The sequence below is a fragment of the Ranitomeya variabilis genome, chromosome 5, assembly GCF_051348905.1.
Source record: "Ranitomeya variabilis isolate aRanVar5 chromosome 5, aRanVar5.hap1, whole genome shotgun sequence".
Taxonomy (NCBI): Eukaryota; Metazoa; Chordata; class Amphibia; order Anura; family Dendrobatidae; genus Ranitomeya; species Ranitomeya variabilis.
In genome coordinates, this window is record NC_135236.1 from 24072641 (window position 1) to 24216819 (window position 144179).

Consider the following 144179-nt stretch of genomic DNA (forward strand, 5'->3'; position numbering starts at 1 on the left):
AAACTGTGTCCTGTTGTCTTGTTCCACACAAAGAGTCTCCTGAATTATCTCCTATAATTATTACATCAGTGTGCAAAGGCCGGGTACTGGGAGCCCAAAGTTAGAGTGGAACTACAGGACACTCGTCAGAACCAGAGGGCATAAGATCATACAGACATTGCCCAAATTATGCCTGTGGCACAGCAGCATCCTAGAGCCTGGAGTCACCATGTAGAGACCCCAGAAAGTACAGTTCAAGCTGCCTGCCATACTGGTTCCTGCCCCAGGACAGAAGAAAAAACTGAAAGAATTAGGACCTTGTTTGGAACCCTTCAGGCAGCAAGGCTGCCTGGACTCCTATGCACCTGCTGCCAATGCTCTGGACTGTGGCCTGCGAACTACAGTAAACCAGATAAAGACTTACAACTTGTGTCCTCTACTCATTTACCGGCAACCGTCATCACCACCATACACCTTAGGACCCCTGGGGACCCGCTTCGCCTGTGGGAAGTGTACCATCAGTGCTGCAACAACATCCTCCAGGGGACCCCTTTAACGCTGTGTTGGTCCCACTATTGACCAAAAACACCACAAGTGGCATCATGACAGACTTATAAACACTTTTCCCGTAAAAGACCTTTCCCCTTTAATTGAGTCCCAGGGCTACGGTCCGGGTCGCAGCCACCGTGACATCCTTTTTAAGAGCGACCAGACCCAATACCAAGTACCCCAAGCCCTGGTGGGCGACTCATATGACGTTAGTAACACCAACTACCAGAGAGCGTTTGATGCTCCTCAGAAGAAAGGTGCAACAAATGCGTGTCTCAAGCTAGGTATGAACGATGCCCATAAGAAATTGGATGCCAAAGAACCACATAATCTAGAAGATAGCCTCCAAACAATTTTAAAGTGACATGTCCCCTGCTGTATGACGTTAGTAACAGAAGAATTTTTTGGGGCGGGAATGGGAACGTACAACTGGATCAATAACAGGGCGGCTATGGGTAGTACAAGATCCAGGATCCAGCCTACAACTATTACTCATCTTCCCAACACTAATTACCATAGAGAGTTTGATGCTCTTCAGAAGATAGGTGTAATAGATGCACGTCTCAAGGTAGTTATAAAAGTTTCCCGTGATAAATTGGATGCCAAAGAAGCACATAATCTAGAAGATAGGCTCAAAACTATTTCAAATTCAGATCTTGGCTGCTTTATCACATTTGTAAAAAGTAAAATAAATTAATTTGAATGTGCAACAGCTCTGCACACAGAACAATTTCAAAGGCACTGAATGAAAAGCTTGCATATAGTGGCATGTATTACGTTTATCAACAAAAAAAAATATTTTAATGTGCTTGAGGTCTGCAGACAGCTTCATCTCAATCCCACAAAATGACAATGTGGGATATAATGAGCTGTATAACATTCAGCAAAAGAAAATATTCACATTTTTTTAATATGTGTTAGGTCTGAAGACAGGATCACATCACCGCCTCAAATTGACAACGTGGGATACCGCTGGCTGTATCACCTTCAGCAACAGAAAAAATTAGAACTTTTTTTAATGTGCATTAGGACTGCAGATAGGTCCACATCAATGCCACAAAATGACAATGTGGGATACAGTGGGCTACAGTGGGCTGTGTCACATTCAGCAACAGAAAAAAATTAGTTTGTTTTTAATGCGCGTTAGGTCTGCAGACAGGTTCACATCACCACCACAACATGACAATGTGGGATACGGTGAGCTGTATCACACTCAGCACCAAACAAAAAAAATTGAACTTTTTTTTAATACGCGTTAGGTGTGCAGACAGGTTCATAACACTGCCACAACATGACAATGTAAGAAACGGAGGGTGTATCTCATTCAGCAAGAGAAAATAGTCTATTTTTAATGTGTAATGTCTGCTATTTATATGGAGAGGGACATGTGATTTCAGCAGCCAATGACACAAGCCGTTGTGTCAAAACATTGTGGGTGTTTCATGTGCCTGATCGGCTAGCTGCAATGTGCACACATAAAAGTTAGAGGGAAAAAAATGACTGCTGTGCTGTGCTTACAAGACCGTCATGCCTCTGGGCTCTGAAAACCCCCACCCCTCATCAAACTTGTGCCAAACGCTCATGATACACCACCATTATTGTTCCTAAAATGCTTTAAATATTTTTGTGGCAATGCAAATATTTTTCAGCACTTTTACCGAATGTTACCAATTTTATAAAACTTTGCTAGGGTTTCCGATCACGAATCCTAATGTGCCATATTTGTGCCGAATTTATGTTTGTCGATCGTTTTCTGAACAAATTCGCTCATCACTAGTTGTGACGATCGGAGCAGAGAGAAAGAGACCCCTCCCTTTACAGGCAGATAAGTGCTTCTTTTCATTTTGACAGCGGCATCAGTGTGGTTAATTTCCTGCAATCGGCACTAAATTACTAGACTATTCTCTTGCAAACTGCTTTCTGTGCGGCTTTTATCATGTCTTTATTTCTCAGACTGTATATAATGGGGTTCATCAAAGGGGTAAGCACAGTATATAGCAGTGATAGGATCTTACTCATGGTGATTGTACGACCTTTTGATGGGAAAATATAAACACTGAACATTGTCCAGTAGAATATGGAGACCACAGTGAGGTGGGAGCTGCAGGTGGAGAAGGCTTTATGTCTGCCAGCACTAGATGGGATCCTTAAGATTTCCAAAGCAATGTAAGTGTAAGTCACTACTATGACTGTGGTTGGAGCAAAGACAATTGGAATACATAGTATATACAGTGGGGCAAAAAAGTATTTAGTCAGTCAGCAATAGTGCAAGTTCCACCACTTAAAAAGATGAGAGGTGTCTGTAATTAACATCATAGGTAGACCTCAACTATGGGAGACAAACTGAGAAAAAAAAATCCAGAAAATCACATTGTCTGTTTTTTTATCATTTTATTTGCATATTATGGTGGAAAATAAGTATTTGGTCAGAAACAAAATTTCATCTCAATACTTTGTAATATATCCTTTGTTGGCAATGACAGAGGTCAAACGTTTTCTGTAAGTCTTCACAAGGTTGCCATACACTGTTGTTGGTATGTTGGCCCATTCCTCCATGCAGATCTCCTCTACAGCAGTGATGTTTTGGGCTTTTCGCTTGGCAACACGGACTTTCAACTCCCTCCAAAGGTTTTCTATAGGGTTGAGATCTGGAGACTGGCTAGGCCACTCCAGGACCTTGAAATGCTTCTTACAAAGCCACTCCTTCGTTGCCCTGGCGGTGTGCTTTGGATCATTGTCATGTTGAAAGACCCAGCCACGTTTCATCTTCAATGCCCTTGCTGATGGAAGGAGGTTTGCACTCAAAATCTCACGATACATGGCCCCATTCATTCTTTCATGTACCCGGATCAGTCGTCCTGGCCCCTTTGCAGAGAAACAGCCCCAAAGCATGATGTTTCCACCACCATGCTTTACAGTAGGTATGGTGTTTGATGGATGCAACTCAGTATTCTTTTTCCTCCAAACACGACAAGTTGTGTTTCTACCAAACAGTTCCAGTTTGGTTTCATCAGACCATAGGACATTCTCCCAAAACTCCTCTGGATCATCCAAATGCTCTCTAGCAAACTTCAGATGGGCCCGGACATGTACTGGCTTAAGCAGTGGGACACGTCTGGCACTGCAGGATCTGAGTCCATGGTGGCGTAGTGTGTTACTTATGGTAGGCCTTGTTACATTGGTCCCAGCTCTCTGCAGTTCATTCACTAGGTCCCCCCGCGTGGTTCTGGGATTTTTGCTCACCGTTCTTGTGATCATTCTGACCCCACGGGGTGGGATTTTGCGTGGAGCCCCAGATCGAGGGAGATTATCAGTGGTCTTGAATGTCTTCCATTTTCTAATTATTGCTCCCACTGTTGATTTCTTCACTCCAAGCTGGTTGGCTATTGCAGATTCAGTCTTCCCAGCCTGGTGCAGGGCTACAATTTTGTTTCTGGTGTCCTTTGACAGCTCTTTGGTCTTCACCATAGTGGAGTTTGGAGTCGGACTGATTGAGGGTGTGCACAGGTGTCTTTTTATACTGATAACAAGTTTAAACAGGTGCCATTACTACAGGTAATGAGTGGAGGAAAGAGGAGACTCTTAAAAAAGAAGTTACAGGTCTGTGAGAGCCAGAAATCTTGATTGTTTGTTTCTGACCAAATACTTATTTTCCACCATAATATGCAAATAAAATGATAAAAAAACAGACAATGTGATTTTCTGGATTTTTTTTTTCTCAGTTTGTCTCCCATAGTTGAGGTCTACCTATGATGTAAGTTACAGACGCCTCTCATCTTTTTAAGTGGTGGAACTTGCACTATTGCTGACTGACTAAATACTTTTTTGCCCCACTGTATATCTCCAAGTGAGCAATGTAGGTGTCAGAGCAGGCAAGTTCTAGCATGGGAATAATATCACAGAACACATGGTTAATGATATTAGGGCCACAAAATTTTTGTTTAGCTGTAGTTATGATGTAAATCAAAACAATAGAAAATCCAAACACCCATATAATGACAGTCCATATTGCACAATATCTAGTTGTCATGATGGTGAAGTAACGGAGGGGATTACAGATGGCCACATATCGGTCATAAGACATTATGCCAAGGAGAAAACATTCAACTGTTTCTAAGGCACCTAAAAAATAAAACTGAGTGATGCAGCCAGCAAAAGAAATGGTTGCCCCATTATTCATTAGAATGTGTAGTACCTTAGGGACAATATCTGAGATCACCAAGATGTCACTGAGGGACAATTGTGAGATGAAGAAGTACATTGGAGTGTGGAGGTTCTTGCCGGTGGACACCAGTGTGATGATCAGGAGATTTCCACATATTGTCACCCAGTAAATGGCAAGCAAAAAGCAGAACAAGAAAATTCTTGAACTGTGACCGACTTGAAATCCTAAAAGTAAAAATTCTGTGATCGGTTTCCAATTGTTCTCCTGTGTGCAGAAGAAATGTTAGCTATGATATAATTAATAAGCACTCAAATTATCCAAATGCTTTAACTTAAATTCCATTATATAATACTACAGATTACATACACCATGTTCCAAATTATTATGCAAATTACATTTTTCTCCTATTTTCCTAAATGGTCGGTGCAACTGAGTTTCATTAAAGCCATCGCCAGTTAGATTATGCATCAAATTTTATTGAATAAACCTCCCAATGATAACAATGTAATTTCCAAAATGAATAAAACCTCAGAATGCACTGTTCCAAATTATTAGGCACAGTAGAATTTCTAAACATTTGATATGTTTTAAAGAACTGAAAATGCTCATTTGTGGAATTTGCAGCATTAGGAGGTCACATTCACTAAACAAAAAAGCTATTTAACTCCAGAACATCATAACAGGCCAAGTTACATGTTAACATAGGCCCTTCTTTGATATCACCTCCACAATTCTTGCATCCATTGAACTTGTGAGTTTTCGGAGAGTTTCTGCTTGTATTTCTTCCCTCCCAGAGCTGCTGTGTAGATGTGAACGGCCTCCCACCCTCATAGATCTTTTGTTTGATGATACTCCAAAGGTTCTCTATAGGGTTGAGGTCAGGGGAAGATGGTGGCCACACCATGAGTTTATCTCATTTTATGTCCATAGCAGCCAGTGACTCAGAGGTATTCTTTGCCACATGAGATGGTGCATTGTCATGCATGAAGATTATTTTTCTCCTGAAGGCACATTTCTGTTCTTTAGACCATGGAAGAAAGTCAGAAGCTCTATATGCTTTGCAGAGGTCAGTTCACACCTTCAGGAACCTTAAAGGGCCCTACCAGCTTTTTCCCCATGATTCCAGCCCACAACATGACTCCTCCACCTCCTTGCTGACGTCGCAGCCTTGTTGAGACATGGTGGCCATCCACCATCCATCCACTACTCCATCCATCTAGACCAGTGTTCCCCAACTCCGGTCCTCAAGAGCCACCAACAGGTCATGTTTTCAGGATTTCCTTAGTACTGCCCAGGTGATAATTGCATCACCTTCACAGGCAATAATTCCATCACCTGTGAAATACTAAGGAAATCCTGAAAACATGACCTGTTGTTGGCTCTTGAGGACTGGATTTGGGGAACACTGATCTAGACCATCCAGGGTTGCTCGACACTCATCAGTAAGCAAGACTGTTTGGAAATTAGTCTTCATGTACTGTATGTCTGGGCCCACTGCAAACATTTATGCTTGTGAACACTGTATAGGGGAAGCCGAATAGTAGAGTTATGCACCGCAGCAAGCCTTTGAAGGTTCCTTCACCTTGAAGTGCAAGGGACTCCAGAGGCACCAGCAGCTTCAAATAACTGTTGGCTGCTTTGTTATGCTATTTTGGCACCTGCTCTCTTAATCCAATGAAATTGTTTGGCAGAAACCTTCCTCATTCTGCCTGTATCTGCATGAACTCTGTCTGTGCTCAGATTCAGCCACAAATCTCTTCACAGTGTGATGATCACTCTTAGGTTTTCGTGAAATATCTAATGTTTTCATACCTTGTCCAAGGCATTGCACTATTTAATGCTTTTCAGCAGCAGAGATATCCTTTTTAGTTACGATATTGCTTGAAACTCGTGGCCTGCTTAATAATGTGGATCATCATTTTTAAGTAGTTTCCTTTAATTAGAATCACCTGGAAAACTAATTATCACATGTGTTTAAGATTGAGTACAGTGATCCACTGAGCCCTGAGACACAATACTATCCACAAGTTTATTTGAAAAACAAAACAATTAAATCTTTATGACACTTAAATCCAATTTGCATAACAATTTGGAACACGGTGTAATGTACCCTATTATATATTGTATAAAAATTTAAGTTTGCAGCAAATTGTCTTAATCTTTAATCCATGGTGAAGTGCTTTTAAACCATAGGTTTAAGCCATTTGCCTGCTATTGATTCTTCTTGTCAAGGAACAGATAATTTTGAATAAATACTTAAAAATTCCACAAGCAATTGTCATATCACAATTACACTAAAATTGATTATTTTGTGTCATTCCAGTAAAAATTAAATACATTTATTGTAACTATATTTATCACGCTAATTATAAAAATGTATACATAAAAATATTATTTTATGTGCAATGAAAAAACCTGCAGATTGAAATGAAAAACAAAAACCTTTTGCTAAAAATATGCAGTCAATCTACACTTAGAAACAGAATGAAAGCCCTAGATATCCCAGATCTGAATTTTGCTTTCTATCATAATTTCACTATCCAAAATTAAAAGAACATAAAACTCAAAACCACGTTGGAAGGACAAAAAAAATGGACAAGTTACAATTTTACACATTTATTTGCACCTTAGAATGACTCCTATTTGAATCCATTGTTATTCATTTATTCTTAGAGTCGAAACAGGACTGGTCCAACAAATCTAGAAAAAACAAGAATGAAAAATGAAATACCACACTGTCACTGCATAAAATATATTTGTTCTCTTTTTTTTCTCTTATTTTTTCCTATTTTTTTTTTAACTAGGTGTAATAAAAGTAACATTTTTAATTAGGCATAAAATATTGGAACACATACATTAGTATATTTATTTTTTAGAAGAAAACATTGTTCTTCAGACACTTTAGTAGAATTTAGCATCCAATGATTCACAAATATTTCCTTAGAATACTTACATCAGATGTTTTTGCTCTTTAAGTTTCTTCTATTAATATCATAACATTTTTTGTTAGGAATGACTCCAGTGGAAAGTAACTGAAATGTTTAATGGCAAAATAGTGGTGTAGTGCAGCCATCGGGCAGATGAATGAGATAGAACAGAAATTTATATAGTATATCACACGAAAAGTCTTGGGTGTCGTAAGTCTTGGGAGATTTGATTTCAATTCTCTCTAGAGTCTCCTTTGTTTTCTTACATATAAAAATAAAATTAATACATTTAATAATTTGAATTTGGAAAAAAATGATGACTATTATATTGTTTAACAGTTTTACATGAGAAACAAGCAAAAGTATTGTTAACATTTGAAATTTCTTTACATTATAATTTTTTCCTATTTATAATTTTCCTAATTTATTTATTGTTCTTAAATCTACAAATAGCATACCTCAAAAGATGATTGTGGGGAGACCCGTTTAATGTGGTTTCAGGTTTTATATAGAGAAATCTTACTGACTTACTGACAGAGCTCTATTTTTTTTAAATCTAACGCGTCACCTTATTTGGATTTACCAAACTTAGTGATTCTGAGATTATTTTTTGTGACACTTTATACTTAATGCTAGTAGCAAATTCACATTATTAAATTTTGCCTTTATTAATGACAATATCAGAAATTTGGTGAAAAATTTGAAAAATTTGCAGTATTTTAAAATTTAATTTATATGTCCTTACCAGAGATAGTCGCATAAAAATAATTTTTAATTGAAAACCTACTTCATTTCAGAATCAATTTTAAAACATGCAAACATTTTAGAATTACAAATTTACCAAGAATTTTTCTTTTTTGAAACCTGTTTTATATGGACATTTTCATATTTGAAATGACTTCAACGGGCTTGTAAAAAGACAACCCCCAAGTAAGACCCTCCAGGTATAAAAAATTGCATTTAGGACATTTGTTAAAGGGACACTGTCACCTGAATTTGCAGGGAACAATCTTTAGACCTAGGGGCGGGGTTTTCGGGTGTTTGATGCACCCTTTCCTTACCCGCCGGCTGCATGCTGGCTGCAATATTGGATTGAAGTTCATTCTCTGTCCTCCATAGTACATGCCTGCACAAGGTAAGATTGCCTTGTGCAGGCAAGTACTACGGAGGACAGAGAATGGACTTCAATCCAATATTGCAGCCAGCATGCAGCCGGCGGGTAAGGAAAGGGTGCATCAAACACCCGAAAACCCTACCCCAGGTCTAAAGATTGTTCCCTCCAAATTCAGGTGACAGTGTCCCTTTAATCCTTCAGGTTCTTTACAGGAATTAATGCCAAATAGAAAGAGACCATGAAAGATTACCATATTTACTCGAGTATAAGCGGACCTGAGTATAAGCCGAGACCCTTAATTGTGCCACAAAAAAATTGGGAAAACTTATTGACACGATTATAAGCCTAGGGTGGGAAATGCAGCAGCTACTAGTAAATTACAAAAATAATAATTGATAATAGGGTTGAGCGAAACGGATCGGTCATTTTCATAAGTCGCCGACTTTTGGCAAAGTCGGGTTTCATGAAACCCGACCCGATCCCAGCGTGGGATCGGCCATGCGGTACACGATCTTCGCGCCAAAGTCGCGTTTCATATGACGCTTAAAGCACCATTTCTCAGCCAATGAAGGTGCACGCAGAGTGTGGGCAGCGTGATGACATAGGTCCTGGTCCCCACCATCTTAGAGAAGGGCATGGCAGTGATTGGCTTCCTTTCTGCGGCATCACAGGGGCTATAAAGGGGCGTTCCCGCCGACTGCCATCTTACTGCTGCTGATCTGAGCGTAGGGAGAGGTTGCTGCCGCTTCGTCAGAAGCAGGGATAGCGTTAGGCAGGGTACATAAAGCCCCAAACTGCTTGTGCTGTAGCGATTTCCACTGTCTAACACCACCTTTTCTTTTTGGGACAGTGGAGGCTTGATTTCTGTGCAACAGCTCTGTAGGTTATAAGGCTCCCTGACCCTGATCGCTGCGTTGCTGTGTGTACGCCGCTGTGCAAACCAACTGCTTTTTTCAAAGCACAAATCCTGTTGCTCCTTCATCTCTGCACAGCTATCTTGTTTGTTTGTCCACACTTTTGACTTTTGTGTGCAGCAGTCCTTTTTATTGCTCCTTGACATACTTTTCAGAGATAACTGTAGGGAGATAGTAATTGTAGTACAGTCCCTTTTTTTTTTTTTGGGTTATATCTCTTCAAGCCACTTTTTGCTACAGAAAATATACTCTAATACAGTGGCCCCGATTTCTTCACAATTCTCCCAGAAAAAAAAAATAAAAGTGGGAGATTAAGATTGGCAAATCTGCATTAGTGCCAGTCCTGTGTGTGGCATTTTTTTTTATTATTTTCTGCCATAGAAAACCTACTGTGTAACAGTGGGCCTGATTAAATCACTTGTCTCACATATCCTCCCAAAAAAATAAAATAACGGGATAATAATCTTGCCAAACCTGTGCATCTGTGCAAGTGCTGTCTGTGGTATCTGTCAGTCATTTTGTGCCACAGGAACTATACCGTGATATAGTGGGCCTGATTCAATCCCTTGTCTCCCATATCCAAAAAAAGAGGGACATTTCTATTGCCAGTGTTTTTATCTGTGTCACTCCTGTTACTGCCATATCTGCCAGCCTCTTTCTGCCAACCAAACTATGTTGTTGTGTAATACAGTGGGCCTGATTTTTCCCTGGATTCTCCCACACATAAAAAAGGAGATTGAAGTTCACAACAAGTTCACGTACACCTTCTTCCTGGTTTTACTGGACCACATAACGGTTGTTAGTTTGATTACATTTTTCCAATAATGAGGAAGTCTGGTGGAAGAGGTTGTGGCCGTGGGCATTCATTGCCAGCTGGTAATGATGGTAGTGGTGGTGGTCGTGGAGCAACAGGTGGTCGTGGCCGTGGGAAAAGCAATATAGCCCCTAAGTCTCGAGTTGTTGAGCCAGCATCATCGTCTGGCTACACAAGGCCTCGAAGGCTCCCTTTTCTGGGAGTAGGAAAACCGCTTTTGAAGCCGGAGCAGCAGGAACAAGTATTGGCTTTTCATTGCTGACTCTGCCTCTACCTCTTTCTCCTCCTCGGAAAGTGCCAAATGTCAGAGCAGTGTGTCGTCAGTGGATGCTCCCGCTCAGGAACAAGTCGCTTCCTTGCGTCCTTCACCCAGAACAACAGTGAAGGATGCATCAGGCGACACAACTGGTTACTCCATGGAGCTCTTTACACATACCGTGCCTGGGTTCGAAAGTGAAATTGTGAAATTGTTAACAGGCCATGCCCATTACAAGATGAATCGGACATGGAGTGCACAGATGCACAGCCACAGCCAGATTATAATGCTCTTCCTTTGACTCAGATCAGAACATTGCCCTCTCAGTGTATTGATCCAGAATCTGACCCCGAGGAGACTATGGATCTCCGTCAACGCTATAGCACCGGCTTACACGGTGACCCAGAGGAAGGTGCACAGAACATAGAAGAGGAGGTCATAGATGACCCAGTTGTTGACCCCGATTGGCAGCCATTGGGGGAACAGGGTGCAGGCGGCAGTAGCTCTGAAGCGGAGGAGGAGGAGCCGCAGCAGACATCAACATCGCAACAGGTTCCATCAGGAAGGCCCGTATCTAGCCAAAAATGTGTGGCAAAACCAAAACCAGTTGTAGGACAGCGTGGCCATCAGGTTCAACTAGCTCAGTGTGCAATGCCTGAAAAGGTGTCCGATAGGAAGAGTGCAGTGTGGAATTTTTTTTAATCAAGATCCCAATGATCAGCGCAAAGTCATCTGTAAGAAATGCTCCAGGACCTTCAGCAGAGGTCAGAATGTTAAAAATTTAAATACAAGTTGCATGCATCGACATTTATCCACCATGCACTTTCAAGCCTGGACACACTACCAAACGTCCCTTAATGTTGTAGCACCCTCTCACAATGAAGCTAATCAGCAAGGCGACATCCCTTCCCTCACTGTAAGCCCACTGTTTACCACACCACCTGCAGGTAATGTGGCGGTTTCGTCGCAAGGCCAAAGCAGTCAGGGAATCACCAGGTTCATGGTCGGAAAAACTGTATGTAGGGCACCATCAAGAATACCGTCACCAACCCTCTCTCAGTCACCCATGTCCACCGGCACCCCCGCTAGTTCCACCATATGCAGCTCTCCAGTCCAGCTCACCCTACATGAGACTCTCGTTAGGAAAAGCAAGCACTCATCCTCGCATCCACGTACACAGGGTTTGAACGCCCACATTGCTAGACTAATCTCGTTAGAGATGATGCCCTACCGGTTAGTTGAAACCGAAGCTTTCAAAGCCCTGATGGACTACGCTGTACCACGCTACGAGCTACCCAGTCGACACTTCTTTTCGAGAAAAGCCATCCCAGCCCTCCACCAGCATGTAAAAGACCACATTGTCCATGCACTCAGGCAATCTGTGAGTAGAAAGGTGCACCTGACAACAGATGCATGGACCAGTAGGCATGGCCAGGGGCGTTATATCTCCATCACGGCACACTGGGTTAATGTGGTGGATGCAGGGTCCAGAGGGGACAGTAATATTGGGACAGTTCTGCCTAGCCCATGGTGTAGGAAACAGTTGGCTGTAGGCGTTCGTCCCCCCTCCTCCTCATCCTCCAGCAGAAGTGAGAGCTCGTCCACAGACCACAGTCGCACGACCACTCCATCTGCAGCTGCCACTGTTGCACACGAGGTGTCCAATTATGGAACAGCTTGTGGCAAGCGTCAGCAGGCTGTATTGGCAATGAAGTGTTTGGGCGACAACAGACACACCGCGGAAGTTCTGTCCGAGTTCTTGCAGCAAGAAACTCAGTCATGGCTGAGCACTGTACATCTTGAGGCAGGCAAGGTATTCAGTGACAATGGAAGGTATTTTATAGCTGCCATAGCCCTTTTACAACTGAAACACATTCCTTGCCTGGCTCACACCTTAAACCTGGTGGTGCAGTGCTTCCTGAAAAGTTATCCAGGGTTACCCGACCTGCTGCTGAAAGTGCGCAGACTTTGCTCTCACATCCGCCGTTCGCCCGTACACTCCAGCCGTATGCATAACCATCAGCGGGCTTTGAACCTTCCACAGCATCGCCTAATCATCGACGTTGCAACAAGGTGGAACGCCACACTGCACATGCTTCAAAGACTGTGCGAACAGAGGCGTGCTGTTATGTATTTGTGGGAGGATACACATACACGGGCAGGCAGTTGGATGGCAGACATGGAGTTGTCAGCTATGCAGTGGTCGAAGCTCCAAGACCTGTGTCAAGTCCTTCAGTGTTTTGAGGAATGCACACGGCTGGTTAGTGCAGACAACGCCATAATAAGCATGAGCATCCCCCTAATGCGTCTGCTGATGCAAAGTTTGACGCACATAAAGGAACAGGTGTCTGCAGCCGAGGAAGAGGGAAGCCTTGATGAAAGTCAGCCATTGTCTGCTCAGGGAAGTCTACAGAACGAGGTGGCAGGCGAAGAGGAGCAGGACAAGGAGGATGATGGGGATGACTATTTGTTGGATGAGGAAGCTTCTCAGGGTGCAATAGAAACTGCTGGCGGTGCAAGGCCGGGTTTTTGAGGGAGACAAGTGACGTGGATTTGCCAGAAAGTGCTCCTCAACCCAGCATAAGCACTGACTTGACAACTGGAACTTTGGCCCACATGGCGGATTATGCCTTGCGTATCCTCAAAAGGGACCCACGCATTTTAAAAATGATGACAGATGACGATTACTGGTTGCCCTGCCTCCTTGATCTTCGCTATAAAGGCAAATTGCTAAATATCATGCCACATGAGAACCTCGAACAGATATTGGCAACCAAACAAGCTACTCTTGTAGACCGTTTTGATTCAGGCATTTCCAGCACACAGCGCCGGTGATGGTTCTCACACGAGCCACAGGGGGCAACAGGGCAGAGGTGTTAGAGGTGCACAGATCAGAAGTGGCGTAGGACAGAGGGGTTTTCTGACAAGGTTGTGGAGTGATTTCGCAATGACCGCAGAAACGACAGGTACAGCAGCATCCATTCAAAGTGACAGGAGACAACATTTGTCCAGTATGGTTACTAACTATTTTTCCACCATTACCGATGTTCTCCCTCAACCGTCATTCCCCTTTGATTACTGGGCATCCAAAATAGACACCTGGCCTGAATTGGCTGAATATGCATTGCAGGAGATTGCTTGCCCAGCAGCTAGTGTGCTATCAGAAAGAGTATTCAGTGCTGCTGGTTCAATACTGACCGAAAAAAGGACTCGTCTGGCTACCCAAAATGTTGATGATCTAACCTTCATTAAAATGAACCACTCATGGATTTCAAATTATTTTGCCCCACCTTTCCCGGCTGACACCTAGCTTTCCTGGAAAAAGGTATTGCTTTGGGACTGGTGTTACTGACTGTTCCAATCTCTTAATTTGCAGCTGCTGTTTGTCTAGAATACGACATGTTTTCACCTCCCTAAATGCACTAACTCCCCCCACGGGGCCGTGGTCTCACCACTTGTCGCAAGCACCCGTCAGAGTGCCGTTTGTCTGAAGAGGTGCGTGTGCCCACTTTTGGTCGACGGGACTGGCACTGGGTCCCTTATAGTACAATGCAGTGTCTCTGGCGGTGGTGGCATGCACCCAACGTCAGACACACTGTTGTAACATGAGGGGCCCTGGGCTTGTACTGCCGGCCAGGAGAGAGTGTCCCCCCCCAAGGTCAAGCAGTGCTCTACCACTTGCTAAATTATCTGTCGCTGCTCCACCACTGTTTAGTATAGGCGCTGAAATCCTTCCATGCCTGGCACAGGCAATAACAGTTTGTTGACATGTATGATGCTTGTTAAAATACTCAGGGGCCCTGTCCTACATTTACACCAGTAAATACTTTGCGCCAAATTACAATGTCTGAAAGTCAGCATAGGAGCACACCCCTGTACCTAAGTATGCCACCCTTTTTTTTTTTTGGGGGGGGGGTTATTTTTGTTTTGGATACACTAACATCACTTTAGGTTTTGGGACTCGGAGTACTTACTGTGTCAGACACTCCTTCCAATTGTCCTCCACTGACCACACCAATGCTGCCTGTGTACCCCTGCCACATAATGGAACCTGCATAAAGCCTAATTTATTATTTTAGGCCTAGGAAGTCTGTCTGCGGTCCCTCCTTCCAATTGTCCTCCACTGACCACACCAATGTTGCCTGTGTATTCCTGTTGCCAAAGTTAAGCTGCAAATAGCCTAATTTATTATTTTAGGCCTAGGAAGTCTGTCTGCGGTCCCTCCTTCCAATTGTCCTCCACTGGTGTTGTCCTCCACTAAAAAGCTGATCTTCAACCTTCAGGCTCTCATTGAGTATTTTTTAATGTCACACTGCAGTTGGCCTACTACTTTGGTTGGAGCCTAGTAACTGTGTCTGCCACTACCTGGTGTTGTCCTCCACTGAAAAAGCTGAGCTTCAACCTTCAGGCTCTCATTGAGTATTTTTTATTGTCACACTGCAGTTGGCCTACTACTTTGGTTGGGGCCTAGTAACGGTGTCTGCCGCTCCTTGGTGTTTTCCTCCAGGTTTCCTTGTCTGAGCTTCAACCTTCAGGCTCTCATTGAGTATTTTTTAATGTAACACTTTTGTTGCCCTACTACTTGGGTTGGGGCCTAGTAAAGGTGTCTGCCGCTCCTTGGTGTTCTCCTCCTCCTTGGTGTTATCCTCCGGGTTTCCTTGTCTGAGCTTCAACCTTCAGGCTCTCATTGAGTATTTTTTAATGTCACACTGCAGTTGGCCTACTACTTTGGTTGGGGCCTAGTAACGGTGTCTGCCGCGCCCTGGTGTTGTCCTCCACTGAAAAAGGTGAGCTTCAACCTTCAGGCTCTCATTGAGTATTTTTTAATGTCACACTGCAGTTGGCCTACTACTTTGGTTGGGGCCTAGTAATGGTGTCTGCCGCTCCCTGGTGTTGTCCTCCACTGAAAAAGCTGAGCTTCAACCTTCAGGCTCTCATTGAGTATTTTTTAATGTCACACTGCAGTTGGCCTACTACTTTTGTTGGGGCCTAGTAACGGTGTCTGCCGCTCCTTGGTGTTCTCCTCCAGGTTTCCTTGTCTGAGCTTCAACCTTCAGGCTCTCATTGAGTATTTTTTAACGTCACACTGCAGTTGGCCTACTACTTTGGTTGGGGCCTAGTAAAGGTGTCTGCCGCTCCTTGGTGTTCTCCTCCTCCTTGGTGTTCTCCTCCGGGTTTCCTTGTCTGAGCTTCAACCTTCAGGCTCTCATTAAGTATTTTTTAATGTAACACTTTTGTTGCCCTACTACTTGGGTTGGGGCCTAGTAAAGGTGTCTGCCGCTCCTTGGTGTTCTCCTCCTCCTTGGTGTTCTCCTCCAGGTTTCCTTGTCTGAGCTTCAACCTTCAGGCTCTCATTAAGTTTTTTTAAATGTAACACTACAGTTGCCATACTACTTGGGTTGGGGCCTAGTAACGGTGTCTGCCGCTCCTTGATGTTCTCCTCCTCCTTGGTGTTCTCCTCCGGGTTTCCTTGTCTGAGCTTCAATCTTCTGGCTCTCATTAAGTATTTTTAAATGTAACACTACAGTTTCCATACTACTTGGGTTGGGGCCTAGTAAAGGTGTCTGCCGCTCCTTGGTGTTCTCCTCCTCCTTGGTGTTCTCCTCCGGGTTTCCTTGTCTGAGCTTCAACCTTCAGGCTCTCATTAAGTATTTTTTAATGTAACACTTTTGTTGCCCTACTACTTGGGTTGGGGCCTAGTAAAGGTGTCTGCCGCTCCTTGGTGTTCTCCTCCTCCTTGGTGTTCTCCTCCAGGTTTCCTTGTCTGAGCTTCAACCTTCAGGCTCTCATTAAGTTTTTTTAAATGTAACACTACAGTTGCCATACTACTTGGGTTGGGGCCTAATAACGGTGTCTGCCGCTCCTTGATGTTCTCCTCCTCCTTGGTGTTCTCCTCCGGGTTTCCTTGTCTGAGCTTCAATCTTCCGGCTCTCATTAAGTATTTTTAAATGTAACACTACAGTTGCCATACTACTTGGGTTGGGGCCTAGTAACGGTGTCTGCCGCTGCTTGGTGTTCTCCTCCACTGAACAAAGCAGTGCCGCCTGTTTCCTACTGTTAGCAATTTAGAACTACATTTAGCCTAGTTACTTATTTGGCCCTACTCACTGTGTCAGCCTCTCATTACAGTGGTCCTCCACTGAACAAAGCAATGCCGCCTGGTTAGTCCTGTTACCAATTTTGAACTGCATTTAGGCCACTCTATTATTTGGGCCTAGATCTGTGTTTCCTCCTCATCCTGCCCATTGCCCAGCCACTGCTAGATTAGCCCGCTGGTACATTGACCCAGACCACTACATTCCCCTTGCACTCTACACAGCCTGAATCTGACCCTGCTGAAAGTCAGGTTCCTCTTCCCGCATACTATACCACCTTACACGGGGACAAAGAGGAAGGTGCAGGTGAAAGTGCAAATTCCTTCATCAGGTGGGGGGGCACACTCGTTGGCGACGTCACTGGCACAGGGCCCCTCATAGTACGCAAAGTGTCGCTGCCGGTGGGAGGTGCCCCCGCCGTGCAAACACACTGCCGTACTGTGAGGGGCCCTGTGCCAGTGCCAATGCGAACGAGTGGGACCCCCCTGCTTGCTCAGGATCACAGCACTTGCAACGTTGCAATACTTACCTCTAACTGCTCCCCCGCCGTGACGTACTCCACGTTTCCTGGGCCCACTGAAAACTTGAAACAGCCCTACCCCCCACAACTTTAGTCAAATGACCCCCCAATTTTCAATGGCTACCTATTATTGTAAGGTAAATTAAGATTGACAAGCTTAAGTAACAAGAATTGATGTTTTTGGCATTAAAATGGGCACTGTAGGTGTTTTCCTGGCCTCCACTCACTGCCGACTATGCTTCCCCATTGACTTGCATTGGGTTTCGTGTTTCGGCCGAACAACGACCCCGACTTTGCAAGAAGATCGGCCGATTTCACTCGACTCGACTTTTGACAAAGTCGGGTTTCGCAAAACCCGACTCGACCCCAAAAAAGTAATAGTCGCTTAACCCTAATTGATACCAATATAAGTAAAATTAATTGAGACATCAGTAGGTTAAGTGTTTTTGACTCAGGAGCCCATATAATATATATATTTATATATAATCATCTAAGATCCACTTCTGTCTGTCTGTCTGTCACGGAAATCCTACGTTGCTAATTGGTCACGACAGGCACAGTCCAGCGGCGAATTGGCCCCTCCCTGATCCCCTCCAGTCAATGCCCCCTCCATACTCCCCTCCAGTCAGCACCCACATAGCATTTTAGCAGTCTGTTAAAAGGACTGCATTACACCGCGGCATAATGCGGTGTAGCACAGTCGGTTAACACTGCCATTAACCCTGTGTGACCAACTTTTTACTATTGATGCTGCCTATGCAGCATCAATAGTAAAAACATATAATGTTAAAAATAATAATAATAATAAGAAAAAAATCATTATATTCTCACTAGTGTTGAGCAATACCTTCTGATATCCGAAAATATCGGTATCGGATTGGATCGTCCGATATCCAAAAAATATTGGATATCGCCGATACCCGAAACCAATGCAAGTCAATGGGACCAAAATATCGGAATTAAAATAAACTCTTTCTTTCCTTGTAGGATAATTCTACATGAAGGAAAACAACTAAGAATAATGTAGAATGTATTAGGGGAGGTGGAGGAGACATTAAAGGCATAGAGGTTTAGCCCAATCAAATGGAATAGCAGGAATCAAAATTTTTTTAAGATGTTCGGCGTTACAAAGATATTGACTATCTTAAGCTTTTCTATATTTTGTCAGATGTTTATGTTTCACTACTTGAAAGCTCTTCACATTCTTTTTTTACTTCTCCCACACTTTCTTCTTCATCATCCTCAGTAGCAGCATCTTTTTCATATTCTTCCTCTTCATCATATTCTTATTTGTGACAGGCATTCCTGTAGTTGTTATCTACAAAAGTTTGAAGATTACACCTTCCGTTCTGCCTGTCATGAAAGATTTACAGCAGGATTTGTCCATGTTCAGTTTGGTCTGCAGCAGCAGGTTTTTTCCAGGGGCACCACGAGGAGGAACAGACTCACCCCCATACACTGCTTAGTCTTCTTCTGCTTATAATTTAGATAATATCTTTTTCTCTGATTTTCAGTCTTATGCTTGATGTTCTTCTGCTTTTTGTTCTGCAGCTTCTTGTTCTTCTGCTTCTTGGTCTTCTTCGGGGTGGTCTTCAGGGTTGCCATATCCAGTGTCGTCATCTCCAGGGTCGTCGTCTCCACGGTCGTCTATGGGGGTCGTCGTCTTCTTTGGGGTGGTCTTCAGGGTTGTCGTCTCCAGGGTTGTCGCCTCCGTGGTCATCATCTCTGGGGTCATTGTCTCCCGGGTCATCGTCTTCTTTGGGGTGGTCTTCAGGGTCGTCGTCTTTAAGGTCGTCGTCAGGGAGATCCAGAGTGATTACCAAAAACCACTTCAAAAAGCTTGAACTTGGAAATGTAGCAGAAGGTACAAGAAGGCTGAGGAACAGCTGAGAACCAGCTGACGGTACTGGAACCTGGATGGGTAGTAGAAGGTACAAGAGCCAATGGAACTACCGATGACCAGCTGATGGTACTGGAACCCGGTTACTAAGCAGGACAGAAAGCACTACCAAGGACCACCAGACGTTAATGGAACTCGGATACCGAGAAGGAGGAACCTAAGTCAAAGGCTGTGCCTGGAACCAGCTGACAGTACTGGAAGCAGAATGGGTAGCAGAAGGTACAAGAGCCAATGGAACTACCGAGGACCAGCTGATGGTACTGTAACCCGGTTACTAAGCAGGAGGTACCCGTGCCAAAAAACACTACCAAGGACCACCAGACGTTGGTGGAACTCATATACCGAGAAGGAGGCACCTAAGCCAAAGGCTCTGCCTGGAAACAGCTGATGGTACTGGAACCTGGATGGATAGCAGAAGGTGCAAGAGCCAAAGACACTGCCAAGAACCAGCTGACGGAACTGGATCCCGGATGTAATAATTATAGGGGATAACTCAGGACACGCTTTGCATGGAACATGACAACTACAGGACACAGTTTCATAAGTGGTAAAGTCTATATATTCACATGGTGATTCAAACAGGTGCAGAGAGAAACTCAAGTCCACAACACTTGGTGTAAATATTAAATGCAGCTTAGCAGTCTATAGGAAACTTCAGAGGGAAATGCAATCAAGCAGAATGTCTATGAAGCACAGTTATTGTTGAGGATACTTGACACGAATAAATCCTTGTCTTAGTCCAAACACAGATAGATAAGCTTATAAGGCAGTTCAAATCATATCTTAGCTCAACCAGGGAGGCCTGGTTAATAGTCTCATATTTTTGCAGAGCAGCAACAGCTTACATGTCCAGCAAATGCAGATGGAAGTAAACACAAGCAGCAGATGAAGGAGGATTACTGGAAACTGGTGTATGCAGCAGGAACTCAGAGCAGAGTAGCAGGATCACCACACAGGATCTCAGGAGCAGGTATATAACCTGGGAATAATCAGAGGTCAGGAGCTGGATGCAAGGCAGAATACTCTAGCACAGACTGAAGGCTGGGGTGGAGTTTTATAGCAGGAAGACACAGTGCACATGAGACCAAAGACGCCATCTTGGAAAAGGGCAGTAATGCACAAAAGGTTATAAAAATGTTCAGAGTCCTGACATTACTCCCTCCTTAGAAGCGGCCTCAGGACGATCCTGGACCTGGTTTCTCAGAGAATCTCTGATGAAAACGAGAAATCTTCTGTTGGGCATTGATGTTTTCCTCAGGGGCATCACTGCATACTGCCTCTTCTTCCATTTCTCCAATGCTGCTTGGCTGGCCCCCTCTTTCCAAGCCAAAAGATTCAGAGAACAGAAGTAGAGATGGCTACTTTCCTGGGCTCTCTGACTGCCTGGGCAACTTTGCAGGTGGTGAAGAGACAGATGGGTGCTCTTCAGTGCTCTATGCCCGAGAGGATGTGGCACTAATTGAAGTCGATGCGTTAGCTGCGATCCATCCGACAACGGCTTCAATTTGTTCATCATGCAGCAGCGGGGCACGGCGAGCTCCTACAAAGCTGCGCATGAAGAACTGTTCCCAGCTAAAACTGGGGATGATGAGTCACTGGTGCCTGTAGCAGGCACAGAATCCCCACATCCTCTCCCTGCTCCACCTCCACACCCATGTGCCTTACTCCCTGCCTTCTTCATCTTGGTAGACTGATAAAGATAGGCAGAAAAGTACTAAGGGCTTAGTGTACTTATTCCTGAACAGCTGCTAACAGGTATAAGGAACACTAATTTTATCAAGTGTAGACTAGACTTTCATATGAGCTAATGTGGCCTACACAACTCTAAAGTGGAGTGTTTGGTGAACTTTAAAAACTGTTTGTTTTTTCCACAGAACAGACTATAGCGTGAGCTGCACTCACACAGAGAGACCGTGCAGACAGCCGTAAACGGCGCTGCAAGGCCAAAAAAGCTCCTCTATGTAATCCTATATAGTGTTTTTCCACAATCTAGCAGGATACGGATGGAAAGCCACTAATAGGATAAATTTGAAAAAAATGTGCAGCAGGCTGCACTAATTGAGAAATGGACAATGGAACGGTATGAGGCAGTGACACACCCTGAGCTGACTACAACTGGCTGTGGCGGCAGAACAGACTACAGAGTGAGCTGCACTAACACAGAGACCGTGCAGATAGCCGTAAATGGTGCTGTAAGGCCAAAAAAAAACTCCTCTATGTAATCCTATGTAGTGTTTTTCCACAATCTAGCAGGATACGGATGGAAAGCCACTAATAGGATAAATTTGAAAAAATTTGCAGCAGGCTGCAATATTTGAAAAACGGACAATGGAACGGTATGAGGCAGTGACGCACCCTGAGCTGACAACAACCAGCGGTGGCTGCAGACCAGACTACAGAGTGAGCTGCACTCACACAGACACCTTGCAGACAGCCGCGAACAGCGCTGCATGGCAACAAAAGCTTCTCACACAGCGGTTGCTATATTAGCCTGGGTACAGCACAATGAAGCAAATCACTATCTCTAAACTGGCCCTCAGTCAGAACACAGCGTCCTGTCCCTAACTGAATTCACAGCAGAGTGAACCCAAAATGGCGGCGATGACTTTTATACTGCATTATGACATCATTTCTGCAGCCAATCACAGCCATGCCAGTAGTTACATGCCTCCCATGCAGAACAGGATGTGCCCACACTTCTAATTAGTCCTCATTGGCTGAATTCTGGCTCTTTGAATTATGGGAACTTCCGATTCCGGTTTCCGATATACTGAAAGTATCGGAACTCGGTATCGGAATACCGATACCGCAAATATCGGCCAATTTCCGATACTTGCGGTATCGGAATGCTCAACACTACTTAAGGGTATACAATACCTTTTTAACCCAAAGGTACTATCCAAAATATAATGTACAACAATGGTACAAAGTAAAAAATGCAATTCTTCCACAGGGATGCCGTTTCAGGGCCACATATATTTTGAGCACAGCTTGTATCACTGGGTCATAATTACAAAATCTATTGTGCTGGATCTGTCGGACATGGCAGTACACCACTTGCGATTGTAATCGGCAACTGGGCACATGGCAGAACTGTGATGAAAAAAATCTCCACACATCATATGAAGACTAATACAGTGGCATTTACTTCATTTTAACAGTATTGCTACAGATCTAAAAGAATCCCTGAAAATTACTGCATTTTGAATCTACACCTCTAAGGGCATGTACACATATTGCAGATTTCCTGCAAATCCGCAGCACGTTTTTTCCACCTGGAAACTCTGCAGATCCGCAAGTGATTTACAGTACAATGTAAATCAATGGGTAAAAAATGCTGTGCTAATGCTGAGGAAAAATCTGCACTGAAAACGCAGCAGATTCAAAAAAGGACAATGTCAACTCTTTTTGCGGATCTGCAGCATTTCTGCACCCATTGGCTTCCATTGATTCAGTCAAATCGGCAGCAAAACCGCAGGATCTGTGGTTTTGCTGTGGAGTAGGGTGCGAGAAATGCTGCAGATTGGGAGGGGGAAAAGTGTGTAGGCGGAGTGTGGGTGGAGAATATGTGTGCGGGGAAAATGTGTGTGTCTGTGTACGGGTGTTTGTTTGTGTCTACGGTGGTCTGCAGGTGTCTGTGGGGCTGTGTGTGTCTGCGGTGGTCTGCTGGGCTGTGTGTGTGTATGTGTGCGGTGATCGCGGGGCTGTGTGCTTGCGGGGCTGTGTGTGGGGCAGTGTGTGTGCGGGGCTGTGCATGGGTGTGTGCAGGGCTGTGTGTGCGGGGCTGTATGTAGGCAGGCATCGTCCGATGGGACTATTAGTCCTATCCCGCTATGCCTGCTACAGTGACAGGTAGCCGGATCATGGGACAATATAGTCCCATCATCCAGCAACTGTGTTCAAGTGTAAAAAAATCAACAACACATACACACATATACAGAACATACATTACATACAGTACACACATATAGACATGCAGTTCATACAACATACAACATGGAGTACTTACTCACATCTACAGCTAATCCCCGAAGCCCTCGATTCTCCTGTAAAAAATATTAAAATAAAAACCAGCAATATACTCCCTTATACGCAGTAATCCAGCTAATACAATTGTCCCAAACTCCCATGGAGAGCTGCCATATCAGCTCTCCAGGGGCTCCGTGATACAATGACGGAATTTATTTTTCCATACTGTAGCCCTCCACCGCTGTCAGTACAGTATAGTTCATGCTGTCATTTGCGCTGCTGCGTGGTAAAATTCCCACACAGCATTGCTATAAAGTAAGAGCAATGAACTGCAGTAACCTCTTCAGTGATGCACTGCAGGAGCCATTTTCTCCTATCAGTGTGTAACTTGAGGCCCCATAGAGCGGTGACATCACCCAATGTCACTGTTCTATAGGGGAGATAGTCATGGGACACTTGCTATTAATTGGACTGCGTCGGACAGGGAGTATGGAGTTGGTTTATTATTTTTTATTTTTTGCAGGCAATCGAGGGCGTCATAGGAATTAGGCGTGGTTGTAAGTATAGTAACATAGTAACATAGTAACATAGTTAGTAAGGCCGAAAAAAGACATTTATCCATCCAGTTCAGCCTATATTCCATCATAAATCCCCAGATCTACGTCATTCTACAGAACCTAATAATTAAATGCGGAATCATGTAGCAACACGTTATGTAGTATTGGAGAGGAACTCTCATAAACTCTCCCTACACGCCCACCGGGCGCTGACCAAATCGGATAACTCCAAACAAAACTTGTTATCAGAAAACGGAACAAAAATATCCATAACACCATAGTTTTATCTAAAAGGTATAAATTTTATTCAATGATTTATCCTAGACAACATCAATACTAATACTGCACTAAGTGCTGTATGCACCTTGCACAAATAGTGCACTCTGCACAAATAGTGAGGTTACAAAAAGGAGACATGATGGTTTACCAAACACCTAAAGGGAACCATACTATGTAAAACGCCCCATATATACTTTTATCACTAGAAGCTGTAGCCCACAAATAGTAACATGTAGGGTCCTACCAGTATCCCCTTAATCTAAGTGGCTGCTGTATGTTCATGGCGTGTAAGTCACACCATGCATATAATCACGCTTACCCATTTTGTAGTTGGCTGAGAAAAGGTTCCCCCTCCTGGTGTGGCCCCCTGGACGCCCGTTTCGCGTTCCCGCTTTTTCAACAGAACCTAATAATTGTATGATACAATATTGTTCTGCTCCAGGAAGACATCCAGGCCTCTCTTGAACCCCTCGACTGAGTTCGCCATCACCACCTCTTCAGGCAAGCAATTCCAGATTCTCACTGCCCTAACAGTAAAGAATCCTCTTCTATGTTGCTGGAAAAACCTTCTCTCCTCCAGATGCAAAGAATGCCCCCTTGTGCCCGTCACCTTCCTTGGTATAAACAGATCCTCAGCGAGATATTTGTATTGTCCCCTTATATACTTATACATGGTTATTAGATCGCCCCTCAGTCGTCTTTTTTCTAGACTAAATAATCCTAATTTCGCTAATCTATCTGGGTATTGTAGTTCTCCCATCCCCTTTATTAATTTTGTTGCCCTCCTTTGTACTCTCTCTAGTTCCATTATATCCTTCCTGAGCACCGGTGCCCAAAACTGGACACAGTACTCCATGTGCGGTCTAACTAGGGATTTGTACAGAGGCAGTATAATGCTCTCATCATGTGTATCCAGACCTCTTTTAATGCACCCCATGATCCTGTTTGCCTTGGCAGCTGCTGCCTGGCACTGGCTGCTCCAGGTAAGTTTATCATTAACTAGGATCCCCAAGTCCTTCTCCATGTGAGATTTACCCAGTGGTTTCCCGTTCAGTGTGTAATGGTGATATTGATTCCTTCTTCCCATGTGTATAACCTTACATTTATCATTGTTAAACCTCATCTGCCACCTTTCAGCCCAAGTTTCCAACTTATCCAGATCCATCTGTAGCAGAATACTATCTTCTCTTGTATTAACTGCTTTACATAGTTTTGTATCATCTGCAAATATCAATATTTTACTGTGTAAACCTTCTACCAGATCATTAATGAATATGTTGAAGAGAACAGGTCCCAATACCGACCCCTGCGGTACCCCACTGGTCACAGCGACCCAGTTAGAGACTATACCATTTATAACCACCCTCTGCTTTCTATCACTAAGCCAGTTGCTAACCCATTTACACACATTTTCCCCCAGACCAAGCATTCTCATTTTGTGTACCAACCTCTTGTGTGGCACGGTATCAAACGCTTTGGAAAAATCGAGATATACCACGTCCAATGACTCACCGTGGTCCAGCCTATAGCTTACCTCTTCATAAAAACTGATTAGATTGGTTTGACAGGAGCGATTTCTCATAAACCCATGCTGATATGGAGTTAAACAGTTATTCTCATTGAGATAATCCAGAATAACATCCTTCAGAAACCCTTCAAATATTTTACCAACAGTAGAGGTTAGACTTACTGGCCTATAATTTCCAGGTTCACTTTTAGAGCCCTTTTTGAATATTGGCACCACATTTGCTATGCGCCATGTTGTGAATTTACCTTTTGGCTCCCTCTAGTGGCTACTAGTGATTTGACTCTGGGTATGTCATTCATCCCTTGTATGCTCACCTGGGTCGTTAGGTCAGGGGTGTTGCTATATAAGCTCCCTGGACCTTCAGTTCTATGCCTGGCAACGTTGATATCAGAGCTAATCTGTAGTGCTCTTGTCTACTGATCCTGGTTCCTGCTTGATTAAGCTAAGTCTGCTTCCTTGCTTTTTGCTATTTGTTTTTGTTTGCATTTTTGTCCAGCTTGTATATAATCTTTTTCCTGACCTTGCTGGAAGCTCTAGGATGGCTGGTGTTCTCCCCCCGGGCCGTTAGACGGTTCGGGGGTTCTTGAATCTCCAGCGTGGATTTTGATAGGGTTTTTGTTGACCATATAAGTTATCTTACTACATTCTGCTATTAGTAAGTGGGCCTCTATTTGCTAAAACCTAGTTTATCTCTGTGTTTGTCATTTCCTCTTACCTCACCGTTATTATTTGTGGGGGCTACTATCCTACTTTTGGGGTCTATTCTCTGGAGGCAAGAGAGGTCTTTGTTTTCCTCTTCTAGGGGTAGTTAGTCCTCCGGCTGGCGCGAGACATCTAGCGACCAACGTAGGCATGTTCCCCGGCTACTGCTAGTGTTGGCGTTAGGAGTAGATATATGGTCAACCCAGTTACCACTGCCCTATGAGCTGGATTTTTGTACGTCGCAGACTTACTTGTTTCTCTGAGACCCTCGCCATTGGGGTCATAACAGTTTGCCAGGCCAGTATTAAATGTTAAATGCATTGCAGAAGCGGGATTATAAGAAAGAAAGTTCTGAGGTTTTTTTTCTCTCTCTCATTTTTTTTTTCTTTTCCCCTTTACCTCTGAGTGGCTTGTGTTTGCTGCAGACATGAATGTCCAGACCTTGATTACAAGTGTGGACCAGCTTGCTGCTCGTGTGCAGGGCATACAAGATTATGTTATCAGAAGTCCTATGTCAGAACCTAAGATACCGATTCCTGAACCGTTTTCCGGAGACCGATTTAAATTTAGAAATTTCAGGAATAATTGTAAATTGTTTTTGTCCCTGAAACCCTGTTCATCTGGAGACTCCGCTCAGCAAGTAAAAATTGTTATTTCTTTTTTACGGGGCGACCCTCAGGATTGGGCCTTCTCGCTGGCGCCAGGAGATCCGGCATTGGCTGACATTGATGCGTTTTTTCTGGCGCTCGGTTTGCTTTATGAGGAACCCAATCTTGAGATTCAGGCAGAAAAGGCCTTGCTGGCTATGTCTCAGGGCCAGGACGAGGCTGAAGTGTATTGCCAAAAATTTCGGAAATGGTCCGTGCTGACCCAGTGAAACGAGTGTGCATTGGCTGCTAATTTTAGAAATGGCCTTTCTGAAGCCATTAAGAATGTGATGGTGGGTTTTCCCATTCCCACAGGTCTGAATGATTCTATGGCCCTGGCTATTCAAATCGACCGGCGGTTGCGGGAGCGCAAAACCGCTAATCCCCTCATGGTGTTGTCTGAACAGACACCTGATTTAATGCAATGTGATAGAATCCTGACTAGAAATGAGCGGAAAATTCATAGACGCCAGAATGGCTTGTGTTACTACTGTGGTGATTCTACACATGTTATCTCAGCATGCTCTAAACGTCTTACTAAGGTTGTTAGTCCGGTCGCCATTGGTAATTTGCAACCTAAATTTATTCTATCTGTAACTTTGATTTGCTCACTGTCATCGTATCCTGTCATGGCGTTTGTGGACTCGGGTGCTGCCCTGAGCCTTATGGATCTGTCATTTGCCAAGCGCTGCGGATTTTTTCTTGAGCCATTGGAAAATCCTATCCCTCTTAGGGGTATTGATTCTACGCCATTGGCAAAAAATAAACCGCAGTTTTGGACACAGGTTACCATGTGCATGACTCCCGAACATCGGGAGGTAATACGTTTTCTTGTTCTGCATAAAATGCATGATTTGGTTGTTTTGGGTTTGCCATGGTTACAGACCCATAATCCAGTCTTGGACTGGAAGGCTATGTCAGTGTCAAGTTGGGGCTGCCATGGAATTCATGGAGATTCCCTGCCCTTGTCTATTGCTTCTTCTACGCCTTCGGAAGTTCCGGCGTATTTGTCTGATTATCAGGATGTCTTCAGCGAGTCTAAGTCCAGTGCACTGCCTCCTCATAGGGAATGTGACTGTGCAATAGATTTGATTCCTGGCAGTAAGTTTCCTAAGGGGAGACTGTTCAATCTGTCGGTACCTGAACATACCGTGATGCGTTCATATATCAAGGAGTCTCTTGAGAAGGGGCATATCCGTCCTTCTTCTTCCCCTCTTGGTGCGGGAATCTTTTTTGTGGCCAAAAAGGACGGATCTTTGAGGCCTTGTATTGACTATCGGCTTTTAAATAAGATCACTGTCAAATTTCAGTATCCTTTGCCGCTGTTGTCAGATTTGCTTGCCCGGATTAAAGGTGCCAAGTGGTTCACCAAGATAGACCTTCGTGGTGCGTACAACCTTGTGCGCATTAGGCAGGGCGATGAATGGAAAACCGCATTCAATACGCCCGAAGGTCATTTTGAGTACTTGGTGATGCCATTCGGTCTCTCTAATGCACCTTCAGTTTTTCAGTCCTTCATGCATGACATTTTCCGGAAGTATCTGGATAAATTTTTGATTGTTTATCTGGATGATATTCTGGTTTTTTCTGATGATTGGGACTCGCATGTGGAGCAGGTCAGGATGGTTTTTGAGATTCTGCGTGAAAATTCTTTGTTTGTAAAAGGCTCAAAGTGTCTCTTTGGTGTACAGAAGGTTCCCTTTTTGGGGTTCATTTTTTCCCCTTCTGCTGTGGAGATGGATCCAGTCAAGGTCCGAGCTATTCATGATTGGACTCAACCCTCGTCAGTTAAGAGTCTTCAGAAGTTCTTGGGTTTTGCTAACTTCTACCGTCGTTTTATCGCAAATTTCTCTAGCGTTGTTAAACCGCTGACGGATATGACCAAGAAAGGCTCTGATGTAGCTAACTGGGCTCCTGCTGCCGTGGAGGCTTTCCAGGAGTTAAAACGCCGGTTTACTTCGGCGCCTGTTTTGTGCCAGCCTGACATCTCACTTCCCTTTCAGGTTGAGGTGGATGCTTCGGAGATTGGGGCAGGGGCCGTTTTGTCGCAGAGAGGCCCTGGTTGCTCTACTATGAGACCTTGTGCCTTTTTCTCTAGGAAGTTTTCGCCGGCAGAGCGAAATTATGATGTGGGCAATCGGGAGTTGTTGGCCATGAAGTGGGCATTTGAGGAGTGGCGTCATTGGCTCGAGGGTGCTAAGCATCGTGTGGTGGTCTTGACTGATCACAAAAATCTGATGTATCTCGAGTCTGCTAAACGCCTGAATCCTAGACAGGCCCGCTGGTCATTGTTTTTCTCCCGTTTTGACTTTGTGATCTCGTATTTACCAGGTTCTAAGAATGTGAAGGCCGATGCTCTGTCTAGGAGCTTTGTGCCTGATGCTCCTGGAGTCGCTGAACCTGTGGGTATTCTTAAGGAAGGAGTTATCGTGTCTGCTATTTCTCCAGATCTGCGACGTGTGTTGCAGAGATTTCAGGCTGGTAGGCCTGACTCTTGTCCACCTGACAGATTGTTTGTGCCTGCTAGATGGACCAGCAGAGTCATTTCCGAGGTTCATTCCTCGGTGTTGGCAGGGCACCCGGGAATTTTTGGCACCAGAGATCTGGTGGCCAGGTCCTTTTGGTGGCCTTCCTTGTCAAGGGATGTGCGGTCATTTGTGCAGTCCTGTGGTACTTGTGCTCGAGCTAAGCCTTGCTGCTCTCGTGCCAGCGGGTTGCTCTTGCCCTTGCCTGTCCCGAAGACACCTTGGACACACATCTCTATGGATTTCATTTCTGATCTTCCGGTGTCTCAGGGCATGTCTGTCATCTGGGTGATATGTGATCGTTTCTCCAAGATGGTCCATTTGGTTCCTTTGCCTAAGCTGCCCTCCTCTTCTGATCTGGTTCCTGTGTTCTTCCAGAACGTGGTTCGTTTGCACGGCATTCCTGAGAATATTGTGTCGGACAGAGGATCCCAGTTTGTTTCCAGGTTCTGGCGATCCTTTTGTGGTAGGATGGGCATTGAGTTGTCGTTTTCATCCGCTTTCCATCCCCAGACTAACGGACAAACGGAGCGAACTAATCAGACTCTGGAGGCTTATTTGAGGTGTTTTGTCTCTTCTGATCAGGATGATTGGGTGACCTTCTTGCCGTTGGCTGAATTTGCCCTTAATAATCGGGCTAGTTCCGCCACCTTGGTTTCGCCATTTTTCTGCAACTCTGGTTTCCATCCTCGTTTTTCCTCGGGACATGTGGAGCCTTCTGACTGTCCTGGGGTGGATTCCGTGGTGGATAGGTTGCAGCGGATCTGGGGGCATGTGGTGGACAACTTGAAGTTGTCACAGGAGAAGGCTCAGCGTTTTGCCAACCGCCGCAGCGGTGTGGGTCCCCGACTTCGCGTTGGGGATTTGGTATGGCTGTCTTCTCGATTTGTTCCTATGAAGGTCTCCTCTCCCAAATTTAAGCCTCGCTTCATTGGTCCTTACAAGATATTGGAAATCATTAATCCTGTATCCTTTCGCCTGGATCTTCCGGTGTTGTTTGCCATCCACAACGTATTTCATAGGTCCTTGTTGCAGCGGTACGTTGTGCCTGTGGTTCCTTCTGCTGAGCCTCCTGTTCCGGTGTTGGTTGAGGGCGAGTTGGAGTACGTGGTGGAGAAGATCTTGGATTCTCGTCTCTCCAGGCGGAGGCTTCAGTACCTGGTCAAGTGGAAGGGCTATGGTCAGGAGGATAATTCCTGGGTGGTCGCCTCTGATGTGCATGCGGCCGATTTAGTTCGTGCCTTTCACGCCGCTCATCCTGATCGCCCTGGTGGTCTTGGTGAGGGTTCGGTGACCCCTCACTAAGGGGGGGGTACTGTTGTGAATTTACCTTTTGGCTCCCTCTAGGGGCTACTAGTGATTTGACTCTGGGTATGTCATTCATCCCTTGTATGCTCACCTGGGTCGATAGGTCAGGGGTGTTGCTATATAAGCTCCCTGGACCTTCAGTTCTATGCCTGGCAACGTTGATATCAGAGCTAATCTGTAGTGCTCTTGTCTACTGATCCTGGTTCCTGCTTGATTAAGCTAAGTCTGCTTCCTTGTTTTTTGCTATTTGTTTTTGTTTGCATTTTTGTCCAGCTTGTATATAATCTTTTTCCTGACCTTGCTGGAAGCTCTAGGGTGGCTGGTGTTCTCCCCCCGGGCCGTTAGACGGTTCGGGGGTTCTTGAATCTCCAGCGTGGATTTTGATAGGGTTTTTGTTGACCATATAAGTTATCTTACTACATTCTGCTATTAGTAAGTGGGCCTCTATTTGCTAAAACCTAGTTCATCTCTGTGTTTGTCATTTCCTCTTACCTCACCGTTATTATTTGTGGGGGGCTACTATCCTACTTTTGGGGTCTATTCTCTGGAGGCAAGAGAGGTCTTTGTTTTCCTCTTCTAGGGGTAGTTAGTCCTCCGGCTGGCGCGAGACATCTAGCGACCAACGTAGGCATGTTCCCCGGCTACTGCTAGTGTTGGCGTTAGGAGTAGATATATGGTCAACCCAGTTACCACTGCCCTATGAGCTGGATTTTTGTACGTCGCAGACTTACTTGTTTCTCTGAGACCCTCGCCATTGGGGTCATAACAGCGCCAGTCCTGCGGAACAGACCCCTTCGCTATAGAGTCCCTAAAAATAAGAAATAATGGTTTATCTATTACATTACTTAGTTCTCTTAGTACTCGTGGGTGTATGCCATCCGGACCCGGAGATTTATCTATTTTAATCTTATTTAGCCGGTTTCGCACCTCTTCTTGGGTTAGATTGGTGACCCTTAATATAGGGTTTTCATTGTTTCTTGGGATTTCACCTAGCATTTCATCTTCCACCGTGAATACCGTGGAGAAGAAGGTGTTTAATATGTTAGCCTTTTCCTCGTCATCTACAACCATTCTTTCCTCACTATTTTTTAAGGGGCCTACATTTTCAGTTTTTATTCTTTTACTATTGATATAGTTGAAGAACAGTTTGGGATTAGTTTTACTCTCCTTAGCAATGTGCTTCTCTGTTTCCTTTTTGGCAGCTTTAATTAGTTTTTTAGATAAAGTATTTTTCTCCCTATAGTTTTTTAGAGCTTCAATGGTGCCATCCTGCTTTAGTAGTGCAAATGCTTTCTTTTTACTGTTAATTGCCTGTCTTACTTCTTTGTTTAGCCACATTGAGTTTTTCCTATTTCTAGTCCTTTTATTCCCACAAGGTATAAACCGCTTACAGTGCCTATTTAGGATGTTCTGAAACATTTCCCATTTATTATCTGTATTCTTATTTCTGAGGATATTGTCCCAGTCTACCAGATTAAGGGCATCTCTAAGCTGGTCAAACTTTGCCTTCCTAAAGTTCAGTGTTTTTGTGACTCCCTGACAAGTCCCCCTAGTGAAAGACAGGTGAAACTGTACAATATTGTGGTCGCTATTTCCTAGATAGTAATAGTTCCCTCCATGAATTTCGACCCATATGGACTCGACATCCTCATTCCCTTCGCTAATATCCTCCCTTAAAGTGGACTTTAGACAAGACTTTACATAGAGACAAACCCCTCCCCCTCTCCGATTTTTACGATCCTTTCTAAACAGACTGTAACCCTGTAAGTTAACTGCCCAGTCATAGCTTTCATCTAACCATGTCTCGGTTATTCCCACTATGTCAAAGTTACCTGTAGATATTTCTGCTTCTAATTCTTCCATTTTGTTTGTCAGGCTTCTGGCATTTGCGAGCATGCAGTTTAGAGGATTTTGTTTTGTTCCAATCTCCTCGCTGTGGATTGTTTTAGAAATGTTCTTACCTCCCTTCTGAGTATGTTTTCCTGGGTCTTCTTTGTTCGAGTCTAATGTTTTTCTTCCCGTCCCCTCTTCTTCTAGTTTAACGCCCTCCTGATGAGTGTAGCGAGTCTTCTGGCGAATGTGTGTTTCCCAAGTTTGTTGAGGTGTAGTCCGTCTCTGGCTAGGAGTCCATCGTACAAGTAATTCACACCGTGGTCCAGGAATCCGAATCCTTGTTGTCTGCACCATTGTCTTAGCCAGTTGTTTGCATCAAGGATCCTGTTCCATCTCCTGGTGCCATGCCCGTCTACTGGAAGGATAGAAGAAAAAACTACCTGTGCATCCAGCTCCTTTACTTTCTTCCCCAACTCTTCAAAGTCCTTGCAGATTGTCGGTAGGTCCTTCCTTGCCGTGTCATTGGTGCCAACATGTATCAGAAGAAATGGGTGGACGTCCTTGGAGCTGAAGAGCTTTGGTATCCTATCGGTCACATCCTTGATCATCGCACCTGGAAGGCAGCATACTTATCTTGCGGTTATGTCCGGTCTGCAGATGGCTGCTTCTGTGCCTCTCAGTAGTGAGTCTCCCACCACCACCACTCTTCGTTGCTTCTTGGCTGTACTTTTTGCTGTCACTTGTTGCTGTGTACCCTTTTCTTTTTTGCTTGCTGGTAATGCTTCATCCTTAAGTGTGCCATCTTCATCCTCTACAAAGATTTGATATCGGTTCTTCAGTTGTGTGGTTGGTGATTTCTCCATGGTCTTCTTGCTTCTTTTGGTCACATGCTTCCACTCATCTGCTTTTGGAGGTTCTCTGACACTTTTTTCAACTTCTGTGACCAGTAGAGATGCTTCTGTTCTGTCTAGGAAGTCTTCATTCTCTTTGATGAGTTTCAAAGTTGCTATTCTTTCTTCCAGACCCCGCACCTTTTCTTCTAAAAGGGCCACTAGTCTACACTTCTGACAGGTGAAATTGGATTCTTCTGGTCGATCTGTGAACATGTAGCACATGCTGCAGCTCACCATGTAGGTTGTCACATCTGCCATGTTGCTCCTAGATCCTGCTGACTTGCTGTGTGTTTTCCTTCTTGTGTAATCTACTCAGCCAAGCTTTCTTGCAATAATGTCCTATAGGCAAAAATTTGCGCGCCATAAGGCGCGCGGTTTGGTGATACTTTCCAAGCAGCTGGTCCCGGCTGTACCCAACGATCTTCTTGCTGAGGGAGACTCTTCGCTTTTCCCAGAAGGCACCTGGAATATGCAAATTATCCTCCTCAAGCTTGAATCCCTGGTTTGGTGATGCTTTCCAAACAGCTGGTCCCGGCTGTACCCAACGATCTTCTTGCTGAGGGAGACTCTTCGCTTTTCCCAGAAGGCACCTGGAATATGCAAATTATCCTCCTCAAGCTTGAATCCCTGGTTTGGTGATGCTTTCCAAGCAGCTGGTCCCGGCTGTACCCAACGATCTTCTTGCTGAGGGAGACTCTTCGCTTTTCCCAGAAGGCACCTGGAATATGCAAATTATCCTCCTCAAGCTTGAATCCCTGGTTTGGTGATGCTTTCCAAGCAGCTGGTCCCGGCTGTACCCAACGATCTTCTTGCTGAGGGAGACTCTTCGCTTTTCCCAGAAGGCACCTGGAATATGCAAATTATCCTCCTCAAGCTTGAATCCCTGGTTTGGTGATGCTTTCCAAGCAGCAGGTCCCGGCTGTACCCAACGATCTTCTTGCTGAGGGAGACTCTTCGCTTTTCCCAGAAGGCACCTGGAATATGCAAATTATCCTCCTCAAGCTTGAATCCCTGGTTTGGTGATGCTTTCCAAGCAGCAGGTCCCGGCTGTACCCAACGATCTTCTTGCTGAGGGAGACTCTTCGCTTTTCCCAGAAGGCACCTGGAATATGCAAATTATCCTCCTCAAGCTTGAATCCCTGGTTTGGTGATGCTTTCCAAGCAGCTGGTCCCGGCTGTACCCAACGATCTTCTTGCTGAGGGAGACTCTTCGCTTTTCCCAGAAGGCACCTGGAATATGCAAATTATCCTCCTCAAGCTTGAATCCCTGGTTTGGTGATGCTTTCCAAGCAGCTGGTCACGGCTGTACCCAATGATCTTCTTGCTGAGGGAGACTCTTCGCTTTTCCCAGAAGGCACCTGGAATATGCAAATTATCCTCTTCAAGCTTGAATCCCTGGTTTGTTGATGCTTTCCAAGCAGCTGGTCACGGCTGTACCCAATGATCTTCTTGCTAAGGGAGACTCTTCGCTTTTCCCAGAAAGCACCTGGAATATGCAAATTATCCTCCTCAAGCTTGAATCCCTGGTTTGGTGATGCTTTCCAAGCAGCTGGTCCCGGCTGTACCCAACGATCTTCTTGCTGAGGGAGACTCTTCGCTTTTCCCAGAAGGCACCTGGAATATGCAAATTATCCTCCTCAAGCTTGAATCCCTGGTTTGGTGATGCTTTCCAAGCAGCTGGTCCCGGCTGTACCCAATGATCTTCTTGCTGAGGGAGACTCTTCGCTTTTCCCAGAAGGCACCTGGAATATGCAAATTATCCTCCTCAAGCTTGAATCCCTGGTTTGGTGATGCTTTCCAAGCAGCTGGTCACGGCTGTACCCAATGATCTTCTTGCTGAGGGAGACTCTTCGCTTTTCCCAGAAGGCACCTGGAATATGCAAATTATCCTTCTCAAGCTTGAATCCCTGGTTTGGTGATGCTTTCCAAGCAGCTGGTCCTGGCTGTACCCAACGATCTTCTTGCTGAGGGAGACTCTTCGCTTTTCCCAGAAGGCACCTGGAATATGCAAATTATCCTCCTCAAGCTTGAATCCCTGGTTTGGTGATGCTTTCCAAGCAGCTGGTCATGGCTGTACCCAATGATCTTCTTGCTGAGGGAGACTCTTCGCTTTTCCCAGAAGGCACCTGGAATATGCAAATTATTCTCCTCAAGCTTGAATCCCTGGTTTGGTGATGCTTTCCAAGCAGCTGGTCACAGCTGTACCCAATGATCTTCTTGCTGAGGGAGACTCTTCGCTTTTCCCAGAAGGCACCTGGAATATGCAAATTATCCTCCTCAAGCTTGAATCCCTGGTTTGGTGATGCTTTCCAAGCAGCTGGTCACAGCTGTACCCAATGATCTTCTTGCTGAGGGAGACTCTTCGCTTTTCCCAGAAGGCACCTGGAATATGCAAATTATCCTCCTCAAGCTTGAATCCCTGGTTTGGTGATGCTTTCCAAGCAGCTGGTCCCGGCTGTACCCAACGATCTTCTTGCTGAGGGAGACTCTTCGCTTTTCCCAGAAGGCACCTGGAATATGCAAATTATCCTCCTCAAGCTTGAATCCCTGGTTTGGTGATGCTTTCCAAGCAGCTGGTCCCGGCTGTACCCAATGATCTTCTTGCTGAGGGAGACTCTTCGCTTTTCCCAGAAGGCACCTGGAATATGCAAATTATCCTCCTCAAGCTTGAATCCCTGGTTTGGTGATGCTTTCCAAGCAGCTGGTCACGGCTGTACCCAATGATCTTCTTGCTGAGGGAGACTCTTCGCTTTTCCCAGAAGGCACCTGGAATATGCAAATTATCCTCCTCAAGCTTGAATCCCTGGTTTGGTGATGCTTTCCAAGCAGCTGGTCCCGGCTGTACCCAACGATCTTCTTGCTGAGGGAGACTCTTCGCTTTTCCCAGAAGGCACCTGGAATATGCAAATTATCCTCCTCAAGCTTGAATCCCTGGTTTGGTGATGCTTTCCAAGCAGCTGGTCACGGCTGTACCCAATGATCTTCTTGCTGAGGGAGACTCTTCGCATTTCCCAGAAGGCACCTGGAATATGCAAATTATCCTCCTCAAGCTTGAATCCCTGGTTTGGTGATGCTTTCCAAGCAGCTGGTCACGGCTGTACCCAATGATCTTCTTGCTGAGGGAGACTCTTCGCTTTTCCCAGAAGGCACCTGGAATATGCAAATTATCCTCTTCAAGCTTGAATCCCTGGTTTGTTGATGCTTTCCAAGCAGCTGGTCACGGCTGTACCCAATGATCTTCTTGCTGAGGGAGACTCTTCGCTTTTCCCAGAAGGCACCTGGAATATGCAAATTATCCTCCTCAAGCTTGAATCCCTGGTTTGGTGATGCTTTCCAAGCAGCTGGTCCCGGCTGTACCCAACGATCTTCTTGCTGAGGGAGACTCTTTGCTTTTCCCAGAAGGCACCTGGAATATGCAAATTATCCTCCTCAAGCTTGAATCCCTGGTTTGGTGATGCTTTCCAAGCAGCTGGTCCCGGCTGTACCCAATGATCTTCTTGCTGAGGGAGACTCTTCGCTTTTCCCAGAAGGCACCTGGAATATGCAAATTATCCTCCTCAAGCTTGAATCCCTGGTTTGGTGATGCTTTCCAAGCAGCTGGTCACGGCTGTACCCAATGATCTTCTTGGTGAGGGAGACTCTTCGCTTTTCCCAGAAGGCACCTGGAATATGCAAATTATCCTCCTCAAGCTTGAATTCCTGGTTTGGTGATGCTTTCCAAGCAGCTGGTCCCGGCTGTACCCAACGATCTTCTTGCTGAGGGAGACTCTTCGCTTTTCCCGAGAGGCACCGGAAATATGCAAATTATCCTCCTCAAGCTTGAATCCCTGGTTTGGTGATGCTTTCCAAGCAGCTGGTCCCGGCTGTACCCAATGATCTTCTTGCTGAGGGAGACTCTTTGCTTTTCCCAGAAGGCACCTGGAATATGCAAATTATCTTCCTCAAGCTTGAATCCCTGGTTTGGTGATGCTTTCCAAGCAGCTGGTCACGGCTGTACCCAATGATCTTCTTGCTGAGGGAGACTCTTCGCTTTTCCCAGAAGGCACCTGGAATATGCAAATTATCCTCCTCAAGCTTGAATCCCTGGTTTAGCTTGTGAAATTAGTGAAATTAAGAATATTAAAATACTTTTTTCTGGCTGTCTTTTTTTAACTCTTTCACTACTATAGGTTTAGTAATGGATAGGTGTCTTATTGATGCCTCTCCATTACTAACCGGGCTTAATGTCACCTTAAAATACAAAGGTGACATTAACATCTTATTACCCCATATGCCACAGCTACAGGGCAGTGGGAAGAGAGAGGGTAAGGGTCGGAATTGGTGCATCTTACAGATGCGCCATTTCTGGGGCGGCTGGGAGATTTTATTTGTAGCCAGTGGGGGACAATATCCATGGTCCCTTCCTAGCCTATGGATATCAGCCCACAGCTGCCTGCATTGCCTTTCTGGCTATAAAATATAGGGGGATCCCACGTCATTTTTTTGGGGTCCCCCTATTTTAATAGCCATTAAAGGCTACTCAGACAGCTGCGGGCTGATATTCATAGTCTGGGAAGATCCATGGTTATTTCCCACTTCCCAGGCTATAAACATACCCAGTCGCTGGCTTTCCAACTCTGAACTTGAAAATTGCACAGGAGCCCATGCAAATGTTTTTCTTTTTTTTTTTGGATTAAACAGATATTGCATTTAAGGCCGGGGTCACACTTTTGAGAAACTTGCATGAGTCTCGCACCTCAATACCTGATACTGCCACCGATACTGGGACCAGAGAGTGCAGCTGCATGAATTTCTCTGCAGCTTAACGCTCCTGTCCGAGTGGCAATGGCAGTGCCGGGTATTTATGTGCGAGACTCGTGCAAATTTTTCTTAAATTCTGACCCTGAGGTTGGCCCAGAAATGACATCACAATTATTATTTTTTTTTAAATAGATCTTTATTTAGCTTTCAAAAACGCATACAAATCCACATGGAAAAAACGCATCAAAGAATGCATCAAAAATGCATTAAAAAACACAGCAAATCCGCACCTGTGTTTTCTGGCAAGAGAGGGAAAAATCTGCACAGAAAATTCCACAGGCAAATCTGCAATGTGTGCACATACCCTTAAAGAAACTATCTAGGTTTAGTGAGAATTTTTAACTCACAATTGTATATACAGAGCTCCTGTGTATAATGTCACTGGTGATCAATGTTTCACCTGTACACTATACACTATATACAGAGCTCCTGTGTATAATGTCATTGGTGATCACTGTATTACCTGTACACTGACAAAATATAAAGAGCTCCTGTGCAGGGCTGCAATCAGGACATTACTGAACCTACTGGTGTATGGGGCCCGATGAGCAGAAGGGGTCCGCAGTGAACCCCCTATCTTCTGCTCACTGGGCCCCAGTAGCAGGATTCTGCCGGGTCAAACACTGCCCGTGCCCCATCAGATGCACAGGCAGTTCAAATTTGTTGTCATGCGGGAGATTCCCCCATGGCAACAGTTAACAATCATAGGCCAATCACAGGCCGGCAGCTGACATCAGCAGGCATGTTGCTGGTGTATGATGTCACTGTCATGCGCTGGAATAACTCTGTGCTCTTCCGATGTATCTAGCCGAGGACATTGCTGGATCTCAGCCAAATAAGGAGAACCTTTTTTATTTTTTGTAAATCCGCAGTATGGGGGGTGCATTATATCTCTATGGGGGAGCACTATATAATAGGTGTGCATTATACCCCTATGAGACTTATGACAGAGTCACTCATAATGTAATAGAGGGGATATATGTTTCACTACGCCTAATGGCATCAGTGTTATAAAATCCAGAGTTGTATTTCCTCCAGCAGAGTAAGTGTTGCGAGGGTTAAGTTATGTTATGGGCTGCTTTTTAAGGGGACATTCATAGAGCGGGTGGGAGAGTATCCCCCATATCTCTCCATACAGAGATAGCACTACTCTGTGCTGACAGAACCTGGGTGAGGTCATAGTCATGTGATCAGTCAAATGGTTGAGTCCAGGAGGTCTGGGCTTAAATGGCTGAAGGAACTTTCAGTGTTCAGTGTGAAGAGCCTGGAGAAGGAGCACTGCTGGAGAGTGCTCCATGGACTAGAGAACCTGCATCATGTGTGTCCTGTCAGCCATGAGCCGGAGGATCCCTATTTACAGAAGGACTGTGATTGTTCTGCCACCATTTTGCTTTGCTTTCCTGTTTTGCCTAGTGAGCTGTATTTTCTTTCCTACCCTTTGGATTATGCTGCCTAAAATAAACCAAAGGAAGTTCTTAAAGCCGCAGTGTACCCATGTCTACCTCCATGAGATGGCCACAAGCCAGTGTGCAATGTCAGGCAAGATGGAGGACCTGCTAAAACATCTACTACAAGCACAGCAGCAACAGCAATTGCAGCATCAACAATTCCAGCAGCCTCCGAAGTTGGTTTAGGAGCTGTGCTGTCCCAGGAGACAGATGGCGACAGACACCCAGTCCTGTACATGAGTAGGAAACTCTCCTCCTGTGAAAAGAACTATGCCATTGTGGAGAATGAGTGACTGCTTGACCATCATATGGGCGATTGACATCCTGAGGTGCTACCTGCTAGGTTCTAAGTTCTGGCTAGTATCAAATCATGGATGAGGGAAAGGAAGGGAAAGAATGATCAAGTGACAAGATGGTTTTTCTCACTGCAGGATTTTAATTTTCATGTCAAGCACAGGCCGGTGAAGCTGCATGGGAATGCAGATGCCCTGTCCAGACTCCCCTGCTTTGCCAGTGAAGTTGCCAAAACCCCTGGCTTTGGGCAGAGGGGGAATATGTGACAGGGGTGCATTATACCCCTATGGGGTTGCATTATACCCCTATCAGGGAGCATTATATTATGGGGGTGCATACCCCTATGGGGCTGCATTATACCCCTATGGGGGGCATTATATTGTGGGGCTGCATTATACCCCCATGGGGCTGCATTATACCACTTTGGGGCTGCATTATACTGGTATATATGATTATGGGATGCATTATACTGCTATATATGACTATGGGATGCATCATACTATTATGGATGACTATGGGGCCAACATAGAAAGAAATGAGGCAGAATGGGAGGACACATGGGGTTCAGAATGGGAGGACATGTGGGATCCAGAATGTGGGATATTATTACTATAGGGGCTAATTAAATGATATTATTTTTGTGGATACTCTTTTCAATGTGGGGGAGGAGATGTCCTGTTGCTGTGCAGGGAGACAGGGTCGTTTTTTTATCTGACGTAGTATAGAGGTTGGAGAAAGTGCTCTAGGTAACTGTGTTATCTTCTGCAGAGATGAGTTCTGGTTGGAAGGAATGATGGCAGTCTGAACATGATGAAGAAGAAAAGTGAAGATGAAGGACTTTAATTAGAGATGTCACCGGTGAGTCTGTGTGTTAACTGTACACATTCACTATATACTGTGCACTATATACAGAGCTCCTGTGTATAATGTCACTAGTGATCACGGTATTACCTGTGCACTGACACTATGACACTATATACAGAACTCCTGTGTATAATGTCACTGGGAATCCCTGTATTACCTGTACACAGACACTATATACAGAGCTCCTGAGTATAATGTCACTGTTGATCACTCTATTATCTGTACACAGACACTGTATACTAAGTACAGATCTCCTGTGTATAATAGAATTGGTATTGTGTTTTTTTATTAATGATCAATATTGTAGTATTCGGTCGCTATGTGATGGTAATATGTGTTCAGGTCATGGTGTGACGATATTTGTCCCCTGCTTGTGGCATTATTCGGTTGCTATGTTGTGTGATAATATTGGGTCCAGCCATTGTGTGGCAGTATTTGTTCCTTGCATGTACTATTATTCAGCAACTATGTGGTGGTAATATGTAGTCTAGTCATGGTGTGGTGGTATTTGTTCCTTTTATGTGGTATTATTGGTCTCCATGTGGTGGTAATATGTGGTCTGGTCATGGTGTGGCGGTATTTATTCCCAGTATGTGGTATTATTCTGTAACTGTGCTGGTAATATGTTATCTGGTCATCATGGTGTGGTGGTATTTGTCCCTTGTATGTGATACTATTGGTCAAATAAAAATATACCTAAAATTGTATTGATATTTTAACAAATGTTTAATAATTTACAGTAGAACAGAGTGTGGTGGATTAAAAAAATATTTTGGCCAAAGCAAAATCTGCTGGCTATGTAAGTGATCTACAATATATACAGAGCTCCTGTGTATACTGTCACCAGTGACCACTGTATTACCTATACACTGACACTATATGTAGAGCTCCTGTGTATAATATAACTAGTGATGAATGTATTACCTGTACACTGACACTGTATAGAAACCGCGTGTGTATAATGTCACTGGTGATCACTGTATTATCTGTACACTATACAATATATACAGAGCTCCTGTGTGTATACTGTTACCGGTGATCACTGTATTACCTGTACACTGACACTATATACAGAGCTCCCGTATATAATGTCTCTGGTGATCACTTTATTACTTGTACACTGACACTATATACTGTATACTATGTACAGAGCTCCTTTATATATTTTCACTTATGGTAATATTATTATTTTGTTGTTTTAGTAATGATCAGTATTGTAGTATTCAGTTTCTATTGTGGTAATATATGCCCTGGTCATGGTGTGGTGGTATTTGTGTCCTGTGTGTGGTATTATTCGATCACTATGTAGTGGTAATATGTGATATGGTCATGTACGTTACACATTCTCTTAAAGAAAAATAAATAAAAATGTAATTAAACATTTCTTAAAATACCCAATAGATTAGAGTAAAGTTGGGCCCTGCCAAAAGAGTTTATGTTGTTGTGGCGTTGGCTTAAAATAAATTTTTATCTAAAACAAAAGCTGCTGGCCAACTATGGGATATGCTGTTAGATGGTAACTGTTAAAGGCGTTTTCCACTACTAGAATAGCCCCCTTTTGAACTAAATGTTTGGCCCTCATAAAATAATAAAGCCTATACTCACCTCTTGTGCTGGCACCGTTCTCACGTTGTTGGGTCTTACTCTCCCCGGGGCTCTCTTGCGGTGTTGTGACACGTGATGCCGGTGCTGAATCAGCCAGGAAGTCACTGTTCCAGCCTTCATTGAAACTTTACATGACGAGGAAGTACGAGAGCAGCCACAGCCCAGACTTCCTCTTCATGTTCACTTTGTCTGAAGGCAGAGACAGTGACGCCAGTGCTGATTGGGCATCACATATCACAACACCTCACGAGAGCTCCTAGGAGAGCTAGTGCCAACACCACTGGAACAGCACCGGCATGGGAGGAGAGTATAGGCTTTATTATTTTAAGGGGGTGAAACAGTTAGATCAAAAAGGGGTTTTCCAAGTAGTGGACAATCCTGATAATGTGTGGTTGGTGATGACGTGGTGGTGAAGTGGAGTTTTTCCAAGAGTGGGTGTTGGGACTGTGAAAGGTTCGAGGAGTGGATGTGGAGCTGGGGTGGAGCTTGGGGAGAGTCTCAAGGGGATCAGAAAATTATGCCAATATGGGGCCCTGAATTTCCTGCTGGCTGCCTTGGGTATAACACGTACAGTAGTATTGAAAGATTAATTATAATTCTAAAAACAGGTCTAGAAATTTTCCATTTTGCTTAGTAGAAAAATGTTTGATGTTTGAATAGTGAAGAAACCATGGCTTCTATTACACATGCATATATTAACTCTTTTCGGAAAGTAGTAAGAGGTTTGATATTAATAAAGTGGAAAAGCAGTGACTTCTTTTTCCCACATATTTTTTGAATTTGCCACAACCATTCTGAAATGTGCAGCTCTCCCACTGGAACACAATTTTTTATGCCATGGTTGGAATATTTAGCAAAATTAATGAAGCTATAGAGGACTTTATCACCAGCCGGTTGTGGCCAACCCAAAAAAAAACCAGATACATTATTTAAATCCATATTTCAGCTTGGCAAAAATATGGGCACAGTAGAGTAAACACAAAGATAATGTGATGTGTGAGGATTAGAATCTCATCCAGGTACATACTGGTACAATACATCCCAAAAGATCTCGTAATCAAAGTTTAAGTAATTGTTAGATATTTTAATTGGAGGCGTGTACTCTCTTTATGAGCAGATATCTTAAAACCATCACTTGGACTTAAGAAAAGCTAACTCATTAGGTGCCAAATTACTTTTGTACATTTATTAAATGGAGCAGTAAAAGGAAAACTCTTTGATTTCATAGAAACAAGAGCCGACCAAAATTTGTCATTGTCTGATTGAATTCAGGACTTCAAAATTGTTAATAAATGATGACTCTGGCATAATGGAACCTGGCAACTTTTAAAAAGATCCAACACAACAAAACAATGGAGTAAACATAGAATCTCAGAAATCATTATAAAAATGCTCAGTTTATTACATAAATATCAAAGAACAATTCAATCATATGAGTAAGATGTACAAAGTGCACAAAATGCAGGAACATTCCAAGAAACAAACTTGGCACAGCACAGCATGTCATCAAATAAAGGTGCATTGGTGTGATTATAAGCGCTTACCCATGGAGACCCCTCGTCTCCCCTTCGAAAAAGCTGGACCGCGAAACGCGCGTCAGGGGTGTCAGGGAGTTCGTGGGACCGACCATTCTCCATGGGTAAGCGCTTATAATCACACCAATGCACCTTGTGGGCGGCGGCAGTGTAATTAACACTATGTAATGATTTATTTGATGACATGCTGTGCCTCCTATATGGTGCACACTGGTATACATACTGGGCTCGTACCATGGTCTAATACTGTAGTGGTCTGTGCCCCTGCGAACTTTCTGCTGTACCACTAGTTTGTTTCTTGGAATGTTCCTGCATTTTGTGCACTTTGTACATCTTACTCATATGATTGAATTGTTCTTTGATATTTATATAATAAACTGAGCATTTTTATAATGATTTCTGAGATTCTATGTTTACTCCATTGTTTTGTTGTGTTGGATTTATCAGGGAGTACTCTCATTCAAAATAATGTTTATGGTGATATTGTTGATGGAAGAGGGACATTAGTTTCCTCTTGGCCACGGTGTAATCCTGCGCTATCTGACTCATCTAATCGAACTTTTAAAAAGATGTAGAACAGTTTGACTTACAGGTTTATTTTACTTTCCTCCATTGTCTAGAACACCTGATACAACTAATATAAAATCAGAGATGTCTCTGGGGTCTTATTCCACCTGGCACCTTACCTTCGTTTTATACATAAATATCCACATGTATTGCCTCACATTCATGTGTCTGGTGGCCAACACTCTGCCGACTTATTATCCATCTCATAGGAGCAGGAAAAAAATATGGAGAAAATGAATGCCAAGGACATAGAAATACATGAAGTGAGTAGCAAATGACTGTTTTAACCAAGAGTCTAATATAGAACCATTGCACAAAAAGAGAGAAAGCTTACGTTACACGTTTACCTACATTTATCACTTTTATTTCTACATTTATATTTTATCGTAGGACAATATCATTAAGAAAAAAAATTATATCGGAAATAGCAAGATATAATAATACTATTGATTTTTTATTAGGATTTTATGATTTTTTCATAGAGAAAAAATAAATAAGATATTCACAGTTTGGTGAAGCTTGGAGATTCGATAACTTCAGCACTGACAAACTACATGAGCGAGCTGCCTTACTGCAAATGTGTTTTACTTAGATATGATACCAAAACAGGAGAAACAGATATTGTCCAACATTTCCACCGATATTATTAGGTCCCTGCCAAGGACAACTGACACATGTGCGTTGCTGGCTTGATATTACGTGGATCTGCTCCAGTGCTGATATAAGATGGACATTGTTTTTTTTAAATTTTGCTTATAAAAAAAATAAGACCAATTTTCATCAGTTTGCTGGATCAGAATATTTTATCTTCTGTGGTTTAAAAAAAATCCTAATTTTATTACGTATTAGACCTTGCTCAAATGAGAATATGAAAAAGCATTAATGTTTCATCTGTAATGTCATCTGTATGTGATCAGTACATCATCCGTATTCTGTATCCATATTTTTTCCTCCATGTTATATCCATTTTAAATATCACTTATCTTAAATATAATAAATAAAAGGTCAAATACATATTTCTGCGGTTTTCAGATATACAAGCTATTAAACAGTCCAAAATGACAGTCGGCACTAACATCTTCTTAAAAGAACTGCTTTATTGATCTGGTAGTATAAAAGACACAAAAATGGGTTGAACATAACAGCACAAATTTGCGCTCCCAGGCAACATGTTTCGGACCTCTGTTGTCCTTTTATCAGGCCTGTGCTGTTTGGTTCGACCATTTTTGTGCCTTTTACATTACTGGATTAATAAAGCAATTCTTTTAATAAAATGTCAGTGAACAGCTATCGTTTGGACTGCTGCTGTAGAGACCGCAGGTAAAGAAGGATGCAGGGACAAATAGGAGCCAGAAAGCAAATAGCGTTTTTAACTTTCTTTTTAACTTCCAACCAAAAAGATAACAAACGTTTTCCACGCAGGGAACTTATATACAAGAACACAATCTCGCAGTAAATCCTAATTACTATATGACCGCCCTGAACTATACCCGAAGAACGCGGCAGCGCCTCACTAGTGACTCCCTACTAAGATAAAGTCAACAACGGTCACTTATCAGTGCTGGTTCAGCGATGTAGTCCTGACGGGGAGGCTCCGACAACGCCGTAGTCCTGATGGCGGAGGAAGGAGGTGTCTTCTGGCGACGGGCCCAGGCGTAGAGTCGAGTCCAGAATGTCTTTTGCGGTGCTGCGTTCCCTCCTGCAGGCGGACGTTGATCCGAGGTAACAGCCTCCCAGTCCAGAGAAGAGTCTTTTTGAGGAGGATTAGGAGAATAATCAGTATCAGTCACAGCTGAGACGAAACCATGCGAGTCCGTAGCACTCTCTGGCAAGGTGTTCTCAGGGAGCGCGGTAATACTGTCCCTGAGCTGGTCAGCACTACCCCTCTGCCTGGGGGGTCGCTGACGACGAATGCGTCTCTTTTTGGGGGCTCCAGTAATTGCCCGCAGTGTCTGTTGCACGTTTTCCCCCTGCTTCCTGCAAGTCTCACTGCGGCCTGCACACTCACAGCAACTGCGCTGCAGTTTCCTCTCCTCAGAGATTTCCCGCGCTTCTCTGCCCCTGCTTTCGCGCGTTTTGCTTTTTATCCTCTCCTCTCCCTGCGTCACTCTGCCTCCTGTCACATGAGCCTGGCTTCCCATGCACCCCTCAAATCCGTCCCCCGGAACCCCGACTCCCGGCAACAATGGTTCCACCCGTCTGCACAGCTCACCAGGTCCCTGTCCCCTACATTCCCCCACCCTGTATGCTCGCCAGTCCCTGGGCGAGGCCTTCGCACTGACAGGTCGCCCACCTGACGGATTGTTCCACACTTGGGTCTGTCTAGTGTGTAAGTCAGGACTGTAGCGAGTTGGGGGTCTACCGGCAGTAGAACGTTCAGAACGTCGTGGCTCGGGTCCTTGTGTAGGGGGTGTTGGGGGAATGTCGTCAGCGGAAGGGTGACTGGTCAGGGGTAGTGTAGTAGTCGAGATAGGGGGAGTATTTTGACGCCATTCTTCTTCTTCATCATCTTCTTCATCCCACCAATGGTTGTTGAGGGACTCAGTCGTAGGTGGCTCTTCCCTGATTGCGGATTCCGGGGTGTCCGAGTCAACAGAGCGACACAACCGGAGCATGTTGCGATGAAGAATGCGAGTACCTGTACTTCCGAGGGCCTCAGACTGCACTTCATATACAGGTCCATGCGGGTCTATACGGCGAAGCACCCGATAGGGTGTTTTTTGCCAACGATGGTCTAACTTGTTTTGCGGTCTTTGCTCTCGAACGAGTACTCGATCACCTGGCCGGAACTCTGGAGGTTTTGCTGTAGGGGTGCTCCGATGCTCCACTTCCCGAATTCGAGTGTGTACCAGTCGGTGTAAGGTCTGCAGCCGATGCCGATGATCACGCACCCACGAAGCCATCCCTGTTCGGGGGCCTTCTTCCTCCGAAGACAGTTCCAGATCTGTCATGCCTTTTCCTGGGCGCCCAAAGACCACTTCATACGGGGTGCGTCCTGTGACTTGATGAACTCTATTGTTGTAGACCCACACTAGGTCAGACACGTACTCCGGCCAGCGGGCCTTCTGATCTTGTTCTAGCGCACGCAGCATTTGAAGCAAAGTCCGGTTAAACCGCTCACAAGCCCCATTTCCCTGGGGATGATACGGTGTGGTGCGTGACTTATCAATGCCGTAGAGGCGATGCAGCTCTTCCATGACCTTGCCCAAGAAACAGGCGCCTTGATCCGAATGTATTCGCCTCGGACAGCCGTAAACTTGAATAAAGTTCTTACAGATAGCGCTCGCCGCCGACTCAGCTGTCTGATCACGGGTAGGGATGACTACCGCGAATTTTGAAAAATGATCTACCATAACGAGGCAGTGTTCGTAGCCTTGATGCGCTGCTCCAATGGTAATGTAGTCTATCATTAATACTTCAAAAGGGGCAGACGTCGTGATGCTCTGCACAGGCGCCCTTTCCTCCGGTGACTTGGTTAGCTCACATTGTCGACATTGTCTACAGGCAGTTTGTACTTCCGCAAGCAGCCGAGGATGATAGAGCCGAGTTTGCAGCCACTTAAACGTCCTCTTCACTCCGAAGTGTGCCCCGGACTCATGAGCTTCTTTAGCAACTGCGGCCACCACAGGCCCTGGTAAGACCATCTGCCAGGTCGGCTCAGAATCTGCCAGAGCCATGGTTAAGTGGCATAAGAGCCCGTCCTGAAGAGTTAGGCGCTCCCACTGCCGCAGAAGAAGGTTCAGATCTGACGGGAGAATTTGTCCAGGGGTTCTCACGGGCAATAGACCATTCGTTATCCACTGTCGCAATGGAGCTAGTTCCTGGTCTTCCTGTTGTAGCCGTATCCATTCGTCCCGACTCTGAACCAACAGTCCTGCAGCCGTTCCGTTCCCGGTCTGTTCCAGGCTCACAGCCGTCTGAGCAGCGCCCCCGATGGCGTAGGGGATTTCTTCTCCCTCCAGCTCCTCATCTCGGTTAGTTCTTGGGGGATTTTTCCGCAGACGAGATAATGCGTCAGCATGAACATTCTCCGCTCCTCGCTTGTAAAGGATACGGTATCTGTACTTGGCCATCCGGGCTACCCAGCGCTGTTCTAGGGCACCCAATTTCGCATTTCCCAGATGTGCCAATGGGTTGTTATCCGTGCGTATCAGCACCTCGGAACCGGCCAGGTACTCAGCGAACCGCTCCGTCATAGCCCACACCACGGCCAGCAGCTCCACCTTGAAAGAACTGTAATTGTCTGGGTTCAACTCAGAGTCATGAAGAGACCGACTCGCATAGGCGATCACTCTCTCCCGCCCATCCTGAACCTGAGACAACACAGCCCCCAATCCCTGAGAGCTGCCGTCGGTGTGTAGGATGAACGGTTGCGAAAAGTCCGCATAAGCCAACACCGGCGGCTCCATGAGAGCTGTCTTCAAGTCCCGGAACGCTGCTTCTTGTGGCTCCTGCCATTGTATCTTCTTTCCCCGTTCCTTGGGGGAGCTTCCTTTCAGCAGGACTTGTAGATTGTGAGAACGGCGAGCAAAATTCTTCACGAAGCGCCGGTAGTACCCAGCGAGGCCCAAGAACGCCCGTACATCTTTAGCGGTCTCCGGTGTGGGCCACTCCTGGATTGCAGCAATCTTCTCCTGCGATGGCCGGACTCCTTCGGCGGACACCACATGCCCCAGGTACTCGATCTGTTCCCGGAACAAGTGACACTTCTGGGGCTTCACCTTAAGCCCGTATTTCAGCAACCGGTCTAGTACCTGTTCCAGTCGGCACAGATGTTCCTCGAATGTTGGGGCGTAGATGATGATGTCATCCAGATAAATGAGAGTGGCCTCGAAGTTCAAATCCCCCAGACACCGCTCCATTAATCGTTGGAAGGTGCCTGGAGCGTTGGCCAGCCCAAACGGCATTCGATTGAACTCAAATAGTCCCATGGGAAGGATGAACGCTGTCTTAGGACGATCTGCTTCTGTCATCGGGACCTGCCAGTATCCGCTGGCTAGGTCTAAGGTGGAAAAATATTTGGCCCGACCCAGCACGGAGAGAGACTCCTCGATACGGGGAAGTGGATAAGAGTCTCGGACGGTGCATGCATTTAGCTTACGATAGTCCACACAGAACCGGAGCGTGCCGTCCTTTTTCCGCACCAGCACGATCGGGGCAGCCCACGGGCTCTGACTCTCGCGGATCACTCCCTTTTGTAGCATCTGGCCTAACAACGTCTTTACTTCCTGGTACATCTGCGGGGGAATCTGTCTGTACCGCTCCCTGATGGGCACTGTATCTCCGGTCGGAATTCCATGTTCGATGGCCGTGGTACAGCCAAAATCATCTTCATGTTGCGCAAACACTTCAGCATAGTGTCCAAGGAGCCGCTGCACTCGCGAGACTTGTGATGGATCCAGACCCGGTAATTCTGCTCGCATATGTTCCAGAATAGTTTGACCTTTTCGTAACGCTATCAGCTCAGGATCCTGTGTAGACCGGACACTGACCATCCAGGGATCAGGGGAATCCACCTTTAACTGTAAAGTATCTGGAGGAGGCATCACTTCTAACGGTCGTAACACTTTGGCCATCTCACTTCGGACCCGTAGCACGACATCGTGTTCGTCCACATTCACACATCGCACTGGTACGGCCCCATTTTTAACAGTAGCCAGAGATCGGGCCACCAGCAGTCCTGTGGGCAAAGGGGACGTAAAGGTGGGCTCAACCTGCACTTGCACTCCTTCCAGAGGGATGCGAGCTCGGATGGGCAGGGATATAACAGTCTGTCCTGGGGGAAACGTCACTTCTGCTGTCGGGGAGGTGATTACTTTCCCTAGTATGTCTCCCTCCTGAAAGGTCTCTTGCACACGGACTTCCCTCACTAACTGTCTGAACACGGAGCCTTGAGGTGTACTGGTCCCCCACTGATTGAGTGTCTCTTGTGTGGTCTCCCCTAACAGCAAACTGCCAAAGTCCTTCAATACATTCATCCCCAAAGTCACGATATGTTGTGGGCTGGGATCCCCCCGTGTCAACACAACCCCCCGGCGGCCCAGGTCTTTCCCACATAAAGATATTTGCATCCAGGTGACCCCTTCCACTGGGATGGGCAGCTGATTGGCGGCCTGCAACCGGATTACGGGGCCCCATTGGGGTCTGACTGACACAGGGAAGTGTTTTCTAAAATAGGCCTCGGGCATAGTCGTGACTTGAGATCCGGTGTCCACCAGACAACGTACAGCCCGCCCTTCAAACTCTGCCCAAACCAGGGGGCAGCTGGCAACCAAATTTTCGGGACTTTCACCACCCATCCGCGGGGATTCTGACTCCGAGCGTCGTCCCCTTAGCTCGGAGTCCTCTAGTTTAACGCCCGCCGTGACGAGGCCCTCCCTCTCCGGGGGCACTCCCGTGCGAAATGTCCTGCCTCCCCGCAACCATAGCAAGCACCGGAGACCGGATAATATCCTGAACGAACGCCACGAGCTGGACTCCCAGACCCTTGCCCCCGGGGTAGCTCCCTTGGGCTTCGCGCATTTTTTTTTACTTCGGCCAGTTCGTCTCGGATTTGTTTGAGCTCCTGCCGCATCTCCTGAACCCACGACGGCTCACCCCCTCCTGGTGCAGCGGTCTGGATAACCCGAGCCTCTCCTGTCAGGACCGTCACCCCCCTCTCTTGCTCCCGGGTGCGGGCCTCATTGCCTATGTCGGAGAAAGTCAGGCGCGGGTCGACCCGCACTCGTTCACGTAGAGCCTGTTTGGTCAACTCATCCCGCAGTCCCGTCACCAGTTGGTCGCGCAGGGTCACGTCGACATGTCCCATCCCCATACCATCTTTCCGCACGATTGCAATGTTTAGCTCTTGCAGAGCATTCATGTACTGAGTGACAGTCTCGCCCTCTTTTTGTCGCCGTCCAAACAACCGGGCCCGCAGCTCTCCCACGTCGGTGGGATCCCCGTGCGTCCCCTCTAACACATGTAACACCCCGGTAAAAGTATTCCGCTCTGTGGGGGGTCTCAACATCACTGAATCTCGGGCCTCTCCGTCTAATGCCATAATGGCTACCTCAGCTTCCAGGGCCGGGGTCATAGGATGCATTCTCAACAGCCCCCTCATCCTCTCAGTCCAGCTCCACAACAACATGTTGCTCCCATTAAACTTGGGCAAATTGTTTAACATGGCCCCCAATGAGAGAGAAGCTCTAGGCCCAGCCCCATCCTCCGTATCTTCTGGCTCCTTCTTTGGATCCTGCATCCTGCCGACTACGCCAAATGTAGAGACCGCAGGTAAAGAAGGATGCAGGGACAAATAGGAGCCAGAAAGCAAATAGCGTTTTTAACTTTCTTTTTAACTTCCAACCAAAAAGATAACAAACGTTTTCCACGCAGGGAACTTATATACAAGAACACAATCTCGCAGTAAATCCTAATTACTATATGACCGCCCTGAACTATACCCGAAGAACGCGGCAGCGCCTCACTAGTGACTCCCTACTAAGATAAAGTCAACAACGGTCACTTATCAGTGCTGGTTCAGCGATGTAGTCCTGACGGGGAGGCTCCGACAACGCCGTAGTCCTGATGGCGGAGGAAGGAGGTGTCTTCTGGCGACGGGCCCAGGCGTAGAGTCGAGTCCAGAATGTCTTTTGCGGTGCTGCGTTCCCTCCTGCAGGCGGACGTTGATCCGAGGTAACAGCCTCCCAGTCCAGAGAAGAGTCTTTTTGAGGAGGATTAGGAGAATAATCAGTATCAGTCACAGCTGAGACGAAACCATGCGAGTCCGTAGCACTCTCTGGCAAGGTGTTCTCAGGGAGCGCGGTAATACTGTCCCTGAGCTGGTCAGCACTACCCCTCTGCCTGGGGGGTCGCTGACGACGAATGCGTCTCTTTTTGGGGGCTCCAGTAATTGCCCGCAGTGTCTGTTGCACGTTTTCCCCCTGCTTCCTGCAAGTCTCACTGCGGCCTGCACACTCACAGCAACTGCGCTGCAGTTTCCTCTCCTCAGAGATTTCCCGCGCTTCTCTGCCCCTGCTTTCGCGCGTTTTGCTTTTTATCCTCTCCTCTCCCTGCGTCACTCTGCCTCCTGTCACATGAGCCTGGCTTCCCATGCACCCCTCAAATCCGTCCCCCGGAACCCCGACTCCCGGCAACAATGGTTCCACCCGTCTGCACAGCTCACCAGGTCCCTGTCCCCTACACTGCTATCACTAGAGTATTTTCCCATGGACTTGGACAGTTGAGCTGAAAAAAAGCCAATAAACAGTACTAAGTGGACAGCGCTAAAAAAAGGTTTTTTTTGCAAACCTTTTAATTTGAATATACAAATTTGATCATCAAACTGGATCAGAAATGATCATGACTCAATTTTTATATTTTTTTTAAGTACCACTCCAGCATTTTTTTTATTCAGCACTGGAGTGATGCTTCAAACCCCAGGTCCCTGCCGTACGCTTATACCCTACCCCCCTCCAGCGTTTTCACCATTTTTCACTTTCGCTCTGGTCCTAACTAGTGATGAGCGAATATCCTCATTACTTGAGATTTCTCGATCATGCTCAGGGGTCCTCCAAGTATTTTTTAGTGCTCGGAGATTTAGTTTTCATCGCCGCAGCTGAATGGTTTATATCTGTTAGCCAGCATAAGTACTTGTGGGGGTTGCCTGGTTGCTAGGGAATACCCACATGTAATCAAGCTGGCTAACAGATGTAAATCATTCAGCTGCGGTGCTAAAAACTAAATCTCCAAGCACTAAAAAATACTCGGCGGACCCCCAAGCATGCTCGAGAAATCTCGAGTAACGAGTATATTCGCTCATCACTAGTCCTAAGGTGTCAAGTTCTCAATACAAGTCTATGAAACTCATAAAAAAGCCAGAATGAGGCTCCAATAGACTTGTAATGAATTGTGTCCCCCGGTCGTTCCATGAAACACTGGAGCTGCGGGAGAGAGACCGGAGCAGTGGTGAATATAAAGACACCAGAAGGTGAGTAGAAGACAGTGGACTTAGAGTTGAAGAACCACTTCACATGTAAAGCTTAAAAAAATGCTGCGGTACTCTAAACAATTGGTTTGCAAGAAAACCTACATGTGTTAATGCTTATATTCTATAAAGGGTTTTTGTTCCCGCTGTAAAAACACTGACAATTCACATTCAGCGGGGGAAAATAAGTATTTGATACACTGCCAATTTTGCAAGTTTTCAACCTACAAAGAATGGAGAAATCTGCAGTCTTTATTGTAGGTACACTTTACCTGTGAGAGATAGAATCTAAAAATAAAAACCATAAAATCACATTGTAGGATTTTTAAACAGTTAAATTTCACTCTATTGCATGAAATAAGTATTAAGAATTATTAGAGACCTCTATGGTTACTGATCGCCGGTAGCTGTGAGCGCCACCCTGTGGTCGGCGCTCACAGCACACCTGCATTTCAGCTACATAACAGCGATCTGATGATCGCTGTTATGTAGCAGAGCCGATCGGGCTGTGCCTGCTTCTAACCTCCCATGGAGGCTATTGAAGCATGGCAAAAGTAAAAAAAAAAAGTTAAAAAAAATGTGGAAAAAATAAAAAAACATAAAAGTTTAAATCACCCCCCTTTCGCCCCAATCAAAATAAATCAATAAAAAAAAATCAAACCTACACATATTTGGTATTGCCGCGTTCAGAATCGCCCGATCTATCAATAAAAAAAAGCATTAACCTGATCGCTAAACGGCGTAATGAGAAAAAAATCCGAAACGCCAGAATTACATTTTTTTGGTCGCCATGACATTGCATTAAAATGCAATAACGGGCGAAAAAAAGAACGTATCTGCACCAAAATGGTATCATTAAAAATGCCAGCTCAGCACGCAAAAAATAAGCCCTCAACCGACCCCAGATCATGAAAAATGGAGACGCTACGAGTATCGGAAAATGGCGCAATTTTTTTTTTTTTTTAGCAAAGTTTGGAATTTTTTTTCACCACTTAGGTAAAAAATAACCTAGTCATGCTAGGTGTCTATGAACTTGTAATGTCCTGGAGAATCATAATGGCAGGTCAGTTTTAGCATTTAGTGAACCTAGCAAAATAGCCAAGCAAAAAACAAGTGTGGGATTGCACTTTTTTTGCAATTTCACCGCACTTGGATTTTTTTTCCCGTTTTCTAGTACACGACATGGTAAAACCAATGATGTCATTCAAAAGTACTACTCGTCCCGCAAAAAATAAGCCCTCACATGGCCAAATTGACGGAAAAATAAAAAAGTTATGGCTCTGGGAAGGAGGGGAGTGAAAAACGAATACGGAAAAACGGAAAATCCCACGGTCATGAAGGGGTTAAGAAGCCCTCCTTTTTCTCGTTTTCTGCGAGTAAGATTCATAAATTTTTAGTTATATGTTAACTTTTCTTTATGTCCGCATTAAATTAAAAATAGCTTTTTAAAACTACAGTCGTCACTTGATGCTTTCAGTGTAGGTCCTAAAGGCTTTAATTTCTTTACAAACTATTGAGAATTTATATTTCTTGTATTTTATTAATATTCGAATCACATTTTTATACTGAGTAATTATAAATAGTATACCTAAAGAAGGGAAGTACACAACCCAGAGTAAAATACAGAATTTATTAACATACTCAGATAAAAATAGAAACCAATATGTACATAGTACAGAAAAAGGGGAAAAAACCCTGAGCAGCGTGACCTCCAAGCAGCCAGTGAAATTCAAGAGAAAACAAGTAACTACACACACTGTATCAAAAAAGCCAATGAATATAACTGATTGCTGTGAATAGATTTCATAGTATCAACCCAGTGGGAAAATTATTTTCAACGCAGAATACGGTGTACACAAAAACAAATCAGATGTAAATGTGCTAGCAGCACCATGTTGCAAATTCAATGTAGATATAGGTTGAGTGTAAACTCATATAAAGTAAAGATTATCCATATTAAAATATTGTGTTGCACAAAAGAAGAGGCAAATGTGCCTAATAGAAAAAAAATCAATTAAAGTGCAAGTGCTTAAAGGTGCATAAGGACTATTACAACAGCAAGCTGACGGCAAAAAAAGTTTTTTGCTACGGGAAGTGCTGCCAGTACCTGTATAGATGAAGGTGCTGAGAAAGGGATACCCACGACGCGCATTTTGCTATTGTTTCCTATTTTGAGCTCAAAAACTCCTGAATTATTTTTTTATTAGATTTTAATCATGCCAGCCACAAAGATGTATGATTGGTTTCCATAAAAGAGAGCTATGGCTATTGTTTTGAGGAAGGAGAGATATACTTTCAGAGAAATTGCTAGGAAGATGGGTGGAGGAGTCAATGCTTCTGGAGTGAAATAGCTGTGTTCACGTTTTACTGATAGTTGCAGCATCAAAACTAAGAGTGGAAGCAGAAGCAAAAAGGCAACAACTCCAAAAACAGACAGAATAATTGTTAGGTTATCCTTGCAAAACAGAAGAGAATCAGCCAAGGAGCTCAACCAGTTCTTGCACTGTGGAGGAGTTTTGGTGTCAGATAGAACAGTACGTCGCCAGTTACGTGATGCCAGTCGGAAAGCACAAACACCAAGGAAAAGACCATTGCTAAATCTTAAACAGAGAAGTAAAAGAATTTCCGGGGCCAAAGAACATATTAGCTGGACAACTGAAGATTGGAAGAAAGTAATCTGGAGCGATGAAACGAGAATATCGATTTTTGGTAGTGACGGAGTGTGTTATGTTCGGAGAAGGCCAAAAGAAGACTGTCTTCCAAAGTGTATTGATAGCAGCAGTTATCCGTTTCTGGTACCATGTTATAACCACAGAGAACCTGAGAAGTCTTGTTGAATCAATGCCAAGGATATGCAAAGCTGTTGTCGACGATGCTAAAGGATATCCTACATGCTACTAAAGAAAGAACATATAGGGATAGCATGAAATTAACATATTAGGACTTGATATTTTGATTTGGCCATTCCGCTGTTCTTATAGAAGTAATGAGATATTTTGCACTATGGTAACCTTTTTTCTCTGTAGAGATGTTCTAATCTACCCTAGACTACTTGTGGCATTATTATTATAAACTATTATTATAAACACATTGTATGATTGCATGCTAAAAACTTTAAAAAATGACAAAAATTTGAAGCGTACCCACAATTTTGGCCACTACTGTATATTGCTCATTCATAAAATATGTCCTTGAATACATTTCAGTGGTGTACAAAAGACTACAAAAAAGCAGTGAGAAATTTGCCTGGATTCAATTCCTCATCCATGCAGCTTTACTTGTTTTCTGTTACATTTCAGGTCTTATATAAAAAAGTTGAAAAACTTTATGGATTCAATGATTCATCCACACACTGTTACACGGTTATTGTTGCATTTCGCTGGTATAATAAACTCTAAAAACAGCTTGACTGTAAGGTGGCTCTTGTTACATTTTGCTGGTATATTAAACTGTAAAAAAAATCTCCAAACATTTTTTATGGATTCAATAATTTATGAATATAGTTTAAAGTGCTTTGCATAAAGCAGTCGTGGGTTCAAATTTTTAAAAAACGCTTAGCCTGGTACAGTTCACCAAACTTTTTTTGGTGAAAAAATGTACTATTGTCATATATAATGTAGAATCTAATTTGTTTGAAATAAAATCCAAAATTGGAGCGATGCAATATTAACATTTTAATGAGGCCATCCATTGTTGCTTTCAAGGTTATATAATAATCCTGCTTGCAATTTTTGGAATTCTTTGCACTCTGCATAACTTTTAGGAGTGTACAACTGTGCTTTGCTCACAATATTTGAATGAGGTACAACAGTTGGTGCCTTCAAGATTCTGTGGATGACCCTTCATAAATTACACTGAAATGTCCATTTTTTTTACTAAAAAGGAAGAGTTCAGAAATCAAAATTTTGTGGAATAACCATGATTTGTAATCACATTTTTCACGTGTCTTGGCATGCTTTCCATCAGTCTTTCACACTGCTTCTGGCGCATGTAAGCAGTTTTTCTTTGTTTGATGGCTTTTGACTATCCCTCATCCTCTTGATTACGTTCTAGAGATTTTCAAAGGGGTTCAGGTCTGGAGATTGGGCTGCCCATGACAGGGTTTTGATGCAGTGGTCTCTTAATGTTTGTCAGAGCTGTATATAGGTCATTATACAGGAAATAATGTTTCTTAGCTTTTATTCATGTAAACTCCAATTTTTTGTCGATTTTGAATGTATTCATGTTAGTCCAAAGCTGTTGTTGGAGCAAAAGTGTGACATTGTTATACTCATCAGCAATCTGGAATTTAGAGATTATTCCAGGGGACTTCTCTATCCCATTCACCTTTCATTCAGCACTTTTTCCATCCATTTCAACATTTTCACTGCCCCCCAGTACTCATTGTAGGGTCTGCCAGAAAAATGCTTTGATTTCCCATTGACGTCCATTATACTCGTTTCTTAAAATGAGTATTCGAGCATTGAGAATTGCTTGGTTCTAGTAAAGAACATTCGAGCAATTTAGGACCAGCTCATCTCTAAGAATTTCTAAAATGGGGTCACTTATGGGGGTTTCTGCTGTTTTGACATGTTAGTCATTTTTAAAATATGACTGGTCATCCGCTATCTATTCGAGTCAAAATGACACCATAGAATTCAATTGGCAATCCTTCTCTTTCGAGCTCTGCCGTTAGCCCAAATAGTAGTTTTACTCCACATACTGGGTATTGCAGTGCAACAAATTGTATGTTACAATTTTTCCTATTACTCCTGTAAAAATGCAGTATTTGCATCTAAATGAACATTTTTATGTGAAAAATTAAAATGTTCATTTTTTCCGTCCACATTTCTTTAATTCATGTGAAGCACCTAAAAGGTTAATAAACTTCTTGAACGTGACTTTGAGCACTTTGAATAGTGTAGTTTTTTAAAACAGTGTCACTTTTGGGTACTTTCTTTTATATAAGCCCCTCAAAGTCAACTCAAACATGATGTGGTCCCTAAAAAACGGTTTTGTAAATCTTGTTGAAAAAATTATAAATTGCTGGTAAATTTTTAAACATTCGAACTTCCTAGCAAAAAAAATATTTAAAATATATGCTGATGTAAAATAGACATAGGAGAATTAATGTTTGCACATTATTTTGTACAACATTTCTAACTGGTTTAATGATATAAAAATTGAAATTTCGAAAATTGTGTATTGTTCAAAATTTGTGCCAAATTTATGATAATTTCACAAATAAGAAGAAAAAATGTTGGCCTATATTTACCAGTAACATAAGATACAATGTGTCACAAACAACAATCTCAGAATCTTTGTGATTCATTGAAGCATTCAAGAGTTATTGCCAAATAAAGTAAAACTGTTCAGAATTGTAAAATTTAGCCTGGCCCGAAAAGTTAAAGTAATCTTTGGGGTGAAAGGATTAAGTTTCTGTGATTTGTTCTAACGCTAGGCTTTTAATACAACAAACATAATACATTTATTTTTTGCAACATATGTATTTTACTCAAAACTTTCATACCATGGTTAATTTATAAATAGTATTCGTGCTCATATCTGTATAGCTCAAGCTACACCATGATTTTAAATGATGTCAAGATATAAAGCTACAGTATGGAACAAAACTTATTGCGTAATTATGTTTTCTATAAGTCTTGTACATTGATGAGAAATAGGGCAGCAATGTTTTAAACCATTGACTTTCATGCTCCGTAACTCACAATCCACTACAGCTTCAAAAGTGAGACTACTATGATTTCATAGACAATCATCTTGACTATCCCTTAAAAAATTTGACTTGCAACTATTTAGCATATGATTAGTTATGCAGATTCATGTGATATCACTGAATTGCTACTGTTTTGTTCCTGGTGGTGGAAAAAATATTTTTCTTTTTCTTCCTGTATACTACAAAAATCAACCTGTTCTCAAATTCCCTAATAGCTCAGTGTGCTACAAGGTTGATTCCCAAGCAAAAGGTTACTGGCTAGAATTAATGAGCAGCCATGAAGATCTTTTCTCAAAAAAAGGGAAACAGCATCATACAGCTCATCGGTAGCGGTTTTTTGGCTAAGAAAATTGCCAAACTACATTATGTGAGTCCCATGACACTTGGAAAAATAAAAAATGTCAGTCCATCTATTGAAAAGCAAATAGGTGGATGTCCACGAAAAATATTGAAGTCAACAATTCGGCTTACGGCAGGGTCTAACAGTTCTGGCGCAACAAACTCGGCAGTGGAGGTGGCTCATCTGCTTCATAATAGTGAGATCAGACATCCTTGCAATCACCGTGAGTCTCACATTACACAAGTCTGGAATGGTGGCTTGAAAAAAGGTGTAGAAGCCTCAACTTCAATATCATTATAAGAAGCATTGGCTCGAGTTTGCAAAAAAGTATTAAAAATGGATAGTAGAAAATTAGAAGCGGGTAATTTGGAGTGATGAGATAAAACTCAATAGACTAGGCTCCAAAGGGTAAAAATGAGTCTGAAAGAAACAAGTGAAAAAAGGTCTAATAATTCGAGAAATTGAAGGATTTGTCAAGTTCAGTTGAGGAAGCCTGATGATTTTAGGTTGTTTCACATCCAAAGGTCGTTGGGTACTTGATTAGGATTTATGCTGAGCTATATGTGAGTATCCTGCAAGACGAGTTGCTTTGTATAGTGTCCCAGCAAGAAATTGATGTGATGCATACGTCAAGATCGTCAATGAAGTTGAGGTGCTAGATTGATCCCCACACTCCCCAGAAGTCAGCCCAATAGAACACTTCTGGGCAGAATTGAAGAAAAAGCAGAATACATACTCAAGTGCGTTGACCAGCGTGCACCTACTTTACAAACAAGTAGAAGAGACCTGGGATCAGATTTCGGTCAGGACATATTTGAATTTGATTGAGAGCAGTCCATAAGGATTCAGGCAGTGTTGAAAGCCAAAGGCGGATTTACAAAATACTAACAAAATAATAGAAATTAAAATTACATTTTTAAGACAAAAACAGTAAAAATTCAGTGACATGACAAGAATCTGCATAACTAATCATATACTTAATAGTTGTAAGTCAAATTTATGTATGATTTAGCCAAGATTGTCTATAAAATGATGCACGTCTCATATCCGAAGCATTAGCGGATGGTGAGATATGGAGCGTGAAATTCAAAAGTTCAGAATATTGTTACCCTTTGCTCATCAGCATATTGAGGGTTTTCTAAGCTTTATGTCTTATGATAAAAAAATTGTTCTTTTTTAATACAGAATGTAACTTTTTTCCTTATCATGCAGGAGATCAACAAGACAGGTGTCTTAGAGTTCTATCTCTTAGGATTTCAAGTCAGCCAAGGATTAAGAATTTCACTCTTCTCCTTGTTCCTTGTGGTTTATTGCCTGATATTTTGTGGAAATCTCCTTATCATCACCCTGGTGTCCACCAGCAAGAACCTCAATACCCCAATGTACTTCTTTATTTCACAACTGTCCATCAGTGACATCTTGTTACCCACAGATATTGTCCCAAATATGCTCCATATCCTCCTGAATAATGGAGAGACGTTTACTTTTATTGGCTGTATCACTCAGTTGTATGTATTTTGTGCTTCAGAAGTTTTTGAATGTTTTCTGCTCGCTGTGATGTCTTATGACAGATATGTGGCCATTTGTAATCCCCTCCATTATACATATATTATGACAAATGGACATTGTGTCATATTGACCACCATGTGTTGGTTGTTTGCAATTTCTTTTGTTTTGATTTACATTGTAACAGCAGCAAGACTCAATTTTTGTGGGCCAAATATCATTGACCATTTTTTCTGTGACCTTGTTCCTTTACTAGAACTTGCCTGTTCAGACACCTTCTTTGTTAATTTGGAGGTTTATTTACTAAGTATTCCAATCATCATAATTCCAGCCACTATTATTGTTATATCTTATTCTTACATTGTTGTATCAGTCTTAAGAATCCCATCCAGTACCGGTAGACAGAAAGCCTTCTCCACCTGTAGCTCCCACCTCACTGTGGTCTCCATATTCTACGGGACTATATTCTGTGTCTATATTGTCCCATCCCAAGGCCGAACACTGACCATAAGCAAAATCCTATCACTGCTGTATACTGTGTTTACTCCTTTGGTCAACCCAATAATTTATAGTTTGAGAAATGAAGACATTAAAAAACCCATACAGAAAACATTTTATCAGCTTGCAATTTGGGAAATCATTCACAATATTCTACAGTGATAATTCACAAAAGGTGGGAAGGTCATATCTAATGCCACTGGCAGTCATTAGTCTTCATGATAAAGATCTTTTTTCCCCCTTTGTAGACTTAATGGCTAGGTGGTCTTCAAATTTGAAGATCAACCAATCTGTGTTGTCTCTCATCTTCCTGTGAGAGACAAATCACATTTGATAATTATTTTATAGGTGAGGTAATATATGGGGCAGATTTCATAGCTGTGATCTTATAAAGCAATATTAGTTAGAGAAATTGGATGATGGTTATCTGGCGCCCTGTGACTGTGTCGCCACAAAATGGTCACATATGTACTGTTTTATATTTGTATTGCAGATGGTGGGAGTTATGCTTTCTCTCCTGGGGACAACTGCACATACAATTTACCCCGCTCCCTTCCTCTGCCTGAAGCTTAGAGCTTTGCAAAGATACCCCAACTGGGAGAGGAGGTGCTTAGTTAGTCTTTGAGGAAACAGTGAGAAAAAATGGAGAATGTTCATGGAGGAGAGACATGTGCTCTCTTCAAGGACATTGCTGAGAAGGATCATCTCCAGGCTTCCAGAGTCGGGTGGTAAGCTGAGATGCTGTGTGGTTTTCATAACCAGCAGTGAAGTATTTTTCCCAGAGCTCCGTAGCAACAGAGAATCAGTGAGAGATTGTGCAAGGACATAGACATGCTTCACATAGGATTCACGCTGCGAGTTGCCGGTGAAGAAAACACCATGAGTACTTGGCTGTATTGGAAGTTTCAGACTTCAGGAAACCTTTGTCCCCGAATGGATTAGAGGATTAGAGCAGTAGGGTGTACTCACAGCAGAGAGAGATAATTCCTGTCAAACAGAGCAGACTGTATACCTGATGAGAGTTGTAATACATCCTCTGAAACTGCATCTGGACTTCAATAAATGGTAAAGTGACTTTCCTGGTCTCCTGCTTTATTACTTTGCACCATCTACTTCTCTCACTATCCCTGGGGGCCAGCCCTAGTTGGAGGGGGTTAAACACCTGAACTACCATCATCACCTACCCCTTAGGGATCATCTTCAGTGCTGGCCATCTTACAGCCAAGCACTCCAACTGGCATCACAAACTCTTCTTTCTAATTTTTGCTTTCCTTTTTATTTTTATTTTTAATCCCTATTTCACTGTCCCCAGAGCACAAGCACTGGACACGGCCACCATCCCCATGAACTCCAGAATCCAATGCTGCTCGGCGACCTGAGTACTCCGTTCTGGGTGAAACAGCTAGACCAAATTTGAAATGTGGAGGTGAGAAATGAAAAATGTGGTGCTGGAGAAGGATGTTATCAACACCACTGATGGCAAGAAGCATAAACAAATCAATTTTGGAAGAAATAAAGCCAAGACATGTCTCCCAAAACAAGAATCATCATGCCATGACTTGCCTACTTTTCAAATGAAGAGAGCAATCAATGATGAAGGACATCATGGTTGAAAGGAAAGAATGAACAAGGCAAAGAGGAAGACCAGTAACTCGATGGATTTATACAATCAAGATAATGGTGGAGAGGACCCTAGTGGACCTATCTAAGCTTGCAAAATATCTTCAGTAAAGAGTTTTAGATTGATTGCTACTAGTGTCTTCGAACAAGGAGAAAGAGCTGTCTCTGCAATATGAAGGTCTACTTTCACTTGGAAGCATGCTGGGTATGGTTGAGCGAAACGGGTCAGCCATTTTCAGAAGTCGCCGACTTTTGGCAAAGTCGGGTTTCATGAAACCCGACCCCTGTGTGGGGTCGGCCATGAGGTCGGCGATCTTCCGAATCTGGTATCGGAATTCCGATACCGAGTTCCGATATGTTTGCGATATCGAAAATCGGTATCGGAATCCACATTTAAGTGTAAAATAAAGAATTAAATAAAAAATATTGATATACTCACCTCTCGGACGCAGCCTGGACATCGCCGCTGGTAACCGGCATCTTCTGTTCCTAAGAATGGCGCTTGAAAGACCTTTCGATGATGTCACGGCTTGTGATTGGTCGCGGCCACCCACGTGACCGCTCAGCGACCAATCACAAGCCGTGACGTAATTCTCATGTCCTAAATTCCTAGAATGAGGAATTTAGGACCTGAGGGATGACGTCACGGCTTGTGATTGGTCGCTGAGCGGTCACGTGGGCCGCCGTGACCAGTCACAAGCCGTGACGTCATCGAAAGGTCTTTCAAGCGCCATTCTTAGGAACGGAAGATGCCGGTTACCAGCGGCGATGTCCAGGCTGCGTCGGAGAGGTGAGTATATCAATATTTTTTATTTTAATTCTTTATTTTACACTTAAATATGGATCCCAGGGCCTGAAGGAGAGTTTCCTCTCCTTCAGACCCTGGGAACCATAGTATCCCATTGCACTGCATTGGGTTTCGTGTTTCGGCCGACCCCGACTTTTTTATAGGATCGGCCGATTTCACTCGACCCGACTTTTGAGAAAGTCGGGTTTCGTGAAACCCGACCCGATCCTATAAAAATAAAAGTCGCTCAACCCTAATGCTGGGTATATATCTGATTATTGGCCTTTAAAGTTATGTATCATGTAAATGATACAGCATTGAGCCAAGAATTAATGAATTTCAGTAAAACCTGAGATTTGAATGGATGACATACAAGTAATAAGGGAACGTGGTTGAATGTTTCTAGCCAGTCGACCCTCAAACTTACTACTAATGTGGATCGCCCCCACACCGCCGCTGGGCCGAGGGGTACCCGGTACCGGGCCTCTGAGTCTCTGCTCTGGGGTTGTCACGGTGGCTAGACCCGGTCCGTGGCCCTGCCGGTCAGTGGGGGACGTCCGGTGCAGTGAGTGATGATAGTGGTGCAGTTGTGGGGTGCAGGTCGCGGTAAATAACGAGGACACCAGGTTGCAGTCTCTTTACCTCTTTACTGAAGATCTCTGGGTCCTCAGTCCGGAATCCAGATAACCAGGCTGCGCAAGTCCGGCCGGTCCAATGGCACCTCCAGTGTTCACTTTGCAGGTGGAAATCAGTGCCTTCCTTCTAGCGCTATGTGTTGTAGTCCTTCCCTGCTGTGCTTACGGAAAGTACCCCACAACTGTTGTGTCTGTTTCTTAAGTTCCCTCACAACTCGATTAGATGATGTTCTGCTAATCCTCCGTCCCTCCCGATGTTCTGGTTAGGACGGCACCCGTATGACGGGTAGGCTCGGAGCTCTTCCGGGACCCTAGAGTCGCCCCTCTCCACAAGTTGCCCCTCAAGACTGCATAGGTGATTTGATGTGAGACAGCCCGCCTGAGACTGACTGTCCTGCCGTAGGTTTGAAGTATTGCTTGAAGCTAGATGTCTATATACTTCCTCGGCGTTCCGGCCACCGGCTACACGCCTCAGTAGGATGTTGCCTCGATCTTACGGCACGACTCCTACTGGCATTCTCCTATTTGCTTCGATCTCGTTTCTCACTCAGCACAATATATCTCTCTTCTATTCCTTTCTTAGGGCACCGCCGCTATTCTGTGCAGGCACGGTCCCGTGACGTTCTTTCTTGTAGCCAGGTCTCCATCAGGGTCCCAAACCTGACAGAGGCCCTACCGAATCCTCTCCCGCAACACCCTCTGCCACAAGGTGTTGCCTGGTTCCTATCCAGTCAGCTTTCTCTTACTAACTTCCTGCCTGACCCCCAGTTTTACCAGTATGTGAGGAGTGGCCTAATGAATAGAACCCTTAGCTCCCCCTGGTGGCCCGGCTGTGAAATGTATTGGTGTCTGTGATACCTGGTCAGATGAACTCCTTCAGTGCCATCGGACGTACCATGGCTCCCCATAGCGGCGGGACCACGGTAAGGCAACGACCAGGACTCTGGGGCGCTGCAAATGCATAAACATATTGCTGCATCCAGCAATGACAACCCTGGTAGTAATATAAAATACAGTCGGCAGCCAGGACTTGTGTGGCCAATTTCCCAGGTTATTTCAACTCTGATGAGAGCGGTCCTCACTAGGGTTGAGCGAAACGGGTCGGCCATTTTCAGAAGTCGCCGACTTTTGGCAAAGTCGGGTTTCATGAAACCCGACCTGACCCCTGTGTGGGGTTGGCCATGAGGTCGGCGATCTTCCGAATCTGGTATCGGAATTCCGATACCGAGTTCCGATATGTTTGCGATATCGGAAATCGGTATCGGAATCCACATTTAAGTGTAAAATAAAGAATTAAAATAAAAAATATTGATATACTCACCTCTCCGACGCAGCCTGGACATCGCCGCTGGTAAACGGCATCTTCCGTTCCTAAGAATGGCGCTTGAAAGACCTTTCGATGACGTCATGGCTTGTGATTGGTCGCGGCCACCCACGTGACCGCTCAGCGACCAATCACAAGCTGTGACGTAGTTCTCATGTCCTAAATTCCTAGAATGAGGAATTTAGGACCTGAGGGATGACGTCACGGCTTGTGATTGGTCGCTGAGCGGTCACGTGGGCCGCCGCGACCAATCACAAGCCGTGACATCATCGAAAGGTCTTTCAAGCACCATTCTTAGGAATGGAAGATGCCGGTTACCAGCGGCGATGTCCAGGCTGCGTCGGAGAGGTGAGTATATCAATATTTTTTATTTTAATTCTTCATTTTACACTTAAATATGGATCCCAGGGCCTGAAGGAGAGTTTCCTCTCCTTCAGACCCTGGGAACCATAGTATCCCATTGCACTTCATTGGGTTTCGTGTTTCGGCCAACCCCTACCCCGACTTTTTTATAGGATCGGCCGATTTCACTCGACCCAACTTTTGAGAAAGTCGGGTTTCGTGAAACCCGACCCGATCCTATAAAAATAAATGTCGCTCAACCCTAGTCCTCACTGCTCATTCCTGTACACCACACAGCTTCACCTTGCACATAGCTTTCCAGTTTTTCATCTTTCCAGCTGTAAGACCTGACACACTCTCCAATTTATGTCTGTATTTCACCTAAAGTGATCGTGATGCCACTTTTATTTACGTCTGACGGTCTATGGCTGCATTTGTTCCACTAAGGGATGTCTGTGTATGTAGATATCTGTGTTTGCTTTTCCTTCCTATTCCTTGGACATGGGCTATAGTTGCAGTTACCTTGACCTGTTACCTCTGACATCCCACTCTAGAGACGATTTCTCTTTCTTTACAGCAACCTTGTTATATCGCCTCTGATATTGCACCTCTTACGAGGCTTTACCTCTGGTTTCCTGCTCATTGTAGGTTCTTGTTCACTTCTGCTCCTCGTCATCTGGCATTTGTGTATTTGCTTGACTGTATGTCGATTCTCTTTTAGCTTTGTGTCAGGAGCTTCTATCTGTTATTCTTGTAGTGCACTGAAAAGTCTCAGACTCTCCTATGTTTTTGTCCTCCCACCACCCCCTCTTTCTTTCCCTATCCTTCTTTCTCATCTCATTAAAATTGGAATTTTGATGGTTTTGAGTAACATGGAAATTCCACGACAGATGATTGATGTGCACCTCATATGTTCGCTTGCTGATAGATTAATATCAGTTGTCTATTGGTGTAACTATTTCTTTAACATATTTTTATTTCCTTTACATCGATTTATATGCGCTGTCTGTATTTCCTTCTTGTTAGACGGATGAAGGTCAGTATAGACTGAAAAGTCTCTAATTTTGTCTGGATACTTATACACAATAAAAGTTGTGTCTGTGTTTACAATAACAAACGAGTGCCAAGTTTTTTTTACACAGTTGCTGACGGATATGGATTCTACTTGTGCACCCCCTCAACCTGAAGTGCTGTGTTTGTCTTGATAATCAGGAAATACAGCTTATCCTGATAATCCTTCACAGGCTACTACTTAGGGAGGAACCCCACTAGATATCCTCCAAATACTTCTCAAATGCATCAAAAATATTTTACGTCTGTCAGATGCCACAGGCTAGCTCAGACAGACTTGCTATAAGCTACTCTGTCTATCAGATTCCATAGAAACCACAATTTTCACCCATTACCCCCTGTTCTGGGATCTGGTCTTACAACAAGGTCCACTGGATTGCTTTCATGCAGGGGTTGCTGACTGTAGGAGCGAACCAATGGCAAGAAGTGTCACCACACAGGATCAATGCCAATAATCACCCCAGGGACAAATTCACAATACAAATGGATAGTCAAAATTTAAGCCAAGGTCAGACAATGGGAGAAATCAGGAAAACAACACAAGAACAGGGACCATAGCTACAAGCCAGGCAAGCAAACTCATTGACTGGCACTCAAAGTTAGAGACCCAATGGTTCATATAGCAAGCAGCCTTGCACAGGGCTCTCAGAAAAGAGACAGTCAAGCCCCAGATACTTCTAAGATCCTGCGGAAATATTGGCCAATTTTCAGGACTGATCCTCATATCTGGATTCAGACTATTGAATTTCCATCTATTTCTTACCTTAGGGTTAAAAATCTATGAAATATATATACACACACAGTCATAAGGTTCATGTCTCTGATCACTGTACTGCATCATGAAGGGGCTCATATCTGCCTTCACAGTAGCAATTTGTTAATCCTTTAGATGGACACTCTTACACTATTTCTGATATCATGAAATGAAATCATACACTTTATGCAGTTAATAGCCTCTGTGTCTGTACTGTTACATACTTAGGCAGTTAACTGGTTCATGCAGCTTTACATGAACACCCGAGCCTTACACTATGGCTGGTCCAAATAACTAAAGCAATTGTTACCATCCACCTCTCATGTCTCCCCTTTTCCTCATAGTTTGTAAGCTTGCGAGCAGGGCCCTCATTCCTCCTGGTATCTATTTTGAACTGTGATTCCTGTTATGCTGTAATGTCTATTGTCTGTACAAGTCCCCTCTATAAGTTGTAAAGCGCTGCGGAATATGTTGGCGCTATATAAATAAAAAAAATTATTATTATTATTATTATGAAAACCTAAAGGCAGGGCCAGCATCAGCACATGGCACACACAAGCAAGTGCCAGGGCTCTGAGTAGGTGAGGGGGCCACTCGCCATCGGGGACACCTGCTCGCTATGGGGGCTTGATGTCTGTACTAGTGCCAACACCCTCTAGTGGGCCCCCCTGTCCTTTTGCTCAGGGGCCCGGTACTTTTAATACTTGCCTGTCCCTGTTCTACCACTGCGCGTCTCCTAACTGTGACGTTTCAGGTCAGAGGGCACTATGACGTCACATCTGTGCTCCGTCTACCTGAACAGTCACAGTGAAGAGAGGGAAGATGCTGAGGAGAGCCGTAGCTAGCAAGAAGAGGTGAGTATTTCATTTTTTTAATGTTTGGAGTAATGTTTGGGGCCCATCATACACTGGAGCATCATGTATGGGGTCCATCATATACTGGAACATTAAATGGGGCACATTATATATGGGGCATCTTATGGGATCCATTATATATAACATTATATAGGGCCCATTACATATGGAGCAATATACAGGGCCCATTCTGTATGGAACATTATATGGTGCCCATTATATATGGAGCAATATATGAGATACATTATTTTGTATGGAGCAATATATGGGGCTCATTATTCTGTATGGAGCAATAAATGGGGCTCCTTATACTGTATGGAATGCTACGTGGTACCTATAATACTATATGGAGCAATATATGGGGTTTATTATTCTGTATGGAGCAATATATGGGGTACATTATTCTGTATGGAGCAATAAATGGGGCTCCTTATACTGTATGGAATGCTACGTGGTACCTATAATACTATATGGAGCAATATATGGGGTTTATTATTCTGTATGGAGCAATATATGGGGCTCATTATTCTGTATGGAGCAATAAATGGGGCTCCTTATACTGTATGGAATGCTACGTGGTACCTATAATACTATATGGAGCAATATATGGGGTTTATTATTCTGTATGGAGCAATATATGGGGCTCATTATTCTGTATGGAGCAATAAATGGGGCTCCTTATACTGTATGAAATGCTACGTGGTACCTATAATACTATATGGAGCAATATATGGGGTTTATTAATCTGTATGGAGCAATATATGGGGTACATTATTCTGTATAGAGCAATGTATGGGGCTCATTATTCTGTACGGAGCAATATATGGGGCTCATTATTCTCTATGGAGACTATGTGGTCCCCATAATACTGTATGGAGCAATATATGGGGCTCCTTATACTGTATGGAACACTACGTGGTACCTATAATACTATATGGAGCAATATATGGGGCATGTTATTCTGTATGGAGACTATGCGGTGCCCATACTATAGGACTATACTGTCTTGTTTCTGAGCTATTGATATCACTCATGTAATGTAAGAAGTGGAATCTTTGACATTGTACTATGCCTATGTTTCTCTGCTGTATCTGTGCATTATGAATTGTGGTTTCTGTTAAAGGGGCCACTGAGACTCTTTAGCACAGGGCCCATAAAAACCTGGAGCCGGCCCTGCCTAAGGGTATCGGTTATTTTGCTGAATGTCCCTGTCTTAATATGTATGTGAGTAAAACGATTAAAGAATTCTGCATAGGGATTTAACGAGATGTCAGCTCAATAATTACTGAGATGGATTACCCCACCTCTAGGCCTATCAGATTCTCTCATAAGGAAACCTTCATGGCCCAAATCTTTTGAGGTATACAAAAATGAACTCTAGACACTAGGAAGGACAATCTGGATAGACAACTTCAGGAGGAAACAAGATGGATCTATAAGCTCTAATACAAGGTCCCAGAGGGTCATCATGTAGGTGCAATGATAAAGGTGGATGAATATTTACACATGTATACGATGGATCCAGAAAAAGGCTTTATACTCATGATCATTTGAAATGGTAATTGCACAATAAATGTATAAATGGCAATTAGTGTTGAACGATACCGTCCGATACTTGAAAGTATCGGTATCGGATAGTATCGGCCGATACCCGAAAAGTATCGGATATCGCCGATACCGATACCCAATACCAATACACGTGACCGCTCACGCGACCAATCACAAGCCGCGACATCATCTAAGGTCTTTCAAGCGCTCATTCTTAGGAACGGAAGCTGCCGGTTACATCGGTAAGGTCCAGGCTGCGTCGGAGAGGTGAGTATATCAATATTTTTTATTTTTATTCTTTATTTTACACATTAATATCGATCCCGATACCGATTCCCGATATCACAAAAGTATCGGATCTCGGTATCGGAATTCCGATACCGCAAATATCGGCCGATACCCGATACTTGCGGTATCAGAATGCTCAACACTAATGGCAATACATTTTATTATTTGTGGGGTGCATCATATGTTTGCATTGATGGAAGACAATAATTATTTTAACCCCTTAGTGACAGAGACCATTTTGACCTTAATGACCAGGCCTAATTTTACAATTCTGACCAGTGACACTTTATATGATCAAAACTCTGGAACCATTCATCATATCCCAGTATTTCTGAAATTGTTTTATTGTGATATATTGTAGTTTATGATAGTGGTAAAATTTATTCGATATGACTTGCCTTTATTTATTTAAAAAATTGAAATTTCGCAAAAATTTTGAAAATGTTGCAATTGTTAAACTTTTAATTTTTGCGCATATAAACCAGAGATATGTCACACAAAATAGTTAATAAGTAACATTTTCCACAACTTCTATTTATTTATTTATTTTATTTTAGGAAGCTATAAGGGGTAAAAATTGACCATCAATTTTCTCATTTTTACAACAAAATTTACAAAACCATTTTTTTTAGGGGCCACCTCACATGACAGAAAATACCCAAAAGTGACACCATTCTAAAAAAAATACACCCCTTAAGGTGCTCAAAACCACATTCAAGAAGTTTATTATTCTTTCAGGTTCTTCATGAGAACATTGAAGGAAAAATTAACATATAACTTTTTTTTTTACAAAAAATGTACTTTAGACCCAAACTTTTTTATTTTTACAAGGTTAACAAGAGAAAATGGACCACAAAATTTGTGGTGCAATTTCACCTGAGCACAAAGAACACCATATGTGAGGGAAAACCACTGTTGAGCCCACAACAGGGCTCGGAAGGGAAGGAGCGCCGTTTGGCTGGAATCAACAGCGGACAACATGTAACGTTTGGAGAGCCCCTGAAGTGCATACACAGTGGAAACCCCCACCAGTGACCCCATTTTGGAAACCACACCCCTCAAGAATTTTATCCAGGGGTACCGTGAGCACATTGAACACACAAATATCCCACAAATATTGATAAGATTAGGTTGCCTGTTGTGAATTTACCTTTTGGCTCCCTCTAGTGGCTACTAGTGATTTGACTCTGGGTATGTCATTCATCCCTTGTATGCTCACCTGGGTTGTTAGGTCAGGGGTGTTGCTATATAAGCTCCCTGGACCTTCAGTTCAATGCCTGGCAACGTTGATATCAGAGCTAATCTGTAGTGCTCTTGTCTACTGATCCTGGTTCCTGCTTGATTAAGCTAAGTCTGCTTTCTTGCTTTTTGCTATTTGTTTTTGTTTGCATTTTTGTCCAGCTTGTATATTATCTGTTTCCTGACCTTGCTGGAAGCTCTAGGGTGGCTGGTGTTCTCCCCCCGGGCCGTTAGACGGTTCGGGGGTTCTTGAATCTCCAGCGTGGATTTTGATAGGGTTTTTGTTGACCATATAAGTTTCTTACTACATTCTGCTATTAGTAAGTGGGCCTCTCTTTGCTAAAATCTAGTTCATCTCTGTGTTTGTCATTTCCTCTTACCTCACCGTTATTATTTGTGGGGGGCTACTATCCTACTTTTGGGGTCTATTCTCTGGAGGCAAGAGAGGTCTTTGTTTTCCTCTTCTAGGGGTAGTTAGTCCTCCGGCTGGCGCGAGACATCTAGCGACCAACGTAGGCATGTTCCCCGGCTACTGCTAGTGTTGGCGTTAGGAGTAGATATATGGTCAACCCAGTTACCACTGCCCTATGAGCTGGATTTTTGTACGTCGCAGACTTACTTGTTTCTCTGAGACCCTCGCCATTGGGGTCATAACAGTGTGCCAGGCCAGTATTAAATGTTAAATGCATTGCAGAAGCGGGATTATAAGAAAGAAAGTTCTGAGTTTTTTTTTCTCTTTCTCATTTTTTTTTCTTTTCCCCTTTACCTCTGAGTGGCTTGTGTTTGCTGCAGACATGAATGTCCAGAGCTTGATTACAAGTGTGGACCAGCTTGCTGCTCGTGTGCAGGGCATACAAGATTATGTTATCAGAAGTCCTATGTCAGAACCTAAGATACCGATTCCTGAACCGTTTTCCGGAGACCGATTTAAATTTAGAAATTTCAGGAATAATTGTAAATTGTTTTTGTCCCTGAAACCCTGTTCATCTGGAGACTCCGCTCAGCAAGTAAAAATTGTTATTTCTTTTTTACGGGGCGACCCTCAGGATTGGGCCTTCTCGCTGGCGCCAGGAGATCTGGCATTGGCTGACATTGATGCGTTTTTTCTGGCGCTCGGTTTGCTTTATGAGGAACCTAATCTTGAGATTCAGGCAGAAAAGGCCTTGCTGGCTATGTCTCAGGGCCAGGACGAGGCTGAAGTGTATTGCCAAAAATTTCGGAAATGGTCCGTGCTGACCCAGTGGAACGAGTGTGCATTGGCTGCTAATTTTAGAAATGGCCTTTCTGAAGCCATTAAGAATGTGATGGTGGGTTTTCCCATTCCCACAGGTCTGAATGATTCTATGGCCCTGGCTATTCAAATCGACCGGCGGTTGCGGGAGCGCAAAACCGCTAATTCCCTCATGGTGTTGTCTGAACAGACACCTGATTTAATGCAATGTGATAGAATCCTGACTAGAAATGAGCAGAAAATTCATAGACGCCAGAATGGCTTGTGTTACTACTGTGGTGATTCTACACATGTTATATCAGCATGCTCTAAACGTCTTACTAAGGTTGTTAGTCCGGTCGCCATTGGTAATTTGCAACCTAAATTTATTCTATCTGTAACTTTGATTTGCTCACTGTCATCGTATCCTGTCATGGCGTTTGTGGACTCGGGTGCTGCCCTGAGCCTTATGGATCTGTCATTTGCCAAGCGCTGCGGATTTGTTCTTGAGCCATTGGAAAATCCTATCCCTCTTAGGGGTATTGATTCTACGCCATTGGCAAAAAATAAACCGCAGTTTTGGACACAGATTACCATGTGCATGACTCCCGAACATCGGGAGGTAATACGTTTTCTTGTTCTGCATAAAATGCATGATTTGGTTGTTTTGGGTTTGCCATGGTTACAGACCCATAATCCAGTCTTGGACTGGAAGGCTATGTCAGTGTCAAGTTGGGGCTGCCATGGAATTCATGGAGATTCCCTGCCCTTGTCTATTGCTTCTTCTATGCCTTCAGAAGTTCCGGCGTATTTGTCTGATTATCAGGATGTCTTCAGCGAGTCTAAGTCCAGTGCACTGCCTCCTCATAGGGAATGTGACTGTGCAATAGATTTGATTCCTGGCAGTAAGTTTCCTAAGGGGAGACTGTTTAATCTGTCGGTACCTGAACATACTGCGATGCGTTCATATATCAAGGAGTCTCTTGAGAAGGGGCATATCCATCCTTCTTCTTCCCCTCTTGGTGCGGGATTCTTTTTTGTGGCCAAAAAGGACGGATCTTTGAGGCCTTGTATTGACTATCGGCTTTTAAATAAGATCACTGTCAAATTTCAGTATCCTTTGCCGCTGTTGTCAGATTTGTTTGCCCGGATTAAAGGTGCCAAGTGGTTCACCAAGATAGACCTTCGTGGTGCGTACAACCTTGTGCGCATTAGGCAGGGCGATGAATGGAAAACCGCATTCAATACGCCCGAAGGTCATTTTGAGTACTTGGTGATGCCATTCGGTCTCTCTAATGCACCTTCAGTTTTTCAGTCCTTCATGCATGACATTTTCCGGAAGTATCTGGATAAATTTTTGATTGTTTATCTGGATGATATTCTGTTTTTTTCTGATGATTGGGACTTGCATGTGGAGCAGGTCAGGATGGTTTTTGAGATTCTGCGTGAAAATTCTTTGTTTGTAAAAGGCTCAAAGTGTCTCTTTGGTGTACAGAAGGTTCCCTTTTTGGGGTTCATTTTTTCCCCTTCTGCTGTGGAGATGGATCCAGTCAAGGTCCGAGCTATTCATGATTGGACTCAACCCTCGTCAGTTAAGAGTCTTCAGAAGTTCTTGGGTTTTGCTAACTTCTACCGTCGTTTTATCGCAAATTTCTCTAGCGTTGTTAAACCGCTGACGGATATGACCAAGAAAGGCTCTGATGTAGCTAACTGGGCTCCTGCTGCCGTGGAGGCTTTCCAGGAGTTAAAACGCCGGTTTACTTCGGCGCCTGTTTTGTGCCAGCCTGACATCTCACTTCCTTTTCAGGTTGAGGTGGATGCTTCGGAGATTGGGGCAGGGGCCGTTTTGTCACAGAGAGGCCCTGGTTGCTCTACTATGAGACCTTGTGCCTTTTTCTCTAGGAAGTTTTCGCCGGCAGAGCGAAATTATGATGTGGGCAATCGTGAGTTGTTGGCTATGAAGTGGGCATTTGAGGAGTGGCGTCATTGGCTCGAGGGTGCTAAGCATCGTGTAGTGGTCTTGACTGATCACAAAAATCTGATGTACCTCGAGTCTGCTAAACGCCTGAATCCTAGACAGGCCCGCTGGTCATTGTTTTTCTCCCGTTTTGACTTTGTGGTCTCGTATTTGCCAGGGTCTAAGAATGTGAAGGCCGACGCTCTGTCTAGGAGCTTTGTGCCTGATGCTCCTGGAGTCGCTGAACCTGTGGGTATTCTTAAGGAAGGAGTTATCGTGTCTGCTATTTCTCCAGATCTGCGACGTGTGTTGCAGAGATTTCAGGCTGGTAGGCCTGACTCTTGTCCACCTGACAGATTGTTTGTGCCTGCTAGATGGACCAGCAGAGTCATTTCCGAGGTTCATTCCTCGGTGTTGGCAGGGGACCCGGGAATTTTTGGCACCAGAGATCTGGTGGCCAGGTCCTTTTGGTGGCCTTCCTTGTCAAGGGATGTGCGGTCATTTGTACAGTCCTGTGGTACTTGTGCTCGAGCTAAGCCTTGCTGCTCTCGTGCCAGCGGGTTGCTCTTGCCCTTGCCTGTCCCGAAGAGACCTTGGACACACATCTCTATGGATTTCATTTCTGATCTTCCGGTGTCTCAGGGCATGTCTGTCATCTGGGTGATATGTGATCGTTTCTCCAAGATGGTCCATTTGGTTCCTTTGCCTAAGCTGCCCTCTTCTTCTGATCTGGTTCCTGTGTTCTTCCAGAATGTGGTTCGTTTGCACGGCATTCCTGAGAATATTGTGTCGGACAGAGGATCCCAGTTTGTTTCCAGGTTCTGGCGATCCTTTTGTAGTAGGATGGGCATTGAGTTGTCGTTTTCATCCGCTTTCCATCCCCAGACTAACGGACAAACGGAGCGAACTAATCAGACTCTGGAGGCTTATTTGAGGTGTTTTGTCTCTTCTGATCAGGATGATTGGGTGACCTTCTTGCCATTGGCTGAATTTGCCCTTAATAATCGGGCTAGTTCCGCCACCTTGGTTTCGCCATTTTTCTGCAACTCTGGTTTCCATCCTCGTTTTTCCTCGGGACATGTGGAGCCTTCTGACTGTCCTGGGGTGGATTCCGTGGTGGATAGGTTGCAGCGGATCTGGGGGCATGTGGTGGACAACTTGAAGTTGTCACAGGAGAAGGCTCAGCGTTTTGCCAACCGCCGCCGCGGTGTGGGTCCCCGACTTCGCGTTGGGGATTTGGTATGGCTGTCTTCTCGATTTGTTCCTATGAAGGTCTCCTCTCCCAAATTTAAGCCTCGCTTCATTGGTCCTTACAAGATATTGGAAATCATTAATCCTGTATCCTTTCGCCTGGATCTTCCGGTGTCGTTTGCCATCCACAACGTATTTCATAGGTCCTTGTTGCGGCGGTACGTTGTGCCTGTGGTTCCTTCTGCTGAGCCTCCTGCTCCGGTGTTGGTTGAGGGCGAGTTGGAGTACGTGGTGGAGAAGATCTTAGATTCTCGTCTCTCCAGGCGGAGGCTTCAGTACCTGGTCAAGTGGAAGGGCTATGGTCAGGAGGATAATTCCTGGGTGGTCGCCTCTGATGTGCATGCGGCCGATTTAGTTTGTGCCTTTCACGCCGCTCATCCTGATCGCCCTGGTGGTCTTGGTGAGGGTTCGGTGACCCCTCACTAAGGGGGGGGGTTACTGTTGTGAATTTACCTTTTGGCTCCCTCTAGTGGCTACTAGTGATTTGACTCTGGGTATGTCATTCATCCCTTGTATGCTCACCTGGGTCGTTAGGTCAGGGGTGTTGCTATATTAGCTCCCTGGACCTTCAGTTCAATGCCTGGCAACATTGATATCAGAGCTAATCTGTAGTGCTCTTGTCTACTGATCCTGGTTCCTGCTTGATTAAGCTAAGTCTGCTTTCTTGCTTTTTGCTATTTGTTTTTGTTTGCATTTTTGTCCAGCTTGTATATTATCTGTTTCCTGACCTTGCTGGAAGCTCTAGGGTGGCTGGTGTTCTCCCCCCGGGCCGTTAGACGGTTCGGGGGTTCTTGAATCTCCAGCGTGGATTTTGATAGGGTTTTTGTTGACCATATAAGTTTCTTACTACATTCTGCTATTAGTAAGTGGGCCTCTCTTTGCTAAAATCTAGTTCATCTCTGTGTTTGTCATTTCCTCTTACCTCACCGTTATTATTTGTGGGGGGCTACTATCCTACTTTTGGGGTCTATTCTCTGGAGGCAAGAGAGGTCTTTGTTTTCCTCTTCTAGGGGTAGTTAGTCCTCCGGCTGGCGCGAGACATCTAGCGACCAACGTAGGCATGTTCCCCGGCTACTGCTAGTGTTGGCGTTAGGAGTAGATATATGGTCAACCCAGTTACCACTGCCCTATGAGCTGGATTTTTGTACGTCGCAGACTTACTTGTTTCTCTGAGACCCTCACCATTGGGGTCATAACAGTTGCCATATTGAATATGTCGTCATTAGTTGAGCGCAAGTGCTTGCTACTTCTGTTTGCATTGGGTGCTCGGGTATGCACCAAATATCGTGGGTGCTCGAGTCACATGCTCAAGTCCCTGTCCCACATGTTTCATGGCTGTTAGACACCCCATAAAAACATGCAGGGTTCTACATACCCGAACACCCTATGCAAACTCGAGTAGCGAGCACTTGCGCTCAACACTAGCCATCATATAGTCATCATTTATTTTAGAAGGAATATAAACCTGCTCACCCGTGATGCATAAGCTGAGTTTCGGGAGCACGGACCCGCTGTGTCCAGGCGTGTAGAACCCAAAAGAAAAAAATGTCCAGCTTCACCGAATCCGTGAAAAAAAAGTTTTCTTTATTCACAAACTTATAGGAAAACTTTTTTCACAGATTGGGTGAAGCTGGACATTTTTTCTTTTGGACCATTTGTCTTACCTTTGAAAAAAAAAACAAATTCTCCCTCCAACCCTAACACAACCATAACCCCAACCCTTACTGCAAAGAATGGAAAAAATGCAAAACATTTTATTTTATCATTTTTATCTAACTAAGAGGGTGACAAAATTTTATGTACTATGTTTCTTTATTTTGATCACTGTGATAGGGTATATTACAGTAATCAAAATGAAATAGTAGGAAAAATTCTCTACTGTAGCTGGGTACCGGCCAGGAGATTTTAACAGACATTTTTTCCAGAAAGATGGGGGACTGAGTAGAAGAGCTCAGTAATGGCGGAGGTATTGAGGAGGCTCGGGGGACCCCATTTTTCTATTCTCTGATATATTGGATCACATCACAGGAGAAAGAAATTCATTTTAAATCTGACTTTTTTGGGGGGATCGCCGCTGTTCGGTGAATATCAGCAATCACGTGAAAGAGACTGTAAATGTGGTCCTGATCATGTTCTCCAGGGTCTCAGCATTTAATAAATTCCATTATTTATTTATATGTGTGATGCCCGGGAGACCGAGGTACCCAGCACCAGATCAATGAGGTCCGTCTCTTGAGGGGGATGTCACTAGTGGCTTGACCCGGTGCTGTGGCCTCAGGCGATGCACAATGTAAGGGATATCATGAAGGAACAGACACTTACTTGATCAGCAGCAGGTCCTCTCAGCTGTGATGACCCCAATCCTGGATCGATGGCTATTGTCCAAATGAAAGACTGAGGCGCTGAAACATTTAACCAGTTTACTTCAACAAAGAGGGATTTGCCACCAATACTGTCACCGGAGTCTGTATAAGAACTCTGAATTACTTTGACCCTGTCAGGATTTCCACCTCTTATTATGCGCAGTTTCTGTATGGCCCTGCTGCTGTTTGTGAACTGGCTGCCGGCCCAATCTGTCTCTTCTGTACTCTGGTTCGACGGACAACCCGAGTCCTTTTTTGTCGGCTTACCCCCTCTGGGAGCACCGCTGAACTCTGTGTCTGTTGCTGCGTCTTACCCTGGTGAAGCTGATATCACCTCACTTTCTTCCGGTTGCTGTATTATATATAATGAATATAGCCACAGATCCGGTATCCGTCTCTGCGCCTATTCTGGGTAGAGGTTATTGCTACCCGGTTCTCACAATGTCCTTTTTCTCTATTTCTCTTTTCCTACTATGGGTATTACGGGCCTAAAATCCGTCATAGGGCTGTTAGGAGTTCAGTTATACGACCTCTCACTTTCAGCTCCTCAACCCAACTGCCAGTCCTTTTCTCAGACCAGAATAGATCAAGGGGAGTCTCTGGAGCTCCCCCTTCTGGTCAGAGATGGTAGTGCAGTCTTGCTATTTTAATATTTGTATTTGGTGTCAATAACTATTTTTGTGGCAAATACCCCTAGGGGCGCCACAATTACATCATATATATTATATGATGATATACAGGAACTTGTCGCCTGTTGGTTATAATAAATTGGCTCTATCCCTTTAAATGGTAGTTATACAAGATGGCTTCTATCCCTTTAAGTGAATGTTTTCCTAAGTAGATGCTTCTCTGTTTAAATGATTACTAAGTGAGCACTCTCTCTTTAATTGATTGTTATATCCATTTAAATGATAGTGCCCACTTAATACAAATATCACTTTAAATGGTGGTTATACTAAGTGGATGCCATCTACCTCAGGCCTTCTTCACACATCTTTTTTATGTCTGCATATGATCTATTTTTTAAGGACTGCAAATTCGGACATACGCATATCCATTGAATTTAATGGTGGTGCCCACATGTCAAGTTTTTCACAAGCACCATTTGTCCATGTGAAAAACCCATGCTCCTTATTTTAACCATGAATGAAACGTGTGCTGCACCCATGCAGCCATAAAACAGCTGACATCAACCCCACAACTATTACCTCATTTGCGACTACACTGGGGCAGGTTGGAAAAGCGAAGGCTAAGAGCCAGAATTGGGGCATCTAACAGATGCTCTATTTCTGAGATGGCTGAGGGCTGATGTTCTTAGTCTGGGAGGGGGCCAATATCTATGATAATTAATATCAGTCTGCTGCTGTCTGCATAGCCATTACTGGTCATGTAAATTAAGCAGATTCCCGTGCCATTTTTTAAATTTAATTATATAAGCAGTAGTTGAGAATAATGATCAGGATGATGACAATAACAAACGATTTATGAATTTCCAAAGGTAAATGAATCCCTAAATTAAAAGGGAATCTGTAACTCATCTGAGCTTTTTGAGTTCTTAACATGGGCATACAGGTTGTATACAGCTGAAGTAAGTCATACCTGTATACCTCCTTGATGATCACTGGAACCAGAAGTTATGGTGACTCTCCAGTCATTGCGCACAATAAAATTGAGGACAGTGCCCATAGAAGGGCAGAACATTGATGAGGAGAGACAGCAGGGTGCAAGATTTCATTTTGCGCACATGACATCAAAGGGAACTGAAGAGAAGGGGAGGAGAAATCTTGAATGATGAAGACGGGAGACAGTCTTATCTTCCAGACAGCCTACACCCCATAGCCTGGAAAACCAAAGCTATAAGGCTGTGTGCACATGTAGCAGATTTTTTGCATTTTTTTCGCGGTTTTTCGCTATAAAAACGCTATTAAACCGTGAAAAAAACGCTAACATTAAGCATCCTATGTAACAGAATGCAATCTGCATTTTTTGTGCACATGCTGCATTTTTTTCCTGAGCGGAATCGCAATCCAGAAAAAAACGCAGCAGGTTCATTAAAATTGCGGAATCGCGGCGATTCTGCACACATAGGAGTGCATTGATCTGCTTACTTCCTGCACGGGGCTGTGCACACCATGCGGGAAGAAGCATCATATGCGGTTGGTACCCAGGGTGGAGGAGAGGAGACTCTCCTCCACGGACTGGGCACCATGTATTTGGTAAAAAAAAAAAAAGAATTAAAATAAAAAATAGCGATATACTCACCTTCTGGCGGCCCGACCTCCTCAGCGGCTTCTGTGGTGTGTGTGAAGGACCTGCGATGATGTCGCGGTCACATGACCCGCGGTCACGTGACCACTACGTCAATGGTCGAAGGTCCTGAACACACAGCATTAGGAACGGAAGCCGCGGAGGTGAGTATAACTTTTTTTTTTTTTTTTTAACATTCTACCTTTTACTATAGATATAAACAAAATACCAGGCAACCACATAATGCTTTGAACACTGCGTATAGTTACGCCATAGGAAGTAAAGTTACCCTACTCCATATAGACATGGAAAATCGGAGGAAACAGGCGTGTTTAGGGTTAAAAAATGGTAAACTTTATTACAAAAACATGTCAGAATATATTACACATTAGTAAAACTAAAATAGGATGATGTGCTAGATCAACAGCGCCACCTATGCCCCCAAAAATACATAGTACATAGTTCAAAGATTAAAAAGGGAAGTCTGCTCCAAATATAGTCTATTTAATGTCAGGACCAAGTGGTCTAAATGTGCACATATGCGGCAAGAGCAACAAGGGCAACACTTACCAAAAGTAAATGGGGGAGGTGGCCCTAGATCGCATCCAAGAGCGCCCCAACGCACGTTTCGCTATTTAGTATGCCAGCTTTATCAAGGGGATAGCTCAATATCCCTGCAAGGACCTTTTTATCCCATTGGTGATAGCAGTGGGGCCGGTCACATGTTGTGAACCGGCCAATAGCTCCAGCGCAAACGGCGCATGCGCACTGTGAGCCGCAGGTCCTGCACCGGCCATCGGCGTCAGGCACAGCTGCGCATGCGCAGGAATGTCGATTCACCGCGCAACTGCAGAAAGCCTAATGACGCCGAGGCAGGAGAGGGAGCCGCCGCATCAACAGCGCGCACGCGCACGGCTGGATAGGATTAACCCACACAGCTCCCCACAACACGTTACCATCGATACAGGGTATGTATACACAAACACAAAAGGCATTCATCATTCTTATTTTGTTAGTAGTCAGAAGAAGATTCTCTTTTCTGGATGGAAGTGAAGGTGCCCTTGTATCAGGCGCATGTATGGGAGACTTGGAGATCCAGCTGGAAACACATGGAGATATATCTGGGATAGAATGATCGATGCCAGAGTTCATAAAAACTAAAAAATAATAATAAGAAGAAAAAGCATAAATATTGAAAACATGAGCAACAATACTAGGATCCGATTGTATGATCCAGGGGGTGCACAATGATGGAAACAGAGAATGGGGAATCTAATGAGCCCCAGAGTATAGTCATATATTATAGAAAGGACGAGAAACTCAATGCCTCATTAAGTCCGTTAGGGACCATAGTCTTGAGGCGAACTATCCAGTTCGCCTCACGTTGGGCTAAGAGTTTTTTATAATTTCCACCCTTCACCCCAAGGTGCAGACTTTCGATCCCCCTGACCCGAAGAGACCCCGCGTCACAATTGTGAAAAGTCCTAAAGTGACGCGAGATAGTCTTTAGCTCAGAGGGATCGACCACCAACCCGGCCGCGCCAATGTCTCGAACGTGCTCACGCACCCTAATTCTGAGCTCCCTAGATGTTAAACCTATATATATGCGGGGACAGGCACATGTGGCATAATATATCACATTACTTGTACCACAAGTAATGTGCTGTCTGATCTGAAATTGTTTGAGCCCATCTGATGTATCAAAAGTAGAGATACGTTCGACATTCGCGCAGGCCAGGCAGTGGCCACACTGAAAACACCGACCCCGAGTGCCAAAAATATTTTTAATTGGTGGAACATAATGGCTCCTAACCAGGAGGTTACCTAAGTTAGGTGCTCTCCTGGCGGTCATGGCGGGAAAATCCCCCAAACTGGTCCCCAGGGTGGGCTCTGTCTTCAAAATAGGCCAGTGTTTCCTCAGGATGCCCCTAATGTTTTGCCATTTATGATTATAGGTACCAATGAATCTAATAGTATCATCATTGGTATTTGTCTTCTTACTCTTAGTTGTATATAGTAGGTCACTTCGCCGAGTTTTTCTCGCCCTGTCAAAACCATGCTTAATACTCCTGCGGCTGTAGCCACGTGCCAGAAAGCGGGACTGCAGATCTACAGCTTGATTCTGAAATTTTTGGTCGGATGAGCAGATCTGTCTCATCCTCAGGAACTGTCCGACTGGGACAGCTCTGATGGTGGCAGGGTTGTGTGCTGAGTCTGCACGAATCAAAGCATTAACAGAAGTAGGTTTACGAAAGATGTCAGTCTGGATGTATCGAGCAGCGTCGACCTCCAGAGTGACGTCTAAAAAATCAATCCTTGTAGAGTGGTACTGATAGGTCAACCTAATGTTAAACGGATTCGTGTTTAATTGAGACATAAAATCCTCGAGCTGCCGTGGCGTCCCCGCCCACATGAAAAAAATATCGTCTATATATCGAAGCCAGCACAGCACATAATCGGCGGCCCCCGCGCCCTCGTCGCCAAACAAGAATCTCTCCCAAAAAAGAAAGAAGAGATTAGCGTACGAGGGCGCGCAGGCCGCACCCATGGCCGTGCCAAGCCTCTGCAGATAAAAAACATCTTTGAAAACAAAAAAATTGTGGGTAAGGACAAAACTCAGCAGCTCGAGGATTAAGTCACACACAGAGCTGTCCAGGTCGGAGGTCCCCAGGAAGAAACGGACCACATCCAGACCATGTGTATGGTCAAGGCATGTGTACAGGGTTTGAATGTCGGCGGTGACCAGCAGCTCATGTGGGTCCACTGAGACGCCATCGACCCTCGTGAGGATGTCCGTAGTGTCACGTACATAAGATGGTAGGTTTTCCACCAAAGGTTTCAGGAAGTAATCAATAAATTTGCATATCGGGTCAGATAGACCATCAATGCCAGACACTATCGGACGCCCAGGAGGGTCGACGGCGTCCTTGTGGATTTTTGGCAAAAGGTAAAAAGTTGGCGTCTTGGGGACCTGACCGTCAACCCCTCCAACATCCTTTTATCAATAATACCTCCCTCATGGGCCTTAATGAGAATTTGCTGTAACTGAGATGAAAAGGAGGCAACCGGATTATATGATAATTTTGAATAGGTGTTAGCATCCTTCAATTGCCGGAATGCCTCCTTCTCATATTTATGACATGGCCAGACCACGATGTGACCCCCCTTGTCAGCCGGCTTGTATACCACATCTTTATATGATTGTAATTCTTTAATGGCCTGCCGTTGTTGTTGTGTGAGATTATCAAACCGGCGTCTGGTAGACAGTTCTTTGAGGTCTTCTGATACCAACTTGGTAAAAATCTCAACAGCCAGACATAATGAGAAGGGGGGAAACCTCGTGGATCTGGGCATGACAGCTGATGGAAACCTACCTGGATGAAACGTAGTTTGTTCATCGAGGAGGTCTTGTAAATTCCGTAATGCCTCCACTTCCATCTCAGTCAGCGTCTCAGTTGAAGATGCTTCTTTATAGTGTAATTTCGTTAGAATCAGTTTCCGAGAGAAGAGGTGCAAATCTTTCAATGCTGAAAAATAATCAAAGGAGTTAGTGGGGGAGAAGGTCAGGCCCCTCCCAAGAACATCCAACTGGGCATCCGAAAAAACACAGGATGACAGATTGTGTACCTGTAGCCCACCCTGGGGTCCAGATGTAGACCGTCCTCCCTGAGGAGCCTTATGTTTGGCAGCTTGTCGGGTAACAACCCCCTAGTGGGTGCGACAGATGTAGTTGTCTCACCAGAGGCTTGTGGGTGGTTGGTGGATTTTTCATATGTTGTATAAGGCCTCCTGGAAGTGGATCTCGATTGGGAATGAGAGAAGGGTCTGTCGCGAGGGCGAGATCTGTCATTAGGCCCTTGCCATCTATAGACATTACAAGTCAGTCTATCATTTGTAAAGGCACAGATGATTGGCCTCGGGGAGACCAAAACATCCAACACCGCGGAGACACCATCACGTGTTTCTCAACGCAGTGATCCAGAACACTGCCCCCATCCCTTATGGGAAATATGCAAATGCATGTAGGATAGCTGCGGAGACACCATCACGTGTTTCTCAACGCAAGCAGTTAATAGCCAGACCTTTCCCCGGGAAGGAACAACCACGGGAAGGGCAGCATCCCATAAAGGAAACATCCAATACAGGAAAACCACCTATGCCAAGCATGGTATCCATCCACAGACAGCTGTTTCGGGGTGTTTGCCCCTCATCAGTGTGGAGTAGGAATCTGGCTATTAGGAGCAGTGCCTAGTAAAAGGCTGTAAAGGCACAGATGATTGGCCTCGGGGAGACCAAAACATCCAACACCGCGGAGACACCATCACGTGTTTCTCAACGCAGTGATCCTCCTTATGGGAAATATGCAAATGCATGTAGGATAGCTGCGGAGACACCATCACGTGTTTCTCAACGCAAGCAGTGAATAACCAGACCTTTCCCCGGGAAGGAACAACCACGGGAAGGGCAGCATCCCATAAAGGATGAGAAACACGTGATGGTGTCTCCGCGGTGTTGGATGTTTTGGTCTCCCCGAGGCCAATCATCTGTGCCTTTACAGCCTTTTACTAGGCACTGCTCCTAATAGCCAGATTCCTACTCCACACTGATGAGGGGCAAACACCCCGAAACAGCTGTCTGTGGGTAGGAGTGCCTCTCGGCCTTTTGGCTGCGATCTTGTGTCGCAGTCAGAGGGTGCGAGTGTTTCTTTGCAGCGTGCTGCTAATTTTCGTCTGCGATATTCGTATCGGCAGTGAAGACTGAAGATGTTTGTCAAGAATACGATTCGTTTGGTCGTGGAAGATGGTGCCAAAAACAACGTTGTGTATGTGGTTCGTGACCTGCTGGAGGGAAAGGCTGGAGCTCATCGGACTGACATTTTCAGTGTGAATGAATTTCACAACCAAGGTATATATGACGTAACCTTTGTGAGTGAGCCTTGCTGTCTAACTGTCTTCGAGTGGTTAAGAAGCCATGACAGTGACCCCTGCCTGGGGGGAGTGCGGGTGGAGCCTTTGTTTGGGCTCATGGAGAAAGTAGTGACTGTAACCGTGTACAATCCTTACACAGAAGTAAGGCTGCTAGAGCAGTTCCTGGCTCGGTACTGCGAATATGTAAAAAGTGGAGAGAAACAGAGAAATTGTTTGGGCATTTTTAATTGTAAATATGTGTTTCGTGTGAGACTGAGGAAAGACCCAAGCTGTTTGGGAGGCTTTACCCATCCCCCGGCGAACTTTTCAGTGGCGGGTCATAGGGGCTTTCTGTCGTATGCAGGGCAGCCTCTATACTGCAGGAAGTGTTTTCAATTTGGGCACTTACAGAACACATGTGAGAAGAGCATGGTTTGTCGTAACTGCAAGCAAGAAGGCCATACAGCGGCTCAGTGTCCGATGCCACGTGAATGTGACCAGTGTGGTAATACAGGGCACCTGTATAAGGACTGTCCATATGGTGTGCCAAGGAGGCCAACTAGAGAGGAGGAGAGGCGGGAGGAGGAAGAAAAGAAACGTAGGGAGGAGCGGAGGCAGGAGGAGGAAAAAAAGAGAGAGGAGGAGGTTAAGAAACGGGAGGAGGAGAGGAAGCGGGAGGAAAGCGAGGCATCTGCGCAGCAAAGCGCTGAGGTAATTCCGCCCTCCATGGTTGAGAGACGGCGGGATAGACGGCAGGAGGACAAGGAGGCTGAAAGGAGGAAGGAGGAGCTGGAGGACAAGTTATTCTGGAGAGCTGCAAAGCAAGAAGAGCGTGCTATGGTTAAAAATAAAAAGAAAAAAAAGGAGGCCCCAGTTACCAAAGATGAGGAGTTGGGTGGTTTGATGGATTTTGACACTTCTGGGGCGGAGGAGATGGCTGCGTCGTTGATTGTTGATTCTGATCCAGAAAGCATTGGCGTTTTTTCCTCAGAAGAGGAGCCTGGAGGTCGAAAGTGTCCCAGGGAGGGTGGTGGGGAAATCTGTGATGAAGGTGGAGGGCCCCAGAGGAAGGCTGGGCAGAAGAAGGCGCGTGTGGAGGAGTGTATGGAGGTCAGCGGCTCTGAAAGCTGCTCAGCGCAGATGGTGGAGGAGGACAGTGGCAGTGCTGTGTAGATATGTGCTATTATTTCAGTAGCTAGGTGATTTTGTATATAGCATTTGCCTTTAAATTTTTTTTTTTTTTTCCTTTTGGTTTGTTTTTCATGTAAGTTGAGTAATGTCATGTTCGTAGGTTGTTTTTTTTAGTATTTTTTTGTGTATGTGATGGGTTTTGTACTCATATCACAAAATGTGAGGGTCTTTAAAAGCAGGTGGCGGCGGGCAGCCATTTTGGATTTTTTTGCAACCCAGAATGCAGGAATTTTTTGTCTGCAGGAGTGTGGGATTGTGGATGGTGTGAAGGGGAGTGAATGGCCTCATGGTGTGTCTGTGTGGTCAGGGAGTGCCTGTAATAAAAATGATGGTGTGGGTTTTTTGGTGAAGGGAAATGATGTGAGTTTGTGTGACTATATGGTGATTGAGGTTGGAAGGTGTGTGTTGGCTAATTTTGAGTTTAGAAATGTTCGTTTTTGCGTTATTAATGTATATGCTCCTGTGGATAAACAGGAGCGTAGAGGTTTATTTGAAAAAAATAAGTTTTTTATTCCAGGAAGAGTGCCTGTTGTGATAGTGGGTGATATGAACTGTGATGTGGGAAGTGTGAATGTCGATGCGTCAGGGAAAGTGTTAATGGATATTGTGAGTGATTTTGGTTTAAAAGATATGCAGCGGGCATGCAAGATAACTCCGTTGTTAAATATGTTTTTTTCTGACAGTGGGAGGGTGGAGTCTAGACTGGACTATTGTTTTGTTTCAAAAAATCTGATTCCTGTTAGTTATGCACAGGAGAGGGTGTTTTTTTCGGATCATGTGTGTATGAAGTGTGAATTGGATTTGCATGTTAATGAGGTGGCTGGGAAAGGTGTGTGGAAGTTGAATGTGAGTTTGCTGGAAGGAGGGGGGGTGAGAGAGGAGTATGAAAGACATTATGCAGAGTGGTGTGGGTGCAGGAGTGATTTCAGAAATGTGTGTGAATGGTGGGATTGGGTTAAATGGAAAACCAAGAGTTTTTTTAAAAAACTCGGGTACAAGTGTGCGGCTGCAAAGAGAGAAAGGTTTGTTTTTTTAAATGCAAGATTGAGTTTGTTGTATAAGTTGAGGGCGGGAGGGATGGATGTGAGTGAAGATTTAGTGAAAGTGAAAAAAGAAGTGAATGATTTTTTGTTAGAAAGAGGGAGGAGTATTGTGTATAGGGCCAAATTAGAGAATTTGGAGAAGAATGAGAAGTGTTTGCGGTTTTTCTTTAAGAAAGTTTTTGGGAAGAGACAGAGTATGAGTGTTTTGAATGGGATGGATGGAAATGAAGTTAGTGGCGCGGACTTGTGTGAGGAAGTGGCAAAGTTTTATGATGATTTGTATGCTGTGAAATGGAGGGTTGAAGGTTTGGAGGGTGAGGTGCTGAGTGTTTTGGAAAATAGTTTGAATAGGATAGAAAGGGAAAGTTTGATGGGTGAGGTGACGGGTGAAGAAGTATGGAAGGTGGTGTGCAGTATGGCGCTGAATAAAACGCCGGGGGAGGATGGTTTACCGGTGGAATTTTATCGTGTGATGTGGGATGTGATTGGGAAGGATTTTGTGGATGTATGTAAGTATATGTGGGCGAATGCAGAGGTGGCAAATGGTATGCGTGCAGGGGTGGTTGTGTTATTGCCAAAAAAAGGTGATTTGAAAAATCTAAAAAATTGGAGGCCGATCACATTGCTAAATTGTGATTATAAGATTTATGCAAAACTTTTGGTTAACAGGATGCATGGCGTGGTTGGGAGTGTGGTGGGTGAGGAGCAATGTTGTGCGGTACCTGGAAGACGAATACATGGAAGTTTGTGTATGTTGAGAGATTGTTTGTGGGACTGCATGAATCGTAAGAAAGGGGTGTATGTGTTGAGTTTGGATTTTGAGAAGGCGTATGATAGATTGGCGCATGGTTTTTTGTTTAGTGTGTTGGTGAAGATGGGTTTTCCTTCTGAGTTTGTTGAGAGAGTGAGAAGTTTGTATAAGAATATTTATAGTTGTGTGTTGTTGAATGGAAATGTGGGGAGGAGAGTAAATGTATTTTTGGGTGTTCGGCAGGGGTGTCCTTTGTCCCCTATCGTTTTTATTTGCGCAATTGAGCCTTTGTTATGTTTGTTAAGAAAAGATAAGGTGATTCGGGGTGTGCAAGTACCCGGGGGTGGGGGGAGAGAATGGAAGATGAGTGGCTATATGGATGATGTGTGTGTGCTGTGTGATTCAGAGTGTTCGGTACGGCGTGTGAAGTTGTTGGTTTCTATTTTTTGTGGAGCATCTGCTTTTAAAGTGAATTGGGAGAAGAGTGAGTGTAAGAATTTTGGGGGAAGGAGTCTGAGCGATGATGTTGGAGTGAATGTGGTGAGTGGATCGATAAAGGTTTTGGGTGTGAAATTTTCAGAGAAATTGGATGGAGAGGAAAGCTGGGTGGATGTGAGAGAGAGAGTGGAGCGTAAGTTAAATTTTTGGAGTTTGAGGGATCTTACGTTTTTTGGTAAAATTTTAGTTATTAAGAGTGTTGTGTTACCTATTTTTTTGTATGTTGCGATGGTGTTTCCACCAAGCCACATGTGTATTAGAAGATTAAATAGGGTTTTGTTTGTCTTTTTTTGGGGTTCATGTATGGAGCGTGCGAGGAGAGAGATTGTTATGAAGAGTTTGGATAAGGGGGGACTGGGTTTCCCAAATTTGAATGTTTTTTTCGGCGTGAATATTATGGTGTTTGTACTAGGTGTGATTAGGATGGATGGGAAGTATGCATGTATGTGCAGGTTTTTGTTTGGAAATTTCTTGTTTCGTTTGAAATGGCGTGAAAGAGATCTTAGGAGCCCAGTGGCTTTTGAGGTTCCTGTGTGGTATGTGTGGGTTTACAAATTTCTAGTGAAGTATGAACTTTGTGATGTGGATGTGAGATTGTTAGAAAAGAAGAAAGCTGTATATAAGATGATTGAGTGTAGAGAGATGGAATGTGACATTATTGTAGGACAAGCACATAGGCTGTTCTTGGCAGATTTTAAAATGGTAAGAGGGGATGATGTGCAGAAAGTATGGAAGAAGGTACGTGTGAATGGTATGACAAATAGGCAGAGTGAGATTGTATGGCAGTCATTGCATGGGGTGTTGCAGGTGAGGGAGTTTCTGAAAAATCGGGGTTTAGTGAGGAGTGAGAGGTGTCCGAGGAGTGGATGTGGTGGGAGTGGGAGTGTGGTGCATTTGTTTTGGAATTGTCAGTATGCTAGAAGTGTGATTGCAGGTCTGGGTCGTTTGTGTAAGGAGCTGTGTGAGGTGAATCTGTTGTCTTTTGAGCTCTTTATGTTTGGATTGGGTATGTGTGGGGAGAAGGAGAGAGTATTGTGGTTGATGATGGCATGTATAAAAGAGGTTTTGTGGGATGTGAGGAATGTGTATGTATTTAAAAGGAAGGATATTGAGGTTAAAAACTGTATAAAAATTATTTTGGGAAAATTGTATTTTTGCTTTGCATGTGATCAGAGGAGGAGAGGGGAGGTGGATGCAGAGGGAATTTGGAAGACTAAAAAGTGGAAACATTTTGTTAATGTATCTTGAAGTGGTTTTTGGTTGTTAATTAAAACATTTTTTGTGTGTTTTCCAATGATGATGGGAATGGCGGTGGCACTAAGTGTGTGGCACGCTGTTTTGGGAGATGAGTTCCTTATATTTTTGGTTACCTGACTGTGGAACTTCCCATCTGAGGGGAAAAAAAAAAAAAAAAAAAGCTGTCTGTGGATGGATACCATGCTTGGCATAGGTGGTTTTCCTGTATTGGATGTTTCCTTTATGGGATGCTGCCCTTCCCGTGGTTGTCCCTTCCCGGGGAAAGGTCTGGCTATTCACTGCTTGCATTGAGAAACACGTGATGGTGTCTCCGCAGCTATCCTACATGCAGTCTATCATTTGTATCCCTTTTAAATTTTTTGGCCTTAACAGCCTGTATCTCATTGACCCATTTTTGCAATTCTGCATCAATTTCATCATTAAATTGCTTAAGGGCATCTATTGTCATATCTCTCTTAAGAGTAAGCTGTAATGTTTCCATTTCAGTTTCAATGTCATTCAAATTCTTAGTATCAACTTCTTTTAACAGTTCCATATGGCCTTTAGAGCAGGTGTTGGAGAATTCCTCCCATCTAGTTTTAATCTCCTCATCCATAATTGGAAATGACGGGAACACCTGCACCCTAAGGCCACGGGGGATCAAGCCCTCTTCCAGATATTTTTCTAAAAAGGTCTTATTCCACCATACTCTTGTACTTTTGCGTAATAATTCCTTAAATCGAATCATAGTTTCCCGGAGATCATTATTCGCCCCATTGGCACCCCCATTACCATCATCCTTGAGTGTTAGGTCAATCTGGGCCAGATAGAGTCTTGTGCCCTATAGTCCATGGGAGACTGGAAAATTACTGTGGAAAACACAGCTACAATTAATATAAACAAAATACCAGGCAACCACATAATGCTTTGAACACTGCGTATAGTTACGCCATAGGAAGCAAAGTTACCCTACTCCATATAGACATGGAAAATCGGAGGAAACAGGCGTGTTTAGGGTTAAAAAATGGTAAACTTTATTACAAAAACATGTCAGAATATATTACACATTAGTAAAACTAAAATAGGATGATGTGCTAGATCAACAGCGCCACCTATGCCCCCAAAAATACATAGTACATAGTTCAAAGATTAAAAAGGGAAGTCTGCTCCAAATATAGTCTATTTAATGTCAGGACCAAGTGGTCTAAATGTGCACATATGTGGCAAGAGCAACAAGGGCAACACTTACCAAAAGTAAATGGGGGAGGTGGCCCTAGATCGCATCCAAGAGCGCCCCAACGCACGTTTCGCTATTTAGTATGCCAGCTTTATCAAGGGGATAGCTCAATATCCCTGCAAGGACCTTTTTATCCCATTGGTGATAGCAGTGGGGCCGGTCACATGTTGTGAACTGGCCAATAGCTCCAGCGCAAACGGCGCATGCGCACTGTGAGCCGCAGGTCCTGCACCGGCCGTCGGCGTCAGGCACAGCTGCGCATGCGCAGGAATGTCGATTCACCGCGCAACTGCAGAAAGCCTAATGACGCCGAGGCAGGAGAGGGAGCCACCGCATCAACAGCGCGCACGCGCACGGCTGGATAGGATTAACCCACACAGCTCCCCACAACACGTTACCATCGATACAGGGTATGTATACACAAACACAAAAGGCATTCATCATTCTTATTTTGTTAGTAGTCAGAAGAAGATTCTCTTCTGGATGGAAGTGAAGGTGCCCTTGTATCAGGCGCATGTATGGGAGACTTGGAGATCCAGCTGGAAACACATGGAGATATATCTGGGATAGACTGATCGATGCCAGAGTTCATAAAAACTAAGTTAGGTGCATCTATAGTAAAAAGTTGGTCACACTTGTCAAACACTATGTTTGACAAGTGTGACTAACCTGTCAGTCAGTTTTCCAAGCGATGCTACAGATCGCTTGGAAAACTCTAACATTCTGCAAGCTAATTATGCTTGCAAAACGCTAGCTTTCTGCGGGTATATGCATGATAAGTCTGCATGCGATATACCCGCGTCAGGAGGCGCAGAATTACCGTGGAAATTTCCGCGGCAATTCTGCTATGTGTGAACTTAGCCTTAAAGAGGTTTTGTGCTGAGTAAGGCCACATCCAGAAGGTATGACTAATTTCAGCTGCATACAATGTGTATGCCAATGCTAAGATCTCTAAAAGCTCAAAAGGGTGACAGATTCCCTTTAAAGGCTGTGCTAGAATAACATTTTTATTATCTTAATTGAAGAAAGGAATTTTGCACATAATTAAGAACACAAAGTGCCACCATTTTTATCATATGAGCTTACTGCATCCTGGGAGTGCACTAGTTCAGATACCTGGACAGGTAAGCTTTGCAGCCCCCTACCATTGTATCACTACTGACTGACTGTCCCCTGACTGAATGCTTCCCTTCTTCCTCTGTCACCTCTGACTGGCTAAGCTCATTCCCCCTAAATCACCCCTAACTGACTGAACACCCTCTCCTTGTATCACCTGTGACTGACTGTGTCCCCTCACCCCATATTACCCCTGACTAAATGAGCCCCCTCTTCCTGCAGCCCCTTCATCGATATCACCCCTGACTGACTGCACCTTCTACCACTGTATCACCTCTGACTGACTGTGCCCAAAACCATTGTGTTACCCCTGACTGACTGTGCCCCCACCCACTGTATCACCCCTGACTGACTGTGTCCCCTACCATTGTGTTACACCTGACTGACTGTGCCCTCTCCCACTGTATCACCCCAGACTGAATACACCCCCTCTCACTGTATCACCCCTGATTGACTGCGCACCCTCCCACTGTATCACCCCAGACTGACTGCACCCCTTCCCTTTGTGTCACCCCCGACTGACTGTGTCCCCTCCACCTATATCACCCCTGACTGACTGCACCTTCTACCACTTTATTAACCCTGACTGACAGCACCCACTACCAATGTATCACCACTGACTGACTGCGCCCCTTACCAAGGTGTTATCCCTGACTGATTTTGCCCCCTCCCACTGTATCACCCCAGACTGACAGCTCCCCCTCCCACTGTGTCACCCCTGACTGACTGTGTCCCCTATGATTGTATCACCTCTGACTGACTGTGCCTCTTACCACTGTATCGCCCCTGACTGACTGCATTCCCTTTCACTGTATCATCCCTGACTGACTGTGTCCCCTCACCCCATATTACACCTGACTAACTGAGCCCCCTCTCCCTGCATCCCCTCTACCTATATCACCACTGACTGACTGCACCTTCTACCACTTTATTAACCCTGACTGACTGTGCCCCTTCTCACTGTATTACCCGGACTGACTGTGTCCCCTACGACTGTATCACCCATGACTGACTGTGCCCCTCCCACTGTGTCACCCCTTACTGACTGTGTCCCCTATGGTTGTATCACACGTGACTAACTGTGCCCCTTCTCACTGTATTACCCCAGACTAACTGCGCCCCCTCCCACAGTGTCACCCCTGACTGAATGTGCCCCCTACGATTGTATCACCCCTTACTGACTGTGCCCCTTACCACTGTATCACGCCAGACTGACTGAGCCCCCTCCCACTGTGTCACCCCTGACTGGCTGTGTCCCCTACAATTGTATCACTCCTGACTGACTGTGCCCCCTACCACTGTATCAACACTGACTGACAGTGTACTCTCACTCCATATTACACCTGACTAACTGAGCCCTCTCTCCCTGCAGCCCCTCCACCTATATCATCCCTGACTGACTGCACGTTCTACCACTTTATTAACCCTGACTGACTGTGCCCCCTCCCACTGTGTCACCCCTGACTGTGTCCCCTACGATTGTATCACCCCTGACTGACTGCGCTCCCTACCACTGTATCACCCCTGACTGACAGTGTACCCTCACTCCATATTACACCTGACTAACTGAGCCCCATCTCCCTGCAGCCCCTCCACCTATATCACCCCTGACTGCGCCCCTTACCACTGCATCACAACTCACTGACTGCACCTTTTTACCACTGTATTACCTCTGACTGACTTTACCCCCTACCATGTTATCACCCCTGACTGACTGCACCCCTACCACTGTATAACCTCTAATTAACTGTGCCCCCTACCACTGCATCACCTCTAACTGACTGCACCTCTTACCACTGTATCACTTCTGACTGACTGTGCATCTTGCTCTGTATCACCCCTGACTGACTGCATCCCTTCTTCTTGTGTCACCCCTGACTGACTAAGCTCATTCCCCCTAAATCACCCCTAACTGAGTGAACCCCCTCCCCTTGTATCACCCGTGACTGACTGACTGAGTCCCCTCACCCCATATTACCCCTGATTAACTGAGCCCCCTCTTCCTGCAGCCCCTTCATCTATATCACCCCTGACTGACTGTGCCTTCTACCACTTTATCACAAATGACTGATTGAGCCCCTTGCCACTGTAGCACCCCTGACTGTGCTCCCTACCATTTTGTTACCCCTGACTGACTGTGCCCCCACCCACTGCACCACCGAAGACTGACTGTGACCCCTCCCACTGTATCACCCCAGACTAACTGAGCCATTCCCACTGTGTCACCCCTGACTGACTGTGCCCCTTTCCACTGTATCACCACTGACTGGCTGTGTCCCCTCACCTCATATTACACCTGACTAACTGAGCCCCCTCTTCCTGCAGCTCCTCCATCTATATCACCTCTGACTGACTGCGACTTCTACCACTTTATCACCCCTGACTGACTGTGCCCACTACCATTGTGTTACCCCTGACCGACTGTGCCCCCATTCACTGTATCACCCCTGACTGACTGTGCCACCTGCCATTGTGTTACCCCTGACTGACTGTGCCCCCAACCACTGTATCACCCCTGACTTACTGTGCCCCCTACCATTGTGTTACCCCTGACTGACTGTGCCACCTCCCACTGTATCACCCCAGACTGACTACACCCTCTCTCACTGTATCATCCCAGACTAACTGAGCCCCTTCTCAATGTGTCACCCTTGACTGACTGTGTGCTCTACGATAGTATCAGCCCTGACTAACTGTGCTCCCTCCCACTGTATCACCCCTGATTGACTGTGTCCCCTACCCTTGTATCACCCCTGACTGACTGTGACCCTTACCACTGTGTCACCCCAGACAGACTGAGCCCCCTCCCACTGTATCACCCCTGACAGACTGTACCCCCAACCACAGTATCACCCCAGACTGACTGTGCCCCCTCTCACTGTATCACCCCTGATTAACTGTGTCCCCTATGATTGTATCACCCTTGACTGACTGTGCCCCCTACCACTGTATCACCCCAGACTGAGTGAGCCCCCTCCCACTGTATCACCCTTGACTGACTGTGTCCCCTACAATTGTATCACCCCTGACAGACTGTACCCCATTCCACTGTATCACCACTGACTGACTGTGTCCCCTCAACCCATATTACATCTGACTAACTGAGCCCCCTCTTCCTGCAGCCTCTCCATCTATATCACCCCTGACTGACTGCACCTTCTACCACTTTATTTACCATGACTGACTGTGCCCCCTCCCACTGTATCACCCCAGACTGACTGCATCCCCTCCCACTGTGTCACCCCTGACTGACTGTGTCCCCTACGATTGTATCACCTCTGACTGACTGTGCCTCTTACCACTGTATCACGACTGACTGACTGTGTCCCCTCACCCCATATTACACCTGTCTAACTGGGCCCCCTCTCACTGCAGCCCCTCCACCTGTATCACCCCTGACTGACTGCGCCTTCTACCACTTTATTAACCCTGACTGACTTCGCTCCCTCCCACTGTATCACCCCTGACTGACTGTGTCCCCTCACTCCATACTATACCTGACTACCTGCGCCCCTTTTCCCTGCAGTCCCTCCACCTATATCACCCCTGACTGCGCCCCTTACCACTGCATCACTACTCACTGACTGAGCCTTTTACCACTGTATTACCTCTGACTGACTTTACCCCTTACTATGATATCACCCCTGACTGACTGCACCCCTACCACTGTATCACCCCTGACTGACTGCACCCCTACCACTGTATAACCCCTGACTGACTGCACCCCTACCACTGTATAACCCCTAACTATCTGTGCCCCCTACCATTGTATCACCCCTAACTGACTGCGCACCTTACCACTGTATCACCCCTGACTGACTGTGCATCTTGCTCTGTATCACCCCTGACTGACTTCACCCCCTACCACTGTATCACCCCGGACTGTCTGCGCCGCCTCCCCCTGTATCACCCATGACTGACTGGTTCCCTTCTTCTTGTGTCACCCCTGACTGACTAAGCTCATTCCCCCTAAATCACCCCTGACTAACTGAACCCCCTCCCCTTTAATCACCTGTAACTGACTGTGTCCCCTCACCCCATATTACCCCTGACTAACTGAGCCCCCACTTCCTGCAGCCCCTCCATCTATATCACCCCTGACTTGACTGCGCCTTCTACCACTTTATTAACCCTGACTGACTGCGCCCCCACCACTGTGTCACCCCTGACTGACTCAGCCCCCACCACTGTGTCAGCCCTGACTGACTGAGCCCCTTGCCACTGTATCACCCCTGACTGCGCCCCCTACCATTGTGTTACCCCTGACTAACTGTGCCCCCTGCCACTGTATCACCCCTGACTGACTGCACCCCTTTCCACTGTATCACCCCTGACTGACTGCACCCCTTTCCACTGTATCACCCCTGACGGACTGCGCCCCCTACCACTGTATCACCACTGACGGACTGCGCCCCCTACCACTGTATCACCACTGACGGACTGTGCCCCCTACCACTGTATCACCACTGACGGACTGTGCCCCCTACCACTGTATCACCACTGACGGACTGGGCCCCCTACCACTGTATCACCACTGATGGACTGTGCCCCCTACCACTGTATCACCACTGACGGACTGGGCCCCCTACCATTGTATCCCCACTGACGGACTGCGCCCCCTACCACTGTATCACCACTGACGGACTGTGCCCCCTACCACTGTATCACCACTGACGGACTGCACCCCCTACCACTGTATCACCACTGACGGACTGCGCCCCCTACCACTGTATCACCAGTGATGGACTGCGCCCCCTACCACTGTATCACCACTGACGGACTGCGCCCCCTACCACTGTATCACCACTGACGGACTGCGCCCCCTACCACTGTATCACCACTGACGGACTGTGCCCCCTACCACTGTAGCACAACTGAAGAGTGGGCTTGGATTTCTGCCACTTGTGCTGTTCTCCAAGTCTTTGAGAACTCCAGAAAAATTTAGAGTAGTGATGAAGCCATAATCACCACTCAGTTGCTGCTAACAAATAAACATGATGCTTTCCATGCACACCAGGTGGAGATGGAGGAAGATATAAAACAGAGAGATACTGCTCAACCCATTATCGTCTCATCTACTCAGCGTGGATTGGGTATCAATGAGGAGTTGGAGGCTGAGGAAGAGGAGGACCAGGAGCTGGTTGCTAGCACAACAGATGCTAGAACTCACACAAGCTACTTCTGGCCTTTTGTATGTGGATGGGCTGAAGTGGGAAATAAGGAGATAAAGAGAGAGGAGGAGTTGGACAGCCGTCATCATGGTGGAGACAGGGAAGTGTTGCCTGTAGGGAGCTTGGCACATATGGCCGACTTTATGTACCACTGCCTATCCCGTGACCCTCTCGTTATAGTGCACATAGGGGATTGCAGTATACAGTATACACTCACCGGCCACTTTATTAGGTACACCATGCTAGTAACGGGTTGGACCCCCTTTTGCCTTCAGAACTGCCTCAATTCTTCGTGGCATAGATTCAACAAGGTGCTGGAAGCATTCCTCAGAGATTTTGGTCCATATTGACATGATGGCATCACACAGTTGCCGCAGATTTGTCGGCTGCACATCCCAAAGATGCTCCATACAAGGCAGGATGGATCCATGCTTTCATGTTGTTTACGCCAAATTCTGACCCTACCATCCGAATGTCGCAGCAGAAATCGAGACTCATCAGACCAAGCAACGTTTTTCCAATCTTCTACTGTCCAATTTCGATGAGCTTGTACAAATTGTAGCCTCAGTTTCCTGTTCTTAGCTGAAAGGAGTGGTACCCGGTGTGGTCTTCTGCTGCTGTAGCCCATCTGCCTCAAAGTTCGACGCACTGTGCGTTCAGAGATGCTCTTAGGCCTACCTTGGTTTTAACGGGTGGCGATTTGAGTCACTGTTGCCTTTCTATCAGCTCGAACCAGTCTGCCCATTCTCCTCTGACCTCTGGCATCAACAAGGCATTTCCGCCCACAGAACTGCCGCTCACTGGATTTTTTTTCTTTTTCGGACCATTCTCTGTAAACCCTAGAGATGGTTGTGCGTGAAAATCCCAGTAGATCAGCAGTTTCTGAAATACTCAGACCAGCCCTTCTGGCACCAACAACCATGCCACGTTCAAAGGCACTCAAATCACTTTTCTTCCCCATACTGATGCTCGGTTTGAACTGCAGGAGATTGTCTTGACCATGTCTACATGCCTAAATGCACTGAGTTGCCGCCATGTGATTGGTTGATTAGAAATTAAGTGTTAACAAGAAGTTGGACAGGTGTACCTAATAAAGTGGCCGGTGAGTGTACATGTTTTATTGTGTATTTTATGTGAAGTTGCATATGTAGTATTTTTTTCTAACCTATTTACCACTTCATTTGTGACCTTTATATAGGTCAGGGTCAATATCCTGTCACTATGTACTTAGCGAAAGGACCCTATGGTCTCCGAAAAGTGTAATCCAAATAAAAGTTTTTTTTATACTGAACAGAAGATCCTCTTCCTCCAGACAACACTCAACAAGTCTGCTGTTCTTTCTGTCTACTTTGTCCACTCTATTTGGCCTCATTACTGCCTTACTCAGGTGAGTGACATCCTCTTTGGGCATCTTCACTCTGTTCCATGGCTTCTGGCTCCGACTAAGTCTCTGATGACACCAAATGCAGCAATAAAAGCCTAGTTAGAACCTCGGACAAGGCGCTAATTAAGCCAAAGAGGAAGAATAAAATGGATATTGTGCAGGAAATAAAAACAGGCCTGATGAAGCAAAGGACTGCAGGGTCAGCTGCAGCAGTGGTGGGAGTTTGAACATTGATGTGAATATCAAAATCTTTTTACCCAGTTCTTGGTCTTCCTGAATTCAGCAAAATGGTAGCTGTACAGAAGAATTCACATTTTTCAATACAATTCAGAGAGACTTCAACTTGACTCTAATACATTTTCTCATCTCTGCCTGCTGCTAGTATAAATGGGATTTTAGGTGTATGCTTGTTAGGGCATGCACAGTAGACCCCTTGCATGGGAACTTTTCAGCAGTTCTATGCAAGTTTAATCCCTTAAGGTCAGGGGTATTTCCATTTTTGAGTTTCCATTTTTTGCTCCCCTTCTTCTAACGGCCATAACTTTTTCATTTTTCTGTCAATATGGCCATGTGAGGGCTATTTTTTGGTACAAGTTGTACTTTTGAATGGCACCACTGATTGTACCATATCATATAATGGAAAATGAGAAAAAAATTCCAAATACGGTGAAATCGCAGAAAAAAGTGCAAGTCCCCAATTATTTTTTTTACCATGTTTAGTAAATGATAGAACTGACTTGCCAATCTGATTTTCCAGTTCATTACAAGTTCACAGACACCAAACATTTCTAGGTTCATTTAAGTGGTGAAAAAAATCCAAAGTTTGTATAAAAAATATGTTGCCACTTTCCGAGACCCGTAGCGTCTCCATTTTTCTAGATATGGGACCGAGAAATGGCTTATTTTTTGTGTGCTGATCTGTTGTTTTAATTGATATCATGTTGGTGTGTATATGACTTTTTGATCGTCCCCGTTATTGCATTGTATTGCAATGTTTCAGTGACCAAAAAAACTTAACTCTGGCGTTTCGATTTTTCTTTCACTACATCGTTTGCCGATTTTATTAATTTTTATTTTGAATTGGGTGAAAGGGGGGTGATTTGAACTGTTATATATATTTTTTTTAATATCCTTAAAAACATTTTTTTTACTTTTTACTTGCTTCGATAGAATCAGAGATCATCCAATCGCTTGTGCTACATAAATCAGGTCTACTCACTTGCTATGAGCACCGACTGCTGTGTGTCGCTAATAGCTATCTGGCTATGACAATCACAGGGGGTCTCCTGCAGACCCCAGGTAGTCAAGCCAACCCATCGGTGACCCACGTTCATGTGACATGTTCACCTATGGGTGGGGTTAATGATGCACTTCCTGCGAGTGCATGTTAAATGCCCCTGTCACAGTTTGACAGCGGCATTTAAAATATCAACAGCCGCAGGTGGATTGCGATCACGGCAGCAGAGATTGAGACAGAGATCCCATTGCCAGAGAGAGTAATAATAATCCCAAAATATTCTACATAAATAGTAAGAAACTAAAAAATGACAGTGTTGGCCCCTTAAAAATAGTCTGGGTGAAATGGTGGATGGGGATGAGGAAAAAGCCAATATGCTAAATGACTATTTTTCAACAGTATTTACACAAGAAAATCCCATGGCGACAATATGATCAGTGATAACAAAAATTCCCCATTAACTGTCACCTGCTTAACCCAGCAGGAAGTACAGCGGCGTCACTAAAATTGACAAATCTCCGGGCCCGGATGGGATACACCCCCCGAGTTCTGCAGGAACTAAGTACAGTCATTGATAGACCATTATTTTTAATCGTTAAAGAGTCCATAATGACAGGGTCTGTACCACAGGACTGGCGTATAGCAAATGTGGTGCCAATATTCAAAAAAGGGGCAAAAACTGAACTCGGAAATTATAGGCCAGTAAGCTTAACCTCTACTGTGGGTAAAATCCTGGAGGGCATTCTAAGGGATGCTATACTGGAGTATCTGAAGAGGAATAACCTCATGACCCAGTATCAGCACGGGTTTACTAGGGACCGTTCATGTCAGACTAATCTGATCAGCTTCTATTAAGAGGTAAGTTCCGGACCGGACCAAGGGAACCCAGTAGATGTAGTGTATATGGACTTTTCAAAAGCTTTTGATACGGTGCCACACAAAAGGTTGTTACATAAAATGAGAATAATGGGGAAAGGGGAAAATATGTGTAAGTGGGTTAAGAGCTGGCTCAGGGATAGGAAACAAAGGGTGGTTATTAATTAAGCACACTCGGGCTGGGAGCCAAAATGTAACGGTGACCACTCTCTGCTCATTCGTCTCAACATTTCTGCAGTTTTTGACACTGTTGACCACCATTTCCTACTCTCTAGGCTCCAGTCACTAGGCATTAAGAACACTGCTCTCTCCTGGTTCTCTTCCTATCTTTCTGACTGCTCCTTCTGTGTTTTGTTCACTGGCTCCACTTCATCTCCTCTTCCTCTCACTGCCGGGGTACCTCAGGGCTCAGTCCTAGGATCCCTTCTCTCTGCACATGGCCCCAATTGGACAGACCATCAGCAGATTTGGCTTTCAGTAACATCTTTATGCTGAAGAAAAACAACTATACACGTCATCCCCTGACCTTACCCCCGCTGTACTACAGAACACCACTGACTGTCTGTCCACAGTCTCCAACATCATGTCCGCTCTCTATCTAAATCTCAACCTGTTTAGTTTGGAAAAACGAAGACTAAGGGGTGATCTTATGTTATTGTATAAATATATGAGGGGACAGTACAAAGACCTTTCTGATGATCTTTTTAATCATAGACCTGAGACAGGGACAAGGGGGCATCCTCTACGTCTGGAGGAAAGAAGGTTTAAGCATAATAACAGACGCGGATTCTTTACTGTAAAAGCAGTGAGACTATGGAACTCTCTGCCATATGATGTTGTAATGATTCATTACTTAAATTTAAGAGGGGACTGGATACCTTTCTGAAAAAGTATAATGTTACAGGGTATATACACTAGATTCCTTGATAGGGCGTTGATCCAGGAAACTAGTCTGACTGCCGTATGTGGAGCGGGAAGGAATTTTGCCTTCCTCTTTATCAACATGTTAGGGCATAGGTTGAACTACATGGAATTAAAGTCTTCCTTCAACCTTAAATATTATGTTACTATGACTGTTAGAGGCACATCACAGCTGATCAGATCAAACAGGTGGAGGCAACCAATGATTGATATATCCATCATTGGACGTTAACGGGTTAAAGGATGGCTCCTTTGCAAGTTGGTGTAAACTGATGCACTTTGAAGAGCTCAGAAGGAAGTTTGAAAAGTCATAACAGCCTTATTGTCACAATACATCAATCTTGGAAAATGGCAACTATTTGCCTGGAGCTTAGCAAGGAACATAACTCTTATATAATAAATAATAGTAATGTATACTCACCAGCTCTAAACCCCATAGATTCAGCAATGACTGCTCTTTTGGTGCCTCACATTAAGCCCCGTTCTTCAGTCATCCAAGCACTGAGATTTAAGATTGGCTGCAGTGGTTTGGCAACTGCAAGTGGATGTCATAGAACACATCAGTAGAATAGTCAGCAGAGAAGTGACAGCGGCCAGAGTCTGTGCGTAAATCTGATTTTCTTTTTCATAACCGTGCTTGACATTTGAAAAAACAATTGGGAAGTCGAAGATTACCTTTAATGTCTTTATTTCTAAAACTATAAATAATGGGATTAATCAAGGGGGTGAATACAGTGTATAGAAGGGATGTGATTTTATTCATATCTGATGTTTGTTCACTTTTTGGGAGAATATACACACTGAAAAGAGTTGTGTAAAATATGGAGACCACGGTGAGGTGGGAACTGCAGGTGGAGAAGGCTTTCTGTCTGCTGATATTAGATGAAATCTGTAAAATGGCACGGATAATCTTCACGTAACTAACAACAAATATTATGCTGGGAATAATCAACAGTGGAATACTTAATAAATACATTTGTAGTTTTATAGGAAAAGTATCCGAACATGCAATGTCTTGTAAGGGAACAAGATCACAGAACAGATGGTCAATAACATTAGGCCCACAGAACTTTAACCTGGATATTATTATAATGTAAATGAGTGACGCAAAGAAACTGAGCAACCAAGAACTGATGGACAATACCACACAATGTCCACTTGTCATTATAGAGGTATAACGTAGGGGATTACAGATGGCCACGTATCTGTCATAACACATCACCGTGAGGAGAAGGCATTCAAATGATTCTGTGGCACTAAAGAAATAAATTTGGGTCATGCAACCAATAATAGCAATGGTCCCTCCATTATTCATTAAAACGTAGAGAATATTAGGGGCAATATCTGAGATCAATATGATGTCACTGATGGACAGTTGTGAGATGAAGAAGTACATTGGAGTGTGGAGGTTCTTGCTGGTGGACACCAGGGTGATGATCAGGAGATTCCCACATATTGTCACCAAGAATATCACAAGAAGTACACAGAAGAGTACAATTCTTAGCTGTGAACTGCCTTGAAAACCTAAGAGTACAAACTCTTTAATATCAGTCAGATTGTTCACCTGCAAAAAAGTAAACTAACATAAGAGATATAAAAGTCAGTAAGATTTGTTACTAATATAATAAGGAACTGGAGTGCTTCATGTTGCAGGAAAGCAGGTGGGAATGTCCTGGATGGCAGGTTTGTGTCACCGAAGTGGCTGACCTCAGTGATGTAAGTCCCACAATTGAAGGTCCAGTAATTGATGGTTACTGACAGGATTTAGTAAATGTCAAGAAAAAAATGAAGGATAGCATCTAATCCAGGTGAAAAACGCTCCTTTTAGTGTGCCAAATGCGACGTTTCAACCATCAAAGGTCTTTTTCAAGCATGCTTGAAAAGACATTTGATGGTTGAAACGTCGCATTTGGCACAGTAAAAGGAGCATTTTTCACCTGGATTGGATGCTGTCCTTCATTTTTTCTTGGGTATGTCCATCTCCACTTTGATCCATGGAATTAGGACGGGCATCACATTGCCGGTTGTGCTGTCAGCTACTCTCTAAGGTTTTAGTAAATGGACCAGATATTGGGTCCGGGATTTAGGAGCGACTAAAAAAGCCTGGGTAGAAAAAGTCGCTCCTATAGCTCCAGTAGGGGCCTTGCAGGTCTTATAAAAGGCAGTTGAATTGGCTCAAGTGTGTCTGAGGTAGAGGAGCTGGAGTGGGGCGCTCTACTGGTGCACAGACCAGGACTTGCTGTGAATGGAAGACCGCATCATTTTATTGTGCCTACCCTGAGAAAGGGCTGTTTATTTTTGTTATTGATTTTTTTTTTTATTTAGGTCAAAGTGAAGCTACTGTGTTTACTTTCGAAATTTGTGAGACAAAATAAACCTAAGACTGTTTTGCACCAGAACCAAATGCTTGTGTGTACCCTTCACTGCTGATAGAAAACAATGTCTTTAAAGATTTATCTGACATATCTTATCCAAAATGCTCACGGACAACAATGATCACTGTCACAGAACTGAGTCCTCAATAACATATGAATGCAACTTTCAAGTGTCAATACAATGTGGTATGTGGAGCGGTCATCATTGCAAAGTTGTATATGTGTCCTCACCATCTCCTCACTTTATGGAATGAGATAAAGATGTCTTCGGATCAATAGCAATTTCTAGCTACGCTTAATTAAATTATGATCACTTTTCAGCTGAACACAAATTTTATTTCCTAGAATAGTAAATGAGTTACTTTGTTTTGAAAATTTCCGTTCTTATTTTCATGGTCTAAATGTGATTGAAATGAGAATTATCATATATCCCTCCATCACTTGTGTTCTTACATCAGGCATTTCCACGTTCCTCTTATTTTTCATTGTCCGGTAAGAAGTGGCAGGTCACCACCTGCAAGAGAAGATCTTCATCAACCTGGTCAGATTCTGTAAAATGATAGGACATTGTCAGATGCATCAACATTTACTCATAGAACAGAAACTATGACATGACTCCGTATACATATAATTATATATATATATTTTATGCCATTGACTCTACGTAGTTAGTGTTGTTTTTGTCTCCCATATCTCTCGAGGTGTAGTCCAAAGAGGCATTATTATTAATAATTATTGGATTATTCCAAGGTTGATGTAAAATGCAGAAATAAAACAGGATCAAATATGTAGATACATAATCTAACATGTAAATAATCACATTTAAGTGCCTAGTGAATGCCGAAAAAAAATGATAAATATAACTTCCCATTTTTCAGTACAGTTGCACCTTTAAAATGCAATAAAAATAGATCAAAAGAATGAAAAGAGGCCATAATTGTACCATCAAAAATCACATTTGGTTCTCAAAAAACAAGCCCAAATATGAATCTATTGGTTGGAAAAAGAAAACAAAAAAGTGTATAGTCTATGAATTTGGCAACACAAGGAAAAAAACTTATTTTTATTCTATTTTTCAAAAGTAACAGTAAAATATTTTAATATATAAAATAGTAAAAGTTAATCATAGTACCATGATTAAGATGTAAGTCGAAACGTGTTGGTTTTAACGCTGTATCTCTTTGTATTGTGCTATTACGTGCTAACAGTATATCTAATGGACCACATTTTTGTGAAGTTCTATTTTAAAATGGCTCAATAACAGATATGTTTTGCTAGAAAGATCGCAGTTCTGTTGCTGGATCAGCCCTGCGTTACTCCAAATGTTAGAGGCAGCTCATAAAAAGCAAACTTTCTGAGGAGGTGGTTAAGATGGAGTTTTGAAGCAATTGTGATAACTAGATGTCTCCACTGGGTGATCTGGTCAGAAAACCAGTCAAGAACTGGAGCATATAGCCATAGCCACAGAAGTCAAAAAGCACGTTTGTATCAGAAAGTGGCTAAACTAAAAAAAGAAGTGTCCTTAACAGGTAGTCCACCCATCTGGAAAACTACTTTCACTGCTCAGAATTGGACAAGACTACTTCAAATTGGTGAGCCATTCACGGAGGTTAGAAATAAGGAAGGAAGGATCCAGCAATGGACGGAGGTGGCTAAAAAATAACTTTTATTGAATAGCTATTAAAATGGGTATCACATATTGTCAGTCACTAACACACTGTTAGGAAAGATCAACGCTAGGGTTGAGCGAAACGGATCGGTCATTTTCATAAGTCGCCGACATTTGGCAAAGTCGGCGTCTCATGAAACCCGACCCGATCCCTGTGCGGGGTCGGCCACGCGGCATGCAAACTTGGCGCCAAAGTCGCGTTTCGAATGACGCATCTAGCGCCATTATTGCAGCCAATTAAGGAGCGGCAGAGTGATGAGATAGGTGTCAGGGGGCGTGCACAACTATCCCCAGAGGGAGAGAGAGAGAAAAAAAATAAATACATTTCTTCATTGGGTTTCGTGTTTCGGCCGATCCCCGACTTTTCACGGTGGTCGGCCGATTTTACTCGACTCGACTTTTAAGACAGTCGGGTTTCGCAAAACCCGACTCGACCCTAAAAAAATAAAGGTCGCTCAACGCGTTTCGACTTGCATCTTAGTCATGAGATCATGACTAAGTCATGAGATCATGACTAAGTCATGAGCTCATGACTAAGTCATGAGGTCATGACTAAGACACAAGCAGAAATGTGTTGATCTTTCCTAACATTGTGTTAGTGCTCGACAATATGTGTTAGGTGTTGAGTACCCACCACTGCACAGGGGTAATTTCAAACCTTGTCCTCTGCGGTCTCCCATTCTTCCCCAGCCACAGAGGATCCTGCTCAGCAGAGATGTTGTTCCCCGCATCTTGCTCAAGCTGATACTGTGCTTCTGATTACAGCTGACGTCCCAGGTCCAGCTATTGTAACTAGCATTAGTCAGCCGCGAGGATGGGATTAAGTCCTGCTTTTGTCTACTGAGCAAGCCTGTGGGACGACCTCTCATTGGAGGTCGGGGTTCACATGCCCAGGTCCTCAAGCAGCTCCAATTGGACCACTGGCAAGGTCCCAGAAGACTGTGACTATAAAAGGTTTGAATGGCCGCTTGGCCATGCGCTTTTATAAACTGAAAGATGTGTGTATGTTTCTGGTGAAAGCTCCTAATCTACCGCTTCCCTAGTGTTGTTGTGTGTGGTCGCGTGTTTAGAGCTGACTAGCCCCAGTTAGTGCCATCCAGCATGAGGCATGATCCTACAACGTCAATTTACCAGCATTCGCCAGTGAGACGCCATGCATAGCTAGTGTGCTTTCCTGTCCCTAGTGAAGGCTGTTAGTGGCGTCCACCAGAGCGGTGCTGTGCTCAATCAGTGTGCTAAATCTATTATTGTTTAGCTTTCCCTGGCTCTGCAGGTTCGGTGCCAAGCACTAGTGGGTCTAGAGGGACTCTAGCCCTGTGTCCTTGGGGCACAGTCTGGTGACCGGACACTAGCGTTCATTCAGCGGTATTGCAGCCCTGTGACACAACAGGGTCCGTCTCCTTACATACCGGGTGACGTTAACCCATGTGAGTTTTCATGATACCGCCATATACTGTCCCCCATTACCAAGCAGCAAGTAATATCTCGGTGGACCTCGGGCTGCGAATGCACCTTATATCTTGGTTTATATTATTTGGTGCGTTCCGCGAGCCCTAACAATATGTGATACCCATTTTAATTGCTTTTCAATAAAGTTATTTTTTAGCCACCTCCACCCATTGCTGGATTCTTCCTTCCTTTTTTCTATTCATTATGACTACACACCTCGATGTGTGTGAGGCAATGGTCGGCACCAGGAAGAATGCACACACACATGCTGGTAAGCTGACTTCCCAACATTTTCCAGTTATTAACAGAGGTTAGCTTCAGGGATACCTTCAAAGAAACCAAGCAATGTTCAGCTTTTTTAGCTTGAGAGAAGTCCAGAAAATGTTCTTCTGCTCTGGAATCAATAAGCGCTTGTCCTATGAAGACACAGAAACTGAAAAAAATGGACATATGCATGTGTAATTAATCATTATTAGAGGAAAGAAATAATCCTAGGACGATACCTCTTTGTTTTCCTAAGGTGGGTTCACCCTGTTTGGCCTTCAGTTTGGAATAATTTGTGCTGTAATGGAAGGGTTCCGATACAGATAATTGCCATGCAATGCTCAGGAGGGAAAATCCTACACGGATCCATAACCAAAGCGAAAGACCCACATCAAGGCTTAACAACAAAAATCATTCAGTCTGAGCAAGGGTCAGGTATTTTGAAAATTAAAGGGCCTCACATGACCCTAAAGGGTAACTCCGGTTATAAATCTTCATTAGTCTGTAGATATCATCCAAGGAAACCGGTAAATAGTAGATCCTCATTCAATCCTGTGGGTACTGTAGAGCGAAGAAGAAAAATCCATCATGATTCAACTTGTAGGAGCCATTTACGTAATGACTTAACCCTACCTGAACCAACTGTGTGCTCCAGAACCACAACCATCGTACCCACACACTTACCCGAATGAAGAGTCAAAAAATGAGATGTGATGGAAGTCAAGGTTTTGCCCTTCCAAACATCAGCCTGTGGTGTATTTATGGAGGAGACATGCTTCTGTATCCTTCGATAGAGTTCCTGCAAGGTTTTTCTAACATATACCTGTGAACAGGGACATATGATGGCATATATCACATTACTGGCTCTGCAATTGATGACAAGTCCCATTCAATGGATTCCTGAATCTGTCCCACATAGGCGGGATATGCTAACAGAAATTACAGTCCACACAAGCAAAGGATGACCTTAATGTGATACCACAATTTATTTTAACTGTTGGTTTTGCATAGTGACTTCAAGTGAGGATATCCCTCAGATTCTGGGCTCTTCTAGCCTCTAGAAGTGACAGGTCACTCACTATTTGAGAAGTCTGAAGATCAGTGTTCAATATTGCCCAGTGTTTTCGTAGGATCAATCTAACCTAGGGCCAGTGCGTATTGCATACAGTGATGAACCATAATTTGCCATTAAATTGTTTGTCACATACTGTAAGGAGTGATTCTGGTGTATGCATGCTGGCCCTCTGATATGCCGATGAAATACATTTCCTTGAATAACTTCTACTTCTAAATCATATTGTGAGGTCCAGGGCTTCTGTCCGAAAATCCTCATCCCTTGTGAAATTTCTCCCGACTCTCAGAAACTGTCTGACGGGAACACCCATTCTAGTGTATAATAGGTGAAAGCTCTGATATTCAAGAAGGCTGTTAGTAGCCATGGGTTTATGGTACAAATGGGTGATGAGTGAACCCTCGTTTAACATGACATTTAGATCCAAAAAGGTCGCTGCAACAGAAGAGATTGTATGAGTCAAAATTATATGAATAGAGTTGTTATTGAGAAAATCCAGTAAAAGGGAACATTCCTCCTGTGTACCAGACCAAATAAAGAAAACATCATCTATAAATTGTGACCAATGTAGTACCTTCTCTCTGAACCAATTTGAGGGATACACGATAGTCAATTCCCACCATCCTAAAAAAAGTTGGGGCACGCCGAGCCCCCATGGCAACTCCAAATGTCTGCAAATGAAAAGATCTGTCAAAAACAAAGTAATTATGTTTGAGCACGAAATCTAAGAGGTCAATGACAAAAGAGTTGTGCATTCTATCGGAGTTGGAAAGTTAGTCAAAGAAAAATAGAATCGCCATCATACCATCTTCATGGTTAATATTAGAGTACAGCGACTCCACGTCGCATGCAACCAACAGTATTTTAGATGACAAAGTGATGCTCCTGCAGATGTTGATGAAATGTGATGAATTCCTGACAAACATTGGTAATTTTTGGACCAAAGGTTGCAAGAAGTTGTCCACATAGACACATGCCTTCTCACAGAGGCTAACGATACTAGCAACGATTGGACGACCTTGTGGTTTAATAAGATCTTTATGAACTGTGGGTAGCACATAAAAAGTGGAAATAATGAGATGTTCCAGCCATAGGAATTTGTATTAATTTGTTTTAATGACACCCAAGTCCAAAGCCTTGTCGATCAATGTTCTCCATTTGCTTGACAAGGGTCCCGTGGGATCAGATGGAAGTTTTTGGTAAAATTTCAGGTCACCAAGTTGCCTGTGCGCCTCCTCAAGATAAAGATCTTGTGGCCAAAGCACCACGTTTCCATCTTTTTCTGCCTCCCTGATAAGAAAATTATTGTTATGCTTGAGTTTGAAGAGAGCCAATTTTGCTTGACTGGTTAAATTTTCTTTCTGAAGATTTAATGCTGGTAATGATTGAATATCTTTTTTCACCATTTCAAAAAATATTCTAACTGCTGGCACAATGGAAAGAAATGGAGAGGTATTTGATTTGTTTTTATATGGAAAACGTGGCCTACCTCTATCAGAATCACTTTCCTGTAGGAAGTCCATCAGGTCCTGCATAATCCTCCGATCCGTCTGGTCAAGATTTGCGGTCATATGCGTTTTTTGTTGTGTAACACCCATAGGAAAAGACTTCTTAGAAAAGCATACAAATCTTTGATGAGTGTGAATTTGTCCATCGGTTGAACAGGTTAAAAAGTCAGGCCCTTTTGCAAAACCAAAATTTCAGTAGGGGATAACTGGTCGTCAGACAGATTGATAATCTGGAGTGTGTCCATAGATACCTGTGTCTCCTTGTCCTGTTCCCCAGATGTCTCAGGGCCAATTATTTTGGATAATCCCTCCTCTGGTTGTAATATGGTCATCTGCAGCCTCCGTTTCTTGTTGTCCTTATGAAAAGATTTTTGCCGCTTGCGCACTCTCCTTGACCTGAATCTAATTAGCTTTCGGCTGAGGATAAAAAAAATCACTCAACGTATACTCGTCTGCACAAGGCGGATCACGTGTGGCCTCTGGAGAACATCATGGGAACGGCGCTTGACACCTGTTACCCCGCTGTCTCTAGTTAAAATCTCTTTTTTGTGCAAAGTCAGTTTGGTCACTTTGAAATTTAGATTTTTATCTGTTCATAATCTCTTCCTCATATCTTTCAATAATTTCTTTGAGCTTCAGTTTAAAAGATTGGACCCACGAGGTCTCATCAAATTTATCAAACTTGGCCTCTAAATCCTAAATCCCAGTTTTGGTTTTAGCCAAGAGTTCAAGGTCATGTTCAATAAGCATGTTAATAAATATATGTGAACAACAAAGTAGGCATTGTTCCCAAGTGTCACGAAAAGTGGGAGTAGTTCCCAAGTATTTATTTGCATCTCATCGTTCACTGGGCTCATATTTCCTCTATTCTTGAGGGTCCAGTCTCTTTCTAGTCTCTTCAGAGCCACGCATGTTCATTTGTCTGCAGTGCCGACTCTCGTTACCAGTGCATGCGCATAGATTGCAGTGTGGGTAGAGACGTCTGCCCATACTTTATATATTCCTTTCTATGGCATCACTTCCGCTTCCGCTAAGGGATCAGCGTACACCGTTAACCACTGACCACTAATGATGAAGGTATTTAAACTTGTATTAACAGCATTCTCGTCACTTCCCCTGATGAAGCCATTTTCTCAAGTGGAGATACGAGTTGGGTTTGTTCAGTAAACCCCCCTTTTCTTCTTCCAGCCTGGATGGGTCCCAGGCTGCCTGTCAATGATTATTGGCCATTTCTAAGGCTTTGTTTGTGAGGTCCGGTCCATGTGCTGATTTAGCACTTATAGCATGGGGTCTTCACCTGCACATTGTGACCATTGTGCGGCTGTTGTATCAAGTGGTGGTCATCTGACCACAGGTACTGCAGGGCTAATATTTTCTAGGTCTGTTTGGGTATGCTTGTTTGACATTCGCTACCCTTGGTGTTATACTACAGGCCTATTGGTGGATAAGGGGTCCCAGGAAATTTCTTAGTTTGGCATATTGACAATCAGACCTATTATTATATTGTGCTATGGTATTTATCCTTACATTGCATGCATATATTGGAGATGTGAAATCCCTTTATTGTATATTTACTCTGCATGGGTTGTTGATTCATATGGGGGGTATGTATACATGTTATTACTTGTGGTTTAATTGTCCTATGTTGTTAATAAAGTTTTCCTTTTTATGACATATTGGTGGTGTGCATATCATACAGTGGTGTTTTTTTATTTTTTATTGACATTCATATTTTATCACTGGAAACTACACCCCTTTCCTATATATTTTTATGGTCGTGCTCTTGGTACATGCTTTTTTTAAATAACCTGCAAGAAGACCTTCAAATACCCTAGCAAATACCCAAGATGGTGTAAACTTACAGAGTCTCACCCTTCCACTGGCTTGCTGGGAATAGAGCAGCTGCAACTTTGGGGTTCCAGGGCAGACATTCCCCAGCAGTGGCACCCACATTTTTTAGGCACCCACAGTGACACAGTAACAGCAAGCTTAGCAGGTTGCCTGTCCATTAAAGTATGAGGCCAAGTGACTTGATCGTCGCATCCTGGTTTCTCTAAACATCTTTGGGGTCCATAATGGGAGTGACGTATAACCACTTCCTTCTAAAATGCTTACCTTACACATTGGAGTGGATGATACAGTACATGCAAATAAAGTATCAACAAACATAAGTAATAGGCAGATTATAAAAACACAGACATGTGTATTTTATCATTGAAACCTTAAGGACCTTGGAAATCTGTATCCAATATATATATGGCTTCTCTTTATAATAACACTGTGTGATACAAAGAAAAAAGAAAGCAGCAAAGGCCATAAAGAAAATGGGGATCACCAAACAGCAGGAATGTATACAAAAAATCACATTATTTTATTAAGGTATAACACAGGAAAAACAATTTAAAAACATTTAAAAACAGTACATGCCCAGAATAGGGCCACATGCCTGAAAACAAAATACAAGGGGAACAATATATGAATAGGTGTACACCTGGTCCCAAGAATCCTATATGGACAGCATATTGATGAGCAAATATGGTATGAAAAACACCCACATGGGCATAGTGGGAACCATAGATGGAAGCGTGGTGCTATAGAAGTATATATATAAATACATGCAAACCCAGCAAGTCACAAAAGGACGAATGATAAAACCTCAAAGATAGTAACAATGGAAGGTATGCCGGCAGTATTTAAAAGCACAACAATATATACATAGGTAGAACCCACAAACATATATATATGCATCAATAAATAAATAGTCCTATTTCCAAGATGGTACACATGGACCAAGATTCAACCATCATTATTATCACACAGCTTACGCAAGCTGACATGAACACCGAGTCTATCACTCTAAGTGATCAAGCTGCCCATATACAGACCAGGCGAAAAAGTGGTAATAACACTGTGTGACAATCACCTTCTTGTGCGGGATATTTCACTTTTTCTAAGCCTGCATACTTGAGTATATTTGAGTTAGCATTATGACATTCTCGTATGTGATTTATTACATAAAAAATTATGTCATCCACGTATCCATGATACGCACCTATATATATATATATATATATATATATATATATATATATATATATATATATATATATATATATACTGTATATATATATATGATGTCGGGGTTAGACACATTATAAATGCACTTATTTTCAAACAATCTTAGAAAAATCATTAAGATACATGAGACGGGAATACCCATCACAGTTCCTGTATTTTGAAGGTACCATTTTTATTGAAATTTGAAGGCATTATGGGAAAGAAGATGTTGAAGTTGGTGGAACGCACTAAATAAAATATAATAAAGGGTGTTCGCCGCCCCGGGTCCACCATGTAGAGAAGGCAAACTGCAGCTTAAAGACAATAACGAAACTTGCAGCGAACTTAAGTGACTCGCAATGAGTTAGCGTCTGTTAGGGCTAGCGGAACGCACCAAATAATATAAAGGAAGCTATAAGGTGCGTTCACCACCAGGGGTCCCCCGTGCAGAGATGGAAAACTGCAGCTAAGAGGACAATGGTGAAACTAGAGAGCGAGCGTAAGTGACTCCCACTGAGTTAATGTCACTCAGTGGAGAAGCATGTGGCTGTGCCAATCGCACACAAAGATGGGAAAGGAACTCTACAACAGGACTTTGCTTATCGGCAATCCGAAATGTTTGTGTGATGGGGCAATATGTGAACATTTGGGGCCCACTTTAATAACAGACGTGGATTCTTTACTGTAAGAGCAGTGAGAATATGGAACTCTCTGCCGTATGATGTTGTAATGAGCGATTCATTACTTAAATTTAAGAGGGGACTGGATGCCTTTCTGGAAAAGTATAATGTTACAGGGTATATACACTAGATTCCTTGATAGGGCGATGATCCAGGGAAATAGTCTGATTGCCGTATGTGGAGTCGGGAAGGAATTTTTTTCCCCATTGTGCAGCTTAGCAGCTTAATGTTTGCCACATGTTTTTTTTTTGCCTTCCTCTGGATCAACATGTTAGGGCATGTTAGGTTAGGCTATGGGTTGAACTAGATGGACTTAAAGTCTTCCTTCAACCATAAATATTATGTTACTATGACTGTTAGGCTGCGTTCACATTGCGCTATGGCAGTCCGTTAGATGGACTACGCTACACTGCAGCATAACGCGGTGTAACATAGTCCTCTGTTGTGAACTCTGTTCTTGGGCTCCCTCTTGTGGTCACGAGTGGTACTGAGTGAGTGCTGTCTTTGGGCTCCCTCTGGTGGCTCTTTTTGTCATTCTGCGGGTCTGTGGCTGGGATCAGCTGTCTCGTCATCTGCTAGTTGGTTCCCTATTTATCTCACCTGGACTTTCAGTTGTTGCCTGCTGTCAATGTATTCAGTGCTATTCTGATCTCTCCTGACTACATTCGTTATCAGTCTCTCCAAGAGAAGCTAAGTTTCTGTTTGTTCGTATTTTGCTCATCTGCGTTTTATATGTTTCTTTGTTTATGATGAGTTCTGTCCAGCTTGCTAATATGTGATTCCTCGCTTGCTGGTAGCTCTAGGGGGCTGAGTTTCTCCCCTCACACCGTTAGTTGGTGTGGGGGTTCTTGAACTCTCAGCGTGGATATTTTGAATAGGGTTTTTACTGACCGCACAGTTTCCTATCTATCTTCTGCTATCTATTGATTAGCGGGCCTCATTTGCTAAATCTGTTTCATTTCTACGTTTGTATTTTCCCCTTAACTCACCATTATTATTTGTGGGGGGCTTTCTATATCTTTGGGGTATTTTCTCTGAGGCAAGTGAGGTCTTGCTTTCTCTCTTTAGGGGTAGCTAGTTTCTCAGGCCATGAAGAGACGTCTAGGATTTCAGGAAACATTCCACGGCTACTTTTAGTGTGTATTGGATAGGATCAGGATTGCGGTCAGTCCAGTTACCACCTCCCTAGAGCTCGTTCTATGTTCAGTTACTTAGCTGGTCAGATCTGCGATCCTCAGCCACTAAGGATCATAACAGTACAGCAGGCCAAAAGTGTTTAATGCATCGCAGAAGCGGGATAGGAGAAGTCCGGAGTGCATATATTTTTTTTTTCCTTTGCTGCAGTTTGTCCAGCTTCTCTCTTCCCCTTAATCTCTGGGTGGCTCTGAGTTCAGCTGCAGACATGGATATTCAGAGTCTGACTTCTAGTATGGATCATCTTGCTGCAAGTGTTCAAAGCATTCAGGATTTTGTTGTTCACAGTCCTATGTCAGAGCCAAAAATTCCCATTCCTGAGTTATTTTCTGGAGATAGATCTAGGTTTCTGAATTTTAAGAATAAATGTAAATTATTTCTTTCTTTGAGACCTCGTTCCTCTGGTGATTCCGCTCAGCAAGTTAAAATAATTATCTCCTTATTATGTAGTGACCCTTAAGATTGGGCATTCTCCCTGGCGCCAGGAGACCCTGCATTGCTGAATGTGGATGCGTTTATTCTGGTGCTTGGAGTGCTTTATGAGGAACCTAATCTTGAGAACCAGGCAGAAAAGGCTTTACTGGCTCTTTTTCAGGGTCAGGATGAAGCAGAGGTGTATTGTCAAAAATTTAGGAAATGGTCGGTGCTTACTCAATGGAATGAGTGTGCTTTGGCTGCAAATTTCAGAAAAGGTCTTTCTGAAGCCATTAAGAATGTCATGGTGGGATTCCCCATGCCTGCAGGTCTGAATGAGTCAATGGCTTTGGCCATTCAGATTGATCGGCGTTTGCAGGAGCGCGAATCTGCGCACAATCTGGCGGTGTTTTCTGAACAGAAACCTGAGTGTATGCAATGTGACAGAATTCTGACCAGAACTGAACGGCAAAATCATAGACGTCAAAATGGGTTGTGCTTTTACTGTGGTGATTCTGCTCATGTTATCTCAGCATGCTCTAAGCGCTTAAAAAAAATTGCCGAATCTGTCACCGTTGGTACTATACAGCCTAAATTCATTTTGTCTGTTACTTTAATTTGCTCTCTGTCATCCTACTCGGTTATGGCTTTTGTGGATTCAGGTGCTGCCCTGAATCTGATGGATTTGTCATTTGCCAGGCGCTGTGGTTTTATTTTGGAGCCTTTAAAAATCCCTATTCCACTAAGGAGAATTGATGCTACACCATTGGCTAAGAATAAACCTCAGTACTGGACTCAAGTAACCATGTGTGCATGGCTCCTGTACATCAGGAGGTGATTCGTTTTCTTGTGCTGCATAATTTGCATGATGTTGTCGTGTTGGGTCTGCCATGGTTGCAGATTCACAATCCAGTCCTGGATTGGAAAGCTATGTCTGTGTCAAGTTGGGGTTGCCAGGGAGTTCATGGCGACACACCTTTGGTGTCAATTGCTTCTTCTACTCCTTCTGAAGTCCCTGAGTTTTTGTCGGACTACCAGGATGTATTTGATGAGCCCAGATCCAGTGCCCTACCTCCTCATAGGGATTGTGATTGTGCTATAAATTTGATTCCTGGTAGTAAGTTCCCTAAGGGACGACATTTTAATTTGTGCCAGAGCATGCCGCTATGCGGAGTTATATAAAGGAGTCTTTGGAGAAGGGACATATTCGCCCGTCCTCCTCCCCTCTTGGTGCAGGATTCTTTTTTGTGGCCAAGAAGGATGGTTCTCTGAGACCTTGTATAGATTATCGCCTTCTAAATAAAATCACGGTCAAATTTCAGTATCTTCTGCCATTATTGTCTGATCTGTTTGCTCAGATTAGGGGGTCTAGTTGGTTCACCAAGATAGATCTTCGTGGTGCGTATAACCTTGTGTGTATTAAGCAGGGTGATGAATGGAAAACTGCATTTAATACGCCCGAAGGCCATTTTGAGTACTTGGTGATGCCTTTTGGACTGTCTAATGCTCCTTCTGTGTTTCAATCCTTTATGCATGACATCTTCCGAGAATATCTGGATAAATTTATGATTGTGTATCTGGATGACATTTTGGTCTTTTCTGATGATTGGGAGTCCCATGTGAAGCAGGTCAGGATGGTATTTCAGGTCCTGCGTGCCAATGCGTTATTTGTGAAGGGCTCAAAATGTCTCTTCGGAGTCCAGAAGGTTTCCTTTTTGGGTTTTTTTTTTCTCCTTCTACTATTGAGATGGACCCAGTCAAGGTCCAGGCTATTCATGACTGGACTCAGCCTTCATCTGTTAAGAGTCTTCAGAAGTTCTTGGGTTTTGCTAATTTTTACCGTCGCTTCATCGCTAATTTTTCTGGCGTGGTTAAGCCCTTGACGGATTTGACCAAGAAGAGTTCTGATGTGACTAATTGGTCTCCTGCGGCCGTGGAGGCCTTTCGGGAGCTGAAGCGCCGGTTTTCTTCGGCTCCAGTCTTATGTCAGCCAGATATCTCTCTTCCTTTTCAGGTTGAGGTTGATGCTGCTGAGATTGGAGCAGGGGCTGTTTTGTCACAGAGGAGCTCTGATGGCTCTGTGATGAAGCCTTGTGCTTTCTTTTCGAGGAAGTTTTCGCCTGTGGAGCGGAATTATGATGTTGGTAATCGGGAGTTGTTGGTAATGAAGTGGGCATTTGAGGAGTGGCGACATTGGCTCGAGAGGGCTAAGCATCGTGTGGTGGTCTTGACTGATCACAAAAATCTGATTTATCTCGAGTCTGCCAAGCGGCTGAATCCTAGACAGGCTCGTTGGTTGTTGTTTTTCTCCCGTTTCGATTTTGTGGTCTCGTACCTGCCTGGTTCGAAGAACGTGAAGGCTGATGCTCTTTCTAGGAGTTTTCTGCCTGACTCTCCTGGAGTTTCAGAGCCAGCTGGTATCTTCAGAGAGGGAGTGATTTTGTCAGCCATTTCCCCAGATTTGCGACGAGTGCTGCAGGAATTTCAGGCAGATAGACCTGACCGTTGTCCACCAGAGAGACTGTTTGTCCCAGATAGATGGACCAGCAGAGTTATTTCCGAGGTTCATTCTTCGGTATTAGCGGGTCATCCTGGGATTTTTGGTACCAGAGATTTGGTGGCTAGGTCCTTCTGGTGGCCTTCCTTGTCACGGGATGTGCGTTCCTTTGTGCAGTCCTGTGGGATTTGTGCTCGGGCTAAGCCTTGCTGTTCTCCTGCCAGTGGATTGCTTTTGCCTTTGCCTGTCCCAAAGAGGCCTTGGACACACATTTCCATGGATTTTATTTTGGATCTTCCAGTCTCTCAGAGAATGTCTGTCATCTGGGTGGTGTGTGATCGTTTTTCTAAAATGGTCCATTTGGTGCCCTTGCCTAAGTTGCCTTCCTCCTCCGATTTGGTTCCTCTGTTTTTTCAGAATGTGGTTCGTTTGCACGGCATCCCGGAAAACATTGTGTCTGACAGAGGATCCCAGTTTGTGTCCAGATTTTGGCGGACCTTCTGTGCTAAGAAGGGAATTGATTTGTCTTTTTCGTCGGCCTTCCATCCTCAGATGAATGGCCAAACCGAGTGAACTAATCAGACCTTGGAAACTTATTTGAGATGTTTTGTTTCTGCTGATCAGGATGATTGGGTTACTTTTTTACCATTGGCCGAGTTTGCCCTTAATAATCGGGCTAGTTCTGCTACCTTGGTTTCGCCGTTTATTTGTAATTCTGGTTTTCATCCTCGTTTTTCCTCGGGTCAGGTGGAGTCTTCTGACTTTCCCTGGGGTGGATTCTGTGGTGGATAGGTTGCAGCAGATTTGGAACCATGTGGTGGACAATTTGAAGTTGTCACAGGAGAAGGCTCAGTGCTTTGCCAACCGCTGTCGCTGTGTGGGTTTCCGACTTCGTGTTGGGGATTTGGTGTGGCTGTCTTCTCATTATGTTCCTATGAAGGTCTCCTCTCCTAAGTTCAAGCCTCGTTTCATCGGTCCTTATAAGATTTTGGAAATCCTTAACCCTGTGTCATTTCGTTTGGTCCTCCCAGCATTGTTTGCCATTCATAATGTGTTCCATAGGTCTTTGTTGCGGAGGTATGTGGTGCCCGTGGTTCCTTCTGTTGAGCCTCCTGCTCCGGTGCTGGTTGAGGGAGAATTGGAGTATTTCTAGACGGAGGCTTCAGTATTTGGTTAAGTGGAAGGGCTATGGTCAGGAGGATAATTCCTGGGTGGTCGCCTCTGATGTTCATGCGGCCGATTTGGTTCATGCCTTCCATGTGGCTCATCCTGATCGCCCTGGGGGTTTTGATGAGGGTTCGGTGACCCCTCCTCAAGGGGGGGTACTGTTGTGAACTCTGTTCTTGGGCTCCCTCTTGTGGTCACGAGTGGAACTGAGTGAGTGCTGTCTTTGGGCTCCCTCTGGTGGCTCTTTTTGTCATTCTGTGGGTCTGTGGCTGGGATCAGCTGTCTCGTCATCTGCTAGTTGGTTCCCTATTTAGCTCACCTGGACTTTCAGTTGTTGCCTGCTGTCAATGTATTCAGTGCTATTCTGATTTCTCCTGACTACATTCGTTATCAGTCTCTCCAAGAGAAGCTAAGTTTCTGTTTGTTCATATTTTGCTCATCTGCGTTCTATATGTTTCTTTGTTTATGATGAGTTCTGTCCAGCTTGCTAATATGTGATTCCTCGCTTGCTGGTAGCTCTAGGGGGCTGAGTTTCTCCCCTCACACCGTTAGTTGGTGTGGGGGTTCTTGAACTCTCAGCGTGGATATTTTGAATAGGGTTTTTTACTGACCGCAGTTTCCTATCTATCTTCTGCTATCTAGTGATTAGCGGGTCTCATTTTCTAAATCTGTTTCATTTCTACGTTTGTATTTTCCCCTTAACTCACCGTTATTATTTGTGGGGGGCTTTCTATATCTTTGGGGTATTTTCTCTGAGGCAAGTGAGGTCTTGCTTTCTCTCTTTAGGGGTAGCTAGTTTCTCAGGCCGTAAAGAGACGTCTAGGATTTCAGGAAACGTTCCACGGCTACTTTTAGTGTGTATTGGATAGGATCAGGATTGCGGTCAGTCCAGTTACCACCTCCCTAGAGCTCGTTCTATGTTCAGTTACTTAACTGGTCAGATCTGCGATCCTCAGCCACTAAGTGTCATAACAGTCCTCTAACGCCGCCATAGACTCCAATGTCAGATGCATCGCTAGCGCACGCCCACAATGGGCGTCTGGAGGAGAGAAGGTTTTTCCACCAACATAGAAGAGGATTCTTTACTGTTAGGGCAGTGAGAATCTGGAATTGCTTGCCTGAGGAGGTGGTGATGGCGAACTCAGTCGAGGGGTTCAAGAGAGGCCTGGATGTCTTCCTGGAGCAGAACAATATTGTATCATACAATTATTAGGTTCTGTAGAATGACGTAGATCTGGGGATTTATGATGGAATATAGGCTGAACAGGATGGACAAATGTATTTTTTCAGCCCTACTAACTATGTAGCTATGTGCCGTCATTGAGTGATGGAACCTGAGACATGGGCTGTAGCGTTTCCGGGTCCATCACTGCTAGGGCATAGAGAGCTAGCAGATGCTCTATCTGCGCTAGCGATATGCCAAAGTCGGCACTTGCGTTACAGCAGCCCGTTAATGTATGTGTTGAATGGGCTGCTGTAACGCAGTGTGAACCTAGCCTTAGAGGCACATGAGAGCTGATCAGATCAAACAGGTGGAGGCGACCAATGATTGATATATCCATCATTGGACGTTAATGGGTTAAAGGATGGCTCCCTTGCAAGTTGGTGTAAACTGATGCACTTTGAAGAGCTCAGAAGGAAGTTTGAAAAGTCATAACAGCTTTATTGTCACAATACATCAATCTTGGAAAATGCCAACAATTTGCCTGGAGCTTAGCAAGGAACATAACTCTTATATAATAAATAATAGTAATGTATACTCACCAGCTCTAAACCCCATAGATTCAGCAATGACTGCTCTTTTGGTGCCTCACATTAAGCCCCGTTCTTCAGTCATCCAACCACTGAGTTTTAAGATTGGCTGCAGTGGTTTGGCAACTGCAAGTGGATGTCATAGAACACATCAGTAGAATAGTCAGCAGAGAAGTGACAGCGGCCAGAGTCTGTGCGTAAATCTGATTTTCTTTTTCATAACCGTGCTTGACATTTGAAAAAACAATTGGGAAGTCGAAGATTACCTTTAATGTCTTTATTTCTAAAACTATAAATAATGGGATTAATCAAGGGGGTAAATACAGTGTATTGAAGGGATGTGATTTTATTAATATCTGATGTTTGTTCACTTTTTGGGAGAATATACACACTGAAAAGTGTTGCGTAAAATATGGAGACCACGGTGAGGTGGGAACTGCAGGTGGAGAAGGCTTTTTGTCTACTGATATTAGATGAAATCTGTAAAATGGCACGGATAATCTTCACGTAACTAACAACAAATATTATGCTGGAAATAATCAACAGTGGAATACCTAATAAATACATTTGTAGTTTTACAGGAAAAGTATCCGAACATGCAATGTCTTGTAAGGGAACAAGATCACAGAATAGATGGTCAATAACATTAGGCCCACAGAACTTTAACCTGGATATTATTATAATGTAAATGAGTGACGCAAAGAAACTGAGCAACCAAGAACTGATGGACAATATCACACAATGTCCACTTGTCATTATAGAGGTATAACGGAGGGGATTACAGATGGCCACATATCTGTCATAACACATCACCGTGAGGAGAAGGCATTCAAATGATTCTGTGGCACTAAAGAAATAAATTTGGGTCATGCAACCAATAATAGCAATGGTCCCTCCATTATTCATTAAAACGTAGAGAATGTTGGGGGCAATATCTGAAATCAGTAAGATGTCACTGATGGACAGTTGTGAGATGAAGAAGTACATTGGAGTGTGGAGGTTTTGGCTGGTGGACGCCAGGGTGATGATCAGGAGATTCCCACATATTGTCACCAGGAATATCACAAGAAGTACACAGAAGAGTACAATTCTTAGCTGTGAACTGCCTTGAAAACCTAAGAGTACAAACTCTTTAATATCAGTCAGATTGTTCACCTGCAAAAAAGTAAACTAACATAAGAGATATAAAAGTCAGTAAGATTTGTTACTAATATAATAAGGAACTGGAGTTCTTCATGTTGCAGGAAAGCAGGTGGGAATGTCCTGGATGGCAGTTTTGTGTCACCGAGGTGGCTGGCCTCAGTGATGTAAGTCCCACAATTGAAGGTCCAGTAATTGATGGTTACTGAGAGGTTTTAGTTAATGGACCAGATATTGGGTCTGGGATTTAGGAGCGACCAAAAGAGCCTGGGTAGAAAGAGTCGCTCTTATAGCTCCAGTAGGGGCCTTGCAGGTCTTATAAAAGGCAGTTGAATTGGCTCAAGTGTGTCTGAGGTAGTGGAGCTGGAGTGGGGCGCTCTACTGGTGCACAGACCGTAGCAATGTCGGGACTTGCCTTGAACGTAAGACCACATCATTTTACTGTGCCTACCCTGAGAAAGGACTGTTTATTTTTGTTACTGATTTTTATTTATTTTGGTCAAAGTGAAGCTACTGTGTTTACTTTCGAAGTTTGTGAGACAAAATAAACCTTGTGAGACTTATTTGCACCAGAACCAAATGCCTGTGTGTACCTGTCACTGCTGATAGAAAGCTTGAATCCCTACAATGTTCTCTTTAAAGATTTATCTGACATATCTTAGCCAAAATGCTCACGGACAACAATGATCACTGTCACAGAATTGATTCCTTAATAACATGTTGATGTAACTTTCAAGTGTCAATACAATGTGGTATGTGGAGCGGTCATCATTGCAAAGTTGTATATGTGTCCTCCCCATCTCCTCACTTTATGGAATGAGATAAAGAGGTCTTCGGATCAATAGCAATTTCTAGCTACGCTTAATTAAATTCTGATCAATGTTCAGCTGAACACAAATTTTATTTCCTAGAATAGTAAATGAGTTACTTTGTTTTGAAAATTTCCATTCTTATTTTCATGGGGTAAATGTGATTGAAATGAGAATTATCATATATCCCTCCATCATTTGTGTTCTTACATCAGGCATTTCCACGTTCCTCTTATTTTTCATTGTCCGGTAAGAAGTGGCAGGTCACCACCTGCAAGAGAAGATCATCAACCTGGTCAGATTCTGTAAAATGATAGGACATAGTCAGATGCATCAACATTTACTCATAGAACAGAAACTATGACATGACTCCGTACACATTTAATTATATATATATTATGCCAGTGTTGTTTTTGTCTCCCATATCTCTCGAGGTGCAGTCCAAAGAGGCATTATTATTATTATTATTAATAATAATGATTGGATTATTTCAAGGATGATGTAAAATGAGGTAATAAAATAAACATGATCAAATATGTAGATACATAATCTAACATGTAAATAATCACATTTAAGTGCCTAGTGAATGCCGAAAAAAATAATAAATAGAATTTCCCATTTTTCAGTACAGTTGCACCTTTAAAAATGCAATAAAAATAGATGAAAAAGATGAAAAGAGGCCATAATTGTACCAACAAAAATCACATCTGGTTCTCAAAAAACAAGCCCAAATATGAATCCATTGGTGGGAAAAAGAAAACAAAAAAGTGTATAGTCTATGAATTTGGCAACACAAGAAAAAACTTGTTTTTATTCTATTTTTCAAAAGTAACAGTGAAATATTTTAATATATAAAATAGTAAAAGTTAATCATAGTACCATGATTAAGAAGTAAGTCGAAACGTGTTGGTTTTAACGCTGTATCTCTTTGTATTGTGCTATTACGTGCTAACAGTATATCTAGTGGACCACATTTTTGTGAAGTACTGTTTTAAAATGGCTCAATAACAGATATGTTTTGCTACAAAGATCGCAGTTCTGTTGCTGGATCAGCCCTGCGTTACTCCAAATGTTAGAGGCAGCTCATAAAAAGCAAACTTTCTGAGGAGGTGGTTAAGATGGAATTTTGAAGCAATTGTGAGAACTAGATGACTCCACTGGGTGATCTGGTCAGAAAACCAGTCAAGGACTGGAGCATATAGCCATAGCCACAGAAGTCAAAAAGCAAGTTTGTATCAGAAAGTGGCTAAACTAAAAAAAAGAAGAATCCTTAACAGGTAGTCCACCCATCTGGAAAACTACTTTCACTGCTCAGAATTGGACAAGACTACTTCAAATTGGTGAGCCATTCACGGAGGTTAGAAATAAGGAAGGAAGGATCCAGCAATGGACGGAGGTGGCTAAAAAATATCTTTTATTGAAAAGCTATTAAAATGGGTATCACATATTGTCAGGCACTAACACACTGTTAGGAAAGATCAACGCGTTTCAACTTGCATCTTAAGGTACCTTCACTCTAAACGATATCGCTAGTGATCCGTGACGTTGCAGCGTCCTGGATAGCGATATCATTGTGTTTGACACGCAGCAGCGATCAGGATCCTGCTGTGATATCGCTGGTCGTTGCTGAAAGTTCAGAACTTTATTTGGTCGTCAGATCAGCGTGTATCGTTGTGTTTGACAGCAAAAGCAACGATGCCAGCGATGTTTTACAATGGTAACCAGGGTAAATATCAGGTTACTAAGCGCAGGGCCGCGCTTAGTAACCCAATATTTATCCTGGTTACCATTGTAAAAGTAATAAAAACAAACAGTACATACTCACCTTCTGCTGTCTGTCACACATCCCTCCGCATTGACTGTGAGTGCCGGCCGTAAAGTACAGCACAGCGGTGATGTCACCGCTGTGCTCTGCTTTCACTTTACAGCCAGCACTGCGGGAAGCAGACAGCGAGGGACCTGACGGACACCGGAATGTGAGTATGTACTGTTTATTTTTTTTTACATTTACAATGGTAACCAGGGTAAACATCGGGTTACTAAGCGCAGCCCTGTGCTTAGTAACCCGATGTTTACCCGGGGACCTCGGCATCGTTGGTCGCTGGAGAGCTGTTTGTGTGACAGCTCTCCAGCGACCAAACAGTGATCGGCATCGTTGTTGATATCACTGCAGCATCACTTAGTGTGAAGGTACCTTTAGTCATGAGATCATGACTAAGACACAAGCAGAAATATGTTGATCTTTCCTAACATTGTGTTAGTGCTCGACAATATGTGTTAGGTGTCGAGTTCCCACCGCTGCACAGGGGGAATCTCAAACCATATCCTCTGCGGTCTCCCATTCTTCCTCAGCCACAGAGGAGCCTGCTCAGCAGAGATGTCGTTCCCCGCATCTTGCTCAAGCTGATACTGTGCTTCTGATTACAGCTGCCATCCCAGGTCCAGCTATTGTAACTAGCATTAGTCAGCCGCGAGGATGGGATTATGTCCTGCTTTTGTCTACTGAGCATGCTTGTGGGATGACCTCTCATTGGAGGTCGGGGTTCACATGCCCAGGTCCTCAAGCAGCTACAATTGGACCACTGGCAAGGTCCCAGAAGGCTGTGACTATAAAAGGTTTGAATGGCCGCTTGGCCATGCACTTTTATAAACAGAAAGATGTGTGTATGTTTCTGGTGAAAGCTCCTAATCTACCGCTTCCCTAGTGTTGTTGTGTGTGGTCGGGTGTTTAGAGCTGGCTAGCGCCAGTTAGTGCCATCCAGCATGAGGCATGATCCTACAACGTCAATTTACCAGCGTTTGCCAGTGAGAGGCCATGCATAACTAGTGTGCTTTCCTGTCCCTAGTGAAGGCAGTTACTGGCGTCCGCCAGAGCGGTGTTGTGCTCAATCAGTGTGCTAAATCTATTATTGTTTAGCTTTCTCTGGCTCCGCAGGTTCGGTGCCAAGCACTAGTGGGTCTAGAGGGACTCTAACCCTGTGTCCTTGGGGCACAGTCTGGTGACCGAACACGAGCATTCATTCAGCGGTATTGCAGCCCTGTGACACAACAGGGTCCGTCTCCTTACATGCCGGGTGACGTTAACCCATGTGAGTTTTCATGATACCGCCAAATACTGTCCCCCATTACCGAGCAGCAAGTAATATCTCGGTGGACCTCGGGCTGCGAACGCACCTTATATCTTGGTTTATATTATTTGGTGCGTTCCGCAAGCCCTAACAATATGTGATACCCATTTTAATTGCATTTCAAGAAAGTTATTTTTTAGCCACCTCCACCCATTGCTGGATCCTTCCTTCCTTTTTTCTATTCATTATGACTACTCACCTCGATGTGTGTGAGGCAATGGTCGGCACCAGGGAGAATGCACACACACATGCTGGTAAGCTGACTTCCCAACATTTTCCAGTTATTCACAGAGGTTAGCTTCAGGGATACCTTCAAAGAAACCAAGGAATGTTCAGCTTTTTTAGCTTGAGAGAAGTCCAGAAAATGTTCTTCTACTCTGGAATCAATAAGCGCTTGTCCTATGAAGACACAGAAACTGAAAAAAAATGGACATATGCATGTGTAATTAATCTTTATCAGAGGAAAGAAATAATCCTAGGACGATACTGTTAGGAGTCAAGTTTCCTCTGCTGCACAGGGGGAATCTCGATCCGTCTCTGCGGCGGTCTCCCATTCTCCATCGGCCGCAGTGGAGCCTGCTCAGCAGAGACATCGGTCCCATGGTCTCACTGAGTCTGATTCAGTGCGAAGTGTTTTTGCTGCTTCTCCAGGCTCTGCTATTGTACCCTGCACTGATCTACGTTGAGCAGGCTTTTCTGGGACTAAGTCCTGCTTTGCACACACTGAGCATGCCCAGGGTAAGATCTCTCAGTGGAGATCAAGGGTCACATGTTCAGGTACTGCAGCCAAATCTATTGGTCTTTCTAGGAAGGTCCTGTAGGTATGCAGGCTCTGTAGCAGTCTCTCATTGGTCCTCTTTTGGAAGGTCCTGTACGTGCTCCAGCTATTTAAGGCTCGCATGGCCGCACGGCCATGCGCTAGTATCTTCTAAAGTTACATGCTTTGCGCCACTGTGGTCATATGCGTGAATGTATTCAGGGACCCGGCTGAAATAAGCCCCTAGAATGCTGGTACCTCCGGCGAGGAGATTGTGTATGAGAGTATTCAGGGACCCGGCTGAAATAAGTCCCTAGAATGCTGGCACCTCCGGCGAGGAGTGTTGTGTGCATGCATGACCACTGACTGCTCTCTTCTAGGTATTTAGCCTGTGTCTCTGTGAGAGTTAACAGGGCACAGAGATTTGCTTTCTCGGCCGCTGTGTGAATATAACAAAGCTGGTTAATACCTCCATATTGTGCTGCCATTCACTTAGCGGCAGGATAATTCCTGCACGGTGGATCCCGGGTTGCGAACGCACCAATCACATCAATAAATATATTTGGTGCGTTCCACAAACCCTAACAGTATACTAGCGCCAGGATCTGGCTAAGTAATGGCAGATGAACAGCGATTGCAGGGGTACATCCAGCTGCTGGAGGGCCGGTTGGCATCTCTCGAGCGTGCAACCTCGGCGGTGGATGTTACCGCAATTGCTGTTCAGGCTGCTAGCATGGCTGCAGCAGCTTTACCCACTGCCACCTCTGTTCCGACCTTATCCCACCTTCCATAGCCTGAAAAATTCTCTGGGGACAGTAAGTCCTGTAGGGGATTCGTGAGCCAGTGCGGTATACATCTCGAGCTCCTGGCTGCACGTTTTCCCACAAAGCGGGCAAAGGTGGGATTTGTAATTTCTCTCCTGTCGGACAGAGCTTTGGAGTGGGCTATGCCGCTGTGGGAGCGCAATGATCATGTGGTGCAGAGTGTTCCTCGGTTTCTGGGCACTCTGAAGCAAGTCTTCATAGGACCTCAAGTCACCCATGATACAGCGCTCCAACTGCTGGCATTGACTCAGGGTTCGACCATGGTCAGCCAATTTGCCATTCTCTTCCGGACTTTAGCGTCTGAGTTAGAGTGGTCAGATAAAACCCTCATCCCAGTATTTTGGAGGGAGCTGGCTGACCATGTGAAGGACGCTTTGGCCACTAGGGAGATTCCCGCTACACTGGAGGAGCTCATATCTATATCAACTCGCATAGACCTTCGTTTTCACGAGCGAGGGTTGGAGCAGGCCCAGTGTAAGCAGAGGTTTCGGCTGGCTCCCACCTTCGCCAGACCTTTGGAATCTCCGGTCCAGGCGCCCAAGTCACAAGAGGCCATAGAGGGGTCGCGAGCAGGGTCTAAGTCCCAGGCCACTCATGCCCTTAAGGTCTGTCATGTTTGCCGGCAGTCCGGACATCTTGTCTCCAAGTGTCCGCAGTGGTCGAGGAGGCGTCAGCGTCTAGTGGCAGTTGGAGAAGGTACATTAGACACGACGACGTTTACCTCAAAATTGTCCTTCAAGGGGACAATTACCATTGGCCCATCCACTCTTATGGTATAGCTTTGCGTGGACTCTGGGACGGAGGGTAATTTTATGTCATCCACTTTCGCTCAGCGACATGCAATACCCCTGGTGATGCTCGCCAAGCCAATAACCATTCGAGTGGTAAATGGGTCAACACTACCTTCACAGATTACACACCAAACCATCCCTTTCACTCTTTCTGTATCTCCATCATATCAGGAGATTATTTCTCTTTTGGTCCTTCCTGAGGGAGTTGCTGAGGTCCTGTTGGGGATAGCCTGGCTTCGTTTTCATTCTCATCATATAGAGTGGTCCTGAGGGAAAAGTTTGGGATGGAGTAAATCCTGTGAGGGTAGATGTCAGAGGGAGTGCGTTCAGGTTGCTACAACTGAGGTACCCGCAGATCTTTCCTCTCTCCCCAAGCACTATTGGCCTTATGCGGACGTGTTCTCCAAAAGGGCTGCGGAGACCCTTCCGCCTCACCGCCCCTATGACTGTCCTATCGATATCATGCCTGGTGCTGAGCCTCCCCGGGGTTGAGTCTATCTGTTATCTCTCCCGGAGACGGAGGCAATGTCTCAGTATATCCAAGAGAATCTGGCAAGAGGTTTTATTAGGAAGTCAGTGTCACCTGCAGGGGCTGGGTTCTTCTTCGTGCAGAAGAAGAGTGGAGAATTACGTCCATGCATTGACTACAAGGGTCTTAGCGCCATCACTGTTAAAAACAAGTTCCCACTACCCCTGATATCTGAGCTCTTTGATAGGTTACGGGGAGCAAGGGTATTTACTAAATTAGATTTGCGGGGTGCTTGTGAAGGAAGCCCCGTTCCTCCCACGTCACCAATCCGTGACGTCACTACACAGGCCCAGCTCTCCGGCGCCCCCTTTGTCTCTCAGGTCAGTAAGGGAACTGCACCTAGAGCAAATGGCCGCCGGGGAGACTGCCCTGTTACCCACACTGGGTATTCTAGGATTCGCAATCAGAGTAAAAGGATCAGCCCAAAATTAATTTATGATTTAATTGCCTTAAGGGCGCACTAGGTAATTACAAGAAATATACAATCACAATATATCAAGAGTTACAGTCAGAGTAACATAGTAACATAGTAACATAGTTAGTAAGGCCGAAAAAAGACATTTGTCCATCCAGTTCAGCCTATATTCCTATATTCCATCATAATAAATCCCCTGATCTACATCCTTCTACAGAACCTAATAATTGTATGATACAATATTGTTCTGCTCCAGGAAGACATCCAGGCCTCTCTTGAACCCCTCGACTGAGTTCGCCATCACCACCTCCTCAGGCAAGCAATTCCAGATTCTCACTGCCCTAACAGTAAAGAATCCTCTTCTATGTACAATATAACAACAATGATACAAGGCTTAAGGTATAAAGCTGGAGGTCACTTTACCAGGTTAGAGGTCGCTTGTGGAAGCCGGGGGGGCGCAGCGTTCCGCAGGTCCAAAACTTTAGTTGCCGGGCAGCCCCCAGAAAGCGTGTGCTTGCCCCCCTCTGGCTGGCATATGCCCTGTTTCTTAGCTGGTCATCTTCTGTGTGTCACCCACTCTCCACATGGTCCAGCTCTTAACCCTGCCGTGTCCCTCCCCCTGTAGCTGGGTGGGCTTAGCAATCTCCACTCCTCTGCCTCCCTGCAAGATTTGTTCCAATATCTAATAAATGGGATAACTGCTCTCAGGATGATCGGATCAGCACACGGGCAGTACCAGCGCCTGTGGTTTGTTCTGCCGGTCATACTGGGATCAAACCTGGACCCATTCGGTCCCTGTGGGAGGCTGATCTCTATATCTCGGGTTTCAGACCTCCCACGGATACAGGAGTCGCACCATTAGATGCACCATTTCTTTAGGACGAGGGGAATATTTTTTATGAGCCGCTACCTCGGACGATGCGTCCATAATTCACGATTCCATGTCAGAGACGGTTCGGCTGGACGACCATACTAGATGTGTATCCAGTGGCCCCTTGACATGCGTGCTTTAATTAAGCCCTTGAGCATTTCCAAGCCCCCTGCTGGTGTGGCTTCCTAACTGAGCTTTGAAGTACCTTCTGCAATCTCCTCTGAGCTCAGCCGATTACCATACTAATAGGCACTATGTTCATTAGAAAAGGTGGGGGCCAGGAGCACTCCTCTCTGCAGACCTGTGACCAGGAGGCAAAATGGAGTCACGCCAATCTCTGTTAGTATGCCCGTCCAAGATGGCGGCTGTTCCCTCATCACACCTCCCTGCTTTAGAGGGCGCTAGGGGGCATCACATTCCTGTGTTCCCCCATGCGCCCTTCCGCACCTTCTCCTTGCCGGGACAACCCATCAGCGTTACCATGGTCTCTGCCCCCTCCTCTGCCTCTCCCCGAGGCTGTCTCTGCCTCCTCTGTCTCTCTGAGGCAGTCTCTGCCTCCTCCTCTGTCTCTCTTTGAGGTTGTCTCTGCCCCTCCTCTCTCTGTCTGAGGCTGTCTCTGCCCCCTCCTCCTCCTTTCTCTGAGGCTGCCTCTGTCTCCTCCTCCCTCTGTCTGAGGCTGTCTCTGCCTCCTCCTCTGTCTCTGAAGCTGTCCCTGCCTCCTCCTCTGTCCCTCTCTGAGGCCGTCTCTGCCTCTCCCTCTCTCTTTCTGAGGCTGTCCTTGCCTCCTCCTCTGTCTCTCTCTGAGGCTGTCTCTGCCTCCTTCTCTCTTTCCCTGAGGCTGTCCCTGCCTCCTCCTCTGTCCCTCTCTGAGGCTGTCTCTGCCTCTCCCTCTCTCTTTCTGAGGCTGTCCCTGCCTCCTCCTCTGTCTCTCTCTGAGGCTGTCTCTGCCTCCTCCTCTCTGTCTCTGAGGCTGTCCCTGCCTCCTCCTCTGTCCCTCTCTGAGGCTGTCTCTGCCTCTCCCTCTCTCTCTGAGGCTGTCTCTGCCTCTCCCTCTCTCTTTCTGAGGCGGTCCCTGCCCCCTCCTCTCTCTCTCTCTGAGGCTGTCTCTGCCTCCTCCTCTCTGTCTCTGAGGCTGTCCCTGCCTCCTCCTCTGTCCCTCTCTGAGGCTGTCTCTGCCTCCTTCTCTCTTTTCCTGAGGCTGTCCCTGCCTCCTCCTCTGTCCCTCTCTGAGGCTGTCTCTGCCTCTCCCTCTCTCTTTCTGAGGCTGTCCCTGCCTCCTCCTCTGTCTCTCTCTGAGGCTGTCTCTGCCTCCTCCTCTCTGTCTCTGAGGCTGTCCCTGCCTCCTCCTCTGTCCCTCTCTGAGGCTGTCTCTGCCTCTCCCTCTCTCTCTGAGGCTGTCTCTGCCTCTCCCTCTCTCTTTCTGAGGCTGTCCCTGCCCCCTCCTCTCTCTCTCTCTGAGGCTGTCTCTGCCTCCTCCTCTCTATCTCTGAGGCTGTCCCTGCCTCCTCCTCTGTCCCTCTCTGAGGCTGTCTCTGCCTTCTTCTCTCTTTCCCTGAGGCTGTCCCTGCCTCCTCCTCTGTCCCTCTCTGAGGCTGTCTCTGCCTCTCCCTCTCTCTTTCTGAGGCTGTCCCTGCCTCCTCCTCTGTCTCTCTCTGAGGCTGTCTCTGCCTCCTCCTCTCTGTCTCTGAGGCTGTCCCTGCCTCCTCCTCTGTCCCTCTCTGAGGCTGTCTCTGCCTCTCCCTCTCTCTCTGAGGCTGTCTCTGCCTCTCCCTCTCTCTCTGAGGCTGTCTCTGCCTCTCCCTCTCTCTTTCTGAGGCTGTCCCTGCCTCCTCCTCTGTCTCTGAGCGGATAGGGTACCCCTAACTGTCGGTCCCTGGGCCACGCCTCCGGTGAACCCTGCTGGACCGTTACCTGGAACAGCCATCCCTGGTCCCAGACCACCCGCTCGCGGTCTGACTCCCCAGGAGGCTGTGCCGCCTGCTCCTTGAGAGCTTTCAGGCTAGCATCAGCTTCCAACGCTGCCTGAAATCCCTGACTCGATGTGGCGAGAATGGACGACACTGCCACATCCGCTGTCAGCTCCCCGGGATCTGTCTCCTGGCCGCTGTCTGACTCGGCAGCCACTTGGCCAGAGAGGGGGAAGCCGTCGGACCTCTGCAAGGCTCCTTGGGCTCCGGCGCTCCCACTCCTGGTGACAGCGGCCACGACCGCTGTGCCCATGGGTAGCGCCTGCTTCCCTCCGGCTCCTGACCAAGCCGCCGGGTCAGGCAGACTTCCCTGCCATCCTGACATCCCGGGTGTGGGGAACGCCTGCCCTGGGGTCTTACCTGGTGGCTCCTCTCCCGGGACGCCTCCTCCCCCCATGGCCTGTTCCTCTTCCTGCAGGGGCCCTAGACTCAGCAGGCTGGATTCACTTAGGGGCCCTACACTGCCCATAGCAGCCCCTCCCTCCACCTCTGAGCTCTCCCCTACAGTCTCCTCACCTGTCCTCCCTGTGAGCCCTGTGTGTGTGGTGTCCGTGCATGGATTACCCTCAGGTTTCAATCCCCCCTCCACGGTTGGAGGCACATTCAACACATCAACATCCACAGTAGAGTCATGACATTCTTGGGGAGCCAAACTTGGGGGTTCAGTGGCCACATACCGAGACACTATCCGCCCCAAATCGGTCCCAAGTAATACATTGGCAGGAATATTTGACGTTACTCCCACCTCCCGCACTCCCCTCCCGGCGCCCCAGTCCAAAAACACCTTTGCGACAGGCAGCGCCGGTTCCACGCCTCCAATTCCGGAGACGGAAAGGGTTCTCCCCGGCACCAAGTCTTGAGGGGACACCACCTCAGGACGTACCAGGGTTCGTTCAGCGCCTGTGTCCCACAGTCCCATGACCGCTGAGCGGCCGATAGTGACGGGTTGGTAATTGTCCAGGGACCTCCCACCACCCCCTCCCACACATAAAACAGTGGACGGTTCCAGGGACAGGGATGGGGCCTTAAGACGCTGGGGACATGCAGACTTGAAGTGTCCCAGCTGGTTGCAGTGATGACAACGTCTGGGTTCTGCACCTGGCCTGGAGAGGGCAGCAGGGGGGTACACCCCTTGCACGCTGGGGGCTGGGGAAACAGGGGCAGGATTGGGCTTACCCCCTCTCCAGGTGCTGCTGGCAGGCTTCTTCGGCTCAGGCGCCCTGTTATTGGCATACTCATCTGCCAGGGCGGCTGTAGCAGAAGCCCCCTTTGGTTTCCGGTCACGGAGGAACTGCTGGAGGTCCTCTGCGCAGTTCCACAAGAACTGCTCCGTGACGAACAGTTCCTGGACCTCCTGGCGGGTGGTGAGCGCTAGACCCGAGGTCCAGTGCTCTGCAGCTCTCAGCAACGCCCGCATGTGGTCGGTCCAGGTGTCCTTTGGGCCCCGCTGCAGGCTCCGGAACTTCTTGCGGTAGGACTCCGGGGTGAGGTTGTAGTGCTGGATCAGGGCCCGCTTGATGCTGCTGTAGTCCTGCTCCGCCCCGGCAGGTAAGTCCCCCAAAACTTCCAGGGACTTACCCCTCAAACGGGGGGTCAGGTATCTTGCCCACTGATCCGGGGCCAGATGATGTTGAAGGCAGGTCCTTTCAAAGGCCAGCAAGAAGGAATCCAGGTCTCTGTCATGATCTCTGCAGGCAGAGATCATAGCAAGCCTATAGAGGGACAAGCTCTCGGAAGATGGAACTATACTGACCATGAACTAAGCCTGCCGCGCAACTAGAAATAGCCAGGTAGCATTTCCTATTTATTGCTAGATGCCCAGCTCTGGCCTAAGACCTAAATAGCTAGCAGAGGGAAATATAAGACCTGGCTCACCTCTAGAGAAATATTCCAAAGAAGACAGTAGCCCCCCACATATAATGACGGTGAGTTCAGATGAAACAACAAACGCAGCAGGAAAATAGACTTAGCAAATTTGAGGTCCGCTTACTAGATAGCAGAAGACAGATAGTATACTTTCATGGTCAGCAGAAAAACACTAACAAAACACCATCCAGAGATTACCTTAAACTCTGGCATTAACTCATAACGCCAGAGTAGCAATCCCAGATCAACGAGAGCTTTCCAGACACAGTAACAAAACTTCAGCTGTGAACTGGAACAAATAGGCAAAAAGAAACATGGACAAAAGTCCAACTTATCTAGTAGTTGTCAGAAGCAGGAACAAGCACTGAGAGGCATCAGATAACATTGTTGACCGGCAAGAAACCACCAGAGAAATGAGCTAAAATAGCGACACCCACTACTGATGGAACCAGGTGAAACAGGAAAGAGGATGACAAGTCCAATTCCAAAAGCGGCCACCGGGGGAGCCCAGAATCCAAATTCACAACAGTACCCCCCCCTCAAGGAGGGGGCACCGAACCCTCACCAGATCCACCAGGGCGACCAGGATGAGCCCTATGGAAGGCATGAACAAGATCAGAAGCATGAACATCAGATGCACTGACCCAAGAATTATCCTCCTGGCCGTAACCCTTCCAGTTGACCAGATACTGGAGTCTCCGTCTGGAAACACGAGAGTCCAAAATTTTCTCCACAACGTACTCCAACTCACCCTCAACCAACACCGGAGCAGGAGGCTCAACTGAAGGTACAACAGGTACCTCATACCTGCGCAACAACGACCGATGAAAAACGTTATGAATGGAAAAGGACGCAGGGAGGTCCAAACGGAAAGAAACAGGATTAAGAATCTCCAATATTCTATAAGGGCCGATGAACCGAGGTTTAAACTTAGGAGAAGAGACCCTCATAGGGACAAAACGAGAAGACAACCACACCAAATCTCCAACACAAAGCCGAGAACCAACACGACGATGACGGTTGGCAAAACGCTGAGTCTTCTCCTGGGACAACTTCAAATTGTCCATAACCTGCCCCCAGATGTGATGCAATCTCTCCACCACCGCATCCACTCCAGGACAATCCGAGGATTCCACCTGACCGGAGGAAAATCGAGGGTGAAACCCCGAATTACAGAAAAACGGGGACACCAAGGTGGAAGAGCTGGCCCGATTATTGAGGGCGAACTCTGCCAATGGCAAAAAAGCAACCCAATCATCCTGGTCAGCAGAGACAAAACACCTCAGATATGTCTCCAGGGTCTGATTAGTCCGCTCGGTCTGGCCATTAGTCTGAGGGTGAAAAGCAGATGAAAAAGACAAATCTATGCCCATCCTAGCACAGAATGCCCGCCAAAATCTAGACACAAATTGGGTACCTCTGTCAGAAACAATATTCTCAGGAATACCGTGCAATCGGACAACATTCTGAAAAAACAGAGGAACCAACTCAGAAGAAGAAGGCAACTTGGGCAGAGGAACCAAATGGACCATTTTAGAGAAACGGTCACAGACCACCCAGATGACAGACATCTTCTGGGAAACAGGCAGATCTGAAATAAAATCCATCGAGATGTGTGTCCAAGGCCTCTTAGGAATAGGCAAGGGCAACAGCAGTCCGCTAGCCCGAGAACTACAAGACTTGGCCCGAGCACAAATGTCACATGACTGCACAAAGACTCGCACATCTCGTGACAGGGAAGGCCACCAGAAGGATCTTGCCACCAAATCCCTGGTACCAAAAATTCCGGGATGACCTGCCAATGCAGAAGAATGTACCTCAGAGATGACTCTACTGGTCCAATCCTCCGGAACAAACAGTCTATCAGGCGGACAACGATCCGGTCTATCCGCCTGAAACTCTTGCAAGGACCGCCGCAGATCAGGAGAAACGGCCGACAAAATCACTCCCTCCCTAAGGATACCTGTGGGTTCAGCATTACCAGGAGAGTCCGGGTCAAAACTCCTAGAAAGGGCATCTGCCTTAACATTCTTAGAACCCGGTAGGTATGACACCACAAAATTAAAGCGAGAAAAAAATAAAGACCAGCGCGCCTGTCTAGGATTCAGGCGCCTGGCAGTCTCAAGATAAATCAAATTTTTGTGGTCAGTCAATACCACCACCTGATGCTTAGCCCCCTCTAGCCAATGGCGCCACTCCTCAAACGCCCACTTCATGGCCAAAAGCTCCCTATTCCCAACATCATAATTCCGCTCTGCAGGCGAAAATTTGCGAGAAAAGAAAGCACAAGGCCTAATGACGGAGCAGTCGGAACCTTTCTGCGACAACACTGCCCCAGCTCCGATCTCCGAAGCGTCAACCTCAACCTGAAAAGGCAGATTCACATCAGGCTGACGTAACACAGGGGCAGAGGCAAAACGGTGCTTAAGCTCCTGAAAGGCCTCTACAGCATGAGGGGACCAATTAGCAACATCAGCGCCATGTCTGGTCAAATCAGTCAGTGGTTTAACGACATCCGAAAAACCAGCAATAAATCGGCGGTAAAAATTGGCAAAGCCCAAAAATCTCTGAAGACCCTTAAGAGAGGAGGGCTGAGTCCAGTCACAAATAGCTTGCACCTTGACGGGATCCATCTCAATGGAAGAGGGAGAAAAAATATACCCCAAAAAGGAAATTTTCTGGACCCCAAAAACGCACTTAGACCCCTTCACACATAAAGAATTAGACCGCAGAACCTGAAAAACTCTCCTGACCTGCTGGACATGAGAGTCCCAGTCATCAGAAAAAATCAGAATATCATCCAGATATATTATCATAAATTTATCCAGAAAATCGCGGAAAATATCATGCATAAAAGACTGGAAAACTGAAGGGGCATTAGAAAGACCAAAAGGCATGACCAAATACTCAAAGTGGCCCTCGGGCGTATTAAATGCGGTCTTCCACTCATCCCCCTGCCTGATCCGCACCAAATTATACGCCCCACGAAGATCAATTTTAGAGAACCACTTAGCACCCTCTATACGAGCAAACAAATCAGTAAGCAATGGCAATGGGTATTGGTACTTAACAGTGATCTTATTCAGAAGCCGATAATCAATACATGGTCTCAAAGAGCCGTCCTTTTTTGAGACAAAGAAAAACCCAGCTCCCAAGGGAGAAGAAGATGGACGAATATGTCCCTTTTCCAAAGACTCCTTTATATATTCCCGCATAGCAGCATGTTCCGGCACAGACAGATTAAACAAACGACCCTTTGGATATTTGCAACCCGGTATCAAATCTATGGCGCAATCGCACTCACGGTGCGGAGGTAACGACCCAAGCTTGGGTTCGTCAAAGACGTCTTGATAATCAGAGAGGAACTCAGGGACTTCAGAGGGAATGGACGACGAAATAGAAACCAAAGGTAAGTCCCCATGAATACCCTTACATCCCCAGCTCAACACAGACATTGCTCTCCAGTCCAAGACTGGATTGTGAGACTGCAACCATGGCAATCCCAGTACCAAATCGTCATGTAAATTATACAGCACCAGGAAACGAATAATCTCCTGGTGATCCGGATTGATACGCATGGTTACTTGTGTCCAGTACTGTGGTTTATTATTAGCCAATGGGGTGGAGTCAATCCCCTTCAGAGGAATAAGAGTCTCCAAAGGCTCTAAATCAAAACCACAACGATTGGCAAAGGACCAATCCATAAGACTCAGAGCGGCGCCAGAGTCAACATAGGCGTCCGTGGCAATGGATGACAAAGAGCAAATCAGGGTTACAGACAAAATAAACTTAGACTGAATGGTGCCAATGGAAACAGACTTATCAAGCTTCTTTGTACGCCTAGAGCATGCTGATATAACATGAGTAGAATCCCCACAATAGAAGCACAATCCATTCTTCCGTCTAAAATTCTGTCGCTCACTCCTGGACAGAATTCTATCACACTGCATACTTTCTGGCGTCTTTTCCATAGACACCGCCAGATGGTGCACCGGTTTGCGCTCCCGCAGACGCCTATCAATCTGAATAGCCATTGTCATGGACTCATTCAGACCTGCAGGCACAGGGAACCCCACCATAACATCCTTAACGGCATCAGAGAGACCTTCTCTGAAAGTTGCCGCCAAGGCGCACTCATTCCACTGAGTAAGCACAGACCATTTACGGAATTTTTGGCAGTAAACCTCAGCTTCGTCTTGCCCCTGAGATAGTGCCATCAAAGTTTTTTCTGCCTGAAGTTCCAAATGAGGTTCCTCATAAAGCAAGCCCAAGGCCAGAAAAAACGCATCCACATCGCGCAACGCAGGATCCCCTGCTGGCAATGAGAAGGCCCAATCTTGAGGGTCACCCCTGAGCAAGGAAATCACAATCCTAACCTGCTGAGCAGGGTCTCCAGCTGAACGAGACTCCAGGGACAAATAAAGCTTACAATTATTTCGGAAATTCTGGAAGCTAGCTCTATTCCCTGTGAAGAACTCCGGCAAAGGAATTCTCGGCTCAGATACTGGAGCATGTACCACAAAATCTTGCAAATTTTGTACTTTCGTGATGAGATTATTCAAACCCGCAGTTACACTCTGAAGATCCATTATTGTCAGGTGCACACAGAGCAATACAGAGATTAGGAGGAGAGAGAGAAAAAAGACTGCAGCAAGGTAAACTGGAGGAAAAAAAAAAAAAATTCCAGCAGACTTCTTATAACTCTCCTTTCTCAACCTGGGTCTTTAACACTTTACGGGCCGGTCAAACTGTCATGATCTCTGCAGGCAGAGATCATAGCAAGCCTATAGAGGGACAAGCTCTCGGAAGATGGAACTATACTGACCATGAACTAAGCCTGCCGCGCAACTAGAAATAGCCAGGTAGCATTTCCTATTTATTGCTAGATGCCCAGCTCTGGCCTAAGACCTAAATAGCTAGCAGAGGGAAATATAAGACCTGGCTCACCTCTAGAGAAATATTCCAAAGAAGACAGTAACCCCCCACATATAATGACGGTGAGTTCAGATGAAACAACAAACGCAGCAGGAAAATAGTCTTAGCAAATTTGAGGTCCGATTACTAGATAGCAGAAGACAGATAGTATACTTTCATGGTCAGCAGAAAAACACTAACAAAACACCATCCAGAGATTACCTTAAACTCTGGCATTAACTCATAACGCCAGAGTAGCAATCCCAGATCAACGAGAGCTTTCCAGACACAGTAACAAAACTTCAGCTGTGAACTGGAACAAATAGGCAAAAAGAAACATGGACAAAAGTCCAACTTATCTAGTAGTTGTCAGAAGCAGGAACAAGCACTGAGAGGCATCAGATAACATTGTTGACCGGCAAGAAACCACCAGAGAAATGAGCTAAAATAGCGACACCCACTACTGATGGAACCAGGTGAAACAGGAAAGAGGATGACAAGTCCAATTCCAAAAGCGGCCACCGGGGGAGCCCAGAATCCAAATTCACAACAGGTCTCCATCCTTCTCAAGCAGAGGGAAGTCCTCGGCCCGGACTTTGGAAACCCTGGACTCTGGTGGTGCTGGGGCGTCCAGCGGGAGCCCGTGTTGAGCCATCTCCAGTCGGTGCTGGCGCTCCGCTGCTCTCTCTGCCGCCGCTTGCTCCGCTGCCCGCTCTGCAGCTTTCTCTGCCCGCTCCGCTGCCTGCTCTGCAGCTTTCTCTGCCCGCTCCGCTGCCTCACGGCGTTCTGCACGCTCGGCCTCCGCTGCCTTCTCTGCAGCTGCCATGAGTCTCATATAGGCGTCTTCATTACCCGCCTCGAGACATGCCACTGCCGCTGCAACAAGGGTCGCTGATGTGGACAGGCTGGGGCGGGTAGGTGGTGGGTAGTCCCTTGCCGGACTAAGCACAGGTGGCTGGCTCCTTGGGGAGTCTGGGCTGAGCTCCCCCTCGCCTTGAACAGTACCATCCACCACCACCTCCTCCTAGACCATAGCACTGGCCTGCGCCCTCACTGCACTCCTGGTGCCCTCTGCCATCTTTGGAACCTCTGGTTACTGACACAGCTGTAACCCTGGCCTTGCACACAACTTATTATATTTACACTCTGACCGTCTAGTGCTGGGCTGACCTTAAGACCCCAGCAGCGAAAGTTACCACTGGTAGTCTTTAGTGTCTGGGAGTAGGGGTCCCACGCACACTATTACTCTGATCCCACGTACGCTGCCACCACTGTGAAGGAAGCCCCGTTCCTCCCACGTCACCAATCCGTGACGTCACTACACAGGCCCAGCTCTCCGGCGCCCCCTTTGTCTCTCAGGTCAGTAAGGGAACTGCACCTAGAGCAAATGGCCGCCGGGGAGACTGCCCTGTTACCCACACTGGGTATTCTAGGATTCGCAATCAGAGTAAAAGGATCAGCCCAAAATTAATTTATGATTTAATTGCCTTAAGGGCGCACTAGGTAATTACAAGAAATATACAATCACAATATATCAAGAGTTACAGTCAGAGTACAATATAACAACAATGATACAAGGCTTAAGGTATAAAGCTGGAGGTCACTTTACCAGGTTAGAGGTCGCTTGTGGAAGCCGGGGAGGCGCAGCGTTCCGCAGGTCCAAAACTTTAGTTGCCGGGCAGCCCCCAGAAAGCGTGTGCTTGCCCCCCTCTGGCTGGCATATGCCCTGTTTCTTAGCTGGTCATCTTCTGTGTGTCACCCACTCTCCACATGGTCCAGCTCTTAACCCTGCCGTGTCCCTCCCCCTGTAGCTGGGTGGGCTTAGCAATCTCCACCCCTCTGCCTCCCTGCAAGATTTGTTCCAATATCTAATAAATGGGATAACTGCTCTCAGGATGATCGGATCAGCACACGGGCAGTACCAGCGCCTGTGGTTTGTTCTGCCGGTCGTACTGGGATCAAACCTGGACCCATTCGGTCCCTGTGGGAGGCTGATCTCTATATCTCGGGTTTCAGACCTCCCACGGATACAGGAGTCGCACCATTAGATGCACCATTTCTTTAGGACGAGGGGAATATTTTTTATGAGCCGCTACCTCGGACGATGCGTCCATAATTCACGATTCCATGTCAGAGACGGTTCGGCTGGACGACCATACTAGATGTGTATCCAGTGGCCCCTTGACATGCGTGCTTTAATTAAGCCCTTGAGCATTTCCAAGCCCCCTGCTGGTGTGGCTTCCTAACTGAGCTTTGAAGTACCTTCTGCAATCTCCTCTGAGCTCAGCCGATTACCATACTAATAGGCACTATGTTCATTAGAAAAGGTGGGGGCCAGGAGCACTCCTCTCTGCAGACCTGTGACCAGGAGGCAAAATGGAGTCACGCCAATCTCTGTTAGTATGCCCGTCCAAGATGGCGGCTGTTCCCTCATCACAGTGCTTATAACCTGATTCGCATCCGTGAGGGGGACGAGTGGAAGACGGCTTTTAACACCAGGGATGGTCACTACGAATATCTGGTGATGCCCTTCGTGCTCTGTAATGCGCCAGCCATTTTCCAAGACTTTGTGAACGACATCTTCCGGGAGATGCTCACCACCTCGGTCGTAGTCTATCTGGATGATATTCTTATCTACTCTCCAGATATTGACTCCCTCCGGAGAGAAGTTCACAAAGTCTTTGACCTCCTACGGGCAAACTCCCTCTACGCCAAGTTGGAGAAGTGTGTGTTTGAGCAGGAGTCCTTGCCTTTCCTTGGTTATATCATCTCTGCCCAGGGTTTGGCTATGGATCCTGCCAACCTACAGGCTGTGATGGACTGGCAGGAACCCCATTCTCTTAAAGCGGTGCAGCCCTTTATGGGGTTCATCAATTACTATCGCCAGTTCATTCCACACTTTTCAACTTTGGTAGCTCCCTTGGTTGCCCTCACCAAGAAAGGAGCAAATCCTAAGTTGTAGTCAGAGGATGTCTCCAAGGCATTCCTTTCGATTAAGTCACACTTCGCTAGCACCCCTATTCTACATCGCCCCGATGTACTGTAGATAAGCCATTTATAATGGAGGTGGATGCCTCATCCATTGGTGCTGGAGCAGTCCTTTTCCAAAAGGATGCTCAAGGTCGGAAGCATCCTTGCTTCTTCTCCAAGACCTTCACACCAGCGGAGAGGAATTATTCCATTGGGGACAGGGAGTTGCTAGCAATGAAGTTGGCTTTTTCTGAGTGGAGACACCTCTTGCAGGGAGCTCGCTTTCCCTTCCAAGTATTCACCGACCACAAAAACTTGGTGTACATACAGACGGCCCAGCGGCTGAATTATCACCAGGCCAGATGGTCCCTGTTATTCTCCCGGTTCCATTTTACTCTCCATTTTCTCTCTGGGGAGAAGAACATTCGTGCCGACGCTCTCTCCCACTCCGTAGTGTCATCTGAGGAGGAGGATGAGGAGCCTCGGCTTATTGTCCCCTCTGAGAGCCTGAGAACTGTGGCTCTGGTTTCGCTAGAGTCTGTGCCCCCGGGCAAGACTTTCGTACCAGCGAATTTGCGACCGGAGGTTCTCTCTTGGGCTCACTTGTCCAGAGTGGGTGGACATTTTGGAACCAAGAGGACATCTGAGCTTTTGGCGAGGACGTACTGGTGGCCGCATATGGCCCGTGACGTCAGGGACTATATTCGGGCATGTGTCTCCTGCGCCCAGAATCGGTCTTCACGGCAATGGCCTGCTGGGTTACTTTAGTCCATGCTGGTGGCAGACAGGCCCTGGGAGATGGTCGGGATGGACTTTGTGGTGGGTATGCCCAAGTCTCGCGGCTGTACCATCATTTGGGTCATCACCGTTCATTTCTCGAAAATGGTGCATTTGGTGCCGCTACCACGGTTACCTTCTGCACGAGCCTTGGCGGCATTGTTCATTAAACATATTTTCGCTTACATGGAATGCCTGATAAAGTTGTCAGCGACCGTGGTCCCCAGTTTGCGTCTCGGTTTTGGAGAGAGCTCTGCCGTTTACACAGCATAGAGCTGATTCTCTCCTCATATCATCATCGAATGGGTTGGTAGAGAGAACCAATCAGACTCTGGTGACATACTTAAGACATTTTGTCTCTGCTAGGCAGGATGACTGGGCATCTTTGCTACCTTGGGTGGAATTTGCCTTGAACAACGCCGTAGCCGATTCCACTGGCCAGACTCCTTTTCTCCTTAATTACGGCCAGCATCTGCGTGTCCCTGTGCCCATGCCTGTGTCATCCACCGATTCTAGGGTGGCAGACTGGGCGGTGGTGACATCTGGGACCGCACACAGGATGCCATCCGGGCCTCCAAGGAGAGAATGAGGGTCTCGGGTGACACACACTGGCGCCCCGCTCCGACCTTTGCTCTTGGCGACTTAGTGTGGCT

The 144179-nt window shown here is 45.0% G+C and overlaps 4 protein-coding genes across 4 annotated transcripts in view; 1 reads left to right on the plus strand and 3 right to left on the minus strand.

The window, feature by feature from the left end:
* Nucleotides 1–2421: 2421 nt before the first annotated feature.
* LOC143774728 (olfactory receptor 1500-like) lies at nucleotides 2422–42605 on the minus strand. The gene is made up of 3 exons (XM_077262493.1): nucleotides 42486–42605; nucleotides 4371–4957; nucleotides 2422–2761 (listed from the first exon to the last, which is right to left on the minus strand). The coding sequence occupies exons 1-3, from the start codon at nucleotides 42603–42605 to the stop codon at nucleotides 2422–2424; spliced, it is 1047 nt and encodes a 348-aa protein (XP_077118608.1).
* Nucleotides 42606–60814: 18209 nt separating this feature from the next.
* Nucleotides 60815–61774, plus strand: LOC143774729 (olfactory receptor 1496-like). The gene has a single exon (XM_077262494.1). The coding sequence runs from the start codon at nucleotides 60815–60817 to the stop codon at nucleotides 61772–61774; it is 960 nt and encodes a 319-aa protein (XP_077118609.1).
* A 106-nt stretch (nucleotides 61775–61880) lies between these two features.
* On the minus strand, nucleotides 61881–111070 carry LOC143774730 (olfactory receptor 6B9-like). The gene is made up of 7 exons (XM_077262495.1): nucleotides 110989–111070; nucleotides 110305–110544; nucleotides 108491–108579; nucleotides 103346–104234; nucleotides 84477–84629; nucleotides 83147–83316; nucleotides 61881–61922 (listed from the first exon to the last, which is right to left on the minus strand). Exons 1-7 carry the CDS (start codon nucleotides 111068–111070, stop codon nucleotides 61881–61883), a joined length of 1665 nt encoding a protein of 554 aa, XP_077118610.1.
* Nucleotides 111071–121826: 10756 nt separating this feature from the next.
* LOC143774731 (olfactory receptor 5G9-like) overlaps nucleotides 121827–144179 on the minus strand; it is a 25906-nt gene continuing 3553 nt past the window's right edge. Inside the window, exons 2-4 of the mRNA XM_077262496.1 lie at nucleotides 127045–127244; nucleotides 122035–122923; nucleotides 121827–121894 (exon numbers count right to left, since the gene is read on the minus strand). Of these exons, the coding sequence (XP_077118611.1) occupies nucleotides 121827–121894; nucleotides 122035–122923; nucleotides 127045–127244 (1157 nt within the window). The remainder of the gene's footprint in view (nucleotides 121895–122034; nucleotides 122924–127044; nucleotides 127245–144179) is intronic.

Excerpts from the sequence above, each read along its gene's own strand:
- LOC143774728 (XM_077262493.1), bottom strand. The coding sequence starts at position 42,605 with ATGAAGGCTGGAACAGTGACTTCCTGGCTGATTCAGCACCGGCATCAC. Across the intron at positions 4,958-42,485 it reads GAACGGTGCCAGCACAAGAG|GAGAACAATTGGAAACCGAT; the intron begins GTGAGTATAGGC and ends TTCTGCACACAG. Across the intron at positions 2,762-4,370 it reads ACCTACATTGCTCACTTGGA|ACTGTATATACTATGTATTC; the intron begins GATATACAGTGG and ends CTTTTTTGCCCC.
- LOC143774729 (XM_077262494.1), top strand. The coding sequence starts at position 60,815 with ATGCAGGAGATCAACAAGACAGGTGTCTTAGAGTTCTATCTCTTAGGA.
- LOC143774730 (XM_077262495.1), bottom strand. The coding sequence starts at position 111,070 with ATGACCGCAAATCTTGACCAGACGGATCGGAGGATTATGCAGGACCTG. Across the intron at positions 108,580-110,304 it reads TAATATTAACCATGAAGATG|GACAAGCGCTTATTGATTCC; the intron begins GTATGATGGCGA and ends GTGTCTTCATAG. Across the intron at positions 84,630-103,345 it reads TAGAAATAAAGACATTAAAG|CATTGAAAGATTTGCACCTC; the intron begins GTAATCTTCGAC and ends ATTATTTTTCAG.